This window comes from Ammospiza caudacuta, chromosome 11 (genome assembly GCF_027887145.1).
Source record: "Ammospiza caudacuta isolate bAmmCau1 chromosome 11, bAmmCau1.pri, whole genome shotgun sequence".
Taxonomy (NCBI): domain Eukaryota; kingdom Metazoa; phylum Chordata; class Aves; order Passeriformes; family Passerellidae; genus Ammospiza; species Ammospiza caudacuta.
The window spans coordinates 10,573,284-10,686,485 of NC_080603.1; the positions used below are offsets into that span (position 1 = coordinate 10,573,284).

The 113,202-nt window shown below is 43.6% G+C and overlaps 1 protein-coding gene across 4 annotated transcripts; it reads right to left on the minus strand.

The window, feature by feature from the left end:
* Positions 1 to 10,540: 10,540 nt before the first annotated feature.
* Positions 10,541 to 83,499, minus strand: PAX3 (paired box 3). Of its 4 annotated transcripts, XM_058812172.1 has the most exons (10): positions 83,317 to 83,499; positions 82,320 to 82,555; positions 80,763 to 80,892; positions 79,972 to 80,106; positions 65,552 to 65,560; positions 33,595 to 33,794; positions 23,416 to 23,581; positions 22,105 to 22,319; positions 11,107 to 11,353; positions 10,541 to 10,575 (listed from the first exon to the last, which is right to left on the minus strand). In XM_058812172.1, exons 1-10 carry the CDS (start codon positions 83,399 to 83,401, stop codon positions 10,541 to 10,543), a joined length of 1,458 nt encoding a protein of 485 aa, XP_058668155.1. In that variant the 5' UTR covers positions 83,402 to 83,499. The 4 variants fall into 4 exon arrangements, with proteins under 4 accessions (XP_058668155.1, XP_058668156.1, XP_058668154.1 ...); XM_058812173.1 differs by lacking the exon at positions 65,552 to 65,560 and having other exon boundaries at positions 33,595 to 33,800; positions 80,763 to 80,889; XM_058812171.1 differs by lacking the exon at positions 65,552 to 65,560.
* Between the last annotated feature and the right edge of the window lie 29,703 nt (positions 83,500 to 113,202).

A 113,202-nucleotide genomic window follows, 5' to 3' on the forward strand; every position in this document is an offset into this window, starting at 1 on the left:
TTAAGTCTTCTCCAGTGTGGTTTGTCACAGGTCATGTCTACTTGCATAATAATAGCAGAGCAGTGCTCCGTGGATTCCTGCTTCCTATTGTGTTTTACAGGCTGGGTCACTCTAAAGTAAATTGTTGTTTTACAAAGTAGTGAAACCTTATCTTGCCACAAAAAAAAAAAATCCTTACTGCCACAAACGACAATACCAGCTGTTTCTTTCTGTGATCTGAATTCTGGGGAATAAGCACCATGACTTTGAAGTGGAGAGCACATCACCAGACTAGCAGTTTGCCAACTCTGCACTGTTTCTTTAGGCCTGACCCCCTGAACTGATTGTATGATGACTAATTCACATGCTAAGATTGCAGTATATCGGTATCACTAAACAGCCTGCGTTTGTCATTAAGGGTTCCTTGTAAAAAGAAAGATGAAAGTGAAGTCTGTAATTTTATATGAGCAGCAGACTATGGTATAAGTACATTTAGAATATGCAACTTCTAGAAGAAATGCTCAGATCCACATTTTAACTATTTGTTTTAAAATCAGCCCTCAAAAAAAAAAAAAAAAAAAGAAAATAATAGAAAGAAAAAAGATTTAAAATTCCAATAAAGAGCAATGCCAAATCCCGTTCTTGGCTGGGGCCAAGTTACAGGACAGATCTAATTCACCTATTCTTGTTGGTAAAGGAGAAGAGATTCAGGGGACTGAATCTTGTTTTGAGGCAACAGAAGAAAAATTTTATCAGCAGTCAAACTACAAATAAAAAACATGCATTAAACTAGTATAAAATATTCAGGGGAATTATGCCCAATTTATATTCATGTAACTGGAAAAGGATTTTCATTTAGGTTTTGTAACTTTTCCAGAACTCTGTAAATTCTTACTGTTTGTTTGTTTTTTAAGGAATTTGCTTCAGTAAAAGAAGCCTGCAATTCTGCATAAATTAAGTTGGACACATGTTAATTCCTGTAAATTTCTTGCCTGCTTGAGAAACACATAACCTCTGTTGGCCAGTTTCTGGGGCTTTTGAGATTGGCAAAATAAAATTAAAAAAAAAAAAATTAAAGGGGGTTTTGAGGGGTAGGACGCCCCAATGGAGTCAAGAATTGAGTGACAAAAATCCCACCAGTGAATTCACAGTGGCAGTTTGGGGTATGCAATGAATAAGGAATGCTGTGCTTCACCTTCCCTGTTAAAACAGCTTCACCTGATTCCTGAGATTCATACTCATTATTTCCTAGAAATAAGTATTTTAACTCATCTTATGCTATGCAATGTACTGGTATTCTCACATATCTAAGCAGTTTTTTAGTGCTTGACAAAAGGCACAAAAACCCTTCTTTCCTCTAGCATTCAGACAGTCAGAACCACATCAGCCTAAGCCTGGAAGATAAATTACTGTGTTTACACTGGGCCATGCTGGTATCTCCCAAACCCAGAATCCTGGCCCAACAGCCTCAGTGTGACACATTCCCTGTCCCACACCTGGGCTGTGATATGCCCAGGTCACCCAGAGGAGAGCAAAACAGAGCACCCTTAGCAAAACTGATCCTACACATCACCAGCTCCACGTGGCTGCTACAGAGCTGCTCCCACACCACCTGGGAAAGGCTGCTGCACACAGGGAGACTTACTCGGGGTGGTCATGGTGGCCTCTGCAGGGAAGGTTTAAGGGGTTTGCATGCCCACAGCACAGCTCATCCCCTCCAGACTGGGAGGAGCTGCTCAGGGTGAACACAGGGCTCACCTGTCCTGCTCTGCTTGGCCCTCCTGAAAGGCCCTTGCCCCAGCACACCTCCACCAGGAGCCAGGTGATGGGCCCAACCCCTATCAAAGGCAGATTCTTATTCATCCTCCTGCTCATCTAGAGTAGCCTGGTCTTATTTTAGCTTGGGGTGGTTCCAGACACTGTTTCTGCATCTTGTGTTCTGCTAGGTTCCACAAACAAACAGGGCTTTTAAAGTTGCTTTTTCTCTCCTTTTTTCACCCTCCCCCCAAACAGTTAAAAGTACATAATGGTGCTTTGAACAAGATCCTAAAGAGCTATTTCCATAAAGTGATCCAATTCTTTTTAGAGATGTAAGTACATGAAATTCTTCAAATGCAGGGGGACAATGAGTGAAGATTAAAAAGAAAGTAAAAGATTAAAAGGAAAAGACCATAAGAAAAACTCAAAGGGGGGGAAAAGATCAAAAAAGAGGATTAACCATGTTACTTGTTGTTTTTCAGAAATTAAAGAAGTATGGAGGATAAGGAATTTGTTTCCTTTTGGCCCTAGAAAAATGCCAATTATGGTAGCTAAATTGCCAGGATCACATATCAGTATGCTTTGGAAATGTGAGAAATGGATGGGAAATATAAACACAGGGCAATAGCTTACAGTTATGTTATGAATTAAGCCACAAAAATATCAAGATTTAGTCACTGAACAAGCTGCCAAAGTTAATCTTTTCTGATGATCTTGAGCAGAATCAGAATAGAAGTAACAGAACTGTAGTTTCACAGATTAAAATTGCCTTGTTCTTTGCTATCTCTGGGTCCCCACACACCTAAATTTTCCACTAAAAATCAAAGGAAAATGGGTGCACATGGGCATAAGATTGAGCTCCTTATCTATTCTGTGTAATTTTTTAGGAATTTTTTTATTTTATTTAGCAGTAAAAAAATTAACAACTCCAAGTTCCTCTTTGGCAAGAGCACTTGTGATGTTATCCACACTAGGAGAGATATTTTCCTTTAGATGGGGGCTGGAGAAAATGCTTCCTTCCAGATCCTTCAAATATCTGACACTTATGCTGCCCTTTATGAATAAGGATTACCAAAGGAGGTGAGTAAGGGTTTCTGCCACAACTTTGATGCCTGTCTAAACCCAGGATTTATTTACAGAATCTTCAGGGTTATTTTAGCCAAACCAAGTACCTTTACTGAGTCTCACAGGTGGTTTTGCTGTGCTTGGTTCTCAAAGCAGGGCAGGGCAGCCCTGCAGCCTGTCCCTGTCCCCAGGGTCAGCACCTGGCTGGGACAGGCAGACACCTCTCCCCTGAGGCTCCAGCACGGTCTCAGCACAGCAGGCACAGTCTGGGTCATGGCTGGCTCCACAAAATGCTCTGGAACCAAACCAGGCTAAGGTGAAGGCTCACAGGAGTGAGCCTGGCAAGTGCAGTGACAGAGCAAACCCCCAGAGATCCTGGTCCCCACCATTGCTGCTCCCACATGGATCACCTGGGGCCTCTGCAGCACCGGCACAGCCCTGCCATGTCCCAGCAGCACCTGAAAGGGAGGGGCTTTAATTTTCACAGTGCTCCATGCACCAGGAGCCAACTCCAGAAATGGCACATGCTGTTCCCAGCCATTCTCAAAGGATCAACTGAGCTTTGCCCCAAGGCAGCACCTCTGGGAACATCTCTGCCCTGGCTGCTCCCCTCAGCCACCCCTTGCTGACCCCACAAACACAAGAAAAATGCACTTTTAGGGGTCACAGCACCATCTCCCCTCCCACCTACTGGACAGCAACACCCCTGTGGAAAACTGAATTTAGGGGCTAACCCTCAGCAGAAAAATCCCCTCAGCTTCCTCAGAGGATTCCCAGCAGGGCTCCTGCTGTCTCTGCACCCACCCACGGGGAGAGCTGGGCTGTTTCCTGCACATGCTGGCACCAGAGACTCCAGATGGCCGCCACACACCGAGCCCAGCCCAGCCCAGCACCCCCAGCCCAGGCCCTGGGTGTGCCCCAGGCCCAGCAGGCCACAGGCTGCTCCGGGCAGTGCCTCTGCGCTCCCCTCACAGCTGTGAGGTGTGGGCGTCCCGGTTGTGGGTTTCCCTGGGTCTGGATTGAAGGTACTTGAGACAGGAATTCATGTTCTGACTCGGGTGTTTATTATTTCTTATCAGTAAAAACAGTCTCTCTGCTGTGAGTTTGGCAGCTCTTTATTAGAAGGCACAGAATGGCCAACAATCTCTTGGTACAAGGTCTTTTAAGACTAAACTATCCAATAAAGAACTAACACCTAGATTATTTTCCCTTTTAACCCAACAACTGTTCCCAAAGAGCTGCAATGGGGACTTTTCTGCTCAATTACAAAATGCCACCCAAACCCAAGAAGAAGGAAGAAGCAGCATGAAGAAGAAACCCAGGACAACACCCTGCACCCTCCACGTTGCTTCCATCCACCACATACTAAAAATCCCAAATTCTAAATTTCTCACCAAGCGATACACCTACACTGCTCTCTATAATCTATTTCCCACTTTTGTGGGTTCTAGTCTGGGAAACTTTCCCCATGAATGAGGGTCAAAGTCAGTGCTGCCCTGGGGGTCAGGGCACCCCAGAGCAGACAGAGAAATATCCCAGTGCCCTGGGTTTCCACAGTGAGGGCCATGTTTTGGCTGCTCCCCTTGACCCCCCACCATCCCCAGCCCATGCCTGGCATGGCTGCACTGCCCTGCACTGCACTCAGAAACCCTTTTGGGCTCTAAAGGAAAAGCTGAGCTCCACCTTGCCTTTTCACACACATTCACTATCCCCTTTTCAATCAGGCAGCCATGACTGTGCAAATATTTCCCTCAGGTTTCAGTGCCAGGAGAAACTGATGACTTTTTGGGAGTGCTGCAGTTGGTGGTGGTGCTGCTGGTCAGTCTTTGGAAAGAGCAAGGGAAGGAGAAATTCTGTTGAGCTAATGCAGGCACTGGGATAAAAGGTGTGGCTATTGGACACCTGCAGAGTGGCAGGACTCAAGTTTGTTGGAGAGCCACACGGGAAAGGGATGCCATGAGGAGAAACCATGATATTGAGGGCAATGTGTATCTTCCACCACCTGGAGACTTCAGATGGGGACAGTGGAAAAAGGTTTCAAACACTGTGTCATGAACTCTACAGAGGGGCAAGACTCCAGTGATGCTCTATGGCTCATGTAGTGCAGAACCAGGTGGTCCCTGCAAGCCACACCACCCCCAGCCCTGACAGACCCTTCCCCAGGATAAATACAGCCAAAACAGCATTTCAAAGCACTCAGGAGATTTGTACCCCTAGTTAATTATTCTGGTACTGACCATGGGGACACTCACAGGAGAGTGTCTCCAAAAACATTTCTTCCATCTCTGAATTTCTGAATTATAAAACATCATTGTTTGAGTGTGCAGAGTACCTGTAACCATCACCCTTTTAAAGCTAAAATTTTAAAGGTATGTACATTTGAGATCATTATGAATAAATGCATATATATGGGGAGAAAAATGTTTGTGCAAATAAAACTGAGTCTGTGAGGAAAAAAATTGGATAATTGTTCAGAGCCATGAGAAGAACTGAGACCGTAATTGTGTACAGCATAAGCAAAGATACCCGTGTGAGCACTGAAAGGAGGGGAGTGTGGGGAGAAACAAGTAGCTTAACATTTGGTTATGGCCTAAGGGACAAACTTTGCTGAGGATGAAGACACTGAATGGTTAATAAAGCTTCTGAACTGTTTCCAATTCTCAGACAAGGAAGCAATAGTTCCGCTCTTACCAGCAACTGCTCTTTCATATTTGTGTATCGAGCTGGCTTTATTAAATTATTCAGCAAAGGTCAAATGTGATGTGTCTTCCTAGTTTTATTATGATTTTTCATGACATTGCCTGAGTAGCTGAATAATAAACAGTGCATGTCAAAATGCTGTAGTGCCCAAGCTGTCCACAGCCACCCCGGGTTAATCAGCCACTGGTTCTGAGGCCATGTAAATGCACTAAGCAAAGATTTAAACTCTGTGTGAACACTGCAAAGTATTTTTGTGGGAACCACGATGGCAAAACAGAGCCAAGCACTAGCACTGTGTGCACATCCTGATTTTGAAGCCTGTTTCTATGGTAAATACCTGTCAGGTTTTGAACCTGACTAATCCTCTAGCTGTAGCATTTTGCTCCCCAAGACTGATGAGAACTTCCCAGCCTGTGATGAGCTGCCCAGAAGTGCTGGGAGTGAAAATCTGACACATCAAATGCAATGTGTCTCACCTGCAATGACCACTGAAGCAGACTGCAAGTTTTATTATTGTACAATAGACAAATATCTTGAATAGATTCAAATCAACTCATGTGCTTCTTTAAATAACCCTAGGACTCTCCAGTTGCTCCAGGGAATATCTAGATGTTATTGGAAAAGCGAAAATAAATTTAAAATGGGATCTTCTAATCAGGATTCAGGTTTCCTTGCAATTAAGCAGAACATTGAAGTGAGCAATACAAAAAAGTTTATAAATTCAAGCTGTTCCAGGTTTCTGATGGTCACATTGATATTGCCTTAATTTCTTCTTATTTCATAAAAAGGTATCTTCTAGTAATCCACTTTATAGACTTTAGGCCAGAAGACTTTATGGATAGCAAATGTTGAGAATGTTCACGGTTACTAAAACAGCAAAAATGTATGCTTTACACATCAGCAGTAACCAGAGATAATGCATTTCTTAAATGTGCGAGGATAAAGCCCAGAATTCAGACATAACAAATAGTTTACATGCTGCTGTCTGCCATACTTCTGAGAAAATGCAGACATCCTTGCTACCAAAAAATATTAGTAGCATGTGATAATTTGGGTTGGGGTTTGGAACTGCAAAGTTAAGCAGCTTTATATTTTTTTCATTACATTTAGAGATACAGGTTACAGACCTGTAGCCAGATATTTTGTGTTTGAATTTGTACAGACCTTAACCTGGGGTTAGAGATTAAAAACCTAACTCTTCTGCATATAGGTGCAGAAGCAGATTTCTGAGGACAGTCAGAACCTGTTTGACAGTCAGCTATTTTTAGTGAAGATTTGTAGATTGGGATAGGCATTTTGTACCTTTCAAAATAGCCCAGAAAGATACACTTCAACAGCATTTGTTATTTGGATAGAGACTTTTGAGCAACACTGAGTAGAAAACTCTGTGAGATTTTTGGAGAAAAATGTTTATTTCTAGATTGTATTTAAACAAGAAACACTGAAATATCTAGGGAAAAGGATAATAGGTGTCATTAAAAATTATTCTTTTCCTAGCTCATTCATTAATGCCTGCATAAAGGAATAGCAAGAGATACTAAAGTATGGCAAAGTGCATATACTAGGTATTGTGATGGGAGTAGAAGTCATTTCTAGATAAAGGAAGACTTAATAAATTTAAAATCATGGTTGTGACACAATGAAATTTTTTTTTATGAAAACCTGTCTCTCAAAAGCTTCCCATTCTAATGAGATGACAGACAGTTGTTTAAGCAGCTGTGGTGATTTATTTCCATCTTGTAAAATATGCACACTCACACACAGAAAAATAAGAGGAGGGACCCTGAGACCTGCCCTTTCTGCACTCATAAGTGAGTGGGGCTTGGAATCCATTGCTGTGAGCACATTCCTCCCAACTTTTGCATGGCTTTTCTGTCAAATGCAATATCCATGGCAGGCTCATTCCCCTTTGACTTTCTGAGCATTCAGGATTCATATCCCAGAAGCACATGTGGTTTCCAAGAACCTCCTCAGTCTTGACAGTGATAACAAGAAGGGATCAACAGCTCCCAAGTTATCCCTATAGCTCTGTCAAAGATTTCTGCAGCACATAATAAATCAAGATACTGCTCTGCCCAGGCTCCTCCCTTCCCATGACAAGAGCTCCTCCCAGTTCTCCACTACGTGGCTTGACTGTGAGAAGAATGGATGATTTTCAAAGAATCATAGAATGGTTGAGGTTGGAAGAGACCCTAAAGATCATCCAGTTCCAACCCCCCCGCCATGGGCAGGGACAGGGCCTTTCCTCCCTATCTCTTTTGTTTCCAATCTCTCCTGCTCTGCATTAGGCTCTCACACAGGAAAGTGCTTAGGGCACCCTTGAGAAGAGGATGGAGCAGCCAAAATGCCCAAAATTCCCAAAATTCCCTAATGTGAGGTCAGTGAAGCACCTCAGTGGGATTGGGGGGATGGGGAGAAATCACAGCCCCCCCACCCTGCAGCTGCTGGGACAGCAAAGGAAGGTGACATTTTTCATTCTCCCTGCGACAAGGGTACACTCCTCTTGGAAAGGAGCACTCATCACCCAGTTCCAAACTGTGCAAGCAAGCAGGATTCTATCCAGTGGTTTACAGGAAAGGGATTGCAAGTGGGAAATAGAAGTTTACATGGCCTTTGCAGCAAGGACATGAGGCCCTTGCCAAGGGCCAAGTCCTTGGAAGCAACATTGAAAAAAATCATAAAAAAATAGCAGTTTGGAGCAGGGAACAGGTGTTAATAAGACAGTTTTAAATATCAATTGTCTCAGAAGTTAAAAAGTGTATCAGAGAAACAGAAATTGCAAAGGAAAAAAAAAGAAATATCCTTTCCCCCTTTTTAATGTCTTCTGTTCAGGAAACATATTCCTTCTTTTTCCAATGGAAGTGGGCTAGATTTAAAAGAACAAAATAAAAATAAAATGCACATAGGAAAAAAGGCAGAAAGAAATTAGAGGTGGTTACATCCCCTACAAAATAGTGAGGAAATTAAATGTTCACCAAGCCTAGGGTGAAGTAAAATTCCCTTGCCCAGTGATTTGGCACTAAAATTTACTTCACCAATTTTGAAGGGTCTTCCTCATGTTACAATCAGTTTGTGTGTAGGCCTATTAAAAATTCTTGAGGTTTCTGAGGAAAAAAAAATATAATTCAGGACAGATACCACCCATAACTGATTACTAAGTCCCTAAATTTTCTGAAGCCATCCCAGTTGCCCTACTTGTGCTGGGTTTAAACCTATGCTATTTCATTTTGAATGCATGGCAAGGGCTTTTCCCTTGTTAGGCAGATGCACTAACGGTACCCACAGCACTCAGAAAAAGCAAAGTTCATTATCTCACCCACAGCCAGGCACACACAGAGTTCCACATGGCACACAAGCAGCACCTGGGCACAGAGGCTGCCCAATGCCCCCCCAGGCCAGCATGTGTGCAGAATACACTCATATAATGAACACAGGCTGCATCGAAGATAACATGGTTTATTTCTTCATTATATTCAGATTAAAATGTATCAATGTATTTATCACAATACTACATTTTAGGACAAAATCATCAGTGCTTTGAAAGTCTTCATAATGTTTATTCATTATAAATAGTAAATATTTACTGAACTTTTTACATGAAAGACATTTGTTTTTTGTTTTCTTTTTTTGATTTTTTTGTTTGTTTGTTTGGGTTTTTCTTTTTTTTACAACACATTTTGTTGTAGAGGCTGCAACACAAAGATAATATTTCATTTTTCCATCACCCTTAAGACCATTGTGTGAACTAACCTCTGTACTGAACCTAGTCTAACTCACTACTTCATAGTCCTTAACTCTAAAAGGAATGTATTTGTGTTCTGCCTCCCTCTTTGTTCCAAGAATAGAGAGAAATAAATAATCCCACCTTCCATCATCCTCTTCCTCTCAACATCACAAAACACAAATTTATTGACATTCTAAAATGTCACAATGCAAACTTCTTGTAAACCTTGGTTCCTATAATTATACTGTCTATATTGGATATTGCTGTATAATTTAAACAGATGTCTCAAATACAGGTCCATCTCTGTCTATGTCCTGTACAGCACTAAAAAACATGTAAACTTAATCATTTCTTCCTATTGTTTCCTGAAGATGACCTTTAAATCATGGTTAGCAAGCTGGATTTCAGTAATCCAGCAGACTGCAACATTTCTGTATTTTATCATCAGGAATTATGCACTGCAAAAATAAAAGTACCTGCAAAAATATAGTTCTGATTCTATATCTATGACTTTGGATGATCCCAAAGTTTGTGTGAGGTACACAGTATTGCACATTGCTAGGCAGTTATGAAAAATCAGTCGCGTTGTTGGCGGGGTTTTTTGTCTCCCCTATTTGTTTAAAAAGGTAAAACACACTGGGAAAACACATACAAAAAGGTAAAATCTGGATTTCATGTTACACAAGATCTCCTCTCTTGGTAAAGCCAAACCTGTGAGTGACATTTCTTGACAAGGTGATTACAAAGCACAGCAAGGTAACCAATGAGTTGCTCGGGAAATCTTTCACACTTATCCATCTTCCTAAGGACAGTGGCATTTCCTCTTGATGGCAATTTCCAGTGTGTACAGTGAGAGGCTCTTCCAACCTTGCTTCAGAAACTGAGTTGTTTTAAAGTTAGACTAAAGTCAGCACTGGATGTCAGATGAGTCAGAGTACACAGAGCTCAACTGCTCTAAGTTTAGTTTCAAAATGTTCCGTTTGTCCCAATCAATGCACATTAATTTCAACAACAACAAAAAAATGGAATGTTTGCCAGGCTGTGATGTTAAATACTGCTCTGTTTTGTATACCCACTCATAATGAAGCATGTCACATTTATTCATTATTGCTTTTGGCCTTTGTCTTCTGAATAGCTTTGTCCAGCCTTCAAAAGTCTACTAAAAGCTATGACTGGAGAGAATATAACAAGCTTGTTTCTCTCAGTGGGACTGCCCCAGTTTAGGCTGCACCGTGTTGAGAAGATCCCTCATATCCAAGCCTTGGAGTGAAACCGGAAAACAAGACCAGCTTTAACTTGAAGTGGACAGTTCATTTATGCAATATCTGGCTTCAGATAATGAAAGGCACCTGCAAAAAAGCAAAAGAAGCTTTTTAAGTCATGCTGTGACAACCTCACAGCATGGGGCCATGCCAACTACAGGTTGACAATGTCATATTTAATACTGATGTATCAAAGGAAAGGGACTAATATTTTTATTCCTAGGACAAGTTTGACAAAACTCTATGTATCTGGGATTATATACTGTAATGATTCTTGAGCTGACCTCATTAAGAACATGTGTTTCTAATAGTGGAATGCCAGCGGTTATTTCATTTTGGACAACTCTTATGTTTTACCTAATGGCAATCAGGTTTCATGTCTCAACAATTAATAACATCAAGATGTTGTTGACATCACTTAAGAAAATAATTATGCAGCAGAAATCCCGCTCGAACAATCAGCTATCTCACCAGTGCATGGCTTGGAGGAGAAGTAGCAGTGAGCCCTGAGGATCTCTGCTCAGAACTCCCTTCCTCACAGACAGACAGACAGACAGACAGCTAGCTCAGGCTGTGGGCAGCTCAGTGCCCTTCCCAGTGCCAGTGTGCCATACTCACTTTGGCCGTACTGGCCGTACTGGTAGCCCGTGACGGGGTCCATGCTGTATCCCGTGGTGCTGTAGGTTGGTGGGCAGTAGGACTGGGATGTGGGCAGGCTGTCTAAGCTCTTCATGTGCTCTAACCTCTGGCTGCAGCTGGCTGACACAGTGGTGGTGGGCTCCAGGCCCCCAGTGAGAGGGGACAGGGCATAATCAGTTTGGGGCTGGTGAGGCACACCACCGTGGTTAGTCAGGAGTCCCATTACCTAGAAAGTAGAAAAATAGAAAGAGTTAAAATAGATTAAGAACTCCATTGCTTACAGAACCACAGAAGTTCTCAAATCTATAATTTGATTTCCTAAACCAGGTAGACTTGATACTTGAACTGTGCTTTGAGTAGCTAATCCCAAGAGGAAGTAGAATTCGATTGCATCATCCACCAAAAGAAAATCTGATGGCTAGCAAGCAATAAGACATGATACTGGGGCAAATAAGGAATAAATTTTAACTTTTATGGTTTTAGAGTGCCTGATCTCAGCCCCAGCTGGGAGTTCTGCAGATGTTCTTGCTTGAGGATGAAATTATAAGAGAATAGAAAGAGAACAAAGTTTAACCATGATGTCCTGCATGATCTACAAACATAAAAAGCTGTGAAAAAGCTGACACAATTTTCTTCTCCAAGATCAGCAACCATTACAGTGAAATCAGTTTGGAGCACATCCCAGTAGCACTACTGGTGGAGGTAACAAAGAACACCACAGAATCCTGATGTTCTGGAGTAGGGAAAGGGGCAGAGCAGCTGTACCCCCACTGCTGCATGCCCTGTGAACTGTAAAGAAGTGTGTGCAAGAGTAAAGTGCTGGTTATCATTAAAGCAGTTATTGATTCCAACATCTGAGTTAGATGACACAACAGAAAGGGTCAGGCACTCCAGAGCAACTTCAAGTTAGCTGTGACTCCTTTATTAAACTGCTTCTACAGGGACAGTTACGAAATCAGTAGCTGAAAAGAGTTTACTGGAAAATACATGCTTGTCCCTATAAAAGCCCAGCCCCCCGGGCCATAATTTCCAGTAGAAGAGCAAGAAATAATTTCAAAAGCATCTGCATTTTTAAGCACAAAACTACAGAGAAACTTCTTGTTCAAAAATCTCTCCCGCTACAAGTTGGTGAACATTTCCTCTCCTGGTACACCACTGTAGAACATTTTAAAAGTAAGTGTATGACTGAGATTTGCTTACTTTTTGCTGAAATAAATTGCACTTCAGAGCCTGACAAGCATTCTGCAGCTTCTAATAGACGGGTGACATACAGCTTCTGCCAAAACTGCATATTGTGATAATTTACAAGCTGTTCTTGCTCCAAAAAAGTATTACAATTATCTGACATGTGCTATTTGATAATCATTTTGCTTTGCAGCAATTCTTGCCATAAACTAAAGAAAGTTTTTTAAAAATGGAGTCTATTTTTATAGACTAAATTAAACCTCATAAAAACAGATCTGTTTCCTGAGGTTCTGATACTCCTCCTGAAATTGTACTTATTTTCCATCACAAACTAAAAAGTATTGTTATTGCAGGGAGCTTGTGCTTCCAGCTCTGAGTTGTTTGCTTTTTTGTTAGCTTGGGGTTTTTTTTCTTAATAAACAGATGAAATATGATCCAGAGATAGTGATTTGGGTAGGAAAGAAGACCTACCCAGTTTTTACACATCTGATTAGGAAAAGAGCAGGCGGTAGAAACAGAGCAGCTCAAAAGGAGAAACCCAGATCCCTGCATTGAAAACATACAATATGTTTGCATCAAATGCACCCAAGATATCTCACTGAAAAAAAATTGCTGAGAAAGAAGTTCAGTTACTACACATAGCACTGGAATGTTCACTTCTGATTCACTGGGCTGAAAAACATGAATTTAACCAGTGGTATTTGCTGAATGTTTCACAAACTGAAGTATTCATGCAAAAACAAATTACAAAATATATCTAAAGACTGCATTCAGATATTGAAATCTTATGACTTTCAAATAGTTTTTTATAAACTTTTGTTTATAAAAACAAGATTAATTTGGATTTAGGATGTAAGATATTTTCTATTTACTTCAACAAATACATTCAATGCCCAAAAACTGTTAAAAGACAATAATAATATTTTTTCTTACGAAAAAATAATAAATATATAAATAAATAATTATAAATAATAATAAAGATAATAATTGTGGTTAGTAATAAAACAACTCTGAAATCACCACAGATTGAAAAATCATGTTATCTGTACATTTTGTGCCAAAACTCCCCAAAAGTTGAAAATACTGGGCTCTCAAGTTTTTGTTCTAATAATTCGTTGTGAAAACTTTAAAATTTCTATTATTTTAGCAAGCTTTTCTCTTTCAGAACTTCAAAATATTTTTCTTGTAACTTTGGAATTTGATATGGTCCAAAATGTAGCATGGTTAATGACCTGACATGCATCAGCAGGACACAGCATTAGAACCGATGTTCATTCAGGTTCTATTAATCCTTGTCCTTTGAAATTAACACTAGTAGAGTTAAAAGAGAAAGAACTAAAAAAAAATAAAGGGATAACTTAAACATTTACATTGAAAATTACTACTTTGGGAAATATTTATGTTGGCAGGAGTATAACGGTTTTGACTACGGTTTAAATTGCACAGGGGTTTGTCAGAAATCTCAAGTGGACAGCCCTTTGCATTGCCGTGCAGGGCCAGTGTGACACCGATATTTGCAGGACTTCCCCACGTTTTGCTCCAAGTTCAAGAGCAGAGAGAAGGGGCTGGGCTGGGCTCATGTCCCACGGGAGCTCCTCTGTGCCTCAGGGCTCTCACATCACTGCCTTGGCTGCCAGCACTTTTAGAACCAATTGCTAATTTGGGTAAGTAACTATTTTACCAACTGCGGATTTCAACCAGAGGTTTGTTTTAATTTAATGTTTTCAATAGAATAAAGCCTGAGACAAAATTTGGACTTTGCCAGCAAAAAGAGTGAGCTCAAAAACTTTCGGATTGGAAGCTATTTTAAAATTGGAGATTTGTCTTGGAATTTAAACTGAGTCCATACAGAATCTCAAATGTCACTCAAGCATCAGTAGCAACTCTATTTGGATTGAGATTTCTTTTCTTTGGCAAAATGAAAATTATCATTTAGTGAGATTTATTTAACTTTTTAAATTAGAATCTAATTAGGCATAATTTTACTAAGTGGGTGTGCACCTAGTAAATATTCTGGAGCAGAACTCACTGAGCTGTCTGTCTCTGAGCTGGAGAAAACTGAAGTCTGAACAGTAACCAACTTCCCAGAAATATCTTCCTCAGAAGCCTTCAGAATCATCCTGCAGTTGATTAGTATCTAAATAATTCGATTTTTGGTCATGTCTGTTTTGAAAGCTCCAAGGGAAGTAGCCCCAGGGCAGGAGCCTTTGCTACGGTATGTGCCATGACCTTCTCACCCATACAAGGAGTTACAGGAAGGGCATGGCTAACTTTCACCTAATCAATTAGAAATCCATTAACGGGCCATGTCTGCAAGTTGCTCAGCATCCTCAGCTTAGCTGCACAGGAGACACACAAGGATCTGGATTTTACAGCTCAGATCTTCTGTGGGTATGAAGCAGAATAGTTCTAAGTAAACGGATATGATTGCTTTAGACTAGTTAAGGTAGAAAATAAAGTTATTCAATCTCTATACCATCCAAATTACTGGAAAATATGTGCTTCCTTCTAAATCACTTTGGGAAAGTTAAATTAGTAAGTATCAGCCTCACTGACCCAGAATCCAAGGGCTGAGCTAACACTGCATTAAAGTGATACAATAACTATTCTATTTCTTTTAGAGAAAACTCCCATAAACACAAAACAAAAATCAGATTGAAGTTTTTTAACTACATATATTTTGCTCTCACCTTCTACAAAACACACATAGGAATGTTAAGGCACAGTCTTTGTGCTTATACAATAAAATACAGTATATAATTGATTAAATCACTCTATTAGAAAACAAAGGTGAAATTAGGAATAAGTAAAGGGAACACAGTGGACTGCTCCGACCAAAGTCTGCAGGAAAGTTTTTAGAGAACACATCTGAAGCAACCCTAAATATTCATTAGGACAAATCCCTTGCTGGTGGAGTCAGCATGGAATCACCAGCTGAGGGTACCATCGAGAAAGAGAACTCGAGGGATGAAAGCCTTAAAGGCATGAATACAATGTCTGGTCCATTATCAGCTGCTGGAAATAATTCTATTATCACCAAAATAAAGGCCATTAAACTACATTTTAAAAAAGCTTATTTTATTGAAATGAAACATTCTGGCTGTTAACATGGTTAGTATTTGAGAATGCAGGACCCTCCATAGGCACAATAAAATTCTCATATGTTTTAATTCATTTACGCATGCTTGTGTTTAATATGCTTTGTGACCATGCCTGCAATTAATATGATTTATGAGAAAAGAACATGTGCAATATTTTTTTGGGTACAGTGATACTATTTTTCCCCTCCTGTGAATGAAAGATTTAATGAAACAGCTCAAGGAAAATGGCTGGCAGTTAACATATTAAGTTGAACTGACAGAACCATGAGTAAACTTTAGCACCGTTAATGATATCCTCTTATCTGACCCTGACACATTTGCAGCATGTAATTTACAGAAGCTCTGTCCAGGGAATCTTGACAAATGCTCCTAACGATGTCAGGGCAATGTTCCATTCTAATGTAAAACAGATGTGGGTCAGATACCCTCATTCATCACTAACACTGAAAATTTTAAACTCCTTCCGAGATGAATGGCATTACCTGCTGTTAGCTCTCTTCACTGTAGAGAAATCTCTCAAAAAACAAAATATTGCCTAAGAAAGAACCCAAAAAAAGGATTGTTATCACTCACTATAATGAGTGGTTTTAGAGGATTAATTAATTAGCTATATGGATCTATAGCTATAGGATCCTAGAACCACACTGCTGATTCATTTTATATATATGAATATTTCTATTGAATACAAGAAACCTGACAGAAAGCAATTTTTGCCAAATGGCAAGACCTGGCAACCACTTACTTGGTTAATGAAAATAAGAGAAAATATACTGACTTTGGACATTGATAATCTGACGCTCTGCATACTCATATCAATGAGACCTGATACTGATTTCACACCACCAGGTACCACTGGTACCTACACTGGAATTAGAGAAGGTGCACTGGTGCTCATTTAGGATAATTAAGAGGATAACTTGATTCTTTCATCAAATACATTTTTACCTACAGACAATTGCCAATTTTCAAAGCATTATTACAGTCTGTCACAAAACTCATGTCTTTTTAAAGTGCTATATCACAGAGTCCCAGAACCTGGTACATCACGAAAATAATTCTAAGATCAGCTAATTCTTGAGCCCCTGAAAAGAAACGAAAGATCACTGAAAAGGCAAAACAAAGCTCAAAGATGAACATATAATTTATGAATATATAAGCATATCTATGCAATTAAACATCTCCCAGCTTTTTCAGGCAGCCCCAGAGACTGGAGTCGCATGACTTTAAATGCTCAACTATGGCAATATTACTCAAAAGAATTCATTAAAAGCCTAAATTTGGTATTAGGTTGCTGTTTGCCTGTGAACTCTCCTCCTTCCACCTTCCATTCAGCCCCAAACACAAAAGAAGGATTCTGGCTATTCTGAACACCAGCCCAGCTGTCACTAGCTCAGCTCTCACACACCTTCCCTCAACAATTGGGATGTATGGATTTGTTATGGCTGAAAGCAAAACAAACCAAAAGAGAAAAGTTAAGGTGGACATTCAAAAAGATACAGTTTAAACAGTCACCTGTTTATTTTTCTGCTATATTAATGTATTTAGTAAATATGTTATTTACAAATATATACTTCTATAAAATATAGAATATTTTATATAAAATATGAGTATATAAAATAAATAATTAATATAAAATAAATAGTACTTGTAGTTATTTTTTACTCACTAACAATTACAATACTATTGAATCTCATCTATTTTTCTCAGAGAAACAACAAATAATAAACCCCATTGTCTGAACTTTAAAAAAAGAAGAAAGAACAAAAACTCGTGGTCATGAAGATTATATCATGTGAATTAACTTTCTTACTCACTAAGGATTCCATGCCCTGTCTCATGTTCTTGGGTCAATAAGCAAAGAGCTTTCAAAGCCAAGTGCATCGTGCCAAAGATCATAAGCTTCTCATTGCTGTGGGACTTGAACCCAAACGAAATGTTTCTGTGGGCAACCAGCTCAAGGTAATCCAACAGAAGGTATGGGGAAAAGTATAATGAATTAATAGTTGCTTTTTTTCATTGCTCTTGTCCCCCTTAATGAGGGAATGAAAACTTTTAGCCCTGGTTCCTGTGGCTCCCCTAAAAACAGAGTTAATAAGACAATATGAACATATCTAACCGATTCGACAGCTGCCATCGGTTCCATACGTCAGGTTAATGAAAACCAAGTGCTCCCAAAGACTTTAGAGAAGCCCATCGCCTAAGATCCACCTCACCAAAAGGAGTTCAGGGTAACTCTGAAACTCAGGCAGTGAAATGTTTTGACAGTAGAAGAAAGAAACCTTGAAAGAGCTTGCCTCTGTACTACTGTTCATGGAAAAGTTTGGGATTTTCTTATCAAGATTATTCCTGAGCTCCAGGTAATGGCATGAAACTGCAAACTTTGTTAAAGGCTGTTATGATCTCCTACACAGCCAATTCAATATTCAATCCACTTCCAATTTTCAAACTGCAGCCTTTAAAGCTACAGGTTTGATTCAATTATGGGGGAGAAGGCAAAGAAGAGGAAACAGTAGATCTGTGAAGTTTTCTAAAGGACAAGGAGGAAAAACAATTATGCCTAGCAGGAGACAGGTTACACATGTTTGTTCTTCTCCTGGTAAAATCTTAAAACTGAAGTGCTGTTTAAGCCTGGATTATCCTAGGTTAAACAGGTTAAATATCCGACAGGTTAAGTATCCTAGAAGTTAAATATCCTACAGGTGAAATACAGGAAGCACACAAACTCACAAAGCAGCAATCCCAGCAGAGTATTGCTGCTCCACCTGGATCCACAGCAGCCAGAGCAGCACTCTCCAAACCAGCAAACTGCCTGACCTGGTGTAGGGAAAACTCTGCTCTCTGACACTAATAAAAAGCACATGAGGAGGTCAGGGGATGCTGATGTACACCGGAAAAGCCTTTTTCCTTATCTTAAATGAAGCAGTTCAAAATACTGATATCCTGTCTTTAAAACAATCTGCCCTTCACCAAGGCCATCCACCTGAAGCTGGGAGACAGTCAGTGATGGCCACTAATCATAAAGTGCCATGCCAATCCAAAAGCATGCCTAAGTCCTGTGTACATACATTAACATCCAGATATGCTGTCCCCTCATAATTCTGAGTTAAAAAACATTTGTTAAAAGAAAATTCACTGAGCAAGTAAAACCTAATTTGAAAAGGAAATACAATATTGCCATAAATGTATTCATGAAAGGCAAGAAGCTGCATAATAGGCATAGAAAACATAAAAATATGCAATTTACATATATTACACACTAATAATCTCTTTTCTGACATTATATTTAAAGAGCCCTGGCTGAGATGGCATGCTAGCAGTTGAGTTGCTTTTTCATGAAATACAAACACTCCAGGCTGCCATCTCCCCAAGACATTAATCCCTGACTTTTTTCAGCAAAAGTCAACCCGTTGCATGCCTGCAAGACAGAGGTTCTCTCACCACATCCAGGTAGTAATGAATAAACCAGATGAGCAAGGAGAATAATCAGTCATCTGAAGGACAGCTGCAGATCTTGTCTTGATGTTAAAAAGTATTAAACAAGGCGGAACTCTTTCTGTTCTCTTATATTTTTACACAAGATCAACAACTTTTCAACACTCGGCTTGCAAGACAGCTATGTAGTGGAGCATTTTTCTTCCAAGAACTGAGAAATACAGTCCCCTCTCATGCCAAAATTCAAGGCTAACACAATAATAATAAAATAACATCGCCCTAGGTGTCTCTGATTGTCTGCTACCTTCATCAGTGTTTGCCTTAAACACCATATTTGTCCATCATATTCAAGAAAAAAGTCAGAATGGAACCATTCTACATAGAAAATAAAGATTCCCTGGTGTCTTTGTGTCAGACCCCCATTTGTAATAAATTGATGACAAAGAGGAGAGAGAGGTTTAAGTCTGCTAAGAATACGATCCTGTGTATCTTAGTATTAGATTTCATTCTGTATGTTCTAAGGATGGGGTTTTTTAATCACAAAATATTATCTGGGCTTCAGACAAAGCCCCCCTTCCCCCTCCCTGCTACAGCCACCATAAATTCAGCTTTAGACTCAGTTTGTCAGGAGCACTTGCCAGCAAGAGACACATGGATGGGTGGAAACATTATGTTAATTACTCACACACCCAGATTTATTGTGGTCAAAAATGCACTGGCTAGTAAATAGACCCTCTCTCTTTCTCATCTAAATTCCATGCACACAGGCAGGGCAGTGCATCATGCCCACTCAGCAGGAAAACTCCTGTTTCCCTTTTTCATGAAACCCCGAATGCAGAGCTGGCTTTCAACTTTACCTTACCTCAGCCTCTCTTCCAGCACCTCAGGAAGAGCCCTGAGGAAGCATGGAGAGGGGATGCACAGTGACACACCCCACAACTAAGGGACATTTCACACACCAACATTGTGACCAGCAGCTCAGGCTCCTTTGGGCATCAAGAGTTTCACTGGTTTACTACAGTCCCACAATTTGCTGCACACAATTTACATGTTTCAGGCTGTATTATTGCTTTATATAAACACAAAGTCTGAATGTGTCACTTTATACATCTCTATATTTTAGGCATGTCTCTAACTCATTCTTTAGGCACCAAAACTGATATAGAGGAATTGTTGGCAATGCCACATGAATTCAGGTCTGGGTTTTTAATTTGTTTTCTTGATGGGAAGATTTTTAAGATCTGTTGAAGGTAATCATTTAGTTGCCAAGAAGTTGTTTCAAATCTAAATGGATATAAGTATTCTCCTCTATGCACTGAGCAAGGAAAGCATGAGGTCAATTTTAAAGGGGTCAGCATCCCCTAAACCCAGCTGTACCTGTTAGTAGAGCTGCTGGACACAGCCAGAAGTGCTAAGTACTGGGTTAGAAAAAGGCTTCAGAAGTCTAAGGAAAACAAATAAACAAACAATAAAACAACAGAAGTCTCCTAGGGTAAAGACAGGGCTAGGTGTAAAAAGGACAGAATCTCCTTTTGATTACATCAAACCTCAAATCAGCAAGACTTTGGCAGGAGGAGACCTGGCCTCACATTTTTGTCCCATTTCACCCAGCCATCACAAGATTTCTTTACTGTTGTTGTGCTCCACTTCTGTGTCACAGACAATAAAAGCTTTGTGAAAGGGGAAAAAAAGAGATCACATTTTCCATAGCCAGAACCAACACATATTTAAACTGACAATAACAACTAATTTTTATGGATTAACATTGAAAACCCGATAGATAATTATGTCAAAAATGTGGAAGTCTTGCACACTATGAAACTAGCCATTAAAAAAAAAAGAAACAACTAATATAATGTCATGGATTTTGATGAAGTTTGCATTTAGAAATCAGAATTCTTTCAAACAAAATCTATTCAAGTCTTGTTGGAAGTACATCCGTTTGTTTTTCTGTTGGCATTTTTTTCCTGAGGTTTCAAGCCATGAAGTTTTGTACCACACTCCATGCTATAGGAATCTGTGAATCTTAATTACATTTACCGTTACAAAAAAGGGTTTATGAACTTTTGCCTTTGGGCAAAAATGTTTATTTCATTGCCTTTGTTATTCATTCTTTTCAACTCCAGAGCCTTTGAACTTTTCAGCTGCACAGAGTTATCACCGTTGCACAGGAACCAGGAACTGCACTCCCGAGATGCAAACCACAAGTTGAAGAAAACGAAGGAGGCAAAGATATACGAGTCGTTATTTTGGCCACCCTTTGTGCCATTAAAATCTCATTTTCTGCCTATTAGAATGCCCTCTCCCTGCTTAGGCAGTGGTGATAGTCAGTGATTAGTGTGTAATTGAGTATAATTGTCTTTTCACTTTTCATTTGTGTCATTCTGAGCTTCTCTCTGTTTTTCTAACCACTGAGAGGAAAAAAAGGCAGAACGCAGATAAAGCTGTTAAAACTCTCACTTTCAGCCCTGAAGAGATTCCTGATTGTAATTATAGATTGCATCTTCTTTGTGACTCCTCAGAATTTAGTGGACATCTCTTTCCAAGCACCTGGGCAAAGCTCTTGTTAATAAAATAGACTACCATCTATTCGAGCTTTAACTAATAATGTCAGCTTCAGACAGATGCCATGTGTAGGAAAATGTAACCAATCTTTTGACACTCAATTATCAAGGCAATTTATTAACCTGATTTCCTTAAAAGAGCTCACGCAAATTAGAAAAACAATTATGGTATTCATGCATTTATATATTGCCAAAGAGCAGTAATACTTCTAATTTATGTATTTATAACTCGATTACAGCTCATCTCAATACACATTGCTCAGTCCTTGGAAGTCTTCTCATACAACTTGCCCATAATTTTCCTGGACAACTTGGTAAAATCTTGATGATGTTATTTTAATGAGATATTTTATTCACAGAAAAAATACAAGCTCTGTTTTCTGTACCTAGTCATGGATCTGCAGGAGAAGAGCAGTACATTACAAATGCTCGACAATTGGATGCAAACATGAAGTCTGCAGGATTCCATTATAAATCAGTTGAAATTAAATATAAGCTATGACTCTTTATTCAGCCAGTAGAAGGAAAAAAAATTAAAACAAAAAAAAAAGGAAACTAGCAAACTGAAATCATGTGGCTTATATAAAGAATACATTATGGTTTAAATTTGGCAATTCATTATACTGTGGCCTGAGGGAATAGACTCTTTGGTTCTGGTATACAGCAAATCCTCTGTCTGAAAACACAGGACTGACCTGAGGTGAGAGGCCATTGCCAATGGCAGGGTTCATGGGATTGGAGGGCCCGGACGGAGGCACAAAGCTGTCTGTATAGCTGGAAAATCCGTGCCTGGTGCTGGGCAGGCAGTAGGCAGAGCTGCTCTCGGGGTTCGAAGGGAGGCTGCTTTGGTGTACAGTGCTTGGAGGGAGAGGCTGAGGTCTATGGACGGTGCTGCTTGGATCAGACACGGCTGGAAGCAGAAGAAATATGTTGATATGTTTTCTTCCTTTATTCTGGCATAATAAGTTCATTATGTGAAGCTCAGCTTAAGAGAACTGCATCAGAACCTGCATCTAAATACTGGTTAAGTAAAAAAGTAAAGCTATAATATTGCTGGATATTTAACCAGCCTGTCAGCTTACACAAAAAAATCCTAAACAGACTGTAAATACCATAACAACAGGCATGCAGTTTTCAGACAACCTTTAGTGAGCACATATTGACAGCAATATTTTTTTAAATATGTCTATATATAAAAATAAAGGAAAATATTTTATTTAATTATAAGACTGGCTTTCCTCTCCTGCTCACAGCTCAGAAATCCCATCATGGCTTGTATCAAGTCAAGCAATGGATGGGAGAAACCCTGGGCTTCGAAAAATTCCATCAATTAGAACCTCCACTGAGAGTTAGGATCCAAATCTCAAGGAGGAAGCAATAAGAAGACACAAATTATTTTATTAAATATTGTTCATAAGGTTTTTATTTAATACTAAAATTTAACAAAGCATACATTTGAGGGTCTGTTCCCTCCCACTCAAATCCATCAAAGATCACAGAATTTCTGATAACATTAAGAAAAATTTTTACCCTACTGAGACTGACTACTGACTGATGTGAGACAAGGTGGTCTGAATAGCTGTGTTTTCCACCCCCAGATAAATATTCAGAGTATTTACAGAAGTTCCAATGCTCCATCAATGATAGTCACAACAAAGACAGAGTGCACCTTTCTCCTTCTACATCACACCAGACGTTTCCAGCAAAGGAGGCCAGTGCAGTGACAGGACAGAAATGAGTGTCCATCGCTTTACCAAAGCTGCATGCCTGCTGGGCAGAAGGTGATTATTTCTCTGGAGAGCACCCTTCCCATGGAACCACCCCTTTCTTGTAGCAAAACAAATCTCAGTTCTTACATGCTTAAAATAAACAGGCTTGCAGAGTCCTCCCTGAGTCAGACCATAAATTAGCCAACTCATTAAAAAAGAAAATATTTCTACAGTGGATGAGCACAGGAAACCCCCCCAATAACACTATTTTAACCAAGTACCTGTGGGCTACTGTACCTTGGGGTATGGAGGTGGGTTGGTAGGAGGGCTCAGAGAGCTGGTACGTTGGCAAAGTTGGCATGGCACTGGGTGGGAAACCTCCAGGGATCAGATGGTTGAAAGCCATCAGTTGGTTGGCTCCTGCCTGCTTCCTCCATCTGGCACGACGATTGCTAAACCAGACCTGCAAATGTTTTAAACATGAACATTTGATTTCTGCACATTTAGTACAGATGTATCAGAAAGAATGGCATTGCATTTCAAACACGGGCAGTGTCTGAGATGAGGGATGCAGAAGATGCACACTGAACTTAGTGCTCCTAGACAAGAAAGTTGCCCTTGGCACACATTTCCATGGTCCAAGAGATTCAACACAGGAATTCTGATCCCTAGTTTCCTCTCAAATTCAGCCTCTCCTGAGAAAAAAGCTGTCTACTCTTTCAAGCTTTAGTGGTTTTAATCACTATCATTACTGTTCCAGATTTAATGACAAAGGGGAAACCTCTCCATTTAATCTAAGTGCCAGCCAAAGCTATTTCATCTGTACTGTATTGTCTTTAACTTGCTGACAAGTTAGTGGCATCGCTTAATGCACTGTTAGAAGGTGCACATACTTACATATTGGGATAATATATTGTCCTAATGACCAACAGAACTTCAAGCTTTTAATTAGAAAAATACAAGCCCCATGTACAAAATACACAAATCCCTCCCAGCAAGTTTTCATCTGTTCACATATGTACAAAACAGTAGGTCAGAACTTCAGTACTAGATTAGCATTTCAGAACCACTTTGAAATCCGTTCCCAGGACAACACACCAACCAGATGAGGTTTGGATTTGTGGGATATTTTAGCTATAAATCTCCTTTTCTTCACATCATTCTCAGTTTGTGTTTTAAGCTTTCCAAGTCCTGCATAGTTCTTACTACATCCAAGATACAAAGAGGCAAGACATGACACATGCTGATATAATTGGAGTTGCAAAACACGTTAATTATTGATTTTGATATTATAACAATTTTGCACATCACAAATTGGAAGGCCAAAGAGTGCAGGAGTGCCTGGAGAAGGGTGAGGCACATTGCCTTGTTGTGGGGTCAGAGCAAGCTCCTGACTACAGCTCTCAGCTCCATGGTGGAGCTCTGAAGGAAAGAATGGTTGGTTCAGGTAACAGAGACTGCACACATTTGTAAACAAGCAGCCAGTTGCTCATAATCCTACACCCTGAAGCAGCTGTGGTGCTCATCTATAGATACAATTCATTAGATAAGACCTCAACTGAGTGTTAATACCTGGTAAAGTAGATCTGCACAGCCTGTAAGGCAGCCTGGCCTCAAAGCCACTGAGGCACATTAGCTGATGAGGCACTTATAGATGTGTTTGTACAAGATGGGACTCTGATCTGTAACCCTTGTGCAAGCAGCCCTTGCTGGCTTAAGAATCAGGCATCACAGACTGGGATTCTAAGTGTAGCACCATTTATAAACCATGAGTGGCCCTCACACTAGAGGGTAACAACCTTTTGGGCTACACTGTGGGCTTCTCCTCTGCTTGCTATTTCATGACAGGAGTGGTGGGACTCACTGGGCCATCTGGTTTCTGCCATAGGCCATCTGTCACCATGTAGTTTGCTCTGACTTCATTCTCTTTTCAGAATGAGATGCTCAGTGCACACAGCTGCCTCCTCCTTTGGCTACAACATCTACTCCTCAATTATACACTCCCACTCCAGTTTAAGATCTAGGACAGAGGGATAGGTGGAGCCTGTGTTCTACGTCACAAATCCCTCTCTTGTTGTTTTGCTGTACATACTGACCCCCCTGTCTCCACATGAACCATTTCTGAAAGCAGCTGGAAGGAACAAGGCACCGGGGTGGAAATGCAAAACCTGCCATGAGCAGTAGCTGAGGATGGGTCCAGATTCAGCCTGTAGAGCAAGAAAGAGACCTTGCTAAAGATCCAGAGAACACTTAGGAAGGATAATGGAGGTCAAAGAGTGACCAGGGAACAGCAAACCCTTGTTGTAATTAGCTGACCCAGGTCATTAACTCTGGCTTTTTGCCTTGACACTCTCTCTTCTTCAGGTCAAGAGGGTTATCTCATGATCTCCAAGTGCTTTGGCAACACGAGCAGAACTAGGCTACATGAATAGATTTCACTCAGGAAAGTGAGGTAACAAGATTTTATATTCTCTACAGATAAGCATTTGCCTTCAAACTTCAGATAGTTATTAAAATGAGTCAAATCCCAAATTTTAATTCAGTAGTAAGCAATTTGCCTAAATGACAAGTTTTCTTTTTTTTATTTATGGTCAGATTTTTGGCTCATTTTGCAGACTCACATTTTTTCCACAACTGCAGCTGTGTATTAAACATCTCTGAAAGGAACACACCCAACAGTATCAAAAAGTCTGCAGCAGCCACACAATGGACATCCTTGCACAGAGCTTTGTTGCCACCTGGAGCCCCATTACACTGAGTGGGACTCTGCAGGGGTGCAGAAACAAGGCTGTGTACTGCCACTTCAGTCCTGTGTGACTGCGATGTGCCAAATGAGTGCTACTTGATGGGCACCCTTGTCACGTGGCACTGGCACAGTCCTCTGGCACTGGCCTCTTGCTTTCCCTGGGGGCAGGAGGGCAGATGGCACCTGACTAGCACCAGAGTTAGTCCAAAATTAACTCACAAAAACCCCTTGAGCAAGTTCAAAACTGCAGAGGAAGCCTTACTGCCACTAATACCACACAAGTTCATCACTACAGAATGGTAGAGGTACATAAGAAAACAAAAATACAAAAGCCACCAAATCAAGAAAAAGTTACTAAAAAATAAATAACTGAAACCTAAATAACTGAAACCTAAGTATTTTATTTACATTTTATGTAATACTTATTAAAATTAGTCAAATCCCACACTTTAATTGGAAGCTTGAACAGAATTGTGAATGCTGAATTCAGAACATATTCAGAATGTCATTTTAACTAAAATTATTGGGGTTTTTAATCATTATATTTCCCTTAGACTATATTAATCATAATATTTCCCTCAGTCAGTTGCCTTGATCTATTTCTAGAGTCCAGAATTTTTTTTTCATTTCTTAAATCCTCATGTAACATGAAAAATTCATGTACAATACTACCACTAAAGAAACCTTGAAAAACTTTGCTAATCTCAAGCCAAGATTTAAAAATAAATTCAGTCACCACAAGTCAGTGTGTCGGCTTAGAAACATATTGTAAAAACCTGGGGGAATATTTTCTTTTGTTTATACATTTCCAATATGATTTAAATGCAATGTCTCCTTATGTGCAACAGATTTTAACTTCCACCAACATAATAAAATTCTCATCTTATGAGTGGCCTTTTCATATATAGCAGGCCCCCATAGGATGCTCCTTTCTCCCACAGCCTCCATTTGAGGGGCACAATCATCACCTGGCTGCAGGGATGCTTCCAGTACAGAGCAGCCCCTGGAGGAGATCCCAAGAGTCATCCTGTGAGAAAGTGCCACCCTGCAGTGGGCACAACAGAAATCAAACTCTAAACTATCTAAAAATGGACAGAGGAAACACAGCTTGGCTGAGGGACCCAAGCATTCAGAAACTATGTCTGCACAGAAGCCAAGTCACACTCACTGTAGTGAAGCTTGGACTCCTCGGTTCCTATGTCACTTTCAAAGATGGAATGTAAATGATCCAGATGATTTGGAAACAAACTTGAATTTCAAAGTCTGGCCAACATTTATAGATCAAAAATAGAACTGAAGAGGATGAAATGCAGAACAAAATGGGGGGAAAGCAGCACTTTAATTACTGGAAGCTCAAGTTTTCCAAACAGCTGGGACTGGACTGACCCAAAAAGAAATCTCTCTGCCACAGAACGTAAAAAACCAACGTAGATGGATAAGGTGAACTAATAGGTTTCTTCCAGCTCTATTTCCTTATATTTGGATCCTGCCTCTTATTATCATTTTTTCTTAAAGCAGTTTGCAAGTGATCATGCCAATATCTTATTTTGTTGATCTCAACAGGATATTCTTTAGAAGATGCATTTATTCACTTGGGAACACACTATTGTAATTAGCCTTGACATTTCGACAGTCTGATCATAAACACAGAGTGCTCTATGTGCTTTTAAGGCAAAAAGATCTCTGATTCAACAGGGAAAAACATTCAAGATGTGAATGTTGCAAAAAACCCGTGGATATTTTGTTATACAAAGTCCTGACCATTGCAAGCACCAGTGCCAGAAACACAAAAGTCGAGAGACTGATATATTGTTAATGGCACTTCTAATTTTAGATGGATTCTAGATGGGGGGAGGGAGGAATTGGTTTGGTTTTTCCTCATGATATTTTTCATGGTAACTGCCTCCCCCACCCTCTTATTCTCCACCTCTGCCTTCCCACAAAATTCATGTGTTCAAAACAAAGTCTGACCATCCTGGAAGCCAGAGTCCGCGGATGTTCCACCAGGGAAAGAATGTGGGCTGTGCCAGAAGCAGCAGGGGTGCCTTGGAAAGGGAGGAGGCTGAAGAGGAAACTGCAAACACAGCTGAGCTCCACCAGCCCAGGCAGAGCTGACTGGAAAACACGGCAGTGTGACTGCCACAGACACCTCCAGGGTCTGCTCCTGCAGTCGCTAAGATGCCAGGCCTCGCTTACTTCAGCAGCCCTTCAAGGGCATGCACAGGAAATAAGTTTCTTATCCTCCCTTTTCTTTGTTTTTGCACTAGGGTGAGTTTCCATCCTGGCTCACCAGGGTATCAGTACTATGAGCTGCAGGGAGAGCACTGCCAGGGAGCAGCCATGGGATGAAGAAAGAGTAGAAACAATTGTATTTTAGCACAACTAGTTGAAAAATCAGCATGACTGTGACATCTGCACACCCCCAGCCTCATAGGGATAAGGTCCACTGCATACAGATGCACACCATGCTCCCTAACAGCATCCCAAAGCCTGCTGAGAGCAGCCTGCCGTGGCCACCAGAGGGAATGTCACAAAACTGGGGCTCCCTGCCTGTCAAAGCCTGCTCTTTATGGGCATGGGAAGTGATGCTGTTCAGGATACTACGAGTTATCAATGTGCTAGAAACCAGTGTTACTTGAAAACATACAGGGGGGTGGGAGAAGAGAATAAAAGGGGAAAATATCCCAAACAAACCCCAAAACAAAACAAAGAAAACCCCACCAAAAAAAAAAAAATCCAAAACCAAAGAAAGTCAAAATGAAACCAAACACACCACACACAAAATAAAACAAAAAAAAAAAAAAAAAAAACACAGACTAAAAGTCACTAGCCTGTGACAAAGGGAATAGAGACTTCGAACAACCTCCCAGTGTGATCCAACATGCTCCAATCTCTTAGGTTTCTTTGAGAAAACTTTGACTCAGTCCTACAAAAATACTTCTACAACTCTGCAGTGGAATAGTTCTAAAAATTATTGAGTAACAAGCAAATTGAGCTGCATATTTATAAGTTAAAGTGACACTAATTAGAGCCCTTAGGCAGCAGGGACCAGAAAGAGACAATCAAAATCACATCCCTCTTTTCCTTTATATTTAAAAATGTCCTCTTGGGCCCACATATGAATGCAGTTGGTTAATTAACCCATAAGAATTTCCCCTTTACAGGGGAGGGGGGCCATGCAATTACAGGGTTATCTACTGCAATGATACACACAGCAGTTTCTTTCTTTAGCCTTTTTATGATGCAAGAGATTCAGTCACAAGAAAAGGCATCATAAATCCTCCATAAAACCACATCAGGAATAACTAAAGATCTGATGAAAGTGAGTCTTGAGTGTTCTTGAATCCATCCTGCATTCCTTTGCCCCATCTTCCCATAGGACTGGGCAGTTCAGTATAAGCTCAAACCATTTCAGAGGTTTGAGCAAACTAAGACTTTGCTTTGGCACAGATTCCCCCTCCCCAGTGATTTCTCAGAGAGTGCTTTTCACTGTTTTCTACTGAGAAAATACCACTAAAGCTGAGAAATTGAACTCCAGAGCCTTTAAACTTTACTACTAGCCCAAGAGTCATAACTTCTCTCACCTTTCCCCTTACTCTTCTCCAAACTCTTTCCCTCCCTGCACCACAGTGAGGCAAAGAAAATAATATCCAGGCACAACACTTAAAATACATTTTCTTAATAATTCTTCTTTTAGCTACTCAAGACATCTGAGCTCTTGGGACTTATTTGTTGAGGTTATTATAAAGTTTTTACAATAGCTAACAAGCTGATTACAAGCTTGACATGGGAACATTCAATTCCATGCTAGTAGCCTGGAGAGATGTGCCCAAATGTTCAGACATGCTCTGTTGATAAACAACTTTTTTTTTTTTTTTAATATGTCCGCAAGCAAATCAGTTTAAAGCTGGGATTTGGCTGAGAAGAAACTCTTCAGGGTGGGAAATAGTCATGATTCAGAATTATTTCTGACTTGCCCTTCTTTTTCACCATTATTCATGGATGAAAAAGAATCCAAACAAATTTTTCCTATTTCATTTTGGAATTAAACAGGGGAGCCATGTGCCAGCTGCTTCTCACAGCAGGGCCTCCTGCCCCAAGGATCCATACAGCTGGGGCACTCCTTAACATGGTCCAAATACAATCCAATAAATGCCCCACATTTCTGGCAATTTGGGATGCCTGCCATCAACACACAGCCCCAAAAGATTTGCCAGCATGGCCAGCCCCTGTTGGCCAAGGCAGGTTCCTAGCCAGCCACAGGACAAACCTGAACCTTATTTAAAAATCCTTTGCCAAAAGATTGACGCAAACACTCCCCACCATCGATCTGAAACGGGCCCAAGCTGCTGCCAAAGCTTGCCCAGTTTGTCTAAAAACAAGTCTGCTGTGGGAATCATAGGTGGCCAGAAAAGATACTACCCACTTCATTCCTGATGCCATAACTCCACAGCTCAGAAAGGCCTTTTGATTTATACTAGAGATAAATTCACTTTTCAAACTTGCCTTCAGATTCTCAGTAAAAACAGGCCATGGACCTTAAGGGCCTGCACTGCAACCTAATGATGGTTTTAATGAGGTTTTAAACTGGACAGGTAAAGTACTGCAATTTTTGCTCAAAACATGCAAATCTTAAACTTCACGTTCCCAGAGTACCACTATTTTTTTTCTTGTTTTTAAGGGAAAGGCCCTCCTTTGGAACTGTGCTTATCTTTCTGAATTTTATCTGATAATATCACAAGACCAAAGAATTCTCCTTCTGCATCTAATGTGCAGAGAAGAGCAAGTGCCTTTGGGAGAGGCAGCAGAAAAGGTTTTCCTGGCTTATATCACATCTAGGTTCAAACACCACTGGGGGAAAAACTCAACGGTCCTTGAGTGGAAAGGTGCTGCAGGAGGAATTGCAGGGAGCATTTTAACTCATTCTTACACCCAGGGTTGAAATATTTGCCATGATTACAGTTACACATCTCGTGACTCTTACAATGTGGAGTTTGTTGGAACACTTCTTTCCCCAAAAGCCTTTCCTGTTCCCATGATTAGGTACACAAATAACATTCACAGTGTAAAGTCTGTTTTCAGTTGCTTGTTGCTCTCAAAAAATTCCCCTTAGGGGCTGACATGTTCAACTCTTGATCCCAGACCAGAGGCAAGTTTTTTCCTCCATGTCCAAGCAACCAGGTTAGAAATATGCATTTGGTTACCCTTCAGCAGTGGGAAAGTGAGGAAAACCACAGTTCAGTGGTGTAAGACTCTTCCTTTCACGAGAGTAATAGACAGCCTCAGGGAACAGAAGGAAACAGGAAGCACAGGGTGACAGACTAGAGAAAACAAAACATGAGATGCAAGTACTACACAGAGGGACTGAGGGAATAGCAAGGTTGATCCAGTTGTTACCAACTAAATAACTGCCTAAGCAATATAAAACTACTGTACAGAATTGGACCTTACAGCTCCAAAGGAAATAAATAAATTTCTGGGCTTAGTTGGATTCAGGCTGCAAGAGCCAGCTCTTTTAGATAATGCTTTATTGGGAAGCAGTCAAAGAGACCTTTGTGTATATATCCATATAAAATTTGGTATCTCTGATCTCTATCATAATGTTACCAAAAAAGAAGTGTGACTAAGAAAGCCTGAATGCTACTTCAGTATGGCTATCCAGCCCTCTCAGCCTCAAGTCTCTCAGGGTTATTTTCTTTTCACAGGTCGTCTTTTATTTCATGCCCATAATACGTGGCTATTTTAAGGGGCTATAGAGAGGTGCTGAATGCTGATAAGGCAAATCCTGTAACCCTTAATCCACTGCTAAATCATTCTGCCAGCCTTCAAGTATACCAGACAGATGGAGTGCACTAGGAAACTGCCCACAGGCTGGTTACTTCAACCCCAGCTCATCTTTAATCCAGAAAGGTTTTGTTCTGGTATTTTAATCATTGATTGACTGGGAACTCTCTTCCATGCTGGGTTAGGTAAAATATCCATGTCAGAGGTACTGGGGAATTCGTGAGGCTGTAGATCATACGAGCGGTGTGAGACAGGATGGGTCTCGAGGGAACCAAGGAAGCCATGAGGAATGCAAAAAGTCACAGGGTTAAAGCCACATTAAGACAGCTGTTATGTTAATGAGAGTTCTGCTTTTCTTCTAGCCGTGGGTCATTGATTTAGAAAAACATGAACAAGGTCTTTTTCATTTTATCGTATTTTTCACTGAAGGTAACAGACCAAAGCATCATCTCCGAGATCCCATTCGTCTTGCTAACAACACTTGTGAAGCAAGTTATCTTTGTTATGTTTGTGTGCAAATGATTCCTGAGGCTTGATTTGCTCTTACCTGGCCCAAGTCTATCTATGGAGCTGTTTTGCAAGCATTTCACTTAGTAAACATGTTAAGAAGAGTCATGCACAACTGAGCTTGCCTTCCAGACAAATTCATCCACACATCTGATTTTTTCCCACAGTCATAATAAACACTTACAAGAAATGTGGCATGAAGTTTTCTGCAAAAACATTTAGCAGGTAAAAAGTCTGAGCCTTTCAACACAGACACTCAATAATACAGCTGTGCTGCAATAGGTGTGATTGTCTTCAAAAGTCAGAGAGGTGTTTTGTATTGTTTATTTCAGTTTGCACAGTCTGAATGCCTCAGGCCGAGTTTCAAAGGTCAAACCATAATAAGAGTTTTACCAAAGAAACCAAATTCACCTGTATCCTTGGTCAGACCACAAGTCACCACTCATTTCTCTTCCTTTGTTAGATCACATGCTTCAACATCTTGCTTGTCACCCAACCACACATTGGCTTGGGAACACTTGCAACTCAGACTGATTTAAAAGGGGCATACTTTTCCCAGCAATTTGTAGATGTCAAGTGGTGAAAGAGCAGCAGAAGATGCTGCCTGTAGTATTAAACTTTTCACAGCATATGTTTCTTTGATATCAAACAGGAGAAGTCCTAATCAAAACTTGAACTCTGGGGTGCAGTTTATTCCAGGATAATTTGGCAGCTACTTTCCTAGGTTTAGACAGCTAAAAATCCAGGCACATACTTTTAAAAAAATTTAAATCAACTCCATGTTACTGCTCTGGTACATTAGCTCGCTTTAGACAACCCAGATATACATGAGGCTGTGAAGACTTAGAAGTTATTTGAGAACTTATTCTCATTTGAATTAAATTGAGAGTGGGGATAAAAAAGATATTACAGGATTTATACCAAGTCAACTTCTAACCAAAATCTAACCTAAAAGTGAACTGTAGATTCTGCACCAGCCACCTTCCTGACTTGCATGGCTCTGAAGACACATTTTCCTTTAAAAAACGTTTTTCTCTCTTTTTTTAATGCCTGGAAGACCCAGACAACAACAGATGAAATCAGTTATGTTACTATAAATTGGCCCAACAGCTGAGCTGTTGTATGCAGAGTGCTGTCAAGTGCATAAAGCAAACAAGTGGGGATATCAGACTTTTTTCTTCGTCTTCAAAGATTCTATACTATATTCATGGTAAGTATGGAACAATTAATGGAAAGACACAAAAGTTTTTTCAAATCAGTTCTCTTAAACAGTTAAAAAAAAGTCCATGTACAAATGTAAAAATTCTACAGCTGTAAACAGTGTTGCTTCACATTTTCCTTCTACTCTAGAGCAGGATCATGTAGGAATATAAAAGGAATCACATGCTAACTGAAAAGGAAACTCCTTTCATTAGGCAGCTTTTATTTATTATACATACCTGGACACGAGCCTCTGTGAGCTTGGCTCTTTGTGCAAGTTCTTCCCTGGTGTAAATGTCAGGGTAGTGTGTCCTCTCAAAAGCTCTTTCCAGCTCTTCCAGTTGTTCTGCTGTGAAGGTTGTCCTGCTGCGACGCTGCTTTCTTTTTAAAGGCAAATCTGGTTCAGAATCAATGTCAGAGCCTTCATCAGACTGAGGTGCTGATGCTCAAAAAAGAAACAAAAAAAAGGCAAAATTAGCTTTAATTAAGGAGAAAAAATGGCAAAATATTGAATCAATCAATGACATCCTTTCATATCTGTCTTGGACCAAAGGCCCCTCACAAACCCTAAGTGAGCACTTGAGAAAAATCAGCAAGAAACAAACCACATACAACATGACCATGAACCAGGAAAGAGGCTCAACTCTTGCAATCAGCAGTTTATAGAGAAATCAATATGGAAACTCCTTCTGGATTTCACAGACATGCAGATAGGGAGGTCACAGACAGGGCCAGACAGATCCCAGCAGCCCTGCTTGTTTCCCCTGGCCATCAAGTGAACTCCAGCCACAGCTGAACTCAGAGCTATAACTGTGAAGGCAGCATAACCTCTTCCAGTACCCAACCACACTCACTCTTCTCTCCAGTAAATGGTAATGAACCAAAAAAATAGAATTTCAAAGCCAGTCTTCACTTGCACCAGCTGCTGTCCAGGCAACCAGCATTCCTTCTTGCCTGAGTCTTCAAGGGAAACCACCTAAAGAGGGCAGACACTCCCCAGCGATGCTGAAACTGCTTGTTCAATGGAAATACAAGCATTGCTGCTTCTACTTCAGCAATGCCAAAGAAATTATTGATACAGACATTGATTTAATATAATCCTTTTAATGTAATTTATTTGGAAGCAAACTGTTTCTCAAGCTCCAGCTAAAACCCCCCACCAGGTTCATTTCTAGCTATCTCACATTTCCAATTTCACTCAAGCTGTTTGAGCTAATAAATACAGCTAATCTGTTTACTTAGAGCATGAGAAACATAAAGTGCTTTTTCAGACAATTCAGCTGAAAAGTTTATTAATTTCTGCATACCAAAAAAAAAAAAAAAAAAGAACAATTACTTCTAGACCAGTGGCTCTTTTGTGAAAGGTGTCTTCATTTTCTAGACAGCATCAATATCTTGGACCCAGCAAACACAGACATAAGGAAAAACTCCTGTGGATCTCAGCATCAATATATTGAACAAACATCAGCTCCCAGAGTCTTATTTGCAGTGAAGGTTTGTCCTAAGACTGGACTAAGAGGTTCTTATTTTTGAGAATATTGTTCTCTAGAACAAAGGAGAATCCCACAAATCCTATCCTAAACAGTTCAAGTCCAGTCCTTATTAAACAGGCAATCTAGAGTATCCCAAAATTAACATCATACATTGTCTGAATTAGTGACAAATCCCAAACCCTCTCAGCTAGGGTCCCAAGTGACACCTGCCTTCCTCAGCAACTGCCAAGTCCCAGCCCTGCAGGATGGCTCCACACTGGCATCCAGGAGCAAAAAGAAATATAGACTATTTTAAATGTAGTTCCCCAATGTCACTCTGTGATACAAATCAGCCACCTTAAGCAGAACAGCTCTTATTGCCCAGCTGGGCTGGAGGGGAGCACACCAGCCACACTACCAGGGTCACACTGGCTACACTCTGCCCTCACCTGGTGGGGTGAGATCTGAAACAGAGCTCAGAAATGTCCCTTTTGGAGAGAAGTTCTCTGACAAAAGCTGTCTTTAATTGTGTACAATGAGTTAAAAGAAAAGGAAGTTGTCAGGAAGATGTCAGGAGCACTTTCAATGCACTTACAGACTCCACATGTATGAGTACAACCTCTACACACATCTATGTATATGCTTATAAAAAGCAAGCTTAAACTGTGCAATTTAAAGGAGATATTTACTGCTGAATTCCCTGAATTACTGAAACGAACTCCCTCACCAACTGAGTGGGAAATATCAGGAGATATATCATTACCTTTTTTAAAATGTTTTATAAAGACTTAGCAAAATCTTGACATGTTTCCCTATGCTCTCATTCCTTTCTGCAAAAGAATGTAGAACTAAAACCCTGGCTTCATTTCATTTTCATTTTATTCATTTTCATTTTATATTTCATTAAGCAGTAAGTGAAAGGCACAAAGGTAAACCAATAAAAAAAATAACTATAGTATCTAAGAGTCTGGAACAATATGTGTAATCAATGGCAAGAATTTAAAGAGAAAATAGTAAAATTAAAGTAGGGATAAAATGTGTATCACATCAAACTACTTTCATATCTATCTGCTTTCATTGACATTACTTTTTGCCAGGCCTGGCTGCTATGTGCAGCTTTATTGAAAACATTGGCTTCTTTTGTCTTATTTGCCCTGTAATAAGAAAGTCAGACAAATGTAATCTCAAAGGATAGCTACACGTCTATACTACAAACTGTACTGTTCTTATTCCTTACAAAGTATTCTTAAATATCACTATCATCAAGGAAGACTTTATTCTTATTTTTTCATATCAAAATATGATTATTAGACTTTTGTATAGTGAGAAGGTTCAGAGTACTGGCTAAGCACAAAAACTGGATATACCTCAGCCTTTAGACAAGCAATATATATATTATATATGTTCAATAGTCACAGTGCATTGCCCTCTCTCTAATCAGTATCTCACTAACGTTTCTACTGACTTCCATGATATACAAAGATATTATTCAGCACTGGCAAAGCTGGTGATATTTTAGCTGGGTTATTTCTATATCCATCACCTCCACAAACACAAAACATGCATATCACTAACCTTTACATGTGTCCTACTGATCCTAATTTTCCAGCCCCTAAAGTCATAAATAGAAGGAGACTCACTGCCATGGGAGATTGCCTGGCTGGGCTCCTTGGGATCACCAGAACCCCTCTTACTATACAGCTCAAAATTGGAGAGACAGCCAACTGCATTACCAGTTGCTGAGTCACAGAGAGTAATTTAAAAAGGAATTACAGAATTAAAGAGAAATTATTTGTCCCTTAACTGCTCATGACCTATCTGGTGGCCGAAGGAAATGCTGCATGCCAATTATCACCACAAATGCACAACCCCACTGCCCAATGTCACAGGCATTTGGTCACCTGGAGTTCTGCAACCATCCCTTTTCCAAACACTGTAAATAGACACATGGGGCAAAAACCCAACAACAAAATGACACACGAGGGGTCACTCTGTGGGCTGTTCTTCCTCCCAGCAAGACATTTCATTTGAATAATTAAATAACAATAACATGACAACCATTTAAAGCCCATGCATTAGGGCTGCAACAGAGTGCACCTGACAGAAGCAGGCAGAGGGATTATCATGGAGAGGTTATCATCTATGACCCAGGGAAGCAGAACCTCTCTCACAACTCTTCACACGCTGTAAGGTTTTTTAATAACATATTACACACAGTCTCTTCCTCCTAGTCTAACAGCCACTATGAATTTTGTCTAGCAAGGGATCTCACTAAAATAAGGCAAATGAAAAAAAATTTAAAATAGCAAAGGCCAGGGAGGGGTTTGGTAGCAGTTTATTAGCTAGCTACCCTCCATACACCCATCTTCTCAGTTCTTTATTTAAGCAAGATTAATTCCACAGGGTCTTCCCCCTTGTGCTACTGCTCAACTCTGGAGCTCCCTGGGGTGTTCATTCTACTGGCCCTCGGGCTCCCCAGGGTGCTCTCTCAGCTGGTCTAGGGCTCACTGGGGTGGTTCACTCTGCTGGCCTAGGGTTCACTGGGGTGTTCACTCTGCCAGCCTAGGGTTCACTGGGGTGCTCTCTCTGCCAGGCCTGGGGCTCATTGGGGTGCTCTCTCCGCCACCCTGGGGCTCCCCGGGGTGCTCTCTCCGCCACCCTGGGGCTCCCTGTGGCAGCGATGGCTGCCGGCGCCCGTCTGATCCCCACAGCCATCCTGGCCGAGGCGAGGCGAGTGACCTCCTCGTGTTTGCTCGGGTGCAGGCAAGGGGAGTGCAGCGGGGCCGCCACCCCCACACAAACCCACAGCAAATGACAAATGACACTTTCTCTTTGTGATCTTTGGGATTTTTGTTGACTTATTTGGAGGCTTTTGTTGGGTCCTAAGAAATGGCCTGTGGCTGAGGCCTATTGGGCCGATTTCCACGCTCCATCTGTGGTATCCATCAGCGGGGCCTTTGCCCGCATTCAGGGCTCTGACACCTGCCTGGCAGGATGCGGGAGGCACAAAGGCGGCTGCCGTGGAGGCGGGGGCGCTGGGCCGGGGGGCTGGGGAGGGCAGCCGGGTGAAGGGGATGCACAGCAGGGGTTAATCCAGCTCCCCCTCCCCAAACCTCCGCACCTGGAGGCGTCCCTCCAACACTGCCTCCTCCAGCAGAGGTGAGGGGCTCAAACAGCCCTCCTCGTACCGAGGGGGACTTAAGGAGGAAGGGGAGGGATGGAGAGCGGCAGAACTGCCCCAGGATGGGGGTGTCACAGGCACCCGAGGCGCTCCCCAAACAGACGGCTGGTGCTGGCTCTCCACTATGGAGCAGCAAGGCATTCCTGCCTGCATCGTTGTTTGTGTTAGGGCAGGCTTTCAGCAGCTGGCTTTTAATAGTCAACAAAACAGAAACACAGCAAGCATCCTTTTCTTCCTCAAAATAAAGTCCGCAGGAAGATAAAACAGCATCCTTATCCCTCTCCTCTCCTTCCCTCTCAGCAGTCCTGTTTAGGGGCAGGCTCTTATATCCATACAAAATATAATGAAGGCTCTGAAGCACCTCTCCCAGCACGTCAGCCCTTCGTTTTTCTGTGTTTGCCTGAGGAAACATGACGCCAGGCTCCCCCCTCTCCTCCTCCTCCTCCCAAAACCTCACTGTCACAGCAAGGAGCCATTAAAAAGAAAATACGCCCTGCCAGGTCTGTGCTAATCAAACCAGGACAAATAAACTCTGACACTCAACAACTCCCCGAGTGCCTGCAGCCCAGGGAGGAGACTACAGATTAGTTATGAATATGGCAGGCAGCAGGGGACTAGCTCAGGGGTCCCGAGTCACCCCACAGCCACCTGTGAGCTCTTTAGACACAATTGAAGCTGTGTTTATCTAAGATAAAGCATGCTTCAAGGAACAGGAGAGCACCCCCAAAGTTTAGGTTCTACCCCCAAAGCACTTTTGGGCAAGGTTACTGTTACTCAGAGCTGCAATTTTACCCGATTCAATGTTCATTTTCTGTGCTTCAGCATCCATGGGATAAGAGGACAGAAGGGAAATTTGGACACCCTAAGTTTCACCCTATTAAGTCACAGCCCAAAACTTATCAACTGGACTCCTTTTCTTTGAGACGAAAAACAAAATCAGCTTTCAAGAAACAAAGAATGAAACAAGAAGCCACAAAAGATTTCTCAGATGGGTTTATAATAAAACATGCTAATGCTGCTGCTACATGCTTCTTTTTTCCTATTAAAAGTGAAAATTTAGGAATCAGGAAATATATAAAGAAATTCTCAACCTTGCTAGAAAGCAGCAGAGTACCTGATACAATGGAAATAGCCACAAGTAGAAGAATTGCTTTTAAGCAATTCTACTGGCATTTTGACTATGATATATCAAAGAAGGAGAAATGAAACCAAAAAGAAAGCCTCTGTTCTAGACAGGAATATCGCTCATCTAACAGGGATTAAGTCACACTTCAATTACTCCTTTGAAAACTGCTGCTATTTGTAAAGGGCATACTTACAAAAAAAAATTATAAATTACTTTAACTCCACAGGCACTTAAAAAAAAGTCTGCAGTGAGAAAATGAGAGAAATGTTGAGAAAATATGTTGCTACTTAAGTAAACTCGTTAATAAGAGCAATTAATCCGTTGCTGGAATTGGAAAAGATCAAGCCCATATCCTGTGAGCTCTAAGCTGAAAAGTCAGCACAGAAAGGAAGCAACCACCACAGCAGTGATAAAAGTGATCTTCTTGAGAAAAATTGATGGTATTTTTATTTTGTTTGGGCTGATTCACATAGAGAAATCTGCTTTGTAGGGCAAAGTGAAAAGGAAAACAGTAGCTGCAGTAAAAGGAAAAGGCCAACAGTGACTTTTATTTACAATTACCAAGAGACAGGCTATTATTGACCATATGTGCCACAATCGCCCTCCTTATCATGGGTTGGCCATCATGTCCACTGGGAGCTGTTAATGAACTGGGTAATTGAGCTGCTGACATGTGTTACCAAAACAAAACAATAGGAAGAAGAGACAAATGAACATTTTATTTGCCAATCAGAGTAGGTTCCGCTTTTCAGAGAACTGTGCCTAAGTAAGTGGCTGAATACATAAAACAGTGCATTGAAGGCAAGCAGATGCATGCACAATAATGGTTAACTGACAGCCTATGGCCCATCTGTGCTTAACATTTTGTTAAAGAAATTACTTGACTTGCTAAAGAGACAAATCATACAGCTGCCCCAAGTGCTGCATTATAAGAGATAAATCATTAGCTAAACTGTTTCATGCTTAAAATGACAATGCATATTAACAGTTATGCAGGGACATTTTGTCAGCACAGCTTGATGCAGTTATAAGTGACAAAAAATGTGACAGCTCATAGCTATTCAATGATTTCAACTTAGAAGAAAATGACAACACTGTGAAAACAATGTCACCGCATAAACAATAGACAATTCACAGACTCTTCTTTTTTAAAAATATATTAAAAATTTTTTGCAATGATGAAATAATATGGAAAAGAAAAAAATGCACAGTGTCTAACTGTTCTGCACCATTAATCTGCTAGCATGTACTTCATTCAAAATCACAGAGCATCAAAAAGGAACACATTCCATTTTAAATATCAAAGACTGCATCGCCAGCACTAAGAATAAATGGCTAATTCTCAACTGTGCATGAAAGGATAAAGAATTTCTAGAGTGAAAGGAAGGGAAAAGGAAACTGCAAATACAACTACAAAAATCTCTTCTTATTCCCCCACCTCCTTTGCCAAAAAGAGATTTGCTTTGTTGATACAAGTAACGCTAAAGTACTTACCAGCTTTGCATGTGAGTCTGATCCCAACTTTCATTGCTGTAAATTTGCATTGGGGGATTACTACTATTATTACTATTATTGTCATCACCATAATTATACTTATTATCATTATTGACATTACTATTATTAATTCTTATTACTTACATTGACAACTAAATATAAAGGAACTGCAGTTAGCACTTCGATCCTATGTCCAGGGAGTACATACACACGTATAAAAAAAAAGTCAAATAAATACTGTGATTTGGTAAAAGTCATGTAGCCTGTGGGACGTTTCCCTGTGGTTTCAGAAGTTTAGGGTTAGCTCAGGTTTAATGACTAAATAAAATTTAAGTCGCTACAGTTTTCCCCACGAAGCCAAGACTTCCTCGCTGACTGCGCAGAGTTTCCATTCACTAGCCTCGAAAGACTGCTCTGCTGTTTCTAGTGGTACACGGGCAAAGCTGGACCCAGGCAAGCTTTGCCCCTTGCCGTCTGTCTGTCTGTCCGTCCGTCCTTTCCCGGCGGGCCCGGGCAGAGCGCAGCGAGCGGAGCCGGCGCTGCGGCACCGAGCGCGCCCCGCTCCGTGCCCGGCCCGGCGCCCCGAGCGGCTCCGCAAAAGCGGCAGCACGAGGCAAAGGCTCCGCTCGGGGCTTCTCTCCCGGAGCTCACGAGTGCCCACGTCTGGGGGCTTTTCCAGCCCTTCCCACCGGGAGCATCCCTGGGAACGCTCAGAACTGCATTTAAGTGTTGCGGCATGTTGTCTGTTCACTTACGAATACTAGGACATTTCAAGGAAAGACTTCCAAAGGATTAAAGAACTTTGCCTCCTAAATTAAAAAAAAAATAAGGAAACCAAATACCCTCATTTGGATTTATGTTTCTCCCAAGAAACTTTAAGAATTTTAGGTGATATTTTAATATAACACAGGGAGACTTAGGAGGAAAGTGCAATCAATCTCTTGCAGAAATCCCAGAACATATTAAGAAAGGATTGGTGTCATGTCTTCAAGCCAGTATCAGCTGATGGAAGAGCTGATTGATAACCAATTAAGACTGAAAACATTGAGTATCCTGGGAGATGGAATTTGTCAGCTGAGAAATTAAATAAAGCAAATGAAGGAGTCTCTGGATAAATAATGAGACTGTATTAGTGAGTTAAAGCACTGCAAATAATTGAGTTGTCAGCAATCTCACAATTGTCTAAGGCAATGTGGATTTTTCAGAAGAAAAAAAAAATCTATAAATTATATTTGCCTCAATCCTTTGCAACAACACCATGCAAACAGAACTCCTAAAGTTATATGAATTGATCAAACTACTGATCACACCAAGATAGAAAATGCTTACAAGCATTTTTCAACATCAGCTCTGTATCTCTTCACTACTTCCACTTGTAGTAGTGCTAAAACATTTTTGAAGAAAACAAAAACTGTACAGATGGCTAAAGTAAAAAAAAAAAAAAAATTAATAAACTTCCTATTTGTCTCAACTAGTTCTAGCACCTGAATTAATAACATTCTTGATTACAAAAAACACTAGCAGAGCAAGCTGTTATAGATAGCTTCATCTCCATGCCATGATTACTGTCCTCAAAGTCTCAGTGGGAAATCAAGTTTATCATCTTTTCTTAAACCCACAGCTGCAGCCAGACTGCCCCTCAAGCCACTTTTACCCACTACAGAAGTACACTGAGTATTATGACCATCTCTATTTATCGCTTTCAGGACTAGGAATGGCCAAAATATTTCTAGATGGTTTTTTTTCCTTAAATAGAATATTGGTTTTTGTCATTGAATACAACTCCATTTCCTCTAGAAATTACTTAACTCAGCAGGAGACTTTTGTGAAACAAAACTAAAAGTACTGACATTTTCCCCTCCACTTTTCAGATTTCAGTCAATAAAAATACCTTATTTTTCACCAAATATTTTTCCTATGATTGATTTCCAAAGGCACTACCTACTCCTGCAAAATACTTATTTTCCAGCCAAAGCTGTTAGTAACTCTAGGTCACTTCCATCACAACTACGTAAGAATTGGGGTGCTGACCTCAAAATCCATCATCTTCTGTCATGAAACCTGGTCCTACTGGGTATTGAGCCCTCCAGTCCCACTGGTCAAAGGCAGCCCCTGCCTTTATGGTTGTTGCAGTGTTTGGGATAAAAGGACCCTACAACAGGACAGCAGCAGGGTGCTCAGTACCTCTTTGTGTTACTCCCTGTGGGGTTTCTCATTCCAGCCCCTACTTTGGGTGCCAGCATGGGGGGGTGCAGGACTGTGCCCAAGACTCCCTGAAGCACACAATGCTTTTTCATTCATTACAGTGCCTGTGATGCTGTTACAGTAATTACCTTGAGTCCATCCAAGAACTGGTCACCTGCAGGTGCTCCTTGTTCCTCACCCTGTGAGGTCTGCACGCCCATGAGCTCCTGGCATCATCCTTTAATTACATTTCCTGGGGACTGTCCTCTACCAACCTCACAAAAGCTATTGGAGCTCACAGATGTCACCTGACCAGAGCACTGCCATAACACAGGCGTTAAACAAACACAAGAAAATAAAGCACACACACAGTGCTTTGAGGACATGGACCCTGGCTTGCTAATAATGAAGCAAGGTATACAGATTGCCATCTATTCCCAAGAAACAGGGGGAGCTTCGTTTCCAAAGAAAACTCACAATTTTTCAGTCCAATTTAAAAAAAAACAGAACAAAGCCCCCCACCAGCTGATCTCAGAGCAGTCAGTAAAAGGGAGTGATGGGCTGTGCTGGCCTGCAGCCAGCCCACAGCACCTTTATAGCATGGAAAATGTGCCTGCTGGGAGCCACTCTGGATCCAGTCTCTACACCACAGACATATGTAATTCCCTCACATTTGCTCTCATTTACTGCTTGTTGACAGATGCTGATACATACTCTTGAAAACCTGAAGGAAAGATGGTTGCTGGTGAATGCTTAATGGCAGAGATGTCAAAAATTATTTGACTAAATATACACATACTTAATATCACCAGCTCTGAAACCTCCACATATATTAACCAATTTATTACTGTCTCTCTGAATTATTTGCAGTCCCAAAACTGAAAAAGTAACTCTGCACCAAATTTAGTGCAATAAACACACTGGCTTCTCTTAACTGTTCACCATCACATACAGCAGAAGTGCCAGGATGCCTGTTGATGAGTCCTGTAGGCTTTGCTTGGACACTAACATTACAAAATATATGTTCACCCATTTCCTTTTTTTCTATTCCCACAGTGTCCCTACAACATAGGCATCCAGAATTTCAATGACTTAAAATTATGTGACTGTCTAAAGATAGTATTTAAGTGATATACAAGGTGCAAAACCATACATACAACTTATTTGCTCCCTGCCATTCCCAAGAAAAGATATTCTCAAGAATCCAGCTCTACATTCCCAGTATTAAATGCAAGCCACATTGTGTCAGTGGTCTTTGGATCCACTGAGACTCAGATGTAGCCCTCAGGCATCAGGAATGTTCACACTCAGAGAACACAAGGTTTTTACTTTAGTTCCTTTTACCCAAACGGGGAACCCAATGGAAAAACCCTGCGGGTTTTTTTTGGAGAATGAAGAGGAGCTCACTTTCTGATGATCTCCCACAGACTGAAAATCAATGGTTTCATTAAAAATGATCATTTTACCCTCCAGAAATAGGGCAAATTCTCAAAGATAACAGTGAAAGTGGCTCCAAATCAGATTTGCAATATTTAAAATTAGAAGGGAAAAATTGCCAAAATACAAACAGATGAATCCAGAAAAGCTAAAATACAGTCTTTCATCTCTGTAAAATCAGCTATCTTAAATTGTTAGGCTGTAGGGTTAATTGATAGCATCTATTTAAAGGCTCTCCCTGTTTCCCCAGAAGTCCTCAACATTTCAGTTGAGGAAGCAGGAGAAGATCTGGGAGAAGCTTCATGACATCAGTAAAAATCCTGGCTTCTGCTGCATCTTGCCTTTCAGTGCTCTGGCACCACACAGAGTTCCTTTTTGCTTCCACTTGTACTCAGCTAAGAGCACCACAGCCTGCAAGCACTCTTATGTGCACTGCTGGGTACCCAGGAACATCACAAGTGAGAGTCCTAAAAGCTCCATCACAAAACACACAACAAGGGAGCTTTCTTAGGTGGGAATAAAAGTAGTCCTCCTTGTTTCTAATTTCTCCTGAAAACATCATATTATAGCACATTCAAAACCAAGAGGTCTTCTCAAAAGCAGACTCTGCAGAGTGCTTAGCATTTTCCTGCCACCATATGAAAACATAATAGGTCCTAAAATGGAAGCTTGAGTAACTCATCTTGTAAATCCAGACTGAAAGAGAAATACCTCCATGATGAATACTGGAAGAACATCAACCACTAACACAGAGCCTGCCTTCCCTTCCTATGCAAACAAGCAGCACATATTTTGCTGGGCTTTTCTAGGAAGCTTAGAAAAGACAAGCATTCAAGCCCAACTGAATTTCAGCAAAAATCATGCTTTCTTTTTATTTGACAGCAAATTTTTAAAATGCTAATTTTTTCCTTCAATTCATACCCTATGGATTGTGAGATGTGATTCTCTGCCTGCTTTAGGTCAAACCCTGCTGAGAGCCACATCAAAGTGGTTAATACAGATTAGGAAGTCAAAACTTGGCCTGCAAGCCAGCCGGACAGAGCCCGAGGAGGGGCCTGACAGATGCCCCAGATGCGTGCAGGGGGAGGCTGCCAGAGTGAACCCTGCACAATAGCAGAGAGACAGCAAAGAATAAAAGCTGCACACTGCCAGCCAGCCTCCCGTGTCTGCAAAGGGAAACCAGCATCAACGGACAAACCAGCTCTTGGCAGCTTTTCTAAGTGGCTTCCTTTTTATTGTTAGACAAGCAGGACAGGGAGATCCAGGGTCCCAGGTCTGATCCTGCCCAAGGGGATCACAAAGCACAGAAACAAATGCAAGAGGGTTGCCCTGTGAGGGTAGTGGACTTTTTGCCTTTGTCTACTGTTGGCCAAGTAATCAATGAGTGTTCCTCTGTGCCTGGTAGCATATAAATGTGTCTTCGGGCTCACAGCAGAAGCCTATAACATTTGTTGTCTCAATAGACATCAAATGAGACAGGAATTCTAGAGGGGCTTTGCTACTGTGACAGCTTGCCATCACCTGCTGCAGTTTCTGGATACCAGTGAGCTGAAACCAGTGCTCATCATAGAGCTCAATAGCCTCCATCTCTACTTAAAAGTCTAAACATGTCTGTGCACCTTCATGTGCTTACATCATTAGGTCCTTTCTCCTTTAGAGAAATCCAAGAGTTGTGTTGGTACAGCTCCCAGCACAGTGGCAGTCCATGAGTAGGGCTCCTGTTTACCATAGAAATACAAATAACAAGTGGCTGAGTGACAGATGGCCTGGAAACATTTCTGATGTTTTCAGTGACAATTGCCTATTCAGACACTCCAATCAGACTTTCCAAATCACAGTCTAAGGGCAGTTGCAAACAATATTTTACAAACAAACTTTGACCCAGGCTGTGTTCTGATGAACATCCACTTAATTCTAACATACATGATCACATATAAATGGATTAGCTGAAATGTGCAGTAGAAAATTTCACAGTGAACGCTCAGATTGGGATCTTCAAAGAAGAGCCTGCATCTGTCATTAAAATTAAATAACAGTCATGCTGCTCAGGTACTAGAATTTGTATTGCCAAAATCCTTGCACTTTTTGAAAGTCACCTTCAACTTGAAAATTGTTTTGCAGAATTCAAACATCCAGAGTTTTGAGTTTTTTTCCTATCTGACTACTCAGGAAAAGAGTTTGCAAAAAAGTGTTTCAATCCAGACAAAATCTCATCCAAGCTTCCATAATTTGTTTTGCATTTTTAATCCCATATCACTTTGAATTATTCCTATAGAGTTCTATATAAGACACGAAACCACTACAAGTGCCATTAAGATTTATTTTTTATTGGGATCTAACCCAAGAAACCTAATTACAACCAGGGTCTGTGTAAGGAAGGGTCTAGACCATCTTCTGTCCAACTTTCAGCAAGTGGGACATCATTGCCTGCCTCTGAACAGTAACACATTTAACTAGAAAGACAAATATCAAGCATCTTTGCCTGCAGGAATGCTATTGCATTGGAGACTTCAATTTTCATTATAATCTGGGACCATCAAGGTCCAGTAGGAGGTTTGTGATCTTTCTAAGCAAACCTGGACTTCGTTTTGAATAAAAAATGGGCCTATTTATGGTTTTGCATCAAAGTCATGTGAAATGTCTGGTTTTGCATGGATTCAATTAGAGACAAGCCTAAGGCACAAAAAGTTCAGATCCTGATCAGGATCCAGACCCACCCAAAGCTGAGGGACATTTAGACTGAGTGACTTGGTTCTTGTCCATCTCCGATTCCAGCACGAAAACCAGGTGGGACTTGCAGCAAACCCCAGATTTTTGCAGCTTTGCTAGCTTGGCATGCCAGCAGCAGCAGGAGGGCTCCTATGACTTCTGATGGGATCTGAAACCCATGAGACACTGAGTCCCTGCAAACCAAAACTGTGGCATCTTCCCAGCTCCCACAATTAAGCTTTAAGCCATAAGAAAAAAGAAAAGCCAAATTAACAGCCCTATTGACAGTTTTATAGACCCCTGAGGGCTCTGCCTACATCCAAAGACAGTGGGGCTTTTCTAAATTAAAGTGAATTAGCAATCAAGTTCCTAAGAAGGATTCATTTAATAAATTAAAGGGCATAATTCAAAACAATTTCAAAAGTAATCCCTTGACTACAAATCATTCTCTGTACAGTGGGAAAATGGAACATTGTCATTCTGATGCTTGTCTTAATTGGCATTCAGTTGTTTTCCTCTTTTAAAGTAATTGTTTATTATTTTAGTGGGCACCATCTTGTAGTAAACTAATGCTGCCATAAGCTTCATTAGGAACATGATAAACTCAAGTTACTTGGTTAATTTTTTCAACCAGAATTAGAAGTAAATTTGATCGTGTTAGGACACTGAAGGAAGCAAGATTGCCACAGTCCTCCTTAGCCTTGGAGTTCATGAAGACACTGAACAAACTTTTAGCTTTCTGATTCTGTGCCACACGTACAACGTGGTTTCAGGAGTCTGTTCCCATGACACAGCTCACATTTTTTAGCAGAACTCTGTCAGGACCAGGCTCTAGCACAAAGTATTTTACAGAGTTTCAACTCTCAGTTTAGCAGAAAAGATATTCTCACAAAGTTAAAGTCAACGCCACATATTTCCTGAGAGCTTCTATCAAACTCAATGCAGCTACCATTAGAAGTGACGACTTACTGACTCCCAAAAAGCTGCTCTCTTTAATGTGATTTCCTGTGGTAACACACAATTCACTGGAAGGCCTTTGCACCTATTTAGGAACAGGCAGACTTTCAAATTAACTTCGGTGGAGCCATGACAGATTATAGCAGCAAAGGTTCAGCTGCTCTGCCTTTTGGGTATGTTTCCAATTGATGTCATTTCATGCTTTCAAACCATGGTTGCAACTTGGTCAGAAAGGGAATATTTGCCCTTCTCTTCATTTCACATTTCTCCTTCCAAGCTTTCTCCCCCGCCTTCCCAATTCTGTGCTAGCGGAAAAAACCCTAAAATCTAGTTAAAGTCTTTTGTGAAAAATGGAAAGAAAGAAGGAGTCATTTGTCTTCTAGAGGGAGAGGCATGTGGTCATGGCAGTCACTCAGGATGCTTTAGAGTGGAGACCAACAGAACAGTCTAGGAGACCAGTAGCTCCTTCTATATTTCCACTCTTCAGAAGGTTCAATGAGTGCTTGAAAAAAGACAGATCATAAACCAAACAAAAACCCAACACACACCCCAAAATAAGCCCCAAGCATCTGAGTTTCACTCTCCCACACTCCAAACATCCAGTACAGCGTAGCTAAACCGATGAAGTGGAGGAACTTGGAGGACCTAGAGAGGTCTGGTTGCAGCTTTTACCTCAGTGCCAGGGAAACACACTCCCTTCCTAATGCAGGGACATGCCCTGCTCATAGCAGACAGGACAGGCACTTTCTCCCTTACTCCCAACCAGGAATTCCATCTGGAGTCAAGAAACTTCTAGCAAATATTATGTGCTCCCAAAAAAGTCAGTTTTTTCCGATTGCCAGGATCCAACAGGAAAAGCATTTTGTCTAAACAACATTGAAGTTTGTTACAGCTCAAGGCTTTTTCTTAAGACTTTCCTCATATATTTTACCAGCACAAAATTCAGAAAGATTTAATGAAAAACTTAATTAAGAGGCTGGGACTCTCTGTCATAACTGCACTGAAGAGCAGCAAGCACATGACTGTTTTCCTGAGCATGCCAAGGCTTTCCATTATGCTGATGTCTCTGGAGCTGAGGACTTTCCAGTGCACCAGATGTGTACTAAATGCACAATTCAGGTCTACAATATTCACACTATACAAATAAAGGTCCAACAGATAATCTCTCTTCTGTCACCTCTTGTCACACCGGTTCCCAGAAATACTCAGTTATCATTGCACATTATATTCCAATCGCCATTCAATGCAAACATAATGGGCTTTAGTGAACACTCATATTTATTATTCCTACAACCATGCCATTCTCCTCCCCTCCAAAGCATAAGCAAAGTTGCACCGTTGAAACACATCTCTTTAGAAAGTCAGGCAAAGTGCTCCTAAAGGTATCAGAATAACAGTTTTTAAAAGAACCGTATTCCATTTTTTCTTTCTTTTTTTTGGCCTGTTTCAATGGGGAGCATCTTAGCGTGGAACTAAAATAAGTCAACACCACGCAGCACAAAAGATTGCAAGGATTTTCTGCAGCATGGGCTTGTCAAAGCAAGTAGGCAGCCTTTGTGTGCTCCGGCACAGCAGGAGCATTCCTCCAGGTCTGAGTGGCGGAGCGCCCCCGGCCACGGCTGCCCTGGGCGCCGGGGTTCCCACACCCAAGGCGGTGGGAAGAGGAGAAAGCAGAGCTGCAGAAGCAGCGTTGTAAATGGGATGAACTGGTCAACACGCTTCTTAGGAAATCCATGGCTTCCAGGAAGGATCACGTGTAAAGATTTACAATACCTCCACATCAAAGGGTTTGACATTGGCTATACTGGTCCTTTCAAAAGAAAGACGTGTCTGTCCCCTATAGCATCAACTCTGACTCAGGCAAGAGTGCAAAGACATTGCTGAGAATCCTATGCGTCCATACAAAAATTAAGTTTTATCTTTGGATTTAAAAAAGAACAAAAAACGCTACCAAGGATAATTGAAATAAAATTCCTATTTCCCTTTGCTCCATTAAGGATGCTCAATTTAAGTCTTAGTCTTGCAAAGTGTTCTGATAAATCACCAAGTTTTCACAGTTTTTCTATTTTCCCTTTACACCTTGTGCCAAGGCAGCTTTAAGGATAACGCCTGTGTTAGGAGCATGAATGGATGACCCTCCCGTACACACTGACCCAAAGATAAACTTTGACCTGATGTTTGCTAATAACACTTCTTCTTAAGATGCCTTGTTTCTTTTATGAACTTCTGCTTGACTCTAGGATCTAGAAGCTGACACGCATTAATATACATCTCTGGGTGCCCTTTGACTTGGCCATCAAGACCCTTTGACCCCAGACCTGATTCCTAAACCCTGTCAATTGTTTTCAAGTGGAAAAAACTTATTTTCTAGTAATAATTAATTTTAGACATGTTTTATTAAGCATTTCTTGCCTCTTTTAAACTTGTTGTTATTTGAATTTGAGTAAAATTGATGTTTTCTTCATTTAATGCATTTCCAGATGAAAAAAAAATTAACCTAAAGATACTCCTTTGGAGTTTAATCTTTTGTTTGCAAGCTTTGTAAAACTCCCAGTAACACTCAAGCACTTTGACATTACAAAAACCTGCCCATGAATGATAATATATTCTAAAAAGCTTCCTTTCATGCTTTTCAGGTTAGTCTGTGTATTTCTGCAGCTTCACAACTTTTTTCAGATCACTTTATGGCATTTTTCAGATGCAGTCCCACCGCCAAAAAAGCCGAAGGCAAAACTTCCATAGATTCCCATGTCAGCAGGATCCAGCCTTTCAGCTGAGGCACTCAGAACCACTTTCTAGCTAACACTTGGTGCTTTTAGACTTAATTCTTGGAAGAACTTTCAGAATCTACAGGAAAAAAAACAGATCCATTCATACAGACATGTATTCCTCCCCTCTGTAGCCTCTGTTCTTGCAGCCATACACACACACTGTGCACTAAAAGGAGAGACTGAGGAGCCCACAACCAGCCCATCCCTGCCAGCACAGGGCGTGCTGCTGCTTCCTGGTACATTCAGAGTTGGAAATTTCTAATTCCTGGAATCATGTTACATTATGGCAGGAATTGCTGCACTTCTGCCTGTTTTACATCAGGCCTGAGAGACTGCACAAAGGGAATGAACACTTTCCAGTGCTTAGATGATGTATCGAGTGTACGTTGCGCACACAGCATACAGCAACCAGCATCTGGGAAGGAGCACCAGCAAAAAAAAGGCCTCCAGTCACCAGGAGAAGCCCTGGGACACAGCAAATAAGGGGTTTTAGCAAAGTAAAGAGACTACCTGTTACTTTTGTTCAGAAAATGCAGTATAGCCTCATATTCTGAGAGCTGGCTTTGCTTTCTTGCTAGGCAAAAATATTTCCCAAAAGCTCTGAGAGAAAAGAAGCTGAAAATTAAGTTTTGTGTTTATAAAGCTAAATCCACATAGCACAAACCAACATTCACTGAAGAAATCAAAGATGCTGGGCACATCAGGTACTTGCACCAATGAGGAAAAACAGGCTCTAGTTAAATGGAAAAGATGCTCAAGTTCTATCTCTTGCCATGCAGCTAAACTAGACTTCAGTTTAGTTGGATGGGGGAATAGCCAGATAAATTTTATGCTTTCAAGCATCCCACTACCTCCTGAGGGATGCATCCCAAGCACTCACCTCACATCTTACGTTGCCTGGCTGACAATCAGGAGTGGTTCAGGGCAGTGTCCTACCTCAAAGCACACTCATCTCACAGACAGAGGGGACTCAGTCACACACACAGCACCTACGAAACTCTACCAGGCAAGCAGCAAAAATAAAGCATTTGGGTTTTTGTTAAATCCTTAAGCACACCTGAGAAGACTCAAAATGTTCTTTCCTCCATCCAAAAGAGAACATACCCCAGACAATGTGGGGTTTGGAGTAATCTTTTCAGGGTTTGGGGCTTGATGGCTCCCTTGAATCAGGCAATTGGACAGATTTCTGTAGGACAAAACCATGAGTAGAGACAACTGCAATGAAGAAAGAAAACCAGTTCCAAGCAAGTTCCTGGCTGCAGCACCTGTCCCACCAAGGCATGTTGCAGTCAGGGCCCACTTGGTTTGAAACCAAAATCTAAGGAGGAAGCAAAGCTCCCCAAAACTCATGCAAGTGAGATTTGGGCAGATATCCCAACTCTCCAAGTTACCACAGAACAGGGTATTCAAACCCCAAGGGGTTTGCTGTGCGTTCAGACAATAGGTAACACATGCCATGGGACTTCAGTGCTTTCTGTTTCCTTTTGTCAGTCAGTTGACTCCATCCAGTCATCCTTCTTTTGCTCTGGTCACAACATGAAGACTACTGCTTCCTTTTGCAATCCTACCCTCCCAATTTTACCTTGGCAGAGCCCACTGAACTGGTATGCTATCCAGCAGGAGAAGGAACCACTCCTCTGGGACATGCACTGACCTTCCTTGCTCTGGGCAAATACAGCTACCCCAGGGAGTGAGAACAGTGCACTTGCCATTTGCAGCAGAAGAAAGAAGTTTAGATAATATTGGAAACAGCTAAAACCAAAGGAGAGAGATGATGAGAACAGCCCACTAGTCACCTATACCTAACAGGACTGCCACTGCCACAGATCCTGGTCCAAGTCCAGCTGGAGATACAGGCAAGGCAGCTTATACCAGCTCAGGCTCTATGCTCCTTGTAGAAATCCTCTCTATTTTCAGCTGATGAAATAATACTTTGTCAGTCTTGATATATTCAGAGGGATCCTTATAAAGCCTTATCCCTCCTGCAAGAGGAGAATCTTTTAAAACTGATCTAATATAATTTATGGCTTTAACTCCAATGAACTACAGCTAAAACCCTATGGACATCAGGAGGGACCCATACAAAACAAGGGTCATTGGTTCTGTACAGTTATTCCAGCTGGAATTCTTAGACAGTGAAGTGTTCACACGGTGCCATTTTTTCTATTACTATGTAACTTCAAAACAGTGCTATGCCTAACATATACAAGAATTCCTCTTTCTTCTGCTCCTAAAAAAGAAAATACAGTGGCCACTATAAAAGAAAAGATGTTATTTCTTCTTGTATGATGGCAAAACCCTTCATACAAGCACAACCACACTGAATAGCCTTTCAGATTATTTGTTAGACTGAAGTTCAAAGGAGGGTGCACTGTAGCCAGGAAAAAAAAATAGTCCCTCTGGTTAAAATTTAGCATGCAAGATCTCAACAAAAGTGATTTTTTTGACTGCGCCAATGCTTTTGTTTTCTCAACAACAGCAACAAAAAATTATTTCTTCCTTCTCCTCCACAGTAAACCATTACCAGCTGTTGATGGAGTATTTTTTTAACATGCGTTAAGTCATATTGTATATTGTCCATTTCATGTGTGTGGAGCATTTTTTGCTACAAATCCTTTACCATGTTAAACCAAGTGTACCACCCAAACTTGCTACACAGCTTAGGGCTTGTGAATACAAGTGGGATCCCACCAAACAGGACCATGCTGGAGACTGAAGCTGCATTTACACCAAGGCGGCCACAGCAGAACCTGCAAACTGATGCATACCTGTGCAGTAGATTTAACCAGCACAAAGCAACAGCCATTCTTTCCAATTAAAATCCATTCACATTAAAAACAGGGGGGAAAAAAAAGGAAAGATAAAAATATCAAGACCAAAAAAGCACCTCCAAGATGCAAGTAGCTTGGTAATGTTGCAAAACTTCACATATTTCAAGATGGTTCTTGCCACACACTTCTGCTCATATTTATTTACAATCATCTGTATCATCTGGATCAAGGCCAGAACACTTTCTCACATTGCAAATTCATTATTATTTCCTTGTTTCAATAATTTGACAATTTATTGCAACTATGAAGATAAGTTCAGGAATCTCTTCTTACGCCAGGACTTTAAAATATGCCTGTTTATGGGCACATCCATTTGGGCAAATAAAATAAAATGCTTTTCATGTGCAAATTCGGGCCAGTGGAAAATCAAGCCCCATGGGGATAATTTAACCAACAATACCAAAAAAAATCGTGAGGCAAATGTGAAACTTTGTCCTTAATTTACCCTGTTAGGGCAAAATAAGGCAGGAATCTCATACCATGTGCGCTACATCGCTTAGGTAAAACAGCATATGCTAAGTTAGGAGAGTTGCAGTCTTGGCTCTTAATCTCATTGTTTATTGTGGTTTAAAGTCTGACCCTTCACATTATGTGTGGTTTAAAACTATATTTGGAGGGAGGATTGAAAATGACGCTCCAAGGTCTGTAAATGTGTTTGTCTTTAAGGTTTGTTCCAGAGGAAACCATGCGTGTCTTAGCTCGCTCCATAAGCAAACCCTTACACGATTTTAAACATGCTAATGCTCACATTCTGCATCTCAGGTTAATCGAGAAGGGTTTTTTGTTGGTTTTCTACTAGCAGCTTGCCTACAATCCACCAACCCACCACTCTTTATGTATATATGTTGAATAATTATGAAGCTGTGAGTATTTATCACCTTTTCTGAGCAGTAAGCAGAAAGAAATACAATACTATTACTTCCAGCTACTGGCTTTCCCAAGATAATTAGGTAACACAGTGGACTGAAGCCTTGGTTAGCCCAATGCTGTTCAAGTTAAGTGATTGACATGCCTCTGTCTGGCTGCTCTATTAACTGTTTCATTTTGTTGCTATTTGCAGTTTGCTTGGCTAATACTTCGAACAAATACAGACTGTTTCTTTAGCCCCTTTTTTCTCTTTGACCTTCTCCTGCCCATTTTCTTTGAGTCACTTCAAACTGCCTTGAAAAGGCCTGTTGAATGTGCACAGTCCATCAGAGTCCCAGGTTCATCCCATTCCTTGCCCTGAATGCTCTACTTCAAAGATGGGCCGCATTCTTTAATTGCCCTTTGAATTAATATCAAAGGGTCACAATGCGAGTGCCAGAAGAGAAAGAGGCTTTAATGAAGCAAAGAGCTGCCATTCATTTGCAGATAAGCACGTTTTTATGCCTGACTGGTCACCATGGCTAAACGCTGGGTGAAGAGGAGGCAGGGCAGGCAGCGAGGCTTTTACTTAAGTGGTGATTAGTTCAAACAAACAAGAGTAAACAAACAAAAAACAACGCAAACATCCCCACAACAGAAAATAAGTTAATATGGCTGAATGTGTTAAAAAAGCATCAACATCCCATTGTGCTCATAAGACCTTAACCCTTGGCAAAATGCTGGGGTCCAGCTCAGGCTCTGCTTGTTTCCCTTACACTCCACAAAAAACACTTCGGGATTTAAACTTTCACCCTTAGACTCAGACCAAAGAAACAAATAGTTTTAATATGGTTTTTTTTCCAGGGTTATAAAGAAAAGGAATCAGCAAGTTAACTTTGCTTTTTTTTTCTGAGACAAAGCACATTCAGTAGTTTGCATTTTAGCGCCTAAGGAATAAAAAAGTCTTTACTTAAATTATTACAGATTTAAATTTTCCTAATTAATTCAGTACTGTGTTAAAATGTGCAGCTGTTCAACTTTCTTAATTGCCTAAAGGTCTCGAATATTTTGTTTTAAATTACAATGCTTGGGGATTTTGTCAGGTTGACTTGATAAGTTTTGATTATTTGAGACTTAGGAAGCTGCACTAAGAAAACTTATTGAACTTCTTAATTCTGCCTATGAAGTCTATTTTCTCTTTAAAATAGCAAGAATATACAAATGAAATGAGAAGCTTCAACATAAAATATAATGTAACATAATTACAGCCACAATGCAAGTACACAGAAACAAGAAGTACCCAGGTGTCCTATTTATAAATTCTGACTTATTATTTATAGACTCAGACTTCTCTTTACACAGAAATAATTTACTTAACAAATACAAGGTTGTTTCCTTGCAGAAGAATTACTCCCCCATGAAAGAGGATTAGCTATACTCATAACAGTGTTGAAGTGACTTATGAGTGCATTCACACCAGGAATTGTGCTGGTATCTCCCATAACTAAGAAGGCTGTAGGAATACAAACAACCTGGAAAAAACACAGACCACATTTTTAGCCCCGCTTCTTCAAAAAGGTTTTTTCATTAATATTGCATCTCCTCAAGCCTAATTCTATGTGCAACCTGTCATAAGTCTTTCCCTCACCAACACTTCCTGGGATTTATTTTTTTTACTTCTCTGCTGCTACCCTACCCCTGCCTTGCTTAGCAAGAGTGCTCATCACCCCAGCCCTGGATCAGAATCTTTGTTGCTCACCAGAACATGGAGAACTTTGACCTTAAACATCCAGCTGGAAACTCAGTGCTGGCAAACTCTGGAAAAGCATCTTGCATTTATGAAGGGAAAGAGAAGCAGCACAGCAATGAAAATGCGCAACAGAAGAAAAGGTCTCAGCTGCAGAAGAGGGACAGAAGAGACTTGGAGGTTTCACTGCCAGCACCAGCATGGTTAAATTGCTCTTTTTTTGGAATACAAAGCCATATGTTGAGCAGCCTGCTAGAAAACTGCTCAACTGCACTGCACTAAATTAACGGTTCTACTGAAATTTGGATGGGGTTTTTTGAGCTACCCTGGTCTGCAATCTTGCTTTAACATTAGTCAAGACCCTCAAAACTCTGGATTAACTCAGAGATTTATTTCATTTAATGTTAAACACCACTGCTGCAGTGCTTCTCCAACACCTGATGCTCTTCTGTTTCAGAAATGTTGTATTTTCTAACACATTTTTCAAAAATATTAGCTAATTTATTTTCCATATATTTTCCATACTTCACATTATTAATTTCACTCTTCTTCATATATTCACAGGCAGCTCTGTACATCAGGTTAGATTAGACTGCTAGCCGTCAACATAAAATATTCTGCCCCACTTGGATTCCTCTTCTAGAAATCCCAGCCTCGGAAGAGCACTGGCAGTAAAACTGCATCCCAGTACATTTAGAAATAATCATTTATATGCCACCTGCACTCATAGAGCAGCAATGTTTCCCAGATGCAGTGCACTTCAGAGCAAGGCTGTGGGTGCAGTGGGGACAGCCAGTTGTGCAGCAGCCTGACACCTGGCAGGAGCTTGGGGCTGGAGACGGCAAAGCTGTCCCCAAGGGCTGCTCCAGGTTGAGGGACTGCTCAGCCAGCTCCCAGCGCTGAGCCATGCACCCCGCAGGCTCCTCCACGCCACAGCCCCACAGAGGGCAGAGCAGCAGCCCCAGCCAGGGCCACCAGGTTGGTTTGCCTCACGAGGCAAAGGTGAGGCTCAGATACAAGGTGGCACAGCCCCAGCCTCAGCTCCAGGAGGGACGAGGGATCTCACCCGTGACAGACACCACAGTGGCATTGCAGGAACTGAGATCTGCATTTTGATCCCATCAGGTCACAGCTAATCTACACACACACCAATTGCCACAATTATTACATTATTGAAACAAGCACTAAACACACAGACTGTCCTCTCTTAACTAGCAGTACAGTTGGGTTTACAGCCTGTAGACATCTTTGGTACAAACTGCTCTTATTTGTTATACACAGTCTAGAAATACAGCAAAGTGCCACAATAATTCCCAACTATAATGTATAAATTACACACGCAAAGCTACAACACAAGTCTCCAACAAGGATACATAAACTTTCCATTTGGAATATGTTAAGAATCAACCCAATAAAACAAAACAAATAGCTTAGATGCTTTCAGTCTTTCAAATTTTGGTAAATTACTTTACCCTTATACATTAACCCCCCCAACACTAAATTGGGGGAAATATTTATTTCCCTACTAAATTTATTCTGTATTTGTCCAATCTGTCACTCCAGCCTCTACCACTACATAAAACATACACAGTGTTTTGATAATAGTTCTAGAATAGCCTAATGCTGGGCAAACCAGAAAAATATTAGTCAAGCCATCTTACATATTCACTACCATAAAAACAGATAAATCACAACGTTTTTTGAAGCAAAGGGACCATTGATTATTGTCATTATCATTATTGAATTATCAAGAACCACCATAAAATTTGAAACATAAGCAAATGGATTTGCCTTGTATTACATCAGTTCTTTGGTGACACAAAGCAGAACAGAGCCATTCATAGAGACAAACCACTTCTCACTGGACAGGGGCATGCACACAAGCAGCCCTGCTCCCCTACAATTAGCTGTCCTCCAGCACTGCCTGGGGCATGCGTGCTCCTGGACAATATTCTCCTCAAGATCGTGTGACAAACACCACAAAACCGTTTTGTAATAACTGGATTCAGCTATTCTCTGCTTTTTGTCATTTGTAATATTTCTGGTTTTGGTTTCCATGTAAATAGCTTCACCACCACGCTTGAATGTCTGATTATCCAGCTTTTCTTATTATCTGGAACTTCAGTAGTAAATCCTATACAAAGTAATTTAATACTGGCAGTGGGTTTATTACTGTTACTAAAAAAAAAAAAAAAAAAAAAAAAAAAAAAAAAAAAAAAAAGAGGGAGGGGAGAAATTAAATACATAAACTGAAAAAAATAAACCAAAATACTTTAGAGCTTAATAAGCACCATTTAATCTTATCTTGAGGGAATTGACTGAAAGTAGCCAACTTAAACTTTGAAGAACAGCATTCCCCTACCATCTGTGTCCTGTGGGTGGGAATGCAGTCCCAAAAGTCAGATAATCTGCTGTTTGCTACCAAGAGTGCCAGCACTCCTGGGGTTTATGCAGAGCCTGATGCAGATGGGCACATCCTCCTTCATCTCCTCCCTTCATCCTGCTTCCCTACCTGCTGCCAGACATTTTATCAAAACTTTTAGGTTGTCTTTAACAGCTCAGGATGTTTCTGGACAGAAAAATCAATGAAACCGTGTCTGGAATTTTTTTTTTTTTAAGAAAAAAAACAAAAAGAAAAATCTTGAAAGATTACTGAAGCTGAAAATTAAATTGAATCTCAGAAAACATATAAACCCAGAGACAAGTTTGAAATTCCAGCAAAACTCCAATCCATGGGAAAGCACCCAGATAAACTGATCTGTGCAGTGGCATTCCAGCTCCTCTGCAGGACAGCTGCTCTCCTAAAGCTGCTAGTTCTAACTTCACAGAGTCCCAGGAAGCACCAAAAGACTTTGGACATATTTTACGAAGTTTTCTGTACTGAATTTTTATTTCATAAATTTCAGTCTTCCTATTTAATTTCAAGACATTCTAAAGTTCTGAAGAAAGGGACTTACATGTGTTTATTTTTTTTTTCCCCATACAAGTTTCATACTACATCTGCTTAACCTTAAGACTAAATTAACAAAAGGGTTTGGAGGTTTTTGGTCTGGAAATGTTCAGTGGCAAACTTTTCAGAAAACAAACACTTCAGACAGTTACAGAACAGCAGTGTCTAGCTTTCACACATACAACACAACCTAATTTTCTTAAAGGAAAATTAAAAGCTGTACAGTAGAACAAAAATGTGACCATATGTTAATTCTTTAATCTTTGGGGCCACTGGTATGGCCCCAAAGCACATGCTCTGACATGATCTGTCCCGTGCTCAGCCCAGAGGGACCAATCCCACTCCCACCACGGCAGCAAGAAGCTCACATTGACCTCAGTAAGAGGAGGATTCTCCAGGAGCAGCTCCCAGACAAGGAGGGCTGTGCTGAGATGCTCTTTCACCATGTGTGAATCCAGAGAACACTTCATTTGTCCCTGTGCCCAAACAAAGCCATCATTTGAATCACCACCATTTGAAGAGGTAAAGGAGAGGCAGGAGAAACCCACCTGAAAAGCTCCCCTCCACTTCCTACCCAAAGCACTGGCATTTTGCATCAACCCTACTTTTTTCTTCCACTATTAGACCCCAGCAGATCCCAAAACCTTGAGGTCACTTTTTCTTACCCACCATAAAGAGCAAGCAGCAGGTACTGTGCAATCTAACAGGATTTAAATAGCAAAATAAGCAGGATCCAAAGATTTCCAAACAGCTATCTGCTGAAGGTCTCAATAGAAAACATTTGTTATGAGATTCTAAGAATTTGCATAATTTTGGAGAATACTTTGTTTTCAAAGTAATTCTCTTTTTCACCTGCTTAGGACTTGACCATGTATGGCTTTAGTTAAGTTTTGTTGATGGCAGCTCATGTTTAACCAACTGTTTTTAATTTACAAATTAAACTTGTCAGAAGTAGAAATCCTTCCCTTGGAACCCTTCCAATATGTCAAGAATTAATTCTAATGAAAACGGCATTGCCTAAATGCAGGATGGCCAGTTACTTACTTTATTTACACAAAGTCCTTCTCAGTTTCTTTGATAAAAGCAGCTAAATCTTTTTCCTCTTTCATGTTTTGTCAGCACTTGATTCCTTTTGTCCCCTGGCTATTTGCCTAGCTGTGGACAATAAGGCAGGAAGAATAGAAGCAGATTGTTGGAATGGCCCTCAATAAACCTAATTATGACATGTTGACTGCACTCACCATGACATATTCAGGAGATCCAGGCTTATTCAATTACCCTTGCCAGGTTTCTCTTTCAGACCTAAAGTTATCCTTTGACTGTTTGTATTTCTGAACAGTATTCATGTTCATTGTGAAAGAAAATCCCCTGGACTTTGAGGGGTTTCTAAGTTGATGCTGTTATTGTAGCTAATTTTTATTAACTGAATGATAACATGATAAAGAAATAGACTTTTGTTATGTAATAAGAACAAATCAGTGTGTGCTTAAAGTTACACCTTTCTTTCCTTTTTTTCCCCCCCTGCAGGAGACTGGCAGCACCCATAACTTGAGTTAATAAACAAACTCATTTCTCAACCTGTATTTAAATTTCAAAGGCACTGAATATAGCCTCACAGAAAGCTTCTGGCAGCCCCAGAAATCTTCCAAAAGCAAAAAAACTCCACATCTTTTTCACCACAAACCTTTTTACCCCCAACATCCAAAAGCCACGGAGGTGCTCAGTACTGCCAGTATCAGACCATCCTTCCACTCACACCTTCACACCAAGAGATATTTCTTCATCTGTTTGAAACAGTGTAGAAAGATCTTTTAATTAAAATCGGGCTATACATTGGGGGAGCAATTTACTCCATGGAAAAATTGTTCAGGGATCATGCCAACAGTTTCTGCAAAACCACTTTAGAAAGGCTGTGTGTCAAGTGGACAAAAGAATGAAAAAATGAAGGAATGCTAAAGGGAGAGAGAGAAAGAAGCAGCCCCAATCAAACTCAGCTTATACGTCAAGCAGCTTTAAAAGAATTAATATTCATGTCTCTATTCCAAACCACTGCACAGTCATAATTAACTTCCTTGCTGCTAAGTTATCTGCTATTTCCCTCAACAGCTCCTATGATTTTAAATTAATAAAACTCTGCAAAACAAACTTTAAAAGCCATTACAGTTATTGCATAAATCGCTTCTTTCTAAGCTAAGTGCACACCAAATTAGCTCAATACTAACACGGCACGGGAGGGGAAAATCTGCTGCTCTGGTGCAAACGAGTACTCCTACAGTTTGCTGTGACAGCCTCTTTTTCCCTCCGAGGGGCCGTCCCAGCTGGGGAAGGCAGAGCTCCCGCTCCGGGGCTGCTCTCCTGTGCTCAGCAGCACCACAAAAATCCCTCCTGCTCCCCACCCTGCCAGGGGCTGCCGGCTTCTGCTCATCCCTCGGGCCGAGTGACCTGGGCAAAGCAGAGTCTGAGTGCTGGGGCAAGGAAAAGTGAAAAGATTGTTTCTGACACTTCTTCTCAGCCAGCCCTCTGAAGGACACTTTGTGGAGTGAGAAACTGTCCCTAAAGAGTTTGTGTCTCAGCATTTGTTTTCCTTCTGGCTAAGAGAAATCTAAATATGTCTCAACAGTAGAAAACTGCAGAGGAAAACTGTTTTTTAAAGGGATTCAGAATAATAATCAGGTCTTTAATCTTCATTTTCTAAGAATAAAAATTTTTAAATTACAAACAAAATTTTAAAATTAACGAACAAAAATATTTTGTTCTGCCAAATGTTGAAAAGAGTGATTTTATGTAGCCTGAATTCTTCCTTTTGTTTTCTTTAGAACAAAATGTTGCCATAACTGTCATGATTTGACAGAGCTTCACATTCAATGGACTTGTATCTTCCCAGCAGAAAAAAACAGTTCTGAGATCTCCAGAGCAGCACAACCTCCAAACAGTATTTAGAAAGACAATAGCACCAAGTAACTCAAAGGATATTAGCAGTGTTCACATGGAGGGGTGCCAGAGCAATGTCTTGAGGATATAACCTACTTTCCTAAATTATCTACCACACAGAGCATATCCATAGGATTGGTTTTGTTTGAAATTCGAGGGTTGGAGGGGGTTGTTTGTTGCTCTGTTTGTTTTAATTTAATTTGGAGACTTTAATGGGTGCTGACAGCCTGCCCTCTGAGCAGTAAAATAAATGTTTCTTAATCTGCATAAAATCCTCCATTTGCATTCTTTTACTAATAAAAAGAGGTACAGCTTTGCTTAAATAGTTACAAACTCATCTTTTGTACCAAGTACATGAATTTCTCCTGGCTGCACAAACAATGTGCCTGGCCAGACCTAGCTCTGAAACCCAGCTTCAGAGTTTGTGTGTATCTGCAGAATGTGTGTGAAATGTGACACACATAGAACAAGCAGAAGTTACTGAGCATCATTCCTCAAAATCTGCAATATTCCTTAACAATACATTCAGGAGACTCATACCAGTAGGCACATACATCACACTGAAGTGTGCTTTACCATCTTTTTACAGAAACTGCGTTGAAAGGGATCAGAAATCTTTCAGATTCTCCCCAAAATAGAATATTGTTGGTTCCATAACTTGTTTTACATTATTAATTAGAACAAGATTCTCTCGTTCTACAGCTATTATCCCAAAAGAAAAATTAAAAAAGCAACTTAACCTCACAACAGACAATCCAATATCTGGCTGTGCATTCTACATGCCCTTACTCAGGAAAGAGTCCTCAGTTATTCAAACTACAAAATGTTCCATTAGCCAGGTTGAGATCTCTTATATTCCTGGAAATCAAGGAACTTCAACAAAGGAACCACTCTGATTTGATGCACGGTCCAGGATCTAGTCTAATACATATTCTATACTGTAGCACTATTTCCTGACAGTTTATTGGAAAATCTACCTGAAAATACAAATTTGTAATTCCTCAGTCCACTATTGCTCATTCCACAAGAGTCATTAAGACAATACCTCAGATTTTGTTGGTTTATTCTTTGTAACCCATCAAAATAAACAAGAGGACATTAAATTTTTTTCTTTTACTAAAATTCAAATCAGGGACACACACAGCAACTACAGAAATATACAGGAAAAAACAGATAATGCCTGAATCTACACGGACTGAAGCTGATGCTGAGCTCCTTACTCAGCTCTCCTCCACATGCAACAAGGGCAGAGACAGATAAATGCCCAAACATCTCCTGAATATTTGCATGACAGAAACCTGTTAGACAAATTTTCAAGTTTGTATTCTATTTTGGTATCTTTAAAGATTCATTCTACAAGTGCCTGTGGCACTCCATGACTGATGAACATCTGATGAAAAGTGGCAGCAAAATAAGAATTACTCCTGGTTCTTAACTTTCCCTATCTCAATCTCTAGCAAACAGAGACTGCTTTAAATTTGGAGAAGGAATAGGGTAAAAATAACACCCTGAATTTATCTAGAATTTTTCCAGCAGTGAAGTCAAAGGACATTTATTATTTTATAAAAACAAGCACTTTGAAGATGAGACTACAGAGACATTATCATGGTCAAAAATGTTCCATTTACATTGCAAGAGCCTAAAATTGTTTCAGGAAAGCAAGAACCAAATTCTTTAATTTCCCAAATATATTTCAAGCTCTCTACAGATACAAAACAAGGACTACTACCTGATTTCTACTAATGGTCTAGGACTGTCAGCCCACAACACAAAAATCCAAAATGCTCCTCTTTCCCTTACTTATGAAAAATTAAAATCCTGCTGACAACACCCTACCAAATTCAATTCTATTGTCCTGTTTTCAGTTCTAAATCTTATTTATTCTTTCACCCTTTTCCTGAAATGAAAGATAAAATTCAATTTAAGTGAATGTTCATATACTTGATTTTCTGGGAGTTAGGTGGCAGTGGGTTACACTGAAAGTAAAAAAAAAAAAAAAAGAGATCGGTTGCAGGATCGCACATTTCGAAATTTATTACAAAGTATCATAGTTTCAAATGACCTTTTTCCACAATTGCAGGTCTTCGTTGCGTGAAACACCCTTTGCTTTACTAAATGAAATTTTCTTAGCAGGGAGGCTGAACTCACCTGAAATCATTAATGCAGAGGGAACCCAACTTTTTTTCACTTAAAGAATGCAAAGACTTATACAGAAAATTTAAGCCAGCCAGTACTAATCTGGCTTTTCTGCCACCTTCCATGGCTGGCTTCAAAGCAGCTCACAGGCTGTGTCTAGATAAGTCATGCAATGCACTCCTAGAGAATATCACAACTGCTGCTGCTGTGGGCAAATCATTTATTCTGAACCCAACCTTCAGAGAAACCCCACTTCCTTCAAACAGGCTGACTGAAGCCAAGGGTGCCTGAGCACGTAGGGCAGGCTCGAGCCAAGAGTCAGAGCATGCAAACAGAGATCTCCCACATCATCCCAAAGACTTATTTTCCATTCTTGCAGCCATCAACTCAAACACACCATGAAACAGTTACTGGAACACAGCACTGCCAGCTTGCTCATAATTACTGGTTCTTCTTCCCTGCCTAATGCATAGCTAAATGAATGAGGGCTGTCATGGAAAGGGACTCAAATGTTAAGTCTGGCAGAGCTGGATGATCAGGATAGGAACACAGAGAAAGCACAAAAAAACCCCAGAGCCTCGTCTTTGCAGCAGTCAGCTCCCAAATCCCAGCTTGCACCACAAACACTTTGAGAACATCCTACGTGGCCCTTCCCTGAACCTCAGGAGAACTGCTACAAATTTCCTGAGCAAGGACAGCCAGCCCTCTGCTCCCACAGCTTTGCTTGGCCCCTGCTCTGTGGCAGCACAAGGGGCACCCAGGGATGCTCACACACTGCTCATGGCCATGGCCCGGCAGAGGGGCCACCCACTCACCTGGGCAAGCATTTCTCAGATATTAGAGACAAGGTGCTGCAGGGTTTCTTTTGTCACAGAAGGGGCCTGGCCTTCCCTACCCCACTGCCCAAAAAGTGAATGGCACTGTGTGCATCAGCAGGAGCATCAGCCCTGTTTGGGCTGGCAGCACAGACTGCTCTGCTTTGTGCTCCTGGGAACTCACAAGAGCTGCTCTCTCCATCAGACATCCTCTGGTTTCTCTGTTGTGTCTGCCTTTAACAAAGACTGATGTGACACACAGAGTCCTCTAAAGTAGTGCCTCTGAGCACAGCCTCACAGGTAACACTAAAACTGCTCCTTAAACCCACTGTAAAATGAGATAAATCACTCTAGACTGCAGTATTTAACATTAAAAAAAATCCAACCAAAATAAAATATTTTAAAATTGATAAAATGAAATTATTAGGTCAACTTGAAGAGATTTCTCTGGATGCTACTTGGAGTTTCTCTTTCCTACATTAGAGAAGCATCTCCTTTACCAACCCTGACCCTCTCCCTAGACATGCCTCCATGTCTTCTTGCAGACATGAAGTTTGGTTGCTGTTTTAATGCACAGCAATTATACCCTTGGACCACTTATATTAAAACACATTGGGGCTGGTTTTTCCACCTTAAAAGCAAATTACAGTGTATCAATAATGAGACTTTTTGGAGGCAGAGAAATGGATCATCTTCCCCCTCCATCTGGCATGGTGCCTTTCCAGCAAGGCAGAAGTGGAATTTGAGACTTCTTTATGAATAAGCAATAAAAGACTTGTGAAATGGGATGGTTTAGCAACTTCCAAAAAGACAAATCTGGAGACAGAGATGGCTGTGGCTGGTACCTCAGTTTGCACATGATTTATTGCAGGAGGAGAGCTCCAGCTCCCAGCACAAACAGCTCTCCCCATCTTACCTCAAGAAGAACCTGTCAGGAAAGAAAGAGCCTAGCAAGTGTTCACATTGGCCTTTGAAGTTCTTCCTTGGCTGACTGATGCTCATCCATACATAACTGGAAGAAAAGACTTCCATTGTGCAGCTCTTTACTCCGAGTGTATTATTCTCCAGACAAAAGCTTTCGAGTCTTAACTTTTAAACACACCTCTCTTTAGGGTGCACTGCTTCTAACCCATAAAATCTTTTTCTGTTCTTAAAAAAGAATAAAACAAAACAGAAATAGACAGTTTTCTCCCCCTCAGGCAATCTACTTTGCTTGTTAGTTTATTGCAAAAGGATGCCACAGAGCAGCCAGCAACAGAACAGCCAGCTCCCATTCCCAGAAATACAGTATTTTTCTCAGCACTGTCTCCCATGGCTCACCCAGGCCAGCTTTAAACATGAAATACAGGCATTGTAGGAACTCCCTGGTTTCAGACAAGACTTGGTGAATAATCACCCTACTGAAAACATCTCCAACATCTGGCAACTTGCTGCTATTTGCAGGGTCTGAGCGCTGGGTCAGGCCGGGATGCAGGAGCAGGGCAGGGGGTTAAGCAATGAACATGCTCAGCACCTGCTTGCTCTCTGCCTGATTCTAATCAGTATTCTCCTCTCATGCCCAGGAATGCTAGAATTCCTCAGTTTCCTCAGAAAAACTCAGAACTTTTTCTGCCTCAAGGAAAGGAGAGGGGGAAGGGGGGGGAAGAAAAAACAAAGAGAGAGACGGGAAAAAAAACCTTTCTGTTTAGGATCTGACCAAATTTCTTTAAAGACAATGCAAGTCTCACTATTAAATTCAATAGGCCTTTTTTCAGATTTATGAGCAATCTCACATGCTTGACACTATTAATTAGAGGAATTAGTGGTGCTAAGAAAGAAGAAAAACACACAAAGCCAACCTATAAATTTACTGTTTAAGGATAGACTATAACAATACAATTTTCCTGGAAATTTTAGAAATCAGTAAAAAATATTTGTTTCACCAACTCTAGAAATCAAAGCTCGCCTTACTGCAAGTTGTACTGCAGCTTTGAGATTTAAAACTTTTCTTTGTTTAAGACCTGTTGACAAGTTTAAGCCAGTTTATCAATTGCAACTGGCTCCCTGTATTTTTGTCTCATAACTTCATGTCCAAGTTGCTGGACTATTTCTCTTTGTCAAGAATAATGCTTAGAAAATAAATTACAGATTTCATTTAATAAAAGTTTAAAATCAAACCAAAGTAGTTTATCTCTAGTCAGCCTGTGTAACACAAAAATCCCACCACTGAGAATGTGTTCTCTTGCATAAGGATGGAAAGCTAGAGTTTTAAACTATAAATAGTGGCAATGTACAACAAAAGAATGCTCAAGGCATGATTTTTGTCTCCTTTTTCTGCTCAGTACATGCTTCTGTTTTAACAAGTACAACAGTAAAAAATAAATATAATTTTAAAAGAAGAAAAAGGTTTTAACAGTTGTCCAGGAAATACACATTTTTAATATATGCAAGAGCAGTTGTAGAAGAGAAATCACTGCAAGACCTGCGTGCCCAGTCACAACTACATAAATTTCAAGCATTGAATACTTTCTTAGAACCAATGATTATTTATACGTATTATTGAATAGATTTTTCACACCACATATTTGAGAGAATTGCAGGGTATTCATGGGAGACTCAGCAAAACCAGCAAAAAATATGTATCAATTCCTGCTGTACTCCAGTAAATACATGGTGGCTCAGAGCCTCAGTGTAAATTGAGGTGACACCTCCAGATTCTTGGACTTAATCCCAGCCCACAGTAGCTACTGATCTGCTTTAGCTTTAAAAAATAGTCATAAAACTACTAAAACTAAAGGTGCAGAGTGTTTACCACTTCACCAAAGCACACCCCTGCTGCTCTGTGCATCTGGTGAGTTAAGTGGTTCATGCCATGGGCCACTGGACCTGAGGGTAGCCCTGTCCCCTCTACAAACAACCCCTGGTGTTCCCCAGCTCTGCAAACCCCAAAGCTGAAAGCCCAATTGCTCTTCCAAGGACAGGCTGCAATCCTCTCTACCCACAAACATTCACTCTAAAGTATCATTCCATCTGGATTTGCAGTTTCAGCAGATGAATGATGACAGCTGAACCTATGGAACACTTTTGATTCCTGGACACCAGACATTTGGAAATACCATTGAGGGAGGAAAATATCATTGGTCCCATTTCTTAAAAAAAAAAAAAAAAAAAAAAGCAAACCAAAACACAAAAAAGAAACCACTAAAAGAAAAACCACCACAGATACAAGTAGCAAATTTAAGCACAGGGGAGCAAGAGACCAGTAAGAGGGAAGGAGGAGCAAGCAGTCCTATCTCAGCTGGCTCCAGGCACAAGCACTGCAGAAAGTCACTGCAAGAAACACAGAGCAAATTCCAATTCCAACCAGTTCTCCCTCAAACTAAAGCCAACTCTTCCAGCACCAATTTTGCTATAACCACATTTTTGTTGTTTGTTTGTATAGGGGGTATCACTTACTTATAAACACATTAGTCACTAAGATCACTCCTTGCTACTCAAAAGGGGTATTAAACAAGATCCCTTAGCCCAATTCAAAGACACAGAACCACACTCACCAGAGCCCAGTCAGAAGAAAGCCAAAGCCTATGGAAAGATGGGCTGGGCAGCCCCTTTTCTACAGCAGCAAACCAGCAGCAGCTGTGCAAGGGTGGGAGCAAGCCCTTCAGCCCAAACCCCAGGGGCCTGAGGCGCCCACTGCAACAGCTGAATGTCACCAAGAGCAAAGCACCACTGTGACCCCCCTGGCTACACCTCGAGAGCACAACGGTCCTGTGCAAGCTTTAAACCTCACAATAAATACAAAGAAATCACTTGCAAGCCTCCCAGAAGGAAAGGGCAGAGTGAGGAGCTGCCTGGGCTGCAAACAGGGCAGCCCCAGCTCCCACCTGGGCTGGGAGCCCGCCCAGCACCCAGCCCTCAGTTGCAGGCACTCTGCTCACTGCTCCAGCTGACACTCAGAGGGGCACAATGGCTCTTTCAGCCAAAGGACCTGGCCCTCAGAAGGGGCCCAAGGCACCCCAAGGGCACGGCACTCACAGAAACCCCGAGGCTGAAACAGGAGCAGCAGCACAGAGGTGCATCCAAAGGGGTTCCCCCTTTGCCATCCTGGGGAGCCACTGCTGCACAGACACTCTGTGCTGCCAGCAGCCAAGCACTCAGCACCAGCTGGCCTGTTTCTTTATAACTATCATTACCAGGATTCAGATACTGGTGGCTATAGTCATGACTTTTTTTTAATATTCACTTTTAATTTCTGTCTTCCAGAACTGAAAATTCTGTTTCTGATATCAGATTAACAGAAGTATTTATGTCATCAATCATCATCACTCCATCTTTTTGACTGCCAGTACAGGAGAAGCACAGTAACATTGAATTCTGATTTAAGTTCTTCTTTGGCTAAGTGGCCTCATACAGCCTGGGGACCAACCCTCTTTACACCCATCATAGTATAAGATTTGACAACCATTCAAATTACATGGTGTCCTTCCAAAAATTTAATTTGTTGTATTGACTGGGACCAAGGACAGGAATGTTGCATATGGGGACAGAGTGTGCCTCCCCTCCTGATACCCTTCAGCCAGGGAGGAGCCAGAAATCAGAGGGAGCAGCACTGCCTCCCACCCTGCCAGGACTGGTGGAGCAGATTGGTTACAGAGCTCCTTACAGCAGAGAGCTGGGGGGCTTGTTTGCTTTTTTTTTTTTTTTTTTTTTTTTGCTAAATCATATGTTAGAAAAATTAAGTGCCATTCTCTAAAGCAGCTTTTTTTAATTTGCTCTGCTTGCAGCATTTTAACTACACTTACTGGCTGTGTCAGGTCTTTACCAGCAAAAATAGATGTTTAGCACTGTAAGGTCTTGCTAAGTCTGAGAAAGTGAAGGCATTCCCTCAAATCTGGAATGTGATTAAACTTTCATGCAGGGCCAAATTCAATGCTAAATACCCTGCACAGCCCTGCTGAGAGCACAGGGCTGTTCTGATATAAACGCCAATGCCATTTGGTTTCAAGAAACTTTTAAAACATAGAGATGGAAATAACAAAAAGCCTGAAAATATGCCTGCTGTATGCAGCCATTTTGCATTTCCACCAGGACATGTGAGCATCCTGAGACCCTGCAATGCTCCAGGCTGCCTCAGCCCGTGCCCCAGTACACACACACAGCTCACACCAGCCTCAGAGCTGCTCAGAAGAGGTGGACAAGCAGTTAGCTTTAAGCGGTTTTCAAAAGATAACACTGTATTTGTTGGAAAACAAGTTGTGGGTACTAAAGCAACAGGGGTTTGTGTGGTTTTCTATGCAGCTGCCAAATGTTCAAGCATTTTTGCTTGAGCCTGTTGATTTAAAAGAAAGCAGGTCAAATCAACTGTGCTAAAGCAAGGATGAACCCACAGGGCTTTTTCCTAACTATGACATCTATTGTATAATCTTCTAAATAGATTCCTGAATGTTTTCTTCTATTATTTTCCAGTTCCACAGACAAAGAACACAGTGAAGTCACACACCATACAGGGAATAGCCACCACGCACAGCAAGGGAGGTACACACGATGCCTTTCTCTGCACCACATGTGTTAAAATTCTACATGAAAAGTTTTGTAGATCTTCATCTATAACATCACACCATAAAGATTGGATCACTGCTCACTTATACCATCACTCCTTAGCTAGCAGTTGTTTGGAAGTTTCTCTTCTATGTAAATACTGATAATTTAATTCAGCATTCACTCACACAACAGCATCAGTTCCCCATCTGCAGTGGAGTTACTTGATTTATCCCTTGGTAAATGGAATTCCAGAGATTTTTTTTTTTCAAAATCTGTACTTTTCAGGATTTCATTGTGAAACAGTGTATTTCACTTCCCATTTTCTTTAGCTGAATAATTTCCACTTCCTTTTGGTTTTTTTAAAGCACCTTCCTTCTGAAAAGAACTTATTTTTCTGTTTGTGAAACTAGCCGAGTCCTGAATTCCAGCTAGTTCCGTGCGAGGTTTTCTCAGCACTCAGCCTGCCAGGAGGGGCTGGGTAGGTGTCAGAGCATTTACTGGGGCATAGATCCTCCCACCCCACGCTCTGACCCTTCAGCACTTCACACCGGATCAAACAGCCAGCCCTGAGGTCAGAATGAAAGGGAAGTCCTGCCACACCATCTTCAGTAAAAACCCATTTTCTGTGGAAACATCCCCTTCTACTTGCTAGCCTGTTTTCTGTGAAGCCAGTCTGTACTCATCTCCACCCTCCCTGGGACAGTTAAAAACAGAGATGAAAACCAGTTTTAAGTACAATTTGGTTACACTGAGTACGGCTGGTGCTACTGCCTCGCAGGGGGTAGATGGGTTACATTTTTAACAAAGTGCAGGGTAATTTTGCCAAAAGAGCTGCGGTTGCTATTGCTTTTCCAGGCTAGTACGTGGAAGAGATTCTGATTATATTGGCATGAACAGTCCTGCTCATTTAAGTAAGGTGAATAAGATTTGACAGGGGCTGAATAAGCTGTCTGCTTGCAGAATTGTCAGCCACAGACAGTTTATTCCTCATACTATTCAAAGCACAGCCATCTATGTGACAATATATCTGATAAAGAAATTACTGCATAGTCATTTTTAGATCAGACATCCAACACGAGGCATATCATAAATATAAAAATCCTTAAGACTGGTCCTTATGTGGGCTTGTGCATGATATAAACATTGATTGTGTTTGCCAGAAAGTCTATAACCAGGCAAAAATCTGTTAAAATAGAATCAAAAGTAGCATGGATATCACTGTGTTCACCACAGCTCTCTATGGGAACAAAAAAGATGAGTGCACAGACTTTGAGGAAATTTGTATCTAAAATGCTTTCAAAGAGTGGTAGCTCTTACCCTGGGACAAAATGTCTGCTAAAGTAGCTGAGCACCTGCAAAGCATGCACGGACTGATATTTTAATCAGCAGTAACCAGACAGAATAGAAGCAGAATGTATTTAAGAAAAGGAATGTGAAACGATTAAAAATTTTGTCTTATCCTTTACTCTGCTGTTTTTCACAACAAAAATGCAACACCAGGAGAGGCTTTCTGGTTTCACCAGGCTTCTTACTACTGTGTGTGAAGCTAAATTCACAAACTGCGTCTAGTGGACGCAGTGGGACCTGGATCTAACACTCCCACACCTCACAATTCAGATGAAAACTTGTGTCATAATGACAAGAAAACTCATCCAGATTGCACAGCCTCTTCTGCTGAGGATGTGGTGGGATTCATTTTACTGTCTCTGAAATAAATATAGCTTTCTGCCATGCACAAGGAACTGATTGTTCTCAAGGGCTCTTGCTTGTTTTTCTGCGCAGCCTCGTCAATCCAACTTCCCTTTTTTTGGGAGAAGGCACAGCACAACTATTCTAGCTGAGGCAAGTAGGGGCCATAAAGTCCAAACTGAAGAAAATCACCAAACAAATGTTGCAAGCTTGCTTGTGTCCCCTGTATTCTGAGAGCCCAGTCGGGAGAACGGGCTGGCTTCTCAAGCTCCCTTTCTTTTATTGGCAGCCCTGGACTATTTATCTCCTGTGTGATTTGGTATATGAAGACAACTTTTTTTTTTTCCCCTTTAGGCTACGCTTATCAAAAAGATTATATGCAATAAAAATAGCTTTAGTAAAATTCAGTTAAGTACATTGTATTTTACCTGCTACAATACTAACATTTCAACGCACTGTATACTAAAGTGATTAAAACAAAATCAAATCCAGTAATGCTAAAGAAAAAAAAAAAAAAAAAACAAACAAAAACACAAAACTGTAAGAGCATACAGTGTATACATTCAACAGACCATGCAAAATAAGGATTCCATTCAAATTTCACATCTCATTAAAGACAATTTGGCCATTAATCCATACGGGTTTAGGAGCAAAGGAGGATTTTCCAGGACAGATAAACTGAAATGATCCTCCTTTGATCTCCGAGGTTAAGAATCAGCAACAATGGAAGATGAACAACAAGGGGCAGAACCACTGGCCTTTTTATGTGCCACAATGGCATCAGCAAACAACTACTTAATCAATATTTGGCCAGGAACACTGAAAACTTTCTTTTCAAATTTTAATTCCTAGTTGTAAAACAACTGTAGGGCAACCAGCAAGATAAGACATTAAACTGACTGCTTAATTGCCTTTTACTGTCTTACTAGTTATATATGCACATTCTTAATAGTTCGTGAATCTTTATTTACTAGGATGAATAAACGACCTGTCAACAATTACATCAAACTCCCCTAACTAAATAATCTCAACACATGACACACTTTAACTCTAATGTGTCCTCAGTGAGTTTTAATTTCATTAGGCTTCACTTTTTTCTAGGCAGAGTGATTTAAACTGAATTAGTTTAACAGCATGGGGCAGGAGTACTCCAGGGCAAGTAAAGTAAAATGCCACATTCACACTAGGCTGAACAAGGTCTTGTGGTGAATTACATTACTGTACATCATTTTTATTAGCCAGAAAGCTCAGCGTTCAGGGACCACTTGAAAGTATCCTGCATTTTTATTTCTATATTTTGTTCTTTCTCTGGCCATATACGTTTGCTACATAGGATTTTAAGTGACATTTACATCGAGAAATTCACATTGAGTGGCTTGCTCTGATTTATTGCTTTGTGTTTCACTCAATTTCTTCTTAAATTAACCAGAGAGCACTTTGTAGTTCTGCTTCATTTCCCAATACAGTTTTATTACACAGCTCTCGGGACTCATGATAATTTATCACTATCAGCTTTATTGGCTTCCCGCTCCTAAACCCTGTTCCAACCCTTATCAATAAGTAAACCCAAACCAAACTAAACGATCCCCAAATAAGTGTTAGATAAAAGTGTTGTATGTAACAGAGAATCACTATTCAAACTCAGACACAGGAAATTGTTTGTTTTAAGAATTTTATCGGTATTGGCTACTACTTAAAGCATTAATTTCTAATTAGCTATTTATCTAATTAAAACCTCTGTCTGTCTTCTGATTCCACTGCTACCTCTGTGTAAACTGAGACACAAAGATCCCTGCCCTCAGTGAGAGTTTTGCCCGGGTTTCACTCGGGATTTAAGTCCCACTCTGTGCAGTGGGTACTTTTACTGAGAGAACAAATTTGGGCCCCATTGCAGGCTGGCGCAGCCCACGTGAGCAGCGCTGCACACATGAATAGGCCCTTTGAGGGGACCCCTCGGCACAGCATCTGCAGGGCTGCAGTGAGCAAACCCCTCTCACATCACATCACATCACATCCCAAACCTGAGCGTTCCCCCAGAGCTGCAGCTCCTCAGCACACCACAGAGCTGGTGCCAAGAAAAGCCTGATGTCTGTTAGGGTAAATTCCTACTGACATCACAGATCCTGCAATCACAGGAGGATCTGGAAACCAAATACATAAATCACACTCTCAGAGGAAGTCCTAGCCACACCGAAGTCAACCAAGTGTTTGTTGCCTCTGCCTTTCTGGAACGACACCCTTTTAGTCTAATAGATGAAGATCTTCAAAGCAACTAAATAAGGTGCTAACTCGGGTACAAATTGAAGTTAATTGACTGCTGTGTGTGAAGCAATCCTGACATTTCCTGAAATAACATTCAGCTTTGTTCTAGATATATGCAATTAGGAAAACTGGAAAGAATGCCCACAGCAAATCTGCTTGAACAGGCGCTGACTCCTAAGTTGAAGAAAGCGTCCCTCAGATGGCAAAACATTCAAAGCCACTAATATAATCATGATTTCAAGCCAAGGATATGATGTGTATATGTATTACTTCAGAGAGTCGCTGCTAGATTAACACCCTTTCTTCCCACAGCTGGAAATATTACTGGTGCTTTTGTCAGACGATTAGCCTGCAGTTAGTCTGACAATTAGCACTCTCCTCAAAATCCCCCACTTCAAGACAGGAGGGAATGGGCTGCCCCCGGCAGCTCTGGAAGAGCAAACTCCACTTTGAAGTCACCCTAAAGTCAAACATTTAGCACCTTTCTAAAAATGCTCAGCATGCTGGGACATCACACTCTCACTTGATGGTGAGGTCATTATTCACCGCTGAGGTCATCAGTTGTTATTATTACTATTATTGTTGTTTGCAATATTATTATTATTAATATTGTTGTTGTTATTATTTCTTCAGAATAATCATTTGGAAGAAGCAGCCTGTCCCAGAGCCCCACAGTGATGATGGGTCAGGCAGAAGAAACAAAGCTGTGTTGGGTTTGCACGGAATCACCTGCACAACACCTGGCTCTTCTACCCAGGCCTGGACTCTCATTATTAAGATATGAGGAAAGAGAAGGGGAAAAGACAGACAGAAGAAAATATAGTTGGCACTGTCTCCCTTGAGCCAGATTCTGGACTCACTAGGGAGTTTTTCTTAATTAAGTACTATTTTCTTGTCAGCTCTGAGAGCCCCAGAAACAACACTGTTCTAGTGACATGAGTTGATTTCTTAGACCTGCTAGAGATCAAATATATCAAGTACTGCACGATACCTCAGGCTCAAGGAGACATCAGTTATTATCAGAAATTTCAGTTATCAAGGAGATAACTGCCTGTAGCCACAGCCATCACGTCTCACTCCATCAGTGAATCTTTTCCATGAACTGTTCTTCCCTGCCCACAGCAGCACTTCACACAGCACTTAAGTGCTCCTCCTACCACTGCACTTTGGGACAGGACACCAGAATAAAACCAAGACAGCCCCTGCAACCAAATTCTAACTCAGCGTCTGACTCATCCCATGCTCCAGCCGCTAATCCAACAGTCTACTATGTAGAAATGAATGACTCAAACTGATATCTGGTGCCTACATGTTAATCTTCTCCCTTAATAAAGTGTCTTTATTACTTTAGCAATCCAAAAATAACTGGCTGCATGATACTGACCAGCCCTAATCAAAACATCTGCCAGCCCATCTAGCTCGAGCTACCCTTTAGATCATGTGGCACCACTTCAAAGCCTCCTGCATCAAGTCAGTAATTGTAACATTGCATCTAAATATTTAAGCTAGGGGCTGGTAGTCGCGTGTCCCATTTACAGTCAGCATCTGTCCTCTAATTCCATTAGAGTACAAAGCAAAAATGTTTCCAAAAACTCACAAACAGGAAAAGCATCACACAGCTAGAGAGGCAGCAGCAGCTTGAACTTTCGAGCTGCTGAGCAGGGCTTTTGTGCTAAGGTCCTTTTTTTTCCTACCCCCTCAAACTCCCCACATACACACACTAAAATAGGGGTGGTGCCGAAATTGTATTAATGTGAGCCTCAGGCACACAGAAAAAAAGAAAAGAGGAAGGGGAGGGAAAGGGGGAAGGGTTTGGTCCAAGATGAAAGTAAGAAGAAAATAAAGGAGGCAATTTAGTCGGCTGTAGCCTGAATTGCTCTCAGTAGAGCCAAGGGTAGAGGCTCGGGATGAGTAGGGCCCTTTTTGGAAGGGTGCGCATGACTGGGGGAGGATCCGCGGGACAGGGCCCGGGGGCCAATTCCGCTGGCTGGGAACAGAGGCCCCCTTTGAAGCCAGGAGGGGGGGTCCCGGCCCCAGCCCGCTCACAGCAGCCTGGGGAGCAGCTCTGCCCCATCCCTGCGGTGCTGAAAGCCGCTGGGTGCTGCCAGCAAACAACAGCTATCTTATGGAGGGGGGAGCGATCGGATTAGTCAGCAAACCATGCTGCACAGAACTGCCCCCAAAGGTACAAGCGAGTCCCTCTTCCGTAGTGGTCATGCTAAAAATAAGCCCTGATGTGCCACATAAAGGCACAAAAATTTCTGGTGTTCTATATTTATGGCTTGTGCCTTTCAGAAAAAAATTATCACATGTGCAGAAATACAGATATGCTGTTATAGAACTATCAGCCTCCTGATACACACTCTGACAATCAAGTTTTCTTTAAATATATCCCCAGAAGCAGAGCTGAGGGTGACACTGGCAGAAACACCGAAATGCAGCACGTACAGGGCTGCACATGTGGCATCTGTAAACGGTGTGAGAATCACATGTAAGTGTCCAAGAGGAGAGGATGAAACGCAATCACACCAGCCATGCAAAAGTTTACCTACACCCATATATGTGGTGGGAGAGATTCCAATGATTCACTGTTTCTGTCACACATTTTTTAAAAATATCATGTTTCTATTCTCTGTAATCCCACTCTGCTGTAAATACTCCCTAAATCTTGAAATAGCTACATTAAAACGACAACTCTTGTCCTTGTTCTTGGAAAAAATGCCACTCCTTGAGCCACCCAAAGGCCCATGGTAAGGAGGGGATTTCAGGCAGCGCCAGCCAAAGTCCAGCACTAATGTGTGCTCCCGAGCAGAATAGCCATCGTGAACAGCCTCAGCAGTCACTTTCTGACCTATCCCACAGCCGTCCCTGGCACCCAAGCTCCAGGATACCTCAAGTCCCCAAGAACAGAGCTACAAAAACTCCTCATATTGCACAAAACCCTGCACTTTTTTCCCCTCTGTAACACAGAGCACTCAGCGCTGAGCTGGCACCGAGGGGTTTGCTGCCCAGCACATGGACACCCTTGGACATTCTGTAAACAACCCGAGTGTCAGAAGGGCATCTGAGATGCATCGCCAGCAGGCACCCTCTGCCACAGCCTTGTAGCCAAGCTGGTGGGTGCTGGCAAATATGATCCTGCAGCATCAAACTCCTCAGGAGTGCTGCCAGTTATTTTAGTAACAGACCAGGATTGTTTTTACAGATGGAGTGAAATCAAAGCTCCTCGGCTGGCAACGGAGTTGAGGCAGAACCTTTTTTTTGTTGGTCAGATACAGAAAGTAGTGGTGGACTTCTTTTATGGTGATTCTTTTCTTGTAATGGTGTCACTGGTGTGCTCTGGCTACAGAACCACACTCCATGCAGGGCACGAGGGTGGCAACCAATGTTCTCTGGAGCAGCAGCACGCTCGCACTGCAGCATCCCAGCACTCCAGTAATGAGATTAAGCAACAGCTTGCTAGTCAGGGAGGGGGAGCAGCGTTGCTGTGGGGAAGAGCACACTCTCCCTCACACTGCCAAGCCTTCCCAGCCACTGTCACAGAACAGATGGGATTACCAAAGCTGCCGTTTCCACACAACTGTCCGGTCACGTTCACGCAGCAAAAACCTGCATGCCTAGGGCAGGAGAGGACTGCACTACCCCATGTAATCAAGGGGAAAATTGCTACTGATTGAACTAAAAACAAATAAAGTTAGACATTCACATCCACAGAAAGTGAAAGAAAGGGTACGTTGCAGCCTCCTCCTATGACTGTGCTGGGAGGCACGAGCGAGCCGCTCTTGCAGCAAGGCATCACCAGCCCCAGTGGCTTTCCTGCAGGAGTTCTGGGGCTCCCCTGGGCTGGTGGGAGGCAGCCATGCACCCAGACACTGATTTATAATAAATCAGAAGCCTCACTTTAAAGGGAAGACAGTCAAAGAACAGGAAGACTGTTTGAAAGAGAAACAGAAGGATGGGTTGTATCGATAACAGTATTTTTTTCTCTTGCTGTCACTATTAACCACTCTTTCTTCCATAAAGCAGCGATATTATCAAGGCTCACTTATGTCCTGTTTCTAATCTCTGTCAAGAAATTGAAGAAGGCAGCAAAGCTAGACAACTAGGGCACTGAATTCAGCTATTTTTCCCTTGATGCACATCCCTCTTGAAAAATCCTGTTGAAGGAGATTCTGGAAGGAACTCTGGACCCATCATATGGGGGCAACTCGACCAGGCAATCAAACTGTGCCTTGTGCCTTAAAATCTCTAATTTTTTTAGCGTCTTCTGCATGTCTGTATTACACACCTCCTTGCAAACACAAACACACAGAAGATGAGGCTTCCCTGAAAGTTTTAATAACAGTTGAAAACTAAGTTTTAGGAGGGTTTAGTGGTTTGTTCTAACAAAACAAGGACATGTCCTACTGACAAAGAACGGATTTCTGTTGTCCTTGCACAGCACCAGCATCCCTTGATGCCTAGAAATGCTATAAACATTTTCTCTCTAAAAACAACTATTTTTTTCCACGTTTGAGAGTCCATAAAACTGCGTGGAGCATCAGCTATTAGGGGCTCATTGAATAATTCATCCCTCATTGCAAGCCCATAATGTCTTTTCTCAGCCTTTTGTGGGACTGTTTTCTCTTCTTTTCTCCTTGAATTATAAAAAGGTTGCCTTCTTTTGTTCACATCAAGCTGCTGCTAGCTGAAGCTTTGTCTGTGCAAAGCCAAAGTGTGAGTTTCAATGGACTACCCCCTCTTTGTTTTCCAAGTTCATCTCCAAGTGTAGATTGTGTATAGAAGGCCTTCTTTGTAAAAGCTGGAAAAGTTGTACAAATGTTTGACCAGCTCATTTGGTACTTTTGTCTCGCCTTCTCCAGCGCCTGTGCATGTGCTGGGCAGCGAGTTCCCCGCAGAGGCGGCCGGGCCGGGCCCTGGCCTGGCGCTGCACCCCGGCCGGCCGGGAGCCAGGCTGCGGGGCGGGAGCGGCAGCTGTGCCCGCAGCAGCCCCTCACCTCCGCCTCGGGCAGGGCGCACCCTCCTCGCAGGCCCGGCCAGACACCGGCACATGCTCTCCCCAGCAGTTTTAAGAGCAGAAAAAAACAAAACATGTGTCTCCCTGCCCCGTTCACACTGCAGAGACTTGAGGCTCCGCAGGCTTTTGCTGCAACTGCCCGTTCTGTGCAGCTGCAGCCTTTTGCTGGGATTGGGAGAGGAGCCCCTGCACGGCCGTGGTGAGGGGCTCTGTGGCTGTGGTGAGGGGCTCTGTGGTGGCCCCAACCCTCCCTGGTTACTGGAAGGCAAAATCAGCAGTGCCTCCCATCTTTGTTCCAGCCCCTGCGCCATTCCCACACGCTGCAGGGTCGCTCTGCTGGGGAGTGGGACACGATGGGACGTGGCAGCCAGGCTGGCAGGGCTCATTCGCCCTGCACCTCCCGCTGGGCTGGCCCAGGACAGCCTCTGGGAGACGGGCAGTGACAGCCACCAGCTCCGGGCACCGGGGAGATGGGCAGTGATAGCCACTGGCACTGGCCATCGCAGGGCTCCACGGAGGGCAGGGGCAAGCGGGACTTTACCTCTTTCGCTGAGGATGCCATCAATGCTGTGCTTGGCCTTCTTGTCGCCTTCCTCCACCTCTTTTCTTTCCAGCTCAGCCTCCTCTTCCTCGCCTTTCCCAAACTTGCTCCGCAGGATGCGGCTGATGGAGCTCACTTCAGGGGGGAGTGCAGAGCTGTGACCGGCTCGTCCCCAGCAGCCCCCCGCGGCTCTCGGGCCAGCCCGGGAAGCCGAGTTCCCCCTCAGAGCCACTGGCCTGTGTCCCTCGGCCACTGCCAGTCGGGATTTAGGGCAGGCAGCCTGTCACTCCCGTCCCCGCGGGGGTTTCACCGTCCCGCACCGCACTCCAACGCGGACACAGCGGCTCCCGGGAATGTTTCTTTCCCCCGAGCCCGCATGGTGGGTGATAAAGACCCCCGGAGCCCTCAAAAACACTGCTCCGGCTCCGTGTGCCCCCTGCCTCATCCCGCAAACACCCCGCCGGCACAGGGAGCTGCTCCCCATCTCCTTCTCCCCAGCTCCGTCTCCGGCGGGCTCCAAGCCCTCCTGCGGCAGCAGCCCGTAGGGGACGGCGGGGAAACGCCGGGAGGAGGAGGGGAGGGGGAGGCAGTTGCGATTTAATTGAAAACACCCCGCCGAGAGCAGGAATCCTCCCGGGAGGGAGGCGCCGCGCGCTAACGGCGGCCGCTCCGTGGGCACCGCTCCGGGCTGCCCGGGGCTCCGATCCCGAGGGCACGGGGCTCGCCCGGACACCGCGCTGCCCTCCCCGGGCCGCCCCCGACCCTCCCGGACACCCCGAACCGCTCCGTACCTGACGGCACCGAGTTGCGGTCACACACGCCGTCCTTCAGCAGCTTGTCCCGGATCTCCCAGCTGAACATGCCCGCGTTTTCCCGCTTGTATTCCTCTATTTTCTTCTCAACGTCCGGCGTCGTCACCTGCTTCAGTAAAGACAAGGCGAGCGGGCACAGTCTGTGGGGCCGGGGAGCGGGGGCTGCCGCCGCCACAGCCCCGGGGCGCTCGGGGCCGCCCGCGCCGTCGTCAGCGAGAGCCGACACCGGCCCCGCTCGGAAACGCCGACACAAACACCAGAAAGCGGGCAGGGTAAAGAGAGGGGGACACAGAAGGCAATAACGGGCCGCATAAAACGAACACACCCCGCGGTAAACGAAACGTCCCAGAAAATCCTCCGGGGTTACCGGGAAGGTGGGACACAGCCTTCGGCACGCAAAACCCCGAATTAGGCAGCACCGGTTGCCGTGCGGCCGTGAAAATACCGGGCTGCGACCAGCGGAGGACTCCGGGCAACGAAGCTCCAGGTCAGTAAAGTTTCGGCTGAACAAAGTTTGCAGTTCCGAACAAAAACCAGCGTAATAAAAACGCGGAGAAGTTCGAGTACCGGCATTTTTCTTCGGTAGCCTCGTGATTTTAAAATAAATCTAAAAACCAAACAAAAAGAACGATCTCCCGGCTGGCAATAGCCTTACGTTTGAGTAGCACGCTTATAAAAAATTACTCCTAACACGGAAAGGAAAAGTTCGGGCATCGCTTCGTTACTTTAGAAGAATCAAAGAGGGAGGGGGGGAGAATCTAGCAACAACTTCCAATTAAAACGCAAGCTTTTAGTTCGCTTTAGTGGGAAAGAAAAGCCAGAGAAGGACAAGCCTAATCTTGGGGGTAAATTTGATCTCCGTTATTGTTAGCGCAAACTTTTCGGAGGCGTAGCTATAAATTCACGCAGCCCTAGAGCAGAGAGAAAAAGTAAACAGAGCAGAAGGAGCAGTAAAGAGACGGACAGAAATACAGTTCGTTTTGTTGCGCTTTCAACGAAAGCGGGGAGGGCCCGGTCCAGCCGTGCTGGGTCAGCTCCAGCACCGACCGACCGCGTCCCGGTCCGTCCCGCAGCCCCGAGCCCGCCCGCGCTCCTGCGGGGAAAACGAGCGTGGGGCACCCGGGGCTCCGGGAAGCCAAGCGCTCAAAAAAACGCCATTTTCGCCCTATTTTCGGGGTTTTTTTGTGGGTTTTTTTTTTTTTTTTTTTTTTTTGTTTTTTTGGTTTTTTTTTTTTTTTTTTTTTTTTTTTAATAGAATTTCCTTAATTAAAATAATATTATTTCCAAGAACTCCAACAATATTTTCTAAAACCTCGGGAAGTTTGAGAGCAACAGGCGGGGACACGGCGGGGTTGCTGTGCCCCATGTGTATCTGCGCCCACCCCCGGCCTCGCACGGTCCCCCCGGCCCTCCCGGGGCCGCCGTCCCCGCTGTAAACCCCGGTGCCGACCAGCCTGGGCCGTGTCCCGATGGGAACTCGCTCCCCGCCACCGCGCCCGGTGTTTGCCCGGCTCTGGGCTGGCGGGAGAGGCTCACCTTGGGCTTGCTGCCGCCGATGGCCCCCGGCCGGATGGAGCCCGTCTCCTGGTACCTGCAGAGAATTTTGGAGACGCAGCCGTGGGACACTCGCAGCTGGCGGGAGATGACACAGGGCCTTATGCCATGGTGGGCCATCTCCACTATCTTGTGCCGGATATGGTTGGGTAAAGGCCTGCCATTGATAAACACTCCTCCGAGCTGATTGACTCTGCCCTGGCCTAGAGGGGTAGAGACTAGAAAAGGAGGGAAGGGAGGCAGGGGGGTAAATGGCGTTAACGTCTCCTTCGGATCCTGCTGCGTCTTTTTTTGTTGTTGTTACTATTTTTTTGTCGTTGCTTTTCTGTGAAGCAACTTACCCCCGCCCGCCCCGCCGCGCACCCGCGGCCCGCAGCTCCCGGCGGGCAGCGCAGGGAGGCGGCCGCGGCTTCACCTGTTGCACTCAGCCGGAGCCGGCTCCCAGAGCCCGCCCGACCCCGGCGGATAACGGGGAAGCGCTGCGGGAAGGCCGCAGTGCCCCGGGAGCGGCGGTGGGAGCCGCGGCCGCCGCCCGCCCTCCGTCGGGCACGGGCCTGGCAGTGCCGGCCCTGGGGCCCTCACGCCGCCGCTGCCTTCAGAGCGGCAGTCGCAGCGGCCCGACCCACGGCTCTCAACTTCCTTTCGATTCGCATCACTTTTACCCGAATTTATTTTTTTCCTAACTTTTCCCCCAACTTTGGGCTCCCCAGATCACTCCACCAAAATAACCGGGGCCGGCTGCGCTGCCGAACTCCCGCTCGCGGGCCAGGCCGCTCGGGGGTGCGAGGCCGGAGCCTCAGCGGTCCGAGCCTGTCCTGGGGCAAGCCCTGCTCTGACAGCGCAGGGGGAAGCCGAGCGGCTGTCCTGGAGGACTCCATGCGCCGGTTCTGGCGGGCCGGGGGGGGCCGCTTTGTCCCGGCGTCCCGGCACGGAACGATTATCCCTTTCCCGACCGGGAGCGGCACGGGCGCGGCCTTACCTTCCAGCGGGAACCCGCTGCGGGGATAGTTCTGCCCGGCCCCGGGGCGCATCATCCTGGGGACAGCTCCGGCCAGAGTTGTCATCGCAGCGGCAGCGGCCGGCAGGGTTATATCCAGGTGAGGGCTGATCTAGGGGAGACCCGCGCTGTCAGCGGGCCCCGCCGAATCAGGAGCGGTCCCGGAGGGGGTGGGGGATGCCGCCGAGGGGCGGGGAGGAGGCAGCTCCGCCGCTGCCCCTTTGTCAGTGACCCGCGCTGCCCCGCACCGGGAGGGCAGGGGCCGGGCCGGAGCCCCGCCGGGCTGGGCGCGGGGAGGGCGGGCGGGCGCGGGGCGGGGGGCGGCGGCGGTGTCCCCGGTGCGGCGGGGAGCGGCGGCCGCGGGGCCGGGAGCATTTATCGGCTCCGTGCCCGGCGCGGCTCGGCGGCGGCGCCGCCGCGATTGGCCACCGCCGTCCGGCCCGGCCGCGCCGCCCCCGCTGATTGGGCGAGCGGCGGCTCTCGCCCATCGGCCCGGCCGGCGCGACGGCGGCGCGGCCCGAACGGCACCGGCACCGCGCGGCTCGGCACGGCACGGCTCGGCAGGACACGGCACGGCCCCGCGCTGACCCCGCGGGCGCAGCCGCGCTGGACCCTTTCTTCACAAGCGGAGGGCGGCCGGCGATGGGGATCTACTCGGTTCCCCGACGGCCGCCCCAGCCCCGGGAGAGAAGCACCGACCGGGCCGGCCTGGACACCGCACCCCTCAGGACCCCGTGTCACTGCGGGACTCCGCGGGACAGCACCCGCCTGGCTGCCACGAAGCGTTTTGTCTCCTGGCTCCGCTCCCCGAGCATCAGCGGTGGGGTCGGGGCAACAACATTTTTAATTCTAAAGAAAAAAAATACTTCTTGTTTTATTCTTTCCTTTTACTTATTTACTTTGATCCGAAATCTCTCTCCGTCCAGAAGAAACATCTCTGGAACAAATGGTGCTCACGGTTTGGAGAGGAAGAGCTGCAAGTGAGATCTCCGTGGGGATGTCTGCGTTTAAAAACCGATGGGACAAGGGTGTTCCTGCGTTTCACGCGTGTGCGTGAGCGTTTATATGTGTATGGGTGCGAGGCGGTGCATGTTAAAGTCTTACTAACAAGCGTTTGTTCCCAGGAATTTATTGTAGTATTCAAACTAAACTGCTGGAAAAATAAAAGAGGTAAAGTCTGCCTCGGAGCTGGAGTGCCCACAGCAGGATATGACGCCAGGAGTGTTGTAAAGACTGTCTGTCCTTAGAGAAGGTACCATTGTGCACGGCCTTTTATTTATAACTTGGTAAGTGCCAGCAAACTCGCCTCCTTTACACTCCGAAGTGCCAGCCCGGCTTTCCACAGGGCTCTTTATTTGCAATCGTCTATTCAGGAACTGTCACTCCCGAGCTTCAAGTTATTCAAGACCTTAATCAATCAAAAGGATGAGAATCGCTCAGGTTTCCTCCTTTGAAATGAAGGGGAAAAATGTTTTCTGGGCTCCCAGTCCGCGTTCCCTTTACGAGCCGGACGATGGTTGCGGGGCCGGAGCCGGCCCCAGGGTGGGCGGGGGTTCGCGTTATTTAGGCAGAAATCCGGAGCCCCTAATAATAAGCGAACCGGCCGTCAAGGGACCGGCAGCGCACGGCGCGGCCCCCAGGGAAACTCGGGGTTTGCGTCGGGCTCCGCTCCGCAGTGCGGGACGAGGGTTCCGCAGAAGGAGCGGCACCCACAGCACGGGTGGGTGCCTCTGGCCCGTGATCCCGCTCTCTCCCAAGCCCCAAGCGCCGGCCACCAAACCGAGTGGTTTCCATTGCTTTCAAACGCACACAAACACTCCCAAACACCGGCTGCTGCCCGGGAACGCTCCCGCACCCCGAGGAAGAGGCCGGCAGGAAAAGTTCACGCTCAGTGAAAATCAGCGTGTATTTCACAAAGCGGTTGTGTCCTACAAACCCCCCGGTGGCCGGAGCTCTGGGAAACCCGTTAGGGAGCCCAGTGCGGTGAGAGCCGGGCCGAGCCGGGAGGCGGAGCGCCCGCACTGCCGGGGAGCGGCCGGGCCCGTGGCGCGGCAGGAGCCGGCCGGGCCGAGCCCTCGTTCCACGGACCACGCCGCGCCACTCTCCACGCGCCTTTAGCTGGAGGGAGGAAGTCGGTAGAAGTGTTGTTTTAAAAAGAGATTAAACTCCTCAGGGTTTAATTCTCGCTCGGGAACCCCCGACGGGGAGCAGGGCCGCACGAAGTGCACCCGGCGCTAAGAGCATCCCCGCGCCACTTCACTGCCCACTGGCACCGCTGCGGCCCCGAGCACGGGAGCAGAAGCCCTTGGTAGCCACCGTGATGCTGTGGGCAGCAATCCTCGTCCGCGCGAGGAGGGGTGCGGAGTGGGACTGTCTCGACCCCTCACCCTCGGAGGAGGAGCGGAGCCCCTCATCCCGGCAGGAGAGCCAGCCTGGGCAGTGTTTTCCAGCTGCTCCCCCCTCCTTTAACGCCGCGCCTCCGTGTGCGTGCCGCGTGTTTTTGCGTGGAGCCGGTGTCGCGCCCGGGGCCGCCCCAGGCCCATCCCGCGCCAGCTCTGCCGCAAACCCTCTCGGCAGCTCCGGAGCCGCCCCCCGCGATCGTTCGGGGCTGGAGCAGGGCCTGGACGCTTCCCCCGACAGGGCTGGCGGCTTCCGCAGCTCCGGTTCCCGTTCCGCGCCCGGCCCCGTGGGGCTGCCGTGGGCCCCGCAACCCAGCGCATACCCGCAGCCCCAAAGCCGAGCCGCGCTTCCCCAGGACAGGATCCCGGCCCGGGCTCGCCTGGACGGCAGGAGAAGCCGTGTGAAACCCACCTAGTCTCGCCCTCGCGGTCCTGCGCTACCAGACACCAGTGCCCCGCGATGAAACAGCCTCATCTTCCCGCACGGGAACTGTGAAAAATTCAAGGCAAAAAGATTAGGCACGAATGCCTGGCCCCGCTCCTCCCTCCCCTCCTCGCCCCCACCCCCATATTACAGTCCTTTAGGCCAGCAGAGATGATTTCACGGTTTTCCAGTGGAAATAGCTAAAAACGCTCCTGCTAATTACAGAGCTCTTCCAGGCCAGGTGCACTTTTAATTGGATTAGTGAGTGCTCTATATTAAACCTGCAGCACATCAAATGGACAGTGAAAATTAGAGCTATTAAGAACACAGGCAATCATTTCTGAACGATAAACAGTGTTGGTCTCCCCTCTATTAGAAATAAATCAATTACACTGTTTCCGGTTTTGCGTGCACAAATTCATTTCTCATACGGGTTTCGAAGCGAAGTCACCGGCAATTTCCAAGGGAGGTGGAGAGGAGACTGCACAGTTTGATACATAAAAAGTGTGCTTGGAGAAGGAAAGGAAAGGAAAGGAAAGGAAAGGAAAGGAAAGGAAAGGAAAGGAAAGGAAAGGAAAGGAAAGGAAAGGAAAGGAAAGGAAAGGAAAGGAAAGGGAGAAAGCGGAGGAGGGAGTAGGAGAGAAAGAGAGGGAAAAAGAGAAAAGGAAAGAAAGAAAACTGAAAAACACCAACACAAAAATCCCTAAGAAAGAACGAAGGAAGTCATGACTGACATAACTATTGAATATGGACGCCTGTAACTGCTGTTTGGTCTCCACGCTGTCCTCGCAATAAACACCTAAAAAAACCCCTCTGGGTTTGGGTCTCCGGCCGAGGACACCCTCGGGGCTGCTCGGTTCAGCTTCCCTCTGCCTCACGGCTTTCCCTTCACAGAGGTTTTCCTCTTTCCCCCTCCCTCAGAGCGAGGGGATGTGTGTGTGTTTGGGGGACCCTCCGCCGCCCGCTCACGGCTTCCCGGACGGGGCAGAGCCGGGAGCCGCTGCCCGCCGGAGGGGAGCGTGTGCCCGGCGGGATGGGCAGCGGGGCTTGCGGGGCTGCGGCTTCCAGGGACCGCTGTCCAGCCCCGGCCGTGTGCTCCGCGTTAGGGGGGTCCTTGCCCACCGCAAGCCAGGCGTGGGGACACGCGAGCGCTGCCCCGGACCCGAGGCACGTTAGGGCAAACCGCTACGGACCTGCTCGGACCAGAGTGACCCCCGTAGGACGGCGAGTTGTAAAATGCCACAGAAGAGAAACTTCAATACTGTTCAAGAAATTTGGCGTCAGTGCAGTATGAACGATTATTGAATACTCTGCTCGGAGAGGGGACGCGATGGGCAGTGTCGGGGGCGGTGGGACGGAGAAGCGGAGCAGGTAGGGAGGCAGCAGGTGGTGGCATCCCGCGGCACGACAGCCACGGCCACAGCGACAGGCAGCGCCGCACAGCCCAGTGCCAACCTCAGAAACCTGCTCCGCCACGGAGCCCTCCGAGGGAAGCCGCTCTGTGCCCTGTTATGGCACATCACCCCTCCCGTTTATAGACCCAGAGGTGTCCGGGGACATCTCTCATGGAGCCGGGGCTGTGAGGGACGGAGCCCCGCGCCGTGCGCTGGGGCAGCCACCCGGGAAGCGATGGGACCGGCGGGACGGGGACCCTTCCCCGGTCGCCAGGCTGGAGGGAAGAAGCCCTAGTTTAGGAGGGGGAAGCACCCGCTCGGACACTTTCCCCGGCCCCCAGAGCCCCGCGCTGCGAGGGCAGAGGGGCCCCAGAGCCCCGGAGAAGCCCGGACCGGGGGCGATGCCCTGGGAAAGCCTGAGATGGGAGCGAGCAGGAGGGGCCGGCTCCTGGGCCGGCACCGGGGCCCAACCTTAGCAATAAATAGAGACAAGTAGCCTAAAGATTAATTATTTTTACTGAGGTTTTGTTTTGTTTTGTTGTTTTATTATTTTTTTAAAGTTTTGTTTTGTTTAATTTGGGGGATTTTTTTTTTTTGGTGGCAGAAACATAACACTATTTGGCAAAAAAAAAAAAAAAAAAAAAAAAAAAAGAAATTACCAGCAAAGGACCGGGGAGATTAACATTTGGAAACTTATGAAATGTAATCTGCATATCCAATTGATTCCCAGCATATCAGTTGAAAGGATAAAGATGCGTATCTCCATGATGGATATTGCATTAATAGGCACATAAATAAAGGTTGAAAAGTCATCACTGAAAGCTTTGAACCTTTTTCCATCGCTTTTATGTCCCATCCGCACGTTTCAGCACCATCTTTTTTTTTTTTTTTTTTTTTGAGTTGTTACGTTTTCATTAATTTACAGCCACAGTACGCCGGGCAGTCGGAGAAGGGGCAGCTCAGTACGGAAGGAGGGTCTGTGGAAGGCCAGGAATAGGGGACAGAACACCCTGCCCCTGTCACTCCTTGGGAAGAGTTTCCTCCGAGGGCTACATCCTCGGGCATCGCCTGTGCCAGCACCACGGACGGAAGAGAAATCTGGAGGAGAACGGATAAATATTTCTGTGTTGGGAAGATCCGAGGCAGAGCTCATCCCAGGGGCCCCGAAGGGAGCCGTGAGAGGGAGCAAACACCCAGCGGGTGAGAGGTGGCCCCGGGAAGGGACGGAATCCATCCCCCCGTCAAGGCTGCCCGTGGGCGAAGGCCGCCCTCTGTCTCCCTGTAAACTGCAATAAATACAACATGTATTTCACCAACTCCTCACCTTTCTGACTACTACCAGACCCTGCAGTAAGCGATAGCACAGCTGCCACTCCGCGCTGCCACGTGCCCTCCGAGCCAGGACAGGGACACATCTGCGCTCCTGGCAGCGGCTGCGGGCCCGGACCGCAGAGCCGGGGGCTCCGTCAGCGGGCTGGGAAGGGACCGTCCTTCCCTGCCAGCACACGGGAGGAAAGGCGGTGTAACTCATTTATTTATGGCGTTAAGGGTTACCATCGGGCTCGGGTCCGTGTCGCAGAGCGGCGGCAGCGCTGTGTTCCCCCGGGCGGGCAGGGCCGCGTCCCACACGGGCGGGAATCGCGGGTCTGCCTTCCGCACCTCCTCCGCAATTAACGGCCCCATTTCCAATCCTCGTTAATTACCTGTAAAAACATCAGAGATTATTAATCCAAGCAGTGTCACCATGGATTTCCACCGGGAGTTTCACTGCAGCAGAAACCATGAGGCTGCAGGAACGTGAAGCTCCTGCAGACCATCAGATATTTGCCTGCGGAACAAGGGGTTTGCGCAGCGGCTGGAGAAACGAGGGACACCCGCGGCCCTGCGCGACCCACTCCGGGGCTGCCAACAGACAGCACCCAGCACGCCGTCCCAAAGGTCCCAAATGTCTCCTGGAACATTCTTACTTCCCTCCCTGCTTCCTCGCCCTCCGTCCAATACGATTGAGCCAGGAATTAACGATATTAAGGGAGAAGCGGCCCTTCTAGCACAGACATTGAATTCATTAATCGGTATTTCGCCCACAGCTATATGATTTCACCGCTTATTCTTTCAAAGACGAACTGAATTAAAATTTGGGAAAGGACAATGATAAAGAGAGTGAAAAAGAGAGAAAATGAGAAAGAGCAGAAGAAACAAGGAAAGAAGGAAATAATGAAAGAAGAAAGAAGGAAAGAAGAAGGAAGGAAAGGAGAAAAGAAACAGAAAGGAGAGGAAAGGACCGGAGAAGGGTCTTGCCGGTGCCGGGGCTGCGGCCGTGCCCTCCGCCGTAGGAGCGGGCGAATCCTGGAGCTGGGGCAGCGGGCAGGGGGCGGCCAGCTCCAGCTCCAGCCCCGGCTCCAGCCCTGGCTCCAGCCCCGGCTCCAGCCCCCGCTCCATCCCCCGGCTCCATCCCCCGGCTCCATCCCCGGCTCCATCCCCCGGCTCCAGCCCTGGCTCCAGCCCCGGCTCCAGCCCCCGCTCCATCCCCCGGCTCCATCCCCGGCTCCATGCCCCGGCTCCATCCCCTGGCTCCATGCCCCGGCTCCAGCCCTGGCTCCAGCCCCCGCTCCATCCCCCGGCTCCATCCCCTGGCTCCATGCCCCGGCTCCAGCCCTGGCTCCAGCCCCCGCTCCATCCCCCGGCTCCATCCCCGGCTCCATCCCCGGCTCCAGCCCCCGCTCCATCCCCCGGCTCCAGCCCTGGCTCCAGCCCCCGCTCCATCCCCGGCTCCATGCCCCGGCTCCATCCCCGGCTCCATCCCCGGCTCCATCCCCCGGCTCCATGCCCCGCTCCCGCAGCGGGCACTGCCCATCCCCGAGTGGGGCCGGGACCTGGCTGATTCCGCTGTTTTGCCTTTTTCTTCTCCGCCACCCATCCCTGGAATACAGGGATCCCGCTTCCCAGCTCCCGTCAGTGCCCAGCGCTCAGTTCCAGCGCCACAGCATCACCGGGCTGAGCAGAGCACAGCGAGAGCTGCGGGGCTTCGGGGCACCCTGGGGGCACCCCCCCGTCACAGGTCCCGAAGCCTCGGGCCAAATTAAACAACTGTCCACGAAAAATAAAGAACTTAGGGTGTTCGTTTGTTGGTGTTTTCTTTTTTTTTTCTTTTTTTTTTTTTTTCTGTTTGATTTTTTTTTTTTTTTTTTTCTTTCCGGGGGCAACACACCTAATTAATATCTGGACTAATTTATTAGTAATCATCACCAAAGATAGACTTTTCCCTCCCCTTCAGAAAGAAAGCAGAAGGAAGTTCCAAACTAGAATGTCACCTATTTTCCGAGCAATGTTGACACTTATATAATGCAGGGAGATCTAAAATTTATTGTCACATAGAAAGGTTTGCCACCTAACTAGAAGAAAGTGTGTTTTCTATTTTATGGTGTCGTTTAATTTACTTCAGAGTTTTCAAAAGTTTCAGATTTTTTTTTTTCACGGAGGAATACTTTCTTTCTCCTAATATTAACTGTCCAACTAACGAGTCCTTATTTTCCACATGGAAACCAAGCTGGCATTATTGTTCACTATCACTTTTTCTAAGTCATATTGTTCACTATCACTTTTTCTAAGTCATAAAAAGCTTCATTCTTCCCATTTTAAGGGAAAGCAAATTTTGATCTTTATCTCTCTCTTTACTCCTCAAATTTCACTCATGAAAACAAAAACAAAAACAAAAACAAACAAACAAAACCTCAACCAAAACCCAAATGCTGTTGTTGCTATTTATTACTAATAAAAATATCACAAAATAATAACTACAATGGATTTGTTAGATTTTGCTAAACTCTCAAACAGTTTAGAGGAACGATGGGGAAATGTAGTTTACATCGAGATTTGTAATGAGCTGAAGTCTAAAATTTAGGTTTCCTGACGAATCAGAAGTAGCTTTGTGGTAGAAAAAAGAATAAGAATAATTCAAATTATTCCCCTCAAATTTCATAATCCAATGAGACTAATCAACCTCATGGTATTTGATTACTGTAAAAATCTTCTTAAAACAGCTGAAATATTTCTCATTTGAAGCTATTTGTAAGAGATTACGATCACCTTGATGCCAAATCTCTCAATCTGCATGACATGTGAGCAGCACGCTGGGACAGCTCAGGCGCGGGGCTGAGGAGCCAGTTCAGACCCAGGTGTTTTCAGTAAGACCAGACACAGGCAGAAGGCCAACCCTGCTCCTTCCCTGAACACAAGCAGGAGTATTTTATGCTGCACTGATCAAAGATCAGCCTAGTTGAATGTGTCTAGTATGAATGTATGACTCCCCCATGACACAAACCATATTTTGTCAATGCAGTTGAGGCATTTCTTCCAGCTATCTCCATTTCTGCAAGCACCTGGATGAAATGTGAAAGCAGGCTAAGTTGCAGGAATTTCTAGCTTTTATTAAAGTGAGGCACCAAATTTAAATATCCTTCAGAAATATTAGGAATAATTGCCATGAAAAACCCATTGTTTCCTTGACCTGTTTGTAATGTGAAGGAAACACTTGTACTGTTTGTGTGAAGATTTTGCACCAAGGGACAACTGACAGGGAGCTGCCTCTGATGTGGTTTAAAGGAGAAGAGATGATCACAAGCAAATACAACATTTATCTTTTTCTTATCTTTTTTCTTTATATTTTCTTTATTTTTTAGACTCTTTGGCAGCATGATAAAGAAAATAACTAATCTCCAGTCCGAAAAGCTTCTCCTCTGGATCGGTAGAACAGACAAGGACAGAAGAGATACAAAACATCCATAACACAGGGAAAAGGGTCACTGAGCTCAGGAGGGTTTAAGTGCACACAAGGAGCTCTGACAAAGTCAGACACATTTAATTTCACTGAATTTTAGGCTCTCAATTTTGTGTCCAGAAACATATTTCACCATATGAATAACTGCACTGTTTATGCGTAAACTGGTGGGTCAGAGATGGTTAAAAACCATTCCCTTGTACACATTCATGTTTAAATATGGGCTTCCCCAGCAGCTGCTAAAATTTTGAGTGATGCAGAGAATACACTGTTAAGGGAAATAGATGGGATTGAACCAGTCATGAGCATGAGCAAGGGTGCAGAACAGCCCCTTCCCTTGGGATCCACCAAGAGCTGAGCAAAGCTGTGAGCCCAGGGGTGGATGCACACATACACAGAAACTGCACTTCACACTCACCTCAATCCCCACTCAGTGGCTTTTGTGTGTTTGCACAACCACTACAGCCAGCTGGAGGAGTTCTCCCACTTCAGAGGCAGGACTGAAACAGGGAATCCACATTAACCCTTCAATTATTCCTGTACCTCTCAGCCCGTGGTGGCTGTGGGCAGAAACTCTCCTATCACACATAAAAGGTGTTTCATGTGGTAACACTTTGTATAAAATAGATAGCTCACACAGTGAGCTACCTTGGGATGCAAGCCTTGAAAACACACCCTGTGAATGATGATTTGAGCTACAAAGAAAGAGCATTAAGGTAAGAAGCAACAATATTTCCTTTGCACTTGTCCTTCACCATATTTAATTTTTTTTACAATACAAGGAAAAAATAATAGAAATTTATTCTTTTCTGCTATTTGAAGTATAAATGCCAACAGAAACTTACTTTTCAGAGTAATAAGGTTGAAATTCTCAGCCCACAGTACTATGATTAATTATGATTTTCAAAATATATGTCCAAAATGCTGTCTCAACCCAGACAAAACTAGATGGGAGGCAAGCTACCAGTCACTTCAGGAAATACAGGACATTGCTCTAATTGGAGGGATGTACAACCCAATATCCACTGCTGTTAGCTACTTTTTTATTATTTGGATTTGTGCTAATTTTCAAATTATCATAAACATGAGAGTAACTGCTATGTTGCTTTATACATAAAACAGAAAATTCTATCCATAAACAGGCCTTTTAACCATTCAGCTAGACAATATTCCTTCCATTTATGAAACACTTCAGTGTTTTTCTGTCAAACCTGTCTTTCCAAGATGAATAACTACCATTTTATAAATGAACATTGTGGAATTCTTTACTCCTTGTGGGCTAGTAGTAAAAAAAGGAATACAATTTCTTGTCTGCAACCACGGGATTTATTAGAGACACTTTCAAAAGAGAGAGCAGAAATAACTGTGTCACTGAAGGTACAGGATTAATATTAAAACCATAATTGTTTTTAAAAAATTGAACTCTCAAGCACAAGTTACACAGAAGGGCAACATTAAAGAAGCTGTGGTAGTGATTGCCCTAATGCATCCCCACATATTGTCAAAGGCAGGAGCTGCCCACAAATAGCACATATTGATATTTCTCCTGCAGCTGCTGTTTGGTCCAGCAGAAGTTGCCCCCTGTCCCAGGTGAGACAGAAAACCCCAATTTGCAGCACACTATTACTCACCCAGGCTGTGCTGATTAACTGGGTTCTGCCCTCCTGTATGTCTCTTCTTCTCTTGCTCTAACATGACTGACATCTGGCAGCCTATTCCAAATCTCAAACTTCACATTTGATCTTCCCATTTGGAGTCCAGTACGCTTCAGTTAGGCAGAGGAACTGGGGATTATTGCCACAAAAATGTTAAGATCTTTAGGCACAATGGGAAACTACCTATCTTTCACAGTTCACTCAAACTGTGATCATGGAGAGGTCAAAAATTTTTTGACAAAGCATCAGACCTTTGTTTCTTTTCTTGGTGTTTGCATTTCTTGTGCCTCAGACTGAGTAACACAGGAAAATACTGCACAGTAGGAAAAAAAAAACCCCAAAAAACTGGCAAAAGTAAAACCCCCAGGCTGTAGCTTGTATTTCCCATGATTTCTCCCATGGTGTTGAGGATTACCCTGTCTACCCTGCTTTCCCACAGAATGCCCCAAAGTGGCACCTCCTGCAAGATGTGTGGATTGTGTGACTGATGCACACTCCTGCTGCATTTGTCTGTGTGGTTTTAAACAACCAGAACACACAAGTGTTGTGACTGAAATAGCTACAACAATGAAACACCACCAGCCACGCAGATTTTATCTTTCTGTATTTTTACTTAACTTTTTTTTTACTGAAACTTGAGCACAGTTTGGCTTTGGACAAGCAATCTGTACACTCAAAGGAACCCAAAATACAAATATAATACTGGGAGTCTACAGTAGCCAGAGATTTATACAATGCATGATTTTTTCTGACTGGTACTGTGATGTGGATCCAGACTAACGCTCCTGAAACCTGTGGAGTTTCCCAAAATTTGTGTAAGCAGAGAGAAGGATTTGGCATAAGATCAGACTGTCCATTTTCATTTGGCTCTGATACATTTTTAAATATATGAGTAAGAACCTGATATGTAATATGATCATTCAATGTGAATAAGCCTGAAAATCCTGTTTAGGCCTGCGATCTTCAACTTTTTGTAACGTGCCAACCTCTAAATTCTTTAAAGTTGACCCTCACACAAAAGATTTAAGTTTCTGATGATCAATTTGCTTTTCTTACTTACCTTTTGCAGCTCTTTAAGTAGTCCATGGATCCCAGTTGAAACCATTGGTTTAGACAAAATGGCAAATACTGTTTACAGAGAAAAGGCAAGAATAAAGCTATGATGTGGGAAGTAAAGAAACAGATGGAGTATACACTCCTTGCTGTAATCAGTATTTCAGCTCCATAACACCTTCAGTGGGCCAGCAGCTCCCACACACACACATTCCCACCTGGGAGGAGCCCCTGGTGTGCCCACAGTGCTGCAGCACCCCGGCACACCCAGCAGCTGCCTGCAGGACCGAGGCAAAGCAAAGAGCAGAGCTGTGCAGGGAGCTCAGGCTGAGCTCCAGGAGCACTCAGAGCCACCCCTGATGTCCCTGAATCACAGTGGTGACACTGGCTGGGCTCACGTGGACCGCCAGGTACTGCAGCTGGCCCGGCTGAACAGAGCTGCAGACACACACGCTGCACTTGCAGGAGAAGCACAACAAGGGAAATCAGATATTGGTGCATATGATGTACACATGTACATATTTTCTATATTTATTTTTCTTAGAAAACATTGCTGCTGTTTATGTCCATTAATTTACATATATTTATTCCTACTACAGTATCATTTACAATAATACTTTCACTTCTATAGCACCTCCTCTTCAAGGATCTCCAATTGCTTAAAAACATTAATAAATAAAGCCTCACATCTTGCCTGTGAGGTAGGTCAATGCTATTATCAAACTTTACAGATGCATTAACTGAAGAACAGAGAGGTTAAGGCCCAAATTTTCAAATATTTGTACCTGAAGTCAAGCACCTAAATTCTCATTTAGATGCTTAAATAAAAGTCTTGTGATTTTCTTTGGTGCAGAATATCTACAACTACTGCTGAAGTCAACAGGGGCTAACGGTCAGGCCTGATTTTAGGAGGCATAACCTTTTAGACAGCTAACAAGCAACTCCAAGTTGGAAAACACTGGTCTAAATACACAAATCTCAGTCAGAGCCACAGTTGATCCCAGTAATTTATCTCCTCAGGGCCTTTATATTATGGTATACAACTTTAAAAGGCTGGTGTGGATCTTTTTCAATAGACATAAGTGACACAAAAATCGTCTACTGTCTCCACAAACTGCGTCCTTCATCAGAGTCTGTACAAATACTGCTTGGTTCGTGGGGTTTCTTGGGTGTCAGGGGGTTGTTTTTCACACATCTGTGATAATCAAGACATTGCACAGCACACACCACTTGTGCAGTCATGAAACACATCACACATCTTCACCTGCTGTCTTTACATTTCTACAGAGTCAATTTCCTTGCACTTGTGATAAACAAAAGTGGTCAAGTAAAGGTCTATTAAGAGGATACTTGTCAGAATATCATGCAGACAGCTTGCAAAATACACATACTAAAAGATCACTTTTAAAATTCTTGAATTGTTAAGCACGAAAATAATTACCTCATTCCATTACAGTACTGTGTAGAAACACGGAATAAGCAGCATTATCTTATTCCCAATAGAATAGATTATAACAACTAATTAAGTTTAAAAAATTCAGGCACCAAATGAATTATCCTGCAACATAGAACAGTATCTATATAGAGTGCTCTCCTTAATATACTACAAAACCAGCTGTATGGCAATGTTTTTCCATTTCATACTATGAACATCTTGTCACATTTCAATGACACCTTTGATGTTCCAGCCTCACAGAACAAAACCGTTTTCTATTGTCTGTTACAGAAACTCCCAACAAAGATAAACTTGCCAAGAGGGAAACCCATTGTCTTACTGCAGCTACCTCGACCGAATTTTCCATCACAAATTACACTACTGCATTCCACTTTTACAGTGATGCTGAAAGTCCATACTTTAATGTGGGCTCCTCTCACCGCATACAAATTGAAATCAGTGAAATATTAATCCCTGTGACAGGAGGCTCTTAGCTCCAATTTAGAGCTCCATTAATTAAATAATCTTCCACAAATTGTTTTAAGTGCTCAATGTAGTGTTTCAGTCTCCCACATTAAATTAGAATTTTAAAGAATTAAATAATACAGCTTATTTTAAGCAACCATCAGAGGGCTCAACAGCCTTCTAATAAAATTATAATGAAACCATACTCAGTACACTGTAGGAAACTTTGGCTCAGTCTCTTTTAAGATAATACACTTCAGTTACAGCTTCTTCTATATGTTAACTTGGTAACGTCATAAAAGGGAAAATACAAAGCGCATTCAACACCGTGTTCCTGTTCTGCTCCTAACCACAGCGAACCTCTCCAATTATCTTCCAGGTGGGGGCAACAGTAAGCCAGTTTTGTGTAATCGCGGCCGTGTCCTTCTGCATCGGGAGCTCAGCACGCGGGGATGCGCTCCCGCAGAGGCGGGCACCGCGCACACCCCGAGCTCCAGCTCCCCGGGGAGGCCCTTCCAGCATCTCTGCGGGCAAGGCGCGCCCTGCCCTCCCTGCCGAGCGGCCCGCTCACCCTGCGGCCCGTCCGCACGGCCACCGTGACAGCGGGGCCGCGGCGGGGCCGGCACCTGTCACCCCGCCCCGCCCGTGCGCTCACCCCCGCCCGGGGCTCCCGGAGCTCGGCCCGGCCCCGCTGGGCCCCGCCGTGGTTACGTGTCGCTCCTGCGGGCGGCCCGGCCCCGCGCCGAGCCGTTGGCCGTGGCCCCGCCGGTGCCCGCCTCGGGCCGGTACTTGAGCCAGCAGATGAGCCATGTGACGACCACGGAGAACAGGGCGAGGATGCTGGCGACCGACAGGCAGATGGGCCCCACCGGCGAGGGCGATGCCGCGGCGCCGGGCGCGGCGTCCCCGCCGTACTGGTTGACGAAGATGAGGCCGGTGAAGAGCAGCACCACCATGGAGAGGAAGGAGACGACGACGCACACGCAGCCGGCGCTCAGCGCCGCCCGCTTGCAGCTCTGGCAGCTCTCGTAGCCGCCGCCCGAGGAGCGCGGCCCGGCGGGGGCGGGGGACGGCGGGGCGAGCGCGGCCGCCGCCTCCCGGGCGCGGGGCGGGCGGCGGGGCGGCAGCGGCGGCAGGCGGTCCTGCGGCACCGGGTCGCGGGCCCGCAGCTGCGGCGGGCAGGCGGCGGCCAGCTTGGTGTTGACCGGGAGGCCGTGGACGCGGTGGTCGGGCAGCGCCGTGCGGTGGCGGCAGAGCGGGCAGGCCAGGGAGCCGCCGGGCGAGCGCCCCGGGCCCGGCTCGGCGCCGGCGGCGGGCGGATGCTGCGCGGCGCGCAGGTGCAGCTGGCTCAGGCACTCCTGGCAGAAGGTGTGCAGGCACTCCAGCAGCTTGGGCGCCCGCCGCTCCAGGTCGAAGTAGTTGTAGCAGATCTTGCACTCGTAGTCCTCCGAGCTGGGGGCGGCGGCGGCCGCCGGCGCCGCCGCCACCGCCGCCTCATCCTCCCGCCGCCCGCCCTGCCCTACGCCGCCCGTCTGCGCCGGCTCGGCCATAACATCTCGCCGGAGGGGGACGGAGAGAGCCGCGGAAAGGCGGGGAGCGCCGGGCCGGCCCGCGGGGACCCGCGGCAGCCGCGACCCCGCCGCCTCCTGGCCGCGCCCGCGGGCTGCGGCGGGGCCCGGCGGGGAGGGCGGGGGACGGAGGGAGGGCCCGGCCGCCTGCCTGCGTCGCCCGCCGCGCTGGCGGTGCCGGGGGCTGCCGGCGGCTGCCGCGGGCGGGGGGCGGGATCGGCGCCGCCCGCCCCCGGGAGCGGCCGCCGGTGCGCGGCGGAGGCTGCGGTGCCTCTGTGCTGCCCGCCCGGCGTGCGGGGCACGGCTCGGCACGGCACACGGCACACGGCACACGGCACACGGCACAGCACGGCCTCGCTGCTGGCTCGCCGGCGGGAGCCGCCCCCGCAGCCCGACCCGGCGGGGCTCGGTGCTCTCCCGCAGTCCCTCCGCCCTGCAGCGCTGCGGGGAACGCGCCTGGGTGCCGGGCAGCCCTTTAATCCTGGAGCTCGTGTTGTTAAAGCGTTCTGCGGGTTTTAAGAGCTGACGAGGATTCCCCGCTGTCAGTATGCTTTGAGACCCGCAGTTACAATGTCATGACGCTCGTTAGGCACGAACACGGCAGGTGAAGGGTTAATATTGGAAGGCAGGGTGACATCTCTTTCATACACCGCAGCTCACAGGCTAACTGATATTTTACTGCTTTTCGGAAAGAACATTTTGTGCACTGTGATTCTCGTTCATGGTGCACGCTGAGAAATAAGAGGTATTTTATTCCGGAAGCTGGAGGCCGAAGGAGCTGCTGGTGTTGTTATTTACATCCTGACATCACTGTACAATTGAGAGCTTTCACTCAGTTTAAGGGAAAACATCCAAACAGTGAGATGCCCACAGCTGTAATGTTATATGTTAAACAACCTGATAGATTTCACTACACCAAAGCCTGCGCTGTCTCCTCAGGGAACTCTCTGGAGAAACTCTTTTATCTCAGGTGTAGCAGAGGCCATAACAGTGATTATTTCTCTCTGCAGTTCCGAGGATAGCTCTAGGCAAGTAAGGCCCGTGTTTCAGGTACTCTGCCTTGCCTTGCTGTCTGGCTAAAGCTGCATCTTGGGCAAATCCACTCTGGCCTGAGAGCTGTGTCATCTTGGATGCTTCTGCCCTCCTCTGCCGTGGGACATGCTGGATCAGGGGTGCTTCACAGCAAATGCTCTGAAAGCTCTCTCCTCCTCAGTGCTGTCTGTGCTAGGGCTTTGTTCTTGAGCTCTGAGCGTTCTTGAAAAGCAGGGGAATCATTGTTTAGAAAGACTGACTTGTTGGAAAGATAAAAAGCAATGTATTTGTAAACTGTGATGACAGATGTGATGATTGTCCTGGCCAAAGGGGGAGCATATCTCAGCTTAGCATAAACTGAAATCATGGGCTAAAGTCAAACAGTGAAAAGTAGGAATGTTCTCTGTACAGAGAGACATTGTTTTATAATTTATCTATATGTAAGACTAAGAGATGTCTTAAAATCCTTTAAAAATGTTGGTTGTGCCTCTAAAAAAAAGAAAGGTGACTTTTGTTGTTACTGTCCATAGTGCTGCTTGGCCTGTGCAGTCAAAAAAATGTATGTTTCTGGTAGTTTGTCTGTTTTGGTTTTGTTTTTTTTTTTTTTTTTTTTTTTTGGTTTTTATTTTGATTTGATTTGGTTTGGTTTTTTTGCTTGCTACTCTTTCCCAGTTAGCATCATCTTCCCATTTAATTAGTTCACTGTTAAAAGATGTCAGATTATCCCAGGCACTGCCCTTTTCTTTAATATTACTGCCACTTTCACAACTCTACAGCCTCCAACAATTTTCAAAACATGTGAAAGTCCTCAGATCCACACAAATATGAATTAACATTTCAAGTACTTTTTTTTGAGGCACTGTATCAAATGCTTTAATAGGGTCCAGATACATCAGCTGCATTTCTGGTTCAGAGTGCTTCACCCCTGCCTTTTGTGTTCTGAGTTTTCTTATCTGATGGATATCTGCCTTGAGGTCAACTGAAACTCCATCTAATAAGTATGTGAAAGTCAGCACTGGAAAAGCTTCCTGTAATTCAGGCATGAAAACTGCACAGGATAGATGGGGAAGTTGAGCATAACTGAAAAAATAATAATCATTAAAAACAGCTAAATGCAAAATTAGGATTAAATTTACTCTTTTCTGTGCTAAATCTAAGAATGGGGGAAACTGGTGAGTGGTCACAGAAACATCCTGGTTCCCCATCACCCCTGTGAGCACAGTGCTGGATAACTCAGTCCCACTCAAGCAAGGTTATCTTGTGCTGTGCAGTCCCTAGAGAATATTGTTTAGCACAGCATGTAAAGTGCATGGGCCTCACTCCTGGTGAGATGCTGCTTTGTTCTGGACCAGCACAACCCCTCTTCACCTCTTTGTTTCTCTAGTGGCACTTGCAGGTTCTGTCCTTGTGCTTCTGCTAGCACAGGAACTCGTGTGATGACACGGCCAGTCAGCTCCTGGAGACAATCCAGCTGAATGCTTTTTACTTTTTAAGTAAGTTTTTTCTGCTGGAACAGCTCAGGGAAGCAGGTTGTTGCCTGGGTGCATGAGGTCTGCAGCCAGTGGGAGGAAAAATGCCAGAGGCTGTGTGGTCAGGAGAGGAAATGAGGTGGGACCACAGCACGGCTGAATTACATACATTTACCTTACCATGGAACCAAGCCATGAATGATTTCAGCCCTCCTGTCCCAGTCCAGCATCCTGTCATGTGTGTGTTACAGCTGGGTCAGAGGCAGGCTTGGCAGCCCCTGGCAGCCCTATCTCTGCAGGACAGAGTCCCCCTGTGTCTCTTTGGGAGGCTCTGGGTTCCCATCTGCTCCCTGTGCCCGCTGCTGCCCTGGCTCCTCAGTCCCTTGGACAGGGAGGGCGCCCAGCCTGCAATTAAAGGTGGCTTCTTACCTGGATCCTTCAGGTGACTGACCCTGTGACCCTTCACAAGCAGAGGAGCTGGGCCATGAGTACTGGGAAATAGCTCTGTGCTGAATTTGAAGACTTCCTAGGCAGCGAATTGAAGAGATGAAATATTTTTTCAGATTTTTGGAAAAGTTGCCATATTTACAGAGATCCAGATATATTATCTCTTTTAGTCACTTTAATGACAATAAATGTTTATTTTTTGGATTGTCAGGTTGTAGGGACTGTTTTTTACTGGGAAACATGTATTAGTTATTGTAAGAAAGCCCCAGAATGTGTCTGAGCTGATTCTGAGGGCTGACTTTTGTCTGAAACACTACAGAAGACTTTAGATGTTATTCAGCAGAAGTTGCGTTAGAAATTCAGTGCAAAAGTGGCAAACAACCCTTACAAAAGACACATTTTTCCACTTAATCTGCAGCTGGTAAGAATTGATTTTTAGTGTGGTAAATATCAGGCCTAATTTATCCCGTGCAGTGTGCCAGTTTCATGCTGGTGCAAGATTTGGTCTAAGAAGAGTTGTAACAGTATAAATTAACAAATCAATGAGTCAAGCCCAAAAGCTCATAGAAGAATCCTCCTGTTTTTCATAAGGGACATATTGACATACACCCCTGCAGCAATAATGTCATGTTAAGGTAGTTTAATTCCCCAGAAAGTCTGTGTTCTTATACAATAAGTGTTTTTCACTTTTGATGGGTGGCAAAAGATGTCTTATTTTTATGCCCCATCATTGCATAATAGGATGCTGCATCATCTGCTTTCTTCACGTTGACATTTTATTTCATATAAAGTATTTCTGAATAATTTATAATTAAAGTGCTTTTCTACCTTTTCTGTATTGGAACTTCTGTAAAAGCTATTGCATGTTGGTCTGTTGCATTCAGTACTGAAAGGAACATTCACTTTCAATAATATTTGAAAATAGCCATTTCAGGGAGCTGAAAAAGAGAAAATGGATTACAATTATGAGCAATTCTACATCAGTCACAATCATATAAAAATATGTTAATCTCTTAATGTATATAATAAGAAAGATGCAGAAGTAGATGCAATGTTTGACACCACTCTCCTACCAGTAAAACCTTTATTGTGTTCAATCTGCTACATACTGTCCTGTTTCAATTGGCTCAGGAAATGAGAAATGTCTGAAGGACAGACCTTTGCTGACCACTCACCTCTTTTCTCCAGGGTTAAGGTCTCAGCTTCTCCTCCTCACACAGTGTTCACCTGCAGCCCCAAGCACAGACACACTCTGGCTGGTGTCAGTCTCATGCCAAATTTTATTGGCAATAAAAGGATGAGGGCTTAAACCTGGGGGGTGATGCATAATTTCTGATGGGAATGATTTCTTGTTGTTCCCATCCATGTCTTTTCCATAATGTGTTTTCAGCACATCCCTGCATTACAACTGCATTACAAGCTTTTGTTAAGAAATAATGAGGGACCATTTGAAATTGTGAGGGCATGTCCAGCAGGTGCATCTCCTCCAACAGCTAAACTTGAACAGCACAAAGAGATCCCCACAGATGTGCTATCCACAGAAATGTTTGAGCTGATGGCAGGTATGGGCTGGCTCTGCAGTTTGGGCAGAGGTGGATCTGGGGTCCCCTGGGCACACCTGGCTTTGCTCCAGCCCGTGGGAATTTCAGGTTGGATGGTTTGGGCTCCAGAGCTCCAAGACAGTTCCCATCTCCTGTGGTATGGCACGTTATTGATGGCTCCTTGGAGCAGCAACTGTGTTAGGGCAGATCTGCCCTGGGTCTTTGCAGGGATTTCATAAATCTTATACATTTTATAAATCTTTTAGAAAACAGTATTTAAATTGCTGCAGTCTTCCAAGTTGTCCGCAGCTTTTGAAACAAATGTATTTGTGTAAAATTTACCTTCTTCTAAGCTAATGGCACTTCTTCAAACTGTGTGGTGATGATATAATTGAATCAAGAATCCAGGAATTTCATTCTTGGATTTAACTGTTGGTTTTTTGTTTGTTGTCTTTTTTTATTTTTTTCCCAAAAAGGAATAAGCTAAAAAGAGAAAAAGAAGGAAAGCCTCAGAGAAGCCTTTTGTTTTAGCCAGCACTGTGTCTTCTGCAGTTCAGAGTAATGGTGAAAATTTAATCCAGCACTGGGTGCTGAATGCAGTGTGGGGCTGGCAGAGCCTGTTGGGGCTTGCCTGGAGCAGCAGCCTCTGCAAGGAGAGGGATTTCTGTGGAGCAGGGCATTTTTAGATGTGGAACTGCTGGTGCTCAGTGGCACCTTGGAGCTCAAAATTATGGTTCTGTTTGCCACAGTAAAGCAGCTGGGTAGGAAAATGTATAAAAACAAGATTAATAATTATTATTAATTGTGATTAGAGTAATTAGTGAATGCCAGCATGGCTATTAGCTCTTGGGCAGTTACTTTATGCTGCCCAAATTGTCCTTGCACTGCAATGACACAGTCTATGGAATCACTTTAACAGATTACTTAGTCCTTTTGGGAACTCTGTTTGGAAGACACAGTACACATTCCAGTTACTGATTTTATTTCAGGATATCATTGGTAACCTTGAGTTAAAATAGGGATGGTTATCTCTGAAGTGAAATCCTGAGCCAGTGAAGCTGGTTAAGAATTTTTGTCATCAGCTTCAAAGTGGCCAAGTTTTTGTCCTTGATAATGACAGGGACATTTTTTTTCTTTTTAAGACAGCTGGAAACAACTATTGTTGTTCAGACCACAATATTATGTATATGTGCTTGAATCAGTTCAGAATGAGAAACAGATGCAGAATTTGGGATTTTGTTTTGCATTCATACTATTGCATATATGCAGATATTAAAATTCCAGTTAGTTTGTTTTGAGCTGAAGTGAACACATGGAAATTAACACATATTATACTGACTGGAGGTTTTGTGTAGAGAGAAAAATACCATAAAGTTTTAAAATAAACTTTAACATCTTCTCACAAGGAATAGCAAATTTAAACATTGCTTGACATGAGCCTAAAACCTGCCTGGGTCTTTGCAACCCTGGAGAAGTCCAGCCTCTGCTTTTAAAAGAGGCAGAAAAGCAAAAAGCAAGTGTTAGGGGTGAATTGGGAACAATTCTAGATTCCAATAGAAAACATTGTTTTGTTGCTGTATCAACCATGTACTGAGCACTGTGTGCCCTTTGGTGCCTTCCCTCTAGGAAGGAAATATTGTAAAAATTCCTGACACAGGGAATTGATTGGCATCTGACTCCATTGCTTCAGAATGCTGAACACTCACTTTATTAGAACTATACTATATTGTAATAATACTAAATTACATTAAAGAGAGATACTAAACTATACTCTATCATATCATGCTTACTTCTAACTTCTACCTTCCTTCTAACTTCTGAAAAACCCGTGACTGTCAGCTGATCCAACTGGTCACCTCAGGTAAGCAATCTCCAGAACACATTCCACATGAGCACAACAAGAGGAGCAGCACATGAGATAAGAATTGTTTTTTCTTTCTCTGAGGTTCCTCACTGCAATTCCCAGGAAATATCCTTGGGAATTGTGCCTTGCTTTTCTCTGTGAAGAGAAATGTGGCCACAAGGAGATGTTCAGGCAAGAGCAGGGACGGGGAAGATCTTGCCCATGCAGGAAACCCCACAGAGCAGGACTGCACAGCCTGTGGAGGAGGAGGCTCAGGGGATGCTAGAGCAGGCTAATGGGCTCTGTGGACCAGCCCAGGGACTCAGACACTGTGCAGAGATCTCCAGCACCTCGGGGGGATGGAGGTGGCCAGGGGGTGCTGCCAGCTCCTGAGCTGCCCTGCCAGGGGGGCTGTAACCCCAAATATCTGATTTGTTCCTTGGCATCTCCCACTCCATTGTCCCTGCTGCTGGCCCCTCATTCTCACAGTACTGGTGGGGAGGTTGAGAAGCTGCATTCTAATGGGCTGATTCGAAATTAAATATTTTGTAACAAAACCAACTTACCACTGGGATGTCTTTCTGATGGGGGTGAGAACTCAGGATGTAACCTTTGGAGAAAAAACTCTTCAATTAGCTAAAAATGTGGTCCTAGCTGAGTCAAGAAAGAGATTCCTTCATCCCAATTTAAAATCTAAATTACATTAATTGAAGAGTGTATGGTTTCTGAGTTTTATGAGTAAGAATAACTGAAAATTGATTAAATTGACATTTCTTGTTCACAGTTGTTTTCCACACAAAAATGTGGACTAAATTTGTGGACCCAGCAGTAAATGCCAGTTTGGAAGAATTCCACTAGATTCATTGTTGCACCTTCCTTAGCCAGTATAGAATCAGACCCTGCATGCACAAGTTTTCTGCTTTTAGACCTGGGGGAATATAATCAGGATCCAGGCTGGGGTTCCATTCCAGATCAAGTCTTTCACATGCAGACTATAAAATCAGTAAAAAACAAGCTTAGTTTGGCAGGGACTTCAAAAGAGACCTTTGGATGATTTTATCAACAACAGAAGAGGCAATTCGTTCTCCATGCTAGAAATCAACATATATCTCATTTTAGGAGATGTGGTCTATACTGACTGGGGGTTTTGTGTAGAGAGAAAAATACCATATTTGAGAGAATTTTTCTTAGGACCACCTCAAGTCCATGTAAACACTTCAGCCTTCAAAAACCTTATCCCCTAATCTCAGAGAAACATTCTTGCCCAACATATTTAGATCAATATTTTTGGTTTATTTATTTATGTTGTCTTTTTGATTGTCTAAGGCTTCAAATAAGATTTTAGAAGTTTATCCCAAGTTTCTGTATTAATTCTGCAGGAAGCTTGAACATTGATTTAAGAGTTGTGGTTTGGATTTGTAGATGCTAATGCAGGAAAGCTCCCAAGGAATGCAGCTTCTCTCAACTCTTGCACTGAAAGAGACATCAAAACCACTAAGGAAAGGAGCTAAAACCTGATTTTCTCTTCAGCCATTGCCAGGAAAGCTTCCAGCCAGATGGATGATCTGTGATGGATGGTCAACAATCATAGTTAAAAGTTCTGAGTGCTGCCATTGCTTTTCAAAACTGCATATTCCCCAAAAGAGCACAAATAAATAGAGTGATAATGGGGTGGGCATGGGTGTCTTATCTAAAACAATCACTGGATTTCTCAAGTCTTGTTGGCTTGCCCAGTGTGTGTGCAAGAGCCACAGTAAATGCTGCCCTGACACCCGCAGGGCAGAGGGTGCAGCAGCTTCCCCCAGGTATGGTTGAGCACCTCTCAGTGCACATCTGGCATTCAAAAGCTTCATGCAGAGGAAATATTTTACTAAGATACTTAAAAAAAAAAAATTAAACTAACCCTCCATGCAGTTGACAGAGTTTGCATTAAAGGGAGATAACCAATTACAGTCATATTTCTCTCCTGCAAAAAACGAAAGTTCAAACTCCCTTCTCTCCCCAGCCAGCCATTTGGTGATATTTAAACACATTTCAAGCAAAATGTTTGGTCTGGAATGAGGTATAGTAGAAAATCTCTCCTACTATAAGTTATTAGAGGTGAAGGATCATATTTATGATCCTATTCTGCAGGGGGAGGAGGGAGCTGCCCAGGCAAGGCCCCTGCTCTATCTTGAGACACTATGGTTTCCACAGCACTTGAGTTTTTGCTTCTGATTTAATGTCTATCAAAGGTCAAATAAAACCCAGTTTGAATAAATGTTTTTAGAGGAAAAAAATTTAATTGCCTGCCCCCAGTTCAGTGATGTCTCCACAAGGAGGTCTCTAAATGGAGCTTACCCCTGTATTTCTGTCTTCCATATGGGCCCTTTTCCTTTTTTCCTTTCACTGATCCAAAGATGGTCACATTTTTAAGGGTTTGCAAACTGCTTCAGAAAGGAAGGGCAGGACAGGCTCAGGCTCTGGAAACACACTGGTCGTGCCTAAAAAACTTCATTTTTTCAGCTTAATTTATCCACATGGAAGAACAGCAGGGCCCCTGCTTCATCAGCATCTCAGTAGTAGTTTCTAGAATCAGGGGTAATTCACAGATTATTTAAGGTTTTTCCCACTGCCCTGTACAGTTAATTTCACAGCTTCCACTATTTGAAGTGGATAACTTGTATTATTTTTAATGAATCAAGGTAAATGCTGTCAGGCCTCCTAATGGTTGTTTCTATCTACTATCCCTTAAAAAATGTACATATGCATCCTTCTTGGTTTGCTGCCAGTCAATCAATGTCACAGCATTGACAGATGGATGTGGGATTTTTTGCTGTCTTTAAAATAGGATCAATGACATTAAAGCTTGTCATGTAAATAGTAGAAATAAAGCAGAAAAATCAAGAGCTATTTATGTTTTTTAGGATGACATCTGTAATGTGGGTGGCATAGAATGAAAAGTAAAAAAATTCAAAGCTGTTCATAATTGAATGAATTGACTGAGCATATATTTTTTTAGCAGTTTAAAAGGCATTAGTTATGCAAAGTCCATGCATGCAAACAAAATAAATGTACGAACTAAAGATAAACCTATGAACTGGTTGCACAAATCTCAAACCATTTATTTGCTCATTTTCTACTCCCAGCCTTTTTTCTCTGGACTGTTTGCTTCTGAACAGACTTTTTGCTGAAACTCATAAATTGCCTGAAAAAACATAATTTAAGAGGTCAGCAGCTCCCAGCAAAAGCCTCTGCTGCCCTTCACAGGATGCTTTTTGTTGGCTGAGACTCTGCAGGGACCAAACAACCCTGCTGGCCAGGCTGACCTGCCCCGGCAGTGCCCAGCTCCATACTGCAAATAGATTTGAGACAAAAGAAAAGAGCCCTACGTCTCTTGCATTCCAAACAAGTGCTTGACAGAGTGACTCATGCTGCCATAATGCAGGGATAAACACTTGGAAGACATAAAGCTGCAGCTTTAGGGCTGCTGGCAGGAAGTTTGATGCATGTAAGATGTCACAAAGAGAGGTTTCAAGGGGAGGGCAGAGAGGTGCCCGGCTCTCAGATCCATCCTCTGCTCTGGGCAGGAGGAGGAACCATGAGAACATGCTGGGTACAGAGGGCATTTGGGAGTGCTCTCTGGCACGGCAGGGTAAAGCACTGCCCCCAGCCCTGGGGAGTGTCAGCTGTGCCCCAGAAGAGGGGCAGGATTGAACTCAGCAGTTCCTGTCCCTGCCTTTTGTTCAGATTCCCGTGTGCTGGCTGTGAGCTGCCCATTATCAGCTGACTGCTCCAAGGCTGCACACTGTGCTCAGGCTTCTGCTGTGCTTGTGGGCTCAGACCAAAACTGGCTTCTCCAGAACAATGGATTTCTTGAAGGAAAAGGCAGTCATAAAAACCAGGGTATTACTCTGTATTTAATAATAATTACTCGAGAACTGTAATCTTGTCTCCATTCCTGCTCTTGCTGAATGAAGATTCATCGGAGAGCCCATGCCAGGAGATGTCTCAGAATGAAGCAAGCAAAGGGAAAGGATGTTTGCCCAGCTGTGCCCCTCCAGCAGAGCTCTTGTCTCTTCAGCAAAGCTGTACTGCCAGCCTGGCCATTTCCAGGGGCGATGGTATAAGGGTCTGGAGCTGCTCACCCTTAGCAAAGACCCTCCCAGGCCCTTTTCCAGCAGTGATTTACAGAACCTGCTGAATTCCCTGGTCTTTGTGCCATCCCTTCAGTGCAGGCACTGAGGCTGTAAGCAAAGATCACCATGGGAGCTGCAAAAAAACCACTAAAAACCCTTTCCACAGCTTCAAGCACTGGGGCAACACTCAGCCCAGAGAAAGTGAAGTTTTTACCATTTTAAGCCTAGACTGTTGTTGATAAAATCAGATTTTTTTTTTCCAGAGAGCTTGTATATGATATTTTAAATCAAGACAAGTCAATTCTTATGATAGTTCAGTTTTAAAAAATTCTTAGGAGTTAAGTTCAACATTTCAAAACAACATTATTCATTCCTCTTCTGCTGTTGTCTCCTAGAACACTGCAATAGCAAAGGTGGCCTACAAATAACCAGAAACATTGTGAACACCTCCAGGAATTTCACAGTAGACATACATGCAATTGAAGTGTCCAAGTGATATGGTGCAAAATAATTATTTAAATAACACGCTAATCTTCACTGGAAATTAGCAATACCATTTCAAGCAATGCAAATCATAAGCAATTACATGGAATTATCTGGTTACTTACACTGCAAACAGAAAGGTTAATTATTTCTGCCCAATACAGCACCCACAGCTTCAGCACATTCCCTTTCTTGCAGTTTTTGGAGCTTCTTTCATCTTCCCAAGTTTTAAACTTTGCTTTGCTTTTGTACTTACATTCTCTAAAACTGAAAATGCAATCACATATATATAAAATAAGCATATTTTAATGAAATTATGTGAGAATTATTAACAAATGGGTCCACAGTTCCATTTCCCCCCATGTCTAAAGTTGTAGGACTTGGTGAGCAGTTTGGAGCCCAAAGGACTCATGAATTTAACACACATTTTGTGCTGAGGCTTTACATTTTCTGACCATCTGTGACAATTGCTGTGTGTTCAGTGCCTTGAAGGCTGCAGAGGGATCACAGGGTCCAATCTTTCTGTATCACTCAGCTAAACTAATGAAGATATTGGCATAGAAAACATTTTCTCTTAGTCAGAAAAGGCCTACAAAATGTGCAGACTTGAGACTCATTATAGCTGTGCAGACTCCTGTTGAGATTCTTTCTTTATTGACCTTTCCTGCAATTTTTTTCTCTAAAAACATTTCTTCAAACTGGATTTTATTTGACCTTTGATAGGTATTAAATCCAAAGCAAAAACTCAAGCTCTGTGGAAACCATAGTCTCTCATGTGTTGGTTTCCAAGGGCACTTTCTACAGATTTTTTCCATCTCTTCACCATATTTCAAAATCTTCAGTTCTTCCAGCTAATCTGAGTAAGCTCCATTTTCTTGCCTGCAAGGTTAGTGGGTGGTTGGGTCTGACATTCAGTACTGAAAGTCTCAGATCCAAAATAATGTGTTCAGTAGCTTGTCAACTAAATATAATGAAAAAGCAAAAGTCTTATAAAAAGAGTACTTGTAGTATTAAAGCATACACACTTTAATGGTTTCTTTCTCAGCAGAAAGAGTAAAAAATGCAAATTGCCAGAAAATGGTGAAGGCAGATGAAATTAAGTCAGGCTCTGAGTATGCTGAGAAAATGTCAGAGGAAATGAAAACATGTGGGATGAAGCTGAGGAGAAAATTTGTTCAAGCCTGTTTAAATACAATGCTGTGGTACTTGGTGAGTTGGTAGGATTTCTGTCTTGACTTCATGGCCAAAGGATGTCTGTGTGTGTGCAGGATTTCTGAGTGCCACCCCTCCCTCTGGCACAGCCACATCTCACTGCCACGGTCAGTGGTCCCAGGCCACCGTGTGCTGATGTGTGCAGCTCTGCCCTGCCAGATGCTCAGCATCCCTCCAGGTACCAGGGACCCTGCCAAGGCCTCTCCCTGGCACCAGACACATCTCACCAGGCAGAGGCTCTCCACCTACTGCAGCAGCTCCAGCAGGGGCTTCGATTTGTTCATGCTCCTGTCACTTCAGTGGTTTTTTGTCTGGAAAACCACAGTTCTGACAGTTGTTTGTAAATCATAAGGCACTGCCTCCTCAGAGGGATCTCAGCAGAAAGAACTCTGAGTGTGAGCTTCCACAGTGAAATGTGGCTGCTGTCTGCAGAGTGACAATAAAACCTGTGCTATGTTTTGCTCCTCCAGACCCATTCTCTCAGCCTGGGGGAAGACAAGGCTTGTCTGGCTGTCAGGATTGCAAACTCAGGCTGACATCTGAAAACTGAGCTGTGCTCTGCTACCACCATCATCCACCCCCAGCCCTGGAATTTGTACTTCGCTCTTAACTTGGTTGATGCTGAAAGCAAAATTACCCACCATCATGACAATGACACCCGTTGTTGTTGAGGAAATGCCTTCAGCACAAGGCACTATTCTCAGCTTTCTCAAAAGTTATCTTTTGTATTCTCATCTTTCATGCTTTTCCTCAGCCCAGAGGTGATTTTCTTCCCTTGTGAAAATGTAGCTAAATACTAACCAGCTATTAGTGAGATATTTTGGCTCTGGATGAGGCAGTTTCACTAGATAAAGCTCTAAAAGCTTTTTTTTTTTTTTTTTTTTTTTTTTTTTTTTTTGCTACTGGACAGTTTATAAATGACTTCTTTTAAACACTCTGAGAATCGTACTCATGTAGACTTTTGCAGTGCCATTGATTCCACTGGCATATTAAAATTAACAATAAGTAGAAATTTCCCCCTTACTTTTTCTCTCTACTAAGTTTAGAGTGAGTTTGATTAATAAAACCTGAATCCTCATCAGCTGGATGCTGACATCCTCACTGAGACACATTCCCACTAACCTACGTGTGCACCTGCAGAGGAATTAGGGAGAAGCTGGCTGTGAACGCTGAGTTTTATTTTAATACCTGGGAAGTATGATAATGACATAACTATGTAGGCAGATCAGATAAATATTGACTTGTGGTTGACAAAGAGATGTTTTAAAATACCCACCGAGTGCTGGCTCCAGCCATGTACTTTCATTCCTGCTTTCCTGCTTCCCACTGTGTCCCTGGATGAGATCCTATCCCACTGGCATCAGTGGCAAGGCTCCCAGCTGCAATTTTACTGTAATACAGCCCTGTAAAGGGCTGTAATTTTGCTCTTCAAATTAACATGTTACAAATTTTTGTGCTTTTTTCACATATCTAGGAACAGGAAAAAAAACCCACAAATATTTCCCAGGTACTTATGAGTGCACCTAGTAAATACTACAGCTGTTAAAAAACAAACCCAGAGGCAAACAATAAATAATTGCCCCAAGTAAAAGAGTACAAACACATAACCTGCACAGGCTGCCTCCCTCCTCAGTCCCTGTGAGCTGGTTCTAACGGGGGAGCCCTGCACACACCAGCAGCGAGGAGAGCACCCGACACAGGATGGTTGGGCAGACCTCTGCTGACAGAAAATTGTGTTTGGAGAAGATAAAAGAAAATGAATCACACAAACAATTAAATTAGATCTATGGAGTCTGCCCCAGATTGTGGATGGGGTGATGAAGAGCTGTCCCTGGGATTCCTCACAGAGGCCTCGTGGCCCCAGCCCAGGCTGGGTGATGAGATGGCTCTGCCATCTCTCATCTTGAGAGTACTCATGGAGCCTGGGTGAGCATCTCCTGCAGGCAACCCAAACTGTGGCACAGGGACACACTGACTTGTTAAAAAAGCAATGGAACGTGGCTTTGGTTCTAAGTGTTCTGGAAAAAAAAAGCTTTGATGCCACCTTGCATAATTTAAGGTATTTGAGAATGAAAAAAAGGCAACAAACTTTAAACAAGTGTATGTTGAGCAAATAATGATTGTGCAATCCTTGTATAAAATATATTTCTGGGAATAGAAATGGGCTGTTCTAAAAAGAAAAAAAAAATTGCACTGGTGGAACTAAGGTGCTAAATGTTTTAAAAATAGCAATCAGCAAGGATCACCTGTGGCAACGTTTGCAGCCCCATAACTTCAGGGGCATCTTCCAAGGGATAACTCCTCTTTTTCCTGTAGGAAACCCCAGGGCTGTATTTAAGGGAGAAAATATTCAGAGATGTATCCTTATAGGTGTATGTGTACACATGATGTATACAATGCAATATATGTGCAAATATTTGGGAAAAGAAATAAAAGCTGACTCCAAAACCGGACAAAATGAAACTGGGGACAGCTCAGGCTGTATTTTACAGAAGATGAGCCCATGCAGCATGGCATCCACGCCTGTTTTTCCCAAAGATCTTGGTGCGATTT

Bases quoted from the DNA above. Each gene is read 5' to 3' on its own strand.
- PAX3 (XM_058812172.1), bottom strand. From the start codon at position 83,401: ATGACAACTCTGGCCGGAGCTGTCCCCAGGATGATGCGCCCCGGGGCC. The intron at 82,556-83,316 runs GTAAGGCCGCGC...CTCCTTTTCTAG, and splicing joins CAGCGGGTTCCCGCTGGAAG to TCTCTACCCCTCTAGGCCAG. The intron at 22,320-23,415 runs GTACAGTAGCCC...TTCTGCTTCCAG, and splicing joins ACCCACCTCCATACCCCAAG to CCGTGTCTGATCCAAGCAGC.